The sequence below is a fragment of the Sphaerodactylus townsendi genome, linkage group LG02 (assembly GCF_021028975.2).
Source record: "Sphaerodactylus townsendi isolate TG3544 linkage group LG02, MPM_Stown_v2.3, whole genome shotgun sequence".
NCBI classification, from domain to species: domain Eukaryota; kingdom Metazoa; phylum Chordata; class Lepidosauria; order Squamata; family Sphaerodactylidae; genus Sphaerodactylus; species Sphaerodactylus townsendi.
The window spans coordinates 59608825-59753003 of NC_059426.1; the positions used below are offsets into that span (position 1 = coordinate 59608825).

The window sequence follows — 144179 nt, forward strand, 5'->3', positions numbered from 1 at the left end:
GGTGATTCTTTTAGAATTCTTCCAGTCTATGTGGAGGCAGACAATGGCAAACCACCTCCAAACATCTCTTGCCTTGCAAACCGTATCGTTTTGTCATAAGTCAGCTGTGACTTGATGGCACTTTCTACCATTCTTTATAGGGGCAGAAAGTTATCTGGTTGAACAGGAAGTTCTCCTGTTTAGAGTTAACCAGGGGGTTTCCTGACTCTTTGGGGAAAATAAATACAATGTACAGCCTCTCCCCAAATTCTGTCATTTCACCAGGCCCTCTGCGGGCCAACTCTGACCTGGGAAACTTCCGGAGATTTGGGGTAGTGCATGTGGAGGGGAGAATTTGGGGAGGGATTTCACTTGGAATCTATGGTAAACCATAAAGATTGCCCTCCGAGGCTGCCATTTTCTTAAGAGGAAGTGACCCCTGTAGTTTGGAGGTCAATAATGCCAATGGACCCCACCTTAAGCTTGGCTACTCTGCTCCAAGGGCTGCTGTTTCTGAAGCTATGAAAATATAACTTTGCCATCCTAAGAACATTTTCCTGGGAATAAACTCTGTTGAGTTGAGCGGAGTAGGATTTTGTGTAGAACTGTAGGATTGCTGTTTAAGTGTGCAATCACAGGCACATTTAACTGGGAATAAATACCATTGGACAGGTTCGCTGTTCCGTAAATGGACATGAGTGTCATCTGATTAAATGACTTCCTATGGGAATAAACTGCTTTACTTTTTAAAATGCCTCTGGAGTGCTGTTTAATTTTATTCCTTGACAGACCTGCACATCTGGATACAGCACACATGTCTGTCTTTTTATGTTCCCAGGAAGATTTTTTTCTCTATGGCCACCTTGATGAAATTGATTTTAATGTTTATAATATTTATATTTTTATATTGTATTGTTTTTATATGTTTTTATTGTAAGCCATCCTGAGTCCGAGTTTGGCGGGATAAAAATGTAATAAATAAATAAATAGAATAGAATCACCTCCTGGGAGTTTATGGTGGATCCCCCACCCACCGTTAGATGCGCGCTCCTCACAGCAAATACCCCAGGGTCCCACTACACCAGCAGTGACAACGTAGTCACCCCGATTCTGCCCCTCCTCTCACCCCTCAGCGCGCGTCATTTTGGATCCTGGTCGGAAGTACACTTTTTTGAAACCCAGCCCCGAACACAGAGCAGGGGTCCCCTCCACTTTCACTTTTGAAATGGGGAAAGGGCCTATGTGTACTTTTGCTCAAAATAACTGCGGGATAGAGAAGATTTGGGGGGGGGGGGTCTTGTGGGCCAGGTAGCCTTGCTACGAGGAAGCCTTCCTATGAGGCAACCTCTGCTCCTAACGACGTTGCTAAAGCTTCGCCTCTGGTTTTCCACCTGCACAAGCAGACAGTAAAAGGCGGGCCAGAAGAGGCCGGCAGCTGACCTCAGCGCCTGGGAGCGGCCAAGCGGCGGGTCACGCGGCGGGCCCATAAAAGCGCGCGGAGCTTGCCCGGCTGCGGAGCCTCGGCTTGACTTTGCTGGGTCTCGCGCTGGGATTTTGTTGGGCGGGCTGCGAACGGGGTCGGCGAAGAACGACACAACAAGGAGAGAAAAATGCTGTTTTGGCACACGCAGCCGGAGCATTACAACCAACACTCGACGGGAAGCTACCTGCGGTGAGTGGGTTCTAAACGCCAGACCAGCAGCTGTGGGTGGGGGGAGACTGCAAAGGGGTGCTGCTGCTGCTGCTGCTGCCCCACTGGAAGACTTGCGTTGCCGCTGCATGGGATTGGCGGGAATGCCTGAAAGCTGAGCCAGGAAAGAGCCCCGGCGGCTATAGGAGCGCAGGCTCTCCGCTTGTCCTCCCAGCTCTTGCGCTTTCGGGAACGGCTTGGAGGAGTCTTTGGAGCCTGAACGGGAGGAGAGAGAAGTCAGGTCCCCGACCGGTCCCTTGCTTGTTGGGGGCCGGTGTAGAGAGCCGGGGCGGGCTTCTGTTTTTCGCATAGGGGTTGGAAAGACGGGACGACGCTTCTGCAAGGGGGCAGGACACGACCCCAGGACCAGGCTTGGGAATGATGGATCGGGCACGAGGTGCCACTGTGGGAGCGTTTTAGAGAGCTGTGGTGTTGCGTCCAAAGTTGTGACAGTGACGAGTTGTCGGATATCTTCGCTGATGTCTCGTTGGAACGAATTGCGGCGTTTTGCGTGTGTCTATTACGGGCGGCGGCCGCACACGTTGGGGCCCTTTTCGCATCTGAACGTATGTTTCGTGCTCCAGCGCTGAGTCCCGAGTAACAGTGCGCAGGAAGCGGCTCAGGTTTCGGCGTGGGTTCTCCTCGTGATGTGGCTGCTGCGACCGTCCTGTGACATTGCGGGGGCCCCGCGGTGCAGCTGTGGAGGGACTGGTTCTCCTCGAGGGGCTTTTTGCGGTTTTCCGCTCAGCGGTGGAGAGATCTTTTTTCTGTGTAGGTTGTACGGATTGTCCATTGAGTTTTGGAGGTGTACCAGTAGTTCAGCAAGAGAAATTCTGCAGATTGTAAAGAGTCTAGCAACTGCATCATTGTGTGCTCGGTTTCCTTTAAAAAGAATAAATTACCTTTTAGATATCCTTTGATACTGAGGATGACTAAAAGGTATATAAGGTTGTGTATGTATGCATGGGTAAAAAAATTAATAGAATTGTGTGTTGTTTATGTAGAGATGGTCTCAGGAGGATAGTTGTGTTGGTCTGCAGTAGAAAAGCTAGATTCAGTTCCAGTAGCACCTTAGAGAGCAGTTTTTGGGATGCAAACTTTCAAGAGTCAGAGCTGCCTTGTTTCTGCTTGAAGGGAGCTTTACTGCTCAAGAGCTTATTCCCAGGGAATCTTGGTGGTCTCTAAGGTGTGACAGTGTTTCAGACTAGCTATTCTACTAACGTGGAGTTAGGTTAGGGTACCTCCAAACTGTAAAATAAAACACGAGTCCAGTAGCACTAAAATTAACAAAACATATTCTGATTTACTAAATCTTGTGATGCTGGAATAGAGACTTACAAAGTCTTTAAAGTGACACTGAACCCCTGTTTTATTTTGTGCTATGAACTAACACTGCTACTTCTCTCTAGTTATCAAAATTGAATATGCATTTTCCAAACTTTATCAACTCATATTTCAGGAGGAAGAGTTTAAAGTCTGTGTTTAATGACTGAATTAATAACTAGAGTAGCAGTTGTTCTGGATCAAGACAAAAAGTAAAGATATGATGGTACTGAGCAGGTCCAATGATATGCATTCTTAGTTATGAGCGTGATGGAAGATGGACCTCTTTAGAGCATTTTATGTAGCTCGGATAGATTTGGGGGTGGTTTCAAATCACTCTTTTGGGGGGGGGGGCAGTTGAGCTCAGGCTTTGTTGTATGCTGACCATGGAGGTAGGTGGAGCATTGCAGAACCCCAAACAGAAGTGACCTTAGTTGACATAAGTGCAGCAGAAGTTGATATAGGTCGTTTCCCCACTTACCATCGACCACCCTTTGCTGCGCGCTACTCTCAGCCCGCGTCATTTCTGGCGCGCTCCTGGGCTTTCCCATGACCCTGTGCTCTGCGCGGGGTCATCAAAAGGTGCTGTTTTGAGGAGCGCCAGGAATGACGCGTGCTGAGGGGGCGCAAGAGCGGCAGCGTCGGGGCGGCTGCGTTGTCACCGCCCCTGTAGTGGGGAGTGCCGCAAGACCCCGCACTACTTGGCGAGAGTAGCGCGCAGCAGATGGTAAGTGGGGAAATGACCATAGTCTCTGGGTGACTAACAGTAACTCTGCTTCTCAGTACCTGTGTTTTCCCCCAGGAGCAATTTTGGGGAATGGGGTTTACATGGAGCAAACTGCAGGGGAGAAGGATTGAATGAACTTTCCACTACTATTGCTGCTTTAGCCAAAGCAAATTCATAGCCTCTTTCCCCAACTCATAAAACTGTTTTAAAATAAAACCAATGAAAGATACAATCTCAGGGCTGAATGACTCTGTATGTGTGAGATATTACTTTTACTTAGCTAAATCAGTTTGGATCCAGGTAGTCTAGACTGTGGGAAAAACATCCTCCAAAATCACAAACAGAAATTATTGTAGTACTGTGAAGATCTTTATCCTCATGCTAGATTTAAAAAAAATGGGATCAATTTCTTACCAAATTCTATGGATCGGAGTTGGTTGTAGAGTTTGACAAACTGCCTTTTTCTATTTATTTCCAGTCACTTTTGCCACTTTCAGCTGAATATTTTGCTTCCTAAAAAGCTCTGAGTTACAGCTTTTTGGCTGTTTTTAACCCTGATCATATTCCTGACATTGAAAGGGTTTTAAACTGTCACCAGAAACTGTTTATGGCAAAATTGTGTTTCTCCTGAAATTTATCTGCTTTCATAAAAATCAAAGAAACATAGAGTTGGAAGGGATCACCAGGGTCATTTAGTCCAACGCCCTGCACAATACAGAAAATTCACAACTACCTTCCCCCACCCCTCCAGTGACTCCTGCTCCATGTCCAGGGGTCCATGCCCAGATGGCCAACCTGACCTGGAGGAAAATTGCTTCCAGACCCTAAAGTGGCACTTGGCATTACTCTGGGCATGTAAGAAAGGGCTACAAGAACTAAATATGGACATAATCCTTCCTTGCTTCCCCCTCATTATCTGCTTCAGTTCACAGAATCATCACTGCTGTCAGATGGCCATCTGGCCTCTGCTTAAAAACCTCCAAAGGAGAGTCCACTACCTCCCAGGGAAGCCTATTCACCTGAGAAACGGCTCTGTTAAGAACTTCTTCCTAATGATAGAAGTCACTGTTGTCTATCAAAATACGTAAAACGATATAACCAACAACATACTGAAATATGTAATGCTACAACATAAACCTTAGTTCTAGTGAAATATATAATGTAATATAACCAACAATGTATCATCTTCGTTTTAATATTAACCATAATTATTGGTTGTGGTGGGTTTTCCGGGCTGTGTGGCCGTGGTCTGGTGGATCTTGTTCTTAACGTTTCGCCTGCATCTGTGGCTGGCATCTTCAGAGGTGTATCACAGAGGAAAGTCTGTTACACAATGTGCCTAGTGAGAAGGGAATGTTTTATTGGGGTATAAATTGTCATATCCCCAGTTGGGAAACCAATCAGTAAGTGTTTGGGTAGAACTTGCTATGCAAAGGTGTGGTTGATAGTATAGTATTGCAGGCGAAATATTAGGAACAAGATCCATGGCCACACAGCCCGGAAAACCCACCACAACCAGTTGAATCCGGCTGTGAAAGCCTTTGACAAACCATAATTATGTTTACTAATTAAGATTTGACACGAGTCTGTTATGGTACACTGTATATGCTAATCAAGGTTAATATTATTACATTCACTGATTGAAATCCATCAGTACTACTAGAACTTGCAAATGGCTCAATGGCATTCTTTTGTTGTGGAATTCCACCTCTCTTTACTTCAGACCTCGCATATTTATGCACCTACAAATAATTCCCTCAGGTTCGGAGAGGCCCAGTTCTCAGTAGGAGAAAAACTGCATGGGTGGAGGGAGATTTAACCCTTTCCCATCTTAGATGGACTCCCTGGAGCTGCGAAAACCTGTTCTTAAGTGTCTTTTTTGTTTCCTCTTCCAGGACAAAAAAAAGAGTCCTGTTCATAATAAGGAGGCTATACATATGATGCAGTAACTACTGTGTTTCGAATATTTCTGTAGTAAGTTTTTAACATTTGCTGTGCCAATTGCTTAAATTCCTGGCTTTAAATTTGGTAATGTACTCTTACATATATATTTTTTGAGACCATTGTTTGGGGTTTTGCTGAGAAAACAAGTAGAGAATGTAAACGTCCTCTGTAGAAATGAATTATCTAGGTGAATGAAAAAACTGGGACTCTGTATTTGTCTGCTTGGATCTAAGATATTTACCTTTCACTAAAGTAGATGAGTAGATGCTTGGCTTTGATTTTCAATGAGGCTAGAATAGGTTATTTTCTTCACTGATGCTGGTAGAGAGATTGTCAGTTCAGTCTCAAATTCTTTTGACTGTTTAGTGGTCACAGTTAATATGCTGCCCTTCCAAGTGGTTAGCCTTGCAAAGGTAATCTAAATTGTAACAAATATTACCTTTTCTAAAGTTATCAGCTCAGTTCACTTGAAAGTGAAATTTTTGAGTAAGTATTTGAAAATAGTATCATTGGCTTTTAAAAACGTAAGCTTGCGAAGTATGTTAAGGTTAATAGGAGTTGAGCTTTAATCCAATGCTTTAATCATAATTTGCTGCAAATATCCCCTCCTCCAATATTTTGGAATTAATCTTCTTCAGCTCAGAAAGGTCACAAGATAGTCTTATTTATTTATGTTACTTATGATCTGCTTTTCTAACTGAGACCCTGGATCAGACAGGGCAAATTGAACTCAGCTGCTAGACTTTGCTGTCAGGTCTGGAGTTAACCTGGCTGTCAGTTGATGGGTTGACTTCTCTAGCTTTTCAGTTAGCCATTGAGGGGAGTTCCCTTAAGGCTGCAATCGTAAACACATTAACTAGGAAGTAAGTCCCATTTTGTTCAGTGAAATATACTGCTGGGCAAATATTGTGCTGCATGTATAATTTGTCCTGGCACTTCCTGTGTGGCTTCTGATCTTTGATTCTTTTGCCATTTGTTTATGTAATACTTTATATTCCAGTTAAAATGCTTGTTCTTAAGAAGTGATTTTTTTAAAATGCAAAGATCATTCTTCCGTATAAATTTGACTCCCGTGGTGCTGCTAGCCCACTTGACGCAATAGGGGTGTGGCAAAGGCTTTCCCAGGGATGAGTCGCTGTTAGTCAGCTTTCACTCTTGGTTTGTGGGGAAGTGCGTGGTGGCCTGGGTGGACCTTTGACTTATGCCATCCCTATGGAGGGCTTTCCGGTGATTGGGAAGTATTTCAAGCTCTCTTCCCTCTCTGCACCACCCAGGAATCTAGATTGGGCTGCCTGCCAATCTGGCTAAGGTATCTTTATAATAACTTAGTGAATCTTCCTGGATGGCCCCTGAAATTTTACAACCTGGCTCTTTGGGTGGGACAGGGCAGGGAAAGCTATGGAATTACAGAGTTGGAAGGGGCCATACAGGCCATCTAGTCCAACTCCCTGTTGAATGTAGGATCAGCCTAGAGCAGGGGTGTCAGACTCATTTGTTGGTCTAGAGTGTCCGTGGCCCATTATGCATGGAACACTTACGTTGAGCTTGTTGTCTGCACAGATCCTGTTCTCCTTGCATGTCTCAGTTTACACTGAGGAGGCAGCCCTCAGCCTGCAGTGCAGTTTGTCTGCTGAACTCTGCTGGGTCTCTGCTTCTCCTGCTTCTCTTAACTACACCCATCAGTAGCCTTAAAGGCACAGAGCTGATATTCTCTTCCCTACTCCCTTCTGCTCCACACACATATGCACACACACACACACACACACTCTGCCGCCGTCGCAAGAGAAGAGAAACTTGTTGTAAAACAGGCTCTTGCCTGAAATAAAGTTTTAAAGCCCTCTTAGCCATTGGAGAGGGCAGAAGCAAAGTGGGGGAGGTGGGGTGGAGCCAAAAGGATGCCTACTTGTACTGTTCCTTTCAAAACAGTATTTATTGTTACTTTGTACTGAAAGATCAATCTCTCAATATGTGTACTTTAGAGAAGCAGGAAGGAGCTGGCAGCATGGAGGTGGGCCAAGGGGAAAGGCTTTGGGACACCTGGCAACTGAGGCTGTGCAGTGCTGAGGCTGTGCTGGTGGAGGGGAGGCTGAACACAAGCATTAGACAGAGATGGGGGTGTGTTCTCCCCCCTGCCACTATACAATTGAGAGATTGATCTATCGATCTCTTGATCAGTGACTTAGGGAAGCAGGAAGGAGCAGACAGCATGATGGAGCGGAGAGTGGGGGGAAGGTATGCAAAGTGGTGCGAGGAAGTGGAAAGGTTGGCCATGGGCGAAGGGAAGAGGCAAAGCTGTGCCCACTGGCAAATCTATCTTGCTGTGGTGGCAAAGCAGGATTTAAATTGTGCTATAAGTGGTTTCGCTTGCCACAAAGAGAGTGGAAAGTGAAAGTGTGGCTCCAGAAAATACATCTGTACAAGAAATCTTGCTGCGGCGAACACTTTCCACTATGCAGTAAAGACTTTGTCCATAATCAGCCCTTGTTAAATTTTCATCCAGCCACTGCTTTAAGACTGCCAGATGGAAGGAGCTCCCCACCTCCCTTTAGTAGCACCTTGGGATTAATAAGATTTTGGGGTATAAGCTTATGAGAGACGTATCTTGAAAATCTTGTTGGTCTCTAAGGTGCTACTGGACTAAAATCTAGCTGTTCTCCTGCAGACCAATGCAACTGTTGAATGAAGGCATTTTTTTGTGAATTCTTCTAGTTAGTAACTTGTTAGCACTTGTCTGGATTTTTAAAAAATCTCATTAATTCCAAACTTGCACAACTTTTGAATAACAAGTCAGCACGCGATTAAATTAATATGAAATAAAAGTGGTTTGGTTAAGTTACTTTCAGCTTCCTAACTCAGTTTGAAGAACGACAATATTGTAGCCTGATAGTATTTGCTTTTAGCACCAAACACTTTGCTCCTGATTTCATTTTGGATAACTGGTTATTAGCTGCCTGAGGCAACCCTTTTTTCAGTAGTTGCCTGAGTATATTGGAACTCTCTTCCTTATGATGTTGACACCCACTTCTTTGGTCTTTGTGGAGGCAATTGAGCAAAATTGCTGGCCTTTTCTTAATAAACACAATAAGACTGTGATTGCTTACTGGTTTATTTTTTGTGTTGATGTTTCTATTTGTGGTTCTACAGAGTTTATAAGTATTTGTGACAGGATTTAGCTCCAATGTCTTGTGGAAGCTTGGCTATATAATTTCAATAAATGAATAAGAAATAAAATACTATATGTTTATTTATTATTTAGATTTCTGTTCCTCTCTCTTTGATCCAGCAAGCTCAGAGATACTTCCAACATTGTACAACAAAAACAGTTACAATATAGAATACATAGTCTTAAAAAACCCTAACCTGGGGTGAAACAATTTAAAACTTAAACATTGAAATATTCTCCCCAACTCCCCATATTACAACTGAGACCAAAGGAAAGCCAGTTAAGATAGAATTATGTCCCACCCTCAATTTGAGGATACTTCTATAGAAGGTCCCCAGATGTCCTTGGGGTTAAAGGGAGAATGACCATTGGTAGTTACCTGTGAAGGGTCCTTCTCCTTTGAACAGAAGACATCTGCCCTCCCAGGTCATCATTCTCTCTCATAGTAACACTGGGCAACTGTATTGTTATACATATTTATACGGTGGTCTTGCTTCCAGTTCATATTCTATATATTACTTGAGCAATTTCTCTTTCTTCTCTGGAGTTAATGTTTGTTGTCAGTTGAGATTACATGAACTTCTATTTGAAGTCTCCAGAACTGGGGAAGAAGGGACGTGTCCCAGCGACATCACAGAAGCCAGAATTTGATCCTGCCTCCCTGATTGGTCAATGGGGAAAAACCCTGATATCCTCTTCTGCTCAAAGGAGTGGACCCCTCATGGATATGCACCAATGGTCGTTTCCCATCTCAGAGCTGTTAGTGTGTCATAATGTATACCGCTGGAACATTCCCTTTGCAATTTCACAGGACAGCAGAGTTTCCTCAGAGACTGGACTGGACTTAAAAACACTTCCAGCGATATGGTTTTGGATAGCCCAGAGGATTAACAGACATGTTTGTGATTTAGGACTGTACTGTTTTAGGAATCATCATGAGTGCTAAATAATAATAAAATCTGATAATTGGAAGTCATCCTTCAGCACTGTGAGAATGTGCTGCAGCCTCTGGTGTCCAAAAGCCACATCAGAAGTACTGCGGATGTTGAATTTATAATGCTTGTCCACATCACAGCCCTGCAGATTTCTTCCCCTGACACATTCTTCACAAACACCACATTTGTAGAGGATAAACGTACCAAGTGGAAGGTGATACCTGCTGGAACATGTAGTCTCTGAACACTGCACGCTTTGGCTATGCAGCTCCTCAAGCATCTGCTAATGGCTACTTTAGACATCTCAGGACCCTTGTTTAGGTTGGAGATTGCTATGAACATCTAATCAGATCTGCAGGAGGCTTGAGTCCTGATCAGGAAGGCCTTAAGACACCTTCTCACATCCAGGTAGTGCCAGTAGACCTCCTTAGGGTGATGTGGTTCAGGGCAAAATGTTGGTAGGTATATTTCCTCTCCCCTATAAAAGGCAGAGTTTGCTTTAGGGATGAACTTGGGTCAGGCCACAGAACAACCTTGTCCTTGTGGAATACACAAAGGGATAACTTCACCAACAGGGTCCCTAATTCCAAGACCCTTTTGGTGGAGGTTATCACAACTTGGAAAATAGTTTTCACCTGCAGATGCTAAAGGGAGATGTAGGGGCTCAAAGGGATGGTGTGTCAGCACAGGCAGAATTGTGTGCAATTTCCAAGTGGGGAAATTATGCCCCTGAGGACTGTCCTTGAGCAAAGCCCCTTTTAGGATCCTGTGGATATGCAGGTGGGTTCAAAAGGATCAGCCTTCCAATGCTGGGATGACAGTTGCTATTGCTGCAGTTTGTCATTGGCGCGTAGCAGACTGAGGGATAGTCCTTGTCTCCTCTTGTAAGAACCCTAGTATGTCGTTCATCTCTGAATGGAATAGTGACACTTCCTTCCTTCCAGATCACCTGACAAAGACCTTCCATGTGGAAGTGCTTCTCAATGTAGCTGCATGCCCTGCCACTGTTGCTGTTAAAGCTACATTGTCAGTCCTGATCAGAACGTGGCAGCTGATCAACTGATGCTTGAAGTGCAGTAGGACTAGATAGATATCCAGAGCTCTAGACGGTTGATGGGAATGAAGAATTTGCACAGCACTGTATCCACCAACACACCTAGATGCTCCAGTTTCTGGCAGGGAATTAAAGACCTCTTGACACAGTTGACCAAGAATCCATGACCCTCTAGGAACTGGACTGTATGCTAAGTATCAAGAATGGACTGGTAGAAGGATAGGGACCAGATCAGAATATCATCCAGATAGGGGTAAAGAGTCCCTTCCCTCCTGCCTGAGTTGAAAAACCAGGTTGATGAAAATCTTGGAAAAGACCCCGATAGCCATGCAAAATTGGAAGAAATGGTGACACAACTTGTAGAGATGATCTCCTTGGTCCAACTGTCTGTGTTGAACTAAGCCTCCTGAAACTACAATAGCGATTCCCTACTGGTAGACTTCTCGTGTCATACTTTGGAAAAATTAAGAGTCCTGCGGCAGCAGGTCTCTTAGGAGGAAGAGAGGCCAATGATGCTCCAGCTGCCATCTTGTTGATGCTGGCTTTTTCACGCCGTTTTTTCTCTCAAAGATGGTGCCTACCCTGGCTGTTGTTAGGAGCTGCAGACAAGGCAGCCCTATCGGGGAGGTGTCCACTGCTTGTCCCCTTCGGTGATTGCCAGCAACTGGAGGGGACTGAAGCTTGTCTTCTGAAATGAAATAATCGTCCCTCACTGACTCCATAGCCTGGTAGTACAGCAAAAGGAATACCACTGTCTTAGGCTCGAGAAAGGCATCGAAGTCACCACACACCATGGGGGAAACAGCTACAGACGCTCTCACTCCAGGAGAACAAAAAATGGAAGGAACATGCAAAAAGGCAGAAGGGAGATGATAGCACAGTGAATGAAGTAGAGAAGTAAGAGCTAGAAGCTTTTCGATGACTAGACAGACTAATGGAAGAATAAAAAACGAGTACAGGCAACAAAACAACAACTCTTGCTGGAGGCAGGAAAGAACTGGGGGAAAGGTGGTGTGTCTCAGGGTCATTATAGAAGCAAAAATTGGATCCTGTTTCCCTGTATTGAGCCTATATAGTGCCCGGGGGCATAACTGGCTCTGCATGCCCCCCGCGCCTGGCCCTCCGTGCCCCACTTACAGGAGCCAGCAGGGAGGGTGGGTCTTGAGAGGGCAGGGCTGGAGGGATGGGTGTCGCGATGGCAGGTTGACTCCTGGAGTGGCCTGCTGTCACGGCTCCCTGGCCTGCAGGGAGGTCGGGGGTGGGGCTCAGGGTGGGTGGCCCAGGCAGGCAGCTCAGGCGGGCATGGAGGCAGGCGGGGCCTTGCTGCCTCCCTGATTAGTCAGTGGAAAACACCCTAGTGGGAAACACCTCAAGCTCAAAGGGAGGATGCTGCATTTTGTAAAGTTCTAAATTCTGTGCCTCTCTTCATCTCTGGGTCTGATAGACCTACCCAATTTCCCTGAAAATAAGGCAGGGTCTCATATTAATTTTTGCTCAAAAAGATGCGTTAGGACTTATTTTCAGGGGATGTCTTACTTTTTTCCATGATTTTGCGCCCCCTCACATGACCAGTTCAGCTGCGCCGGGGAATCTGTAATTAGTGCTTATTTTTGGAGTAGGGCTTATATTTTAAGCATCCTCCAAAAATCCTGAAAAATCATGGTAGGGCTTATTTTCAGGGAAACTGATAACTACTGGCTGTTGCAGATATGGAAGAAAATCAACAAGTGCCATTAACATTTGGTTTAAGGTGTCTCCATATGGTTTTGTAGAAATTATAGTGATTTAGTTTATGTTGCATAGATGATGTAAACTTTGCCCTGATAATGACAACCTTGATTGTAATTATGTAATTTTTAATTTGTCTCTGTGAATCTTTTTTGTCCATAATTAGCAGCTATTTAAAGATTACCCATGGGTCAATAGTAGGATTGCAGAATACCTATGTGGTATAATGGGCAAGGCATCTAGAACTAAGGATACCAGAGTTCAAAACTCACATACATTGCCCAATGCCCTTGAATTAAAGCCATGATAAAAATTTCTCACAAATAAATGTATTCAAAACCTATTTGTCTCTAAGGAGACTGTAAGGGAAAAAAACTTTATCTGCTAAAGTCTGAGCCATTTATCTTCAGCATTCCTGAGAAGAAAGATGGTGGTGAGTTTTTAGAAAAAGTTCAGAGCTGAACTAAAGAAAGAACTAATAACAGCCCATCCCAGTAGACTTTTTGAACTTGAATGGTTATACCAGCTACTATAAAATGACTTTCATTGAATCCTTAAAAGTTCTGTCAAACATGGCAACATTTCACTAAGTGTACAGAACAAAAATTAATCCCTGTCCAAAATCATTCAATGAGGTTCATGTCAGAGTGGGAATTTGAACCCCGTTTTCCCAGATTCTCCTATAACACCTTAACCATTATGACTGTCCTTGGGAACTGTAAAAAGAGAGGCATGAAAATGGTGGTTGGAGTGTGTTGAGTGAGCATTCCAGAATTTTTAGCAACTGTCTTGAGACTCTGGTTCAAGCATCTGAAATTGTAAAAATCTGAATGGACTCAGTGTATGTCAAAGGCTTTCATGGGTGGAATCAACTGGCTGTTGTGGATTTTCTGGGCTGTGGGGCCCTGGTCTGACAGCCCCCCCCCCCCAACATTTCACCCACATCTATGGCTGGCATCTTCAGAGGTATGTCACGACCCTGGAGAAAAACACATCTCACTGTGACATACCTCTGAAAATGCAAGCTATAGATGTGGGTGAAACGTTAGGAGCAAAAACTGCCAGACCATGACCACACAGCCAAGGAGGCCCACAACACCCACCTGAATGGACTTTTTGAAAGGCCAAATCCTACTAAACTAGGGTTTTTCAACTGGTGTTGTGCAGAGAAGGGCAACAAGGATGATTGAGGGACTGGAGCACCTTCCCTATGAGGAGAGGCTGCAGCGTTTGGGACTCTTTAGTTTGGAGAGGAGGCGGCTGAGGGGGGATATGATTGAAGTCTACAAAATTATGCATGGGGTAGAAAATGTTGACAGAGAGAAATTTTTCTCTCTTTCTCACAATACTAGAACCAGGGGGCATTCATTGAAAATGCTGGGGGGAAGAATTAGGACTAATAGAAGGAAACACTTCTTCACGCAACGTGTGATTGGTGTTTGGAATATGCTGCCACAGGAGGTGGTGATGGCCACTAACCTTTATAGCTTTAAAAGGGGCTTGGACAGATTTATGGAGGAGAAGTCGATTTATGGCTACCAATCTTGATCCTCTTTGATCTGAGATTGCAAATGCCTTAACAGACCAGGTGATCGGGAGCCACAGCCGCAGAAGGCCATTGCGTTCACATCCTACATGTGAGCTCCCAAAGGCACCTGGTGGGCCACTGCGAGTAGCAGAGAGCTGGACTAGATGGACTTTGGTCTGATCCAGCTGGCTTGTTCTTATGTTCTTATGTTCTTCTTATGTTCTTATGTTGTCATTCACCAAATGCAGATTGTAAGGTATTGATATGTAGAGTTCTGTTATATACTTACACATCGTATAATATGACTATCAGGCGAGCCCTTGGGCTGGGCTGGCGGCAAAGCTATGCAACTAAGTCATTCTAAAACAAACAAAATTACTTATTTAAAGCACTTCAAGGCGGCAGCTGGCAATATTTCACTAGTGGTGGGCTGCACCAACATGGGATGCTGTTGCTGAAGACTTAAATGATATCTGCACCTCTATAAAATTCTTGGTTACCAGTTTAATAGTGATGGGGAAAAACAAATCAAAGGGTATATTGTAAGAATGGAAGCTAAGGAAACAGTGAGGGGAGTGTGAGCTGGAGGACTGAATTAACCATGGGAATCTAGGTGCTCATCTCAGAATTTCCATTCCCATATAGAGATGTTTAACTTCGAAATATTGATGTACTTTCCATTGAAAAAACCAAAACAGATAATTTGGGGGAACATTTTAATGCACGCAGTACTTATTTTCCTGTCACGCTGAAACTGCTTCTACAGATTTAAGAACACTAAAACCATCATTTATTACTTTGCATACAAAATTGTGCTACTTGGCATATTTATGGAATTTAACAGTATAAATGTCTTTGTTTTTTATAAGAAAAATTGTGAGTATATCTAATACTTGAGAGAAGATCTTGGAGACCCAAGGTCAAATGCCAGTTCTGCCATGGAAACCTGCTGGCTGACCTTGGACCTGCTACGCACTCTCATCTTAACATTTGACAGGAAAGTTGTGGGGATAAGATGACAGAGAGAAGAATGCTGTGAGTCATTTTGGGTGTCAGTTGGAAAGAAAGTTGCTGTACAAATGAAGCAAATGAGAAAACAGGCCAGAATGAATCTGTTCAAATGGAGCACCAGATCCCAGTTGGTAGGATACAAATTCTTCCATTAAGGAATCTTTTCAGAAGGGCTGCAAAAATGACTCAGAGTGGTACTTTAAGGTGGTTACACCATTCCTGCAACTTTGGAACTACCATTTGCTATTACAGTGTGTAAAGGTATCACCACAACCATCAATTATCTGTGCAATCATTGGGATGTTTGTCAGGAGAGAACCTAGATCTCTCCATTTTTGTTTCGGAAAAGCTACCCCACCCCGGTCTGAAAGCAATCATCTTTAAGAACAAAATGTATGGTCTTCATAATACAGGTATTTAAGGTGTTGGTAATAATGAGAGTTGGCATTAAATATAATATTGTGATTTCCTCTGTGATATTCTTAGTCATGTTATAGGAGGCAGGTGAGGTGATTATCTCCATATTGTAGAAGGAGGCTGAGTAAAAATGGCTTCTTAAATCCTCCCAGTAAATTAATGACGGAAATTGGGCTTACCCTTGGACCAGTGGCGTATCGACACAAAATGGAGCCCGAGGCAAGAAATGAATTTTCCGCACACACCCCCCCCCCATGGAGCCCAGGCGCCGGGGGGGGGGATTCCCCTTGCCCGACTTGTTGCCATTCCAGCCAGTCTCCCCTGGGCTCCATCTCTTTCCAGCTTAGGCCGGAGGCCCTGCGAGGAGCCTGCCTCCTCCTGCGATATTGCCGCGTCGAGCTGCAGGATTCCTGGCCTCTCCCTCTTCTTGCCCAGCCCCTCTGTTCTCGCTGGGGCTGTCTCTGGGCTTGCTGCAACTTCCATACTGGTCTCTGGGGTGGGCTGGGTCGCTCCACTCTTCCTCCTGCGGTGGACCCCATGGCCTTGGGTAAGTTCAGTGCGGCCTTGAAGGAACCCCAGGTGAGAGCCAGGGAGGGGGTGACTGCTCCCAGCCCCAGACACCAGGGAAGGAGGAGGGGTGTGGGGGTGATTTTTTGCCCTACCACATGACCAAATGGTCACTGCTGGGGACATTTGCCCCCACATGTCCCTGTGGGCAGTACACTCCTGTCTTGCACTAAGTTCCCTGACTCACCCCTCCTGCTTTACTAGACATTTAAAAATAACTTTCAGTGTCATAGAACCATAGTTTCTTTTAGTGGTTCATTGCCAGTTGTTCAATGTACATATTTTACAAAATCTCAGTAATATTTTAAAAACTATAATTTGTTTAAGGGCCAATCTACAGTTGATGTTTAGTTGCATGCAATTTTCCTTAACTTTAACATTTCCGAATTCAGTCACAGGATCTGCAGTCTGTAGTGGGAGATTGGTGAGGTCTTTTAACTTTTTCTGATGGTTTATCTGCCAAGAAGAATATGCTGAACAAAAGCTGCCTGAGGAAGGTGATTTTTTAGTTAAACTACCAGTGAGAAAGGACCAGTAAACCTCTTTGTTTAGACTAGGACTGCTACAGAGTGAAGCCTTTATGGATGTGTTTTGTAAAAGAAGGAAAATGTCCAGTTCAAACTACATGTGAGACTGTCTGTCACATGGAGTTAGGGTGCAAGGTTGTTAAAAGCATTTTAATGCAGTGGAGTAACTTTCACAGTACTAGGAAAACGGTCTGTCTTTCTGTGCATGGCACTACAGTTGATGTGCCCTTTAGTTTTATTTCTCCATAAAATGGAATGTCAGCCTTTCAGTTGAGAACTGCATGTTTATTGCCAATCACGCACGCCTCATTTAATGGGCTCTGAAGGCTTCCTCATCTCTCTCAACCTGGGGATTAGAAATGGGAACAAACAGTGAATGATTAAACCATACTGAAGCAGGACAAACACCTTACCTTGATTTCCAGCCCATGTTTGTAGAGGGTCTAGCAGGGTTGTAGCTACAGAAAATGGTGCCCGAGGCAAGCACTGAAATTGCGCCCTCTCTCACCTGGACTCCACTGCACCAAGCAACCCTAGTTTTGTTCACTGGAAGGGAGGGAGGGAGGGAAAGACAGACACACTCACACTGTGGGAAGAATGGAAGAAATGAAGACCGGGAGAAAGGCGGGAAGAGAGAGGGAGGGGGAAGAATGGGAGAAAGAGAGAGAAGGGGTGAGTGAGAGAAAGGGGGAAAGGAAGAAGAGAGAGCTTTAACAGCAGCAGTGGCAAGGCAGGAACATTGCCCACATCCCCCCTGGCTGCCACCCCCAAACCTGTGTGGTTGTAGAAGCAGTGATTTTGGGTGGTGGATTCCAGGTGGGGGAACCCTCAGTGAGGAAGGGCTGTGGAGGACACACTGTTAATATTGCTTCAGATCCATTTCCCCTCCTTCTGTAGGATAGTCTCCAGTAGTTTTTTCCCTTCCCTTTTTATCTATATATATAAAAATCTAACAGTTCGTTTTTCTCCTGACAAGTGAACTCCCAAACTACTGGACCGATTGCTTTGAAATTTTTACACAACGTCGCACTCACGTGCGACCAGGTTTGCATACTGTTTCCACACATCCTGTTGTGTACATGTCACAACTGTGGCCGTTATTGTGAATCTGCCACAACTGTGACAGTTGGAACTACAGTTCTGTTCCGCAACAGCGCCATCTGCTGGCTGTCAAAGCAACACCCTCTGATACAAGGGAAACAAACATGCCTTCTATTCCAGACTATTCCAGACTATTCCAGCCTTTCTCAAAGCAAAAAGGACTTTCAAATCCCCACAGGCTAACCGTATATATGACCGCCTGGAATGTGCATTAGTACATGAGAGAATTCACACCACCCGCAAAGAACTTGCAGCCATAGACAAGGTGTTACTACTTCTCCTCATCCACATCAGTCAAAAAATGAGAAGCCAGGACTGAGACAAAATTGACAACCTCACCTACAGAAAAATGGAGAAAGACATTGCCAGCCACACAAACAGCAGAGGAATTAAGAGGAGAAACAGCAAGAATATTGCGAAAAGCAAAACTTCCCCCCACTAATATTATGCAAAAGGAAAGAAATGCTATTAAGAATCTCAGCTCAGATCCAGAAATCATCATCCTTCCAGCAGACAAGGGAAATGCAACAGTAATCATGAAGACTGAACAATATAAAGAAAAAATCAGAGAACTCCTGGATCCCACAACATACAAAAAACTGAAACAAGACCCAACCAAGAAACTCACTCGCCAAACCATCACATTGATTAAGAGCTCCTCCATTCAACCAGACACATGCCAACGACTCTGCAAGTCAGAAGCGCTTCCACCCCGGTTATATGGACTCCCCAAAATCCACAAGGAATCCATCCCACTCAGACCTATTGTGAGTGCGATTGGTTCCCCCACATATGAACTGGCAAAATTCTTGACTTCACAGTTACAAAGCCACATTGGACACACAGTGCATTATGTTAAAGACTCAGCCCACTTCATCGAAAAAAATTAGCAATCTCCATCTCAACCCTAGCGACAGACTTATCAGCTTTAATGTTGTCTCACTGTTCACCAAAGTTCCAGTGAAAGACACACTTGGACTCATCAGCCAAATGTTTCCAGATGACATCACTGCTTTATTTCAACACTGCCTAACAACCAGTTACTTCCAAGGGGACAATGATTATTATGAGCAGACCGATGGGGTGGCCATGGGAAGCCCCCTCAGCCCAATGATAGCCAATTTTTACATGGAACATTTTGAGAAAGAAGCCCTCAACACAGCACCCAGGAAATCTGCAACTTGGTTCCGATTTGTGGATGACACTTTTACAATCTGGAGCCATGGTGAGGAGGAACTGCTGAATTTTCTGAACCACCTTAACAGCATCCACCCAAACATACAATTTACCATAGAAACTGAAAAAGAAGGGAAACTGCCTTTTTTAGATGTCTTGGTCTTTCGCAGACCCGACCACCAACTGGGCCACACAGTATACAGAAAACCGACACACAGAGACTGGTATCTACATAAAAACTCCAACCATCATCCACAACAGAAAAAGGGCATAATCAAAACTCTGACAGATTGTGCAAAACGAATCTGTTAACCTCATCTCCTCCCTGATGAAATCAACCATCTAGACTGGGCTCTGCAGGCTAATGGCTACTCCACAACAGAAATCAGAAGAGCTTTAAGACCAAGAGAAACCAAGAGGACTAAGGAGAAACAGTCTACCGCAGGAAAAATATTTCTACCATACATCAAGGGAATCACAGATCAAATAGGGAAACTGATGAAAAAGCATTACCTACAAAACCATTTTCAAACCCACCAGGAAAATACAGCAGATGCTACGCTCAGCAAAGGACAAGAAAGACCCCCTCACTTCTGCAGGAGTATATCGCATACCCTGTAGCTGTGGAAAGGTCTACATAGGAACCACAAAACGCAGCATTCAGACCTGTATTAAGGAACATGAAAGACACTGTTGGCTTAACCATCCTGAAAAATCTGCAGTTGCAGAACATGTGTTAAGCAATTCTTAAATTCTGGACAATTCAGAAGCCTACTATGTCAGACTGCACAGGGAGGCCATTGAAATTCACAAACACCAGGACAATTTCAATAAGAAAGAAGAGACTTTGAAGATTAGCAGGGCCTGGCTCCCAGTACTTAAAAAAATGGACTGATAACCCCACCTGCAATACAATGCACTCAACCACACCTTTGCATAGCAAGTTCCACCCAAACAGTTAATGATTGGTTCCCCACCCTGGGACATGGACAATATACCACACTAAACTTTCCCTTCTCACTTAGACCCAGTAAGAAACAAACTTTTCTCTGTGATACACCTCTGAAGATGCCAGCCACAGATGCAGGTGAAACGTTAGGAACAAAATCTACCAGACCACAGCCACACAGCCCGGAAAACCCTCCAGAACCAACCATGCCTTCCTTGAAAATTGCTGCCATCTGGAGTGAAAGGGATGGGGCCCGCAATCTGGACATGACCCACCCACCCTAGCGGAGGAAGGGGAAGGTGAGGGAGGGTCTGGGGATTTGCTGGACCAAACGCTCTGACAAAACGTAGCTCATGCCTCCCAGTGTGTTTTAAGTTAGGTAATTTGCCTGCAAGGGAAGGGAGTGAAAGGGACAAGGCCAGCCACCTAGACATGGCCCACCCACCCTAACAGAGGAAGGGAAATGTTAGGGAGGGATGGGGCGGGGTGCCATGCAAGGGAACGGGAGAGAGGGAGGGGAGCGAGGGGCCCCTTGCCCCTCCCCTCCCTTGCAAGCATTGTGCAATGCCACATGTTCGAACCGTTCACTTCCCCTTTTCTTTCTTTTCCACCTCACCAGACTGAGCCACAGCAACGCGTGGCAGGGCTCGCTAGTCTCTCTATATAAAAATCTATCAGTGCGTTTTCTGCTGACAGGTAATCTCCCAAACTACTGGACCGATTGCTTTGAAATTTTCACACAACGTCGCATTCGTGTGTGGCCAGGTTTCCATACTGTTTCCACACCTCCTGTTGTGTACATATCACAACTGTGCCAGTTATTGTGTACATGCCACACCTGTGACAGTTGGAACCACAGTTCTGTTCCGCAACAGCGCCATCTGCTGGCCATCAAAGCAACACCCTCTGATACAAGGGAAACCATGCCTTCTTTGGAAACCACTGCCATCTGGAGTGAAAGGGATGGTCTCACCATCTGGACATGGCCCACCCACCCTAGTGGAGGAAGGGGAAGGTGAGGGAGGGTCCGGGGTTTTGCGGGACCAAACACTCTGAAATTTGAACACAACGTAGCTCATGCCTCCCAGCGTGTTTTAAGCTACTTACCTAGCTCATGTACCACACTGGCCAAGGTAAACCATGATAACAAGCTACGTTCCGCCCAGTTCTCCCCCCACACACACACATAGGAACCAAAAGCCAAGTAGAAATGGATAACCATTTATACACACATCTCTCAGGGGTGCGTCTCAGTCGAACTGTGAGAGGTATTGTGTACCTGCCACACCTGTGACAGTTGGAACCATGGTATGGTTCCGCAACAGCGCCATCTGATGGACGTCAACAGCAACACACTTCGCCTGCAAGGGAACTGAATGAAAGGAACAGGGTCCGCCATCTGGACATGGGCCACCCACCCTAAACAGAGGAAGGGGAATGTTATGGAGGGAGGGGGCGGGGTGCCATGCAAGGGAACAGGAGAGAGGGGCCCCTTGCCCCTCCCCTCCCTTTCAAGCATTGTTCAATGACACATGTTCGAACCGTTTGCTTTCCCTTTTCTTTCTTTTCCACTTCACTAGACTGAAGCCACAGCAATGTGTGGTGGGGCACGCTAGTTATTATTAATTATTTATTAATTTTCATATACCGCCCAACCCCCGAAGGGTTCTGGGTGGTGTACAATAAGGCCAAAGGCAACAAACAACTTAAACAAATGCTGAATTATAAAATACATAAAAGTTTGTTAAACCAATCGCAATAGCAGCATCCCAGATATTAGCGGCACCCAATCTCATGCTTGGGAGGGGAACAGCAACGTGCTAAAGATGGTATAGTAGATGTTATAAGGCATCAAGAGGGCCATCTAGAGGTGGCAGGCAATCTGTGGCCAGCCTCCTCAAAGGCCCAGTGGAACAACTCAATTTTTCAATTCCTTCGGAACTCACCAAGGTCCCGCAGGGCCCTAACAGTTGGAGGGAGAGTGTTCCACCAGGCAGGGGCCAGAGCCGTAAAAGCCCTGGCCCGGGTAGAGGCCAGCTGCATCACTGAGGTGTGAGGGACCCCCAGTAAATTTGTCTCTGCAGAATGCAGAAGCCTAGATGGGACATATGGGGTCAGGCAGTCTCGAAGGTATGAGGGCTCCAGGCTGCAAAGGGCCTTAAAGATCAACACCAGCACCTTGAAGATGATCCAGAATTCCACTGGGAGCCAGTGCAGATGGAACAGCACAGTGGAGATGATCTCTTATAGAGCCACCTGCCAGAAGACAAGCTGCCACATGCTCGATCTGGATCATGCTTCAGTTTTCGGATCAGCCGCAAGAGAAGGCCCACATAGAGCGAGTTACAGTAGTCTAGCCTGGAGGTGACCGTTGCATGGATCACTGTGGCCATTTCAGCTTGGGAGAGGTAGAGAGCCAGCTGCGGGGTCTGGTGGAGGTGGGAGAAAGCAACCCGGGTAACATGGGCCACCTGGGTCTCCATAGAGAGAGATGAATCCAGGTGGACCCCCAGGTTGCGAGCTGAAGAAGTCAATGTCAAAGGGACCCCTTCCTCAGACTTTGCTAGCATATGTTAAATGCAAGTTCCTCCTCTACTTTGTTCTTTGTTGGAATATTACACAGTATCTATGGTATATTAATATATCTAATTCTCAACATAGTACCATGGTGGACACTTAAATCCGGAGATTAGGGCCATGAAGGGACAAGACAGATCTTTGTACAAACCTGAAAAATGTCCCAGGGTTTTTACAAAATTTGAAATCTAAATCAAAATATATGGTGGAGTTAAAAACCCTAATAGAAGTAGAATCTGTAGCTTTAGGAAACAAATGCCTGCAGTAGCAGTTGTTAGGCAACCACAGCCCCTGCACCTTGTTTTGTAAATTATTCAAAAGAATATAGTCCCCCTATTTGTTCTTTTTACACCTGCTTTATATTAACAGCTTCAATTCTATTTTGTTCATACTTACTAACTTTTTACTTTATATTGAGTGATGTCCCTAAGTTGAAAATACTTATAGTTGTATGGAAGCTTCTAAGCACAAACTGGCGTATGATTGGAACCTACTCTGTGGCATTTCAGATCCTCCACAACAAAAGTAACTGGTATGCATGTGATTTGCAGTTACCTCTTTTATTCCTGAAGTATGCTTCTGCTTTGAATTAGTGTTGTAGTAATGGTGATAGATATTATAGACATGCTTCTGTTTTCTTATTTGGAGACTTCAGCAGTGGCGTAGCATCAATGGGGAGGGGGGCGTGGGGGGCATTCCGAGGTGGTGGCAGGGTGCCTGCGTGCCCCAAGCGCAGTTCCCCCTCACTCTGCCCCTGGACTTCAGTGAATTGTATAGCTTCAGAGAACTGTCTTGTCTTTGGCTAATAAGCCATTTCCACTGGCTAATTTAATGGGAGTTGGCCGTTTATGAATTGGTCTATGATCTTCCAATGTACAACAATGATCAAATTAGCAACTTTAAGCAAAGTTTAGATTAACTCATTATCTGAAGAAAGCACAAACCCTTTTAAATAAAAATGGAGGAAGTAATTTTGAGTATTGATGTTTTTAGACTGGAAGTAATGTCTAATTAGTAGTAATTTCCAAAAGGATGAGTTGAGATAGAGTCAAAGTGTTAGCTGGGAGGGGTCATATGTTGGGATAAGTTTTCTAAGGAAATAATTTCTAGATTTGTTTGACAATGTCAATTGAATATATTTAATTTTGTGTCTGGAAAACATTTTGTTCAGGAGAACTTTGCACAGGTTTTTTTTTAATTACAAAGGGACCATTTTGGAGTAATGTTTGGTAATTCTTACAAACCTCTCTATTAAGGATAAAACTTTAAAAAATACTGCTCAAACACATCAGTCTTTCCCCACTCTCCACATGTATATCAATTCTCCAGCTTTTCAAATACAACTGTTCATTCACTAAACTGCTTATTTGTGGGACTACCAGTAGGCTGTTTTTAGAAATGTGTACCAAAGTATGGAGTATTGAAGTATGGAGATGCTAAATTAAGTTGGCAGTTGGGCGGGGGCTGAATATTTTGGCAAAAAATATTGTTTTCTTTGGCATATGGTATTTGAAGTAGCTGTTCCAGTCTACTTATCAGTCTGGATTATTGTGATTGCCTTAAGTAGTATTAGCTTTCTAGCAATCTGGACATAGTACTGATAATGCTTAACAGTTCAATCCAAAGGGCTGTGCGTGAAACTCCTGGGGAGGTGGTATAATCCCCGTACTGGCAAAAATGCCACTTTATGCCAGCAAAAGGGGCATTTACATCAGCGTAGGGGCATTTCTGCTGGTGTTGGGGAGCCGCACAGCAGTGCAATGCCTGGTTTTCAATGCAGCTGCGGTGCCAGTGCTCCTCCGGCACAGGAGCATGTGCAGGTGCTGATGGCAGTGTTCCCAGGGGTGGAGCCAGATTTAGTCAGTTTCCTGAGCCCTTTTGGCCCTGGAATACCCCCATTTTCTGGCACAGACCTGTGCCAGCAAAAATGTAGATGCAGCCCATTATTCTGCATAGGGGGATTTCACAGATCAGGGAGCATCACTTTTGGCTTGCTGGACACAGCATAGCAAAGTCTCTTTAGAGGTAGGATAGCTGTGCCATCCCTGGTCACACTGCAACTATTCTTTCCCCTGGTTGAGATGGCATCATTTGGAATTTTGAGTTTCATATTTTTCTATTTATTTTTCTATGTATTAAAAATAATGCCCTATCATGCATTTCCAGAGTGGATTATTAATCATATTTAAGAAGCACATTAAAATACAGTGAAGACAGACAGCCTCTAGTTCCACAACAGATAAAAAATGAACCCTAGCATCAGTAAATTAGTCTAAAATAGAAGCATCTAATCACTTCCATAATTTAATCAATACAGTCCATGTGGGAAGCATTTTATGGAATTCCAATAGGGATGCGGCAGGACGACTACCTTTGAGAATGAATCCCAGAAATGCAGTCTTGATTACTAAATTAAAATGGGTAAACTGAGGCTGCCATAGGCTGTTTCTGCAAAGATCCTGGGTTTGGCCAAGAAGTTCGCACGGTTCCCAATCCTAAAGTGGTTTGTCCTGGATATTTCCCTTATCCCAGTTTTTTCAAAAACCACTATGATGTTGATCTTTTCCCAAAATCCTGCATTGAATCACTTCCATGCGAAGGCCACGGGAGCAAAACTGATTTATTTTTCCGAACCCACCGCCTGATTTCCCTGCCTCCCATAATGTTCACCCTGTTCCAGCTTGCTCTTACCAAGCACTTCTCGCTAGTCGAACCGCAGCCACTCCAGTCCTGCAGTTCCCAACTCATGTTCCCAACTCATGTTCTCAATGGGATCCTGGGAGGAGAGGGATGGGGAAGCACCTGACAGCCCCAAAGACTAGACAAATGTTATTTGGTATATCTGGGGGGAGGGGGAAGTGTCTCGTGCTGTGGTTTCCTGCACACTTTTAAATGTGGATAGGAAATAGAGCTCTTCCTAGTATTGGTCAAAAGTCTTTACTTTGTATAGCACAATGTACTTGCCATGTTGCTCACTGCACTGGCTCCTTTCCAAAGCTAGAGAAAAGTGTGTGTGTGTGTGTCCTGCTTGATTTTCCTATGGTTGCTGTGGATCCGTCAGAAGCATTTCCTTTGGGAGGGGAAAAAGCCAATCAGAGTGAAGCACACAGGGGATGTTCAAGCATGTGTGCTGCATCTACATTGTAAAAACAAAAAAAGTTGGGCTCGTGAGAAAGAAATTTCCTCCTGCACAGAAATGGCCACCCATTCAAAGGGAGAAACCAAGATAAAATAGACCCGGATTTTAAATACTGAATGTAACCCAGTATAATTATGCTGTGCAGAATCAACCATACTTTGGTCACATGAGAAGACAATACTTGCTGGAAAAAATGTTAGGAAAAGCTGAAAGCAACAGGAAGAAAAGAAGACCCAACATGAGATGGATTGACTCAATAAAGGAAGTCAGTTTGCAAGACCTGAACAAGGCTGTTAATGATAGGATGTTCTGGAGGTCATTAATTCCTAGGGTTTTCATGAAGTGGAAATGACTTGACAGCACATCTCTCTCTCTCTCACACACGCACACACGCACGCACATTATTACTTGCTATACATTGGCTAGTGATAACACATGGAAAAGGACCTCAGTGCCTGATCAGATGTCTTTGAGAGGATACAATCCATAGTTCTGCTATTATTCTGCACCTTTTGTATTCCAACAACAATTTCCCCCTATTTAATTATGTGTTAATTGTATTGTTTCAGTGATGTCCTCGCACTGCCAATCTTCAAACAAGAAGAACCTCAACTGTCTCCTGAGAATGATGCAAAACTCCCTCCCTTTCAATATGTGCTTTGTGCCGCCACATCACCTGCTGTGAAGCTTCATGAAGAGACTTTAACGTATCTCAACCAAGGTAGGACCTGTACAAAACTGATTAAACATAAAAACAATACTTTCCGTTGGCTTCCTGATGAAGTTAAAGCCCTTCTTGGTGTGGGAATTGCTAAAACTAAGGCTGATTACGCTTGCTGTGTGATGGGGACAAATGTCCATTGCAGCAAGATTTCTTGTACAAACCTGGTTCCTCAAACCCTGTTTTCATTTTCCATGCTCTCTGCGGCAAGCGAGACCACTTTTAGTGCAACTTTTAATTTGATTTTCTGCCAGAGCAGGGAATTTGCCAATTAGCACAACTTTGCCCCGGAGACTTTCCCTCCGCCTATAGCCAGTCTTCCCTTTCCCTCATGCTGCTTTGCATTCCCCCCCCCCCTGTTGCTGGCTGCTTCAAGTAACAGAAAAGAAGCTCACTCATACAATCTGACCTCTAATTCTCATGATATGTTGAGATATCGATATAAAGAGAACTTGGAAATAACAAGCCTCTGTCCTCTGGTGGCAGCAGCACCAGCAGCTGGAGGTGTTGTGTAGAGGGGAGGGGGAAAGAATATCTGCTCTAGGATGGTCCCCTTCTTTAGCAGCCTGTGGTCAGGGAATTGCTTTGCCTCTTTCATTTGGGGTGGGGGAAAATATTACCTTTGGAACAGTAATATTGACATAAAAGCAACTTAAAGGGCTAAGCCAGCAATCTTGGCTACTAGATGTAATGAGATCTGTGCCTTTAGGAATCACTTAATGGGCAGAGTTAAGAGAACCACACTCTGCAGAAAAACTCCAGGGAAAAGAGGGAGTGCCTCCTAGTGCGTAAGCAGAGAAATGTGAGGAGAGCCCTCTGCAAGGCCACTGTACAGAGAAGAGTCCTGAGGTAATGGGCCTACATTTATATGCCCTTAGTTGGTGCATTGATGGAATAAGAGTGGAACTTCATGTATACCATTCTACACTTCCTAAAGGAACAAGTTAGAAATACTTCCACTGGAAAAAATGAAATGTTTGATTATGGCTCAGTGTTGTGAAAGCCAGTTAATTTTCATGTACCAACGAAACATGGTCCCAATGAGCAAATCATTATTGTTTCCATTTTGGAATATAGTTCTGACATCTATCTGCAGATCAGTATTTTTCTAGAGATGATAATGGGAGGATTTTAACTAACTGCCATTTATGGATACCTAGGTGGTTTGCCATGCCAAGGCTAGCATCTGGCGAGAGGGCTGGGGGCAGGGACATGGAGACTGGGGATGTACCACAGAATTTCAGCTGATTCCTAGACCTATGCTTTGTCCGTGACATTGCTGTCCCCCTCAGTGGTAGGGAGTAATTAACCTTTCAAGTGGGAGGCTTCCTGCTATAGTCGGAGGCCTGATAAGCCTGTGTTTAGGTTTGTGCTTCACTTCAGGTATGTAATTGTTTTGACTGCTGTATTAAATACTCGGTAGAATACTGAAACTAGATGACTGATATGTATGGTTTCAACATTCTTCTTGCTCTGAAGCTTACTGAGTGGCCTTGGACAGGTCATGACTTTGAAACAATCTATGCCATAGGATTGTTCTGAGAATAAAGTGGAATAACACTACACTCCCTGAGCTTCTTGAGAGTCAGTGGAATACAAATGCTTGAATGTATGACTGTAAGCTGCAGTGAAAATGTACAGCCCACAAAATCTTTATAATGTACTTGGTATAGTCTGCTAGTAATTCCTGTATATACTGCAGACATAAACATCATATTTTTCAGGATATGTTTGTTATTTAAATGCTAACAGTTTTGGCAACAGTTGTGTGTTTGGTGATAATACATTATTTAAAAGTTCAGAGTTTCATCGATATTCAGAATAGCCATGAGTCTTGTTGCAGCTAACCTGCTTCTGTCCCATTACAACACTCTATTTTGTTTATTTCAGAATTGGTTTTAAAATTTCAACTTTTATTTTTTCCTACCTCTCAAATGGCAGAATTAAGACATGTGCTAAGGCACCATAGAATGCAACAGTTTATGCCTCTGTTTATAAAGTATTGGGTTAATTTGCTGTTCTGTTTGTAGAAAACTAAGCTATTTATACATAAAATATATTCCAGACTAGATCTTGATATACTGACTACATCAATTATGCATTTTTGTTCATAGAGCAATAAAATTCGTTTAGGATTGATAAGAATGTAAATGTTGCATATATTTCAGTTTTTCCCAAAATGTCCATTCAGGAGAGGGGACTGGGGAAAAAACTTTTCTACTGCTTTAAAATATTTAAGAACTGCCAATGCTTAATCATTCTTAAAAATATGACTGAACATGTGTACAACTTTGCAGATTTTCTGATCAATATACACAAACAAAATACTATTACTCATCTCAAGAGAATATCTCTTTGGAAAAGTCTTAAAAATAAAATCTTTAAACAGAGATGGCTGTTTCTTTTGGAAAGTGACTGAATGAAGATGTAAGTACTAAGATACTACAAATAAATAATTTACTTTTGAGAACCCTAGAACAAAGGAACCTTTGAACTGACTGCAAAGAACCTCTTCTTGAAGAGGATATTTGCATTATTGAGGCTTAATTGCACAATATTCAATGTGTCTTCCAGTCAATCCAAATTAATGGCTATGTGTAGTAATAACTACTTTGTTCTAGAAAAGCAAGAGGTCACTAAAATTTCACATTAAGACTTTTACAATAAGAGATCACAGCATTCCACGACAACCTTTTCTGGTACTCTTTCTGATTTTTTTTTTTACTTATCTAACACTTTCCATTGGATGTTATTGAAGTTCATACTTGAAGGACAAAACTTTTCTCCTAATTCTCGGAGGCAAGGATCCAATTAGCGAAGAATTGGAAGAACAATAGAAGTCCAAAATGTAAAGATTGGATCAACACCCTAATGGACTATAAAAATTTCGACAAACTCTCAACTTGTTTGAAAGACATCCCTCAGAAAAAATATAAGTCAACATGGGAACCACTGGACAATTATTTGAAAAATTACAAAGACAATAAGTCAAGATAGTAACATCAATTTATTGTGTGTAATACATTGTTCAATTTTGCGTTTGTTAACAATATGCACCTCTTGTGAAGTCCCGCCTAGAGGGACGTTTTTAGTGTTTAAAGTATATATGCACGCTCTGAGAAATAACCTTAAGAGATATAAATGACAATAATAGGAAGTCTAGAAAAGGCTTGAGGAAAGAGCCAAAATATAATATAATCATAATAATCTCAAAAATGAAAAAAATTATAAGAAGTATTGTTTTATGTTTATCTGACTGGAGAATAATTAACATGAAAGATACAATATAATTTTGTTATAATAGATGTATATCTACGGAACTAGAAGGTTAAATGAGATTTCTCGCACAATGAACGGAAGTTTTGATCTATTCATTTTTTCTTTTAACTAAATTTTTAAATTCTTTTTTTAAGGTTAATGGCAATGTAGCAATGTTGATATGTAAGACTACTGAATCTTTGTAATGATGTTTATACTTTTAATAAAAATTAAAAAAAAAACTTTTCTCCTCATTCTCTATTCCTTTGTTCTACGTTAATTTCAGAAGATAATCAAAATTATACATTTGTAGGCAACAGAAAAGGTTTAAAAGGCATACTTCTTGAATATTTTTTAAATTAAAAGCAAGTTGTTAAGCTCTCAATCAGTGCATAGATGTTACACAAACAAAAAAAGCTGAGTAAGGATGTTCCTTCTCAGCCAGACACTTAGTGAAATGTCTCCCTCTCTTTTTAACTGTAACAATAAATATGTTGAGTTCTGAAGAACTTAAAAGTACTTGGGAGGAGTTTGTGTGGCACACTTTCTTGCAATGATTCAAGTACACAAGTGGAACTAGTTGAGTGGAGATTATGATGTTTCTACCCCTATTGTTCCAGTATGCCAGAAGGACTTCCCTGCTGGGTGGAGATATCCATCACCCTAGGAGTAAAAGAGGCCTGAAATAAGGCATAGGGTCAGTTGACTATGATGTTTCTAATAGTTAAAAAGTACACACCTTCACTGTCAAGCAGTCTTGAAGACAGAATTCAGTAACAGGAGTAATGTTACTGAACTTCATATAAGAATAATTGTAAGCTTGTTAACGTTTAACCACGAAAAATGATAAAATATTTAAACTGTGTCTTTTAAAATTTACATCCCTACTCAAAATACGATCATGATTTTTAAATTGTTTTGTTGATCCAAATTGGGGCTGGAATATTTGGAATATTTCCCTTATAAGAAATCTTAACGACTGGATTTTTTTTCTAAAGCAAGAAAACTATTAAGATGATAAATTAAAGAAGTTTGATAAATCAGTTTACCGAATCATTGTTATTGAGATAGCAGAGATTCCCCCCCCCACCCCCACAGTCTTATATTATTAGGGTCATCAAGTGAAGCTGGATTTGTGGTTGAGACAAAAAGTCCATCACACAAATGTAATTAATTTATGGTATTTTTACTGATAGTTGAGGTGATGGTCCACTGGCTGGTACTCTTTTAAAAATTATTGAAGAAATTTCTCTGCTGAATTGATCTTTCCATACAAAAGCGTACAAGAGGCATAGAAACAGATCTTACTGTGCTTAGTTGTTTTTTCCTCGAAAAAATGCTAAAGAGGTAGAGGAGCAGAAAGACTGCACGTGTGCTCTTTAGAAGGAGCAGTCCTCATATTTTCTTAATTTTCTGTTTATTGCTCAAACTTGTTCAATTTCTGGTGAAGCCCACAGGGTTATTTCTGTATTGTTGAACAAAATAACACCCCAGAAATATATATTAAATATGTATATTTCTTTGCTTTGTCAAGGTGAGTATCATTTACTCTGCAGCAGCATCCCAGAAGTCTTTCACATCACATATTAACAAAACTGTTTTAACTGAAGATGCTGAGGACTGAATCTGGGTCTTTATGCAAACAACCTGAGCCATGGAGTCTCCTGTAATGCTGGGATTTGGCACAAGCTACCACCAATGGTGCACTGGGCATGCCTCTACCATGAGCTACCCTATGCAAACTTCTGAACAAAGCTATTTGCCTTTTCCCATCATGACAAGACTTTCACATATTTGATTTGTCATTCTCCCCAAATAGTTGGCAGATAGCTGTTTTGTTTGGAATGTAATAACAGCACTAATTGAGTGTTTATGTTGCTTTAATTGCCAGAGACAATAGCTTTACAAACATAAAGGACTCATAAAACTTGTTCTTGTAGGACAAGTAGAATTGCTTCACATTGTACAATCTGGGAATATTATGAACCCAGGCTGTTTTTATAGCTCCTTTTTAAACACTGGCATTCATAAATTACAGTTTGCTTAGTAGTACTACATAAATGTCCATTGTTCATGGCAGTCATACTCTGGCCCCTCCCAGAAACTCCTCATGAGAGGTTAGTAAAAACATGCCGATGGTAGAGGCAATGCCAGTTGAAAGTATATTGTCAGAGGCTTGCTGAATACACCTGTGGTTCTACTACAGTATTTTTTCCAGGGTGGAATTGCTTACTTGATGGTGGATACTTAAAGTTTATCATGTGTCAGTTTTAATAATGTGGACAGTCATTGTTTTAGAGCCCCCTGCCTTTCTAGATTTTTAAGCAGTCACATGAATGTTGGCATGCTTGATTCCATAGATTCTCCCTCTGAGCTGGAGGACATCTTTGTGGGTAATTTGCACCATTTACCAGGGAGGCAGGAACAAAACTTTCTGTTTCCTGTATCCTGTGTAGATTACCCAGAAACCCTCATCTGTTTTCCTGCTTTAGAGGAGAGCAGTATCTTATTGCCTGCACTACTATTTCCGACCTACTGTTTTAACTCTTTAAACTCTTTTCTTCCTATTTTTCTTCTCTGTTCACCCATTGACCCAGTCTTTGTTTCTCTGCCCTCTTTTCATTTTCAATTAGCCCATTGGATGCATCTAAGAGAAAGAGAGATGGCAGTCATTTGTTAGTGGCTGTGCTATTTGCCTTCTCAGAGCCATTTTAACTTTCACCAGCAGCAGTATATCGATGAAGATGACAGATTTTTGTCTGGGAATGGTATGAAGGCTCCAAATGCAGCTGAAGCCGTGCAGGAAGAACCTTGGGTGGGCATATATCCAAGAAATGGGCTGCACTGATTTCAGGAGAAGCAAACCCGGTGGCACCTTCTAGCGGCTTTAAGCACGCCAAAAAGACAGGCAAGCGCAAAATGGCTGCCAATGATCCAGTGTTGGTGTGAGTCTGCTGAACAGCCTGAGGGTGCCTTGCTAAGGCTGGAACATAAATTTCGACTCCAAGCCCCTGGAGACAGGAGATGGAGCATGATCAACAGATTGGTAAAGCACCCCCACTCCAGTCCCTTTCCATTGGTCCAAGACTTGGCAGATTTTATTTTTACAGCCAAGGGCCCCATTGCTGAGGGAGGTAGTTCTTCCTGGCTCCCGAAGGCAGCAAGGAAAAGAGGAAAGATTTAGTCCAGTGAGAGATTGTGAGCATTCCTCAGTGAGGAATCGAGGGAGAAGGGAGAGGTTTTTGTCTGAAGATGAGGAGGAAACTGAGGAAATACAGGTTTCTGAACTGGCTGTTTGTTTCTTCAAGGGAGATGACTATCAATATTTACTCACTAAAACATTGGCAGCCATTGATCTTAAAAAATCACAGAGCCAGGAGGATAGCCCGACACTATATCTACACACATGCAGAAGGAAGAGTTCTTTCCTAATGTGAGCCCTTTGGAAAAAGTCTTTCCTTTCCCCCAATTCTTTGAAATGCAGCTAAAGTCTGAATGGATTAAGCCTATGTTGAATAGGCAGTTCCCTGGATTTGCTAAGACATTACACATGTTGCCATCCTATGCCAGTGGACTCCTTCAAGTGCCCCTGGTTAATGTGCTGGTCACAGCCCTTCAGTTACCTGGTATACTCTCAAAAGATGGATTGGGGCACATGGGATAGCATTGACAAAAAGGCAGATCAGAATTCAAGAAAGACTCACAAAGCCATAGCTATGACTATCAAAGCATCAGCTACGGCCTCAGTTGTGTCCCATTCTTCCATAGTATGGGTGCGTAAACTTGTTCAGCTTTTACTTGAGAATGACAAGTGCTTGCAGGAAGATGCTAAAAGGCTCCTTAAGGTGGTGAGCTTCATGGTAAATACAACCTTAGATTTTATGTCTTTTTCAGGAAGGGCTGGAGCTTCAGCAGTGGCTACCAGGAGACTACATTGGCTGTGAACATGGCAGGCTGATTTTCATTCAAAGGTGATTGTGGCAGTCTTTCCCTTTCAGGGAGAGAAGCTGTTTGGCAATGCTGTGGTAGATATGTCCAATAAAACCAAGGCGATGCCAAAATACGCGCTGGATCACTGTCCTGATCCATCATTTCTTTTCAAACTCAGCATTCCCTGCCTTGCTTCAAGCAAGACTTTTGTAGGAGCAACTAGAACTCATCTAAACAATTGTCCAAAGGAATCCCATGCTATAGGAAGTTCTCTGGCAAGAGCAATCGCTCTGCCCAGGATTCCAAATCCACCAAGGCATGACTCAGCAATAGTTCTGGTGTGTCTATGTCTGTGTGGGGAAAGCTGGCTCTCTTCAGAGACATTTGTTCATGTCAAATGCAGACATACGGGCCTTGGAGGTGGTGACTCAGAGGTATGCCATTGAGTTTCTGAGCACCCCACCAGAGCACTTCGTTCTTTCCCCCTTGGTACACAATCAAGAAAAGAAAATCAGGACCATCAATGAATAGAATACCTGATGACAATCAAAGTGATGGACGAGGTTCCACTGCCCAAGAGGGGAGGAAGCGTGTATTCATTCTTCATCGTGCTGAAGAGGAACAGAGATTTGCACGCAATTTTGTGCTTAAAGTTTCTGAATCATTTCATACAACTGCACTATTTCCTCATGGAGATGCTTCAGTCGATCACAGAATCCTCCTAACCAAGGGAGTTCTCAACATCTGTTGACCTTACCGAGGCATACCTCCATGTGCGGATCCTTCAGAACCACAGAAAATACCTGAGGTTTGCTTAGATGGGAGACATCTTAGTACGCCATGTCCTTCGGTCTGTGCACATCCTTCAGGGTGTTCTCAAAACTGTTACTCAACTTTGTGGGCCTTCCATGGGAATACAGGATACAGGTCCACTTGTATTTGGAAAATCTGTTGATTTGGTTGCATTCTCTGCAAGAGGCACTGCACAACACCCAGCTAAACCTGCAATGTCTACAACAGCACTGATTTTTAGTGAATCTCTCAAAATGCTCCTTAACTCTGGCTCCTTAGAACACCTAGGAGTTGCCATCGACACCAAGGAGGGTGCCTTCTTTGTGACAGACTACAAGGCACAGAAGATCAAAAGCATGGTTCAACTACTGATAGTCAAACATCTCTCACCTTCCTGTTAAGCCTCATGGGTCTTCTCATATCCAAACTGGATGCCATCCAGCGGGGTTGATATCACTCTCAACCTTCAGCAATTCATCTGACCTTATCAGGATCAGATCACCAACTGTAGTCGACCCACGCGGTCAGCGTAAGAACGAGACGAGACGCGGAGATAACATCTGGTGGAGATCGCCAGCAGCGGGAGACCGGAGGTCCGTGTTCCTAGCGAGTCTCCCGTCTGCCGGTTCCTGGCACCTTTTATTGTTACTCTATCAGGGGCGTGTAGGAGGGAGGACTGGGGAGTTCGAGGCGGGAGAATGGAGATCATCATGTGATGTATGATCTCATCTGGCTCACGTCTTGAGGAAGAGGCGTGCAGCGTCTGAGCCTAATCCTCACCTGGGGGCAAGACCATTGTCCCTGCGCCCGGTGATTGAGCCAGACAGTTCACGACCGACTCATGGGGGATGAGGAGTGGGGGGGGTCGCGATGCGACCCGGCAGGTCGCAGGTCCGTTAGCGTCCCAAGCGTTCTACTACGGCACTGCTGGGTGGTGAGTGCACTACTACATCTCCTCCCTTTTACATTTTAGAAAGCGGGGCGAAAGCGTAGAGGCGATTTAAAGGGGCAGCTTGTCTCCTCCGCCCGTTTGGTCAAGTTGGCCAAGCTGCTTGTGCAACATTAGAACAGTTGGGTAGGGGAAATCTTGAGGGTTTCTTACACCGTTACTGGCAATATTAGACCGCGCATTGAGCGAAGCAAAGATCGAATAACAAGGCACACAATTAAACCAATGCAGAGCTGTACAATAGCACTCAACCATCCTCCCGGCAGCCAGCTCCAGAGGGGCTGACCACCAATAGGGCAAAACATCATACTTCAGATTAGATACAACTTCTTGCAGCTCCACGCTTTCATGTGGATCAACTGGGAATTATCAGAAGATTAAAACAACACATATTATGTACATTCACACAACCTTGGTGATGTAACAACAACAAATAATCAATAGCGACACGATTGTCTAGGAGAATTAAGCGAAGTTCCTGCTGCTTTCGGAGGCCAGGGCATCCAGAAGCGGTGGAGGTAGAAGTTGATGGACTTCGCGAAGGGCACAGGCCAGCCGGCCAATAGTCTTAGCATTGTAGGAGGCCGAGTCCGGGGACTCCCACTAGGGAGGTTCGCGAGGGAGGCGAACTCGCTTCGGAGAGAGAGGCGACCGCCGCTCCGACAGGAGAGGTCGAAAAGAGCAGGAAGCGGGCGGCGGCGGCGTCGGGCCCCGGGGTGGAGCCTGGGGTAGGACAATGGTGAAGGCGACTGAGGCAGCAAAGAGTTCCGGCAGGGGAGTGAGGCGGGGATGTAGTTAGCGTCCTCTCCCGCGGAGTCCAGAACCAGCCCCTGGGAGCAGGATGTTTCGAACACGGGGAATGTCCTCCATGTGTGTGCAGTTCCAACTGGCCGAGCGGCGAATGGGCCCGAGTCGGTTCCCGTTAGGCTGCGCCCGGTGATGCTTGGCGCAGGTGTTGGACTCGTGGTTAGCGACCGTCTTGGTGACAAGGGAAAAGAGCGCCAGCGAGGGTTTGGGCCAGCCCGGGTCCCCAGTGAAGCGCTCATAGAATATCTGATGGATGAGGCATTCATGAAGGGCTCAGCCCAGACTCCCGTAGGAAGTCTCCGGGTGCTTTGCAGGCAGGGGAGCAGGCAGGAGCTCCAGCAGGCTCCGACTCTGTGAGTACTGGCCCAGGCAGAAAGATGAAGGCGTTGGCAGCGGCAGCAAACTGCTCCCAGATGTTGGTCTGGTGAAAGCTTTTCCAGGGGTGGCGATCGCCATCGGCCAGGAAGCAGCAGAGCAGGCAAAGGATGGTGGTCGCTGAGTTGGTGGTGATGATAAAGAAGAGGCGGCACAGAGGTTCTCGGGTGTCTCGGGTGGTCTTGCTGGCGCAGCAGCGCAGGGCCTGGCTGGTGGTCGCCTTGGCGTCTCCCCAGGTCATTCGGTCTTTAGGCGTTGGCGTGGCGTTCCTGCTGGGATCGCTGGCGGGGATCCCTCTAGGGAGATCACGTTCCATCTCGGGATGGGGTTGGTTTCCTCCTGGCCATTCCATGGGTTGGCCTGTCATGGCGAATCGGAGTCCACGGGAACCTGTAGGAAGAGGGACTGAAACACACCCCCTTTCCCAGGTTACAGGGGGGGGCGGGTCCCTCCAGGCTCAGTTCTAGAAGCCGGATGGCTGAGGGATTGGGATCGAGTTAGTGTTTTAGATTTAATATGGGAAGGAAGAAGGCTTGTTTTACAGCCTGTGAAGGTTGCTTTTAATGCAACCCTCCTGGGGGCCGCCTACACTCCTCTTTCTTTAGTTGTTTGGCAGGGAGGGAGGAGGTAGGCGACCCTGGCGGGAATTGGCTTCAGAGCGTCATCAGGGTGCGTCAGGGGCGAGATTAGAGCCTCGGCAGAGAGGAAGACAGGCGAGTCCTGGGGGGATTGTGGGTATGCATGCTTAATCAGCAACACAAAGGGGCTTTGGAAGCACCTTTTGGGGGATGGGTGCATCCGGGGGAATGAAGCAATCAGGCAATTAGAGGCAAATTCCTCGCACACACAAAGGAGAAAGGAAGGGGGGGTTTCTTTGCAAGGGAGTTGCACTTACCGTGACCTTGGTGGCTAATGCAGGAAGCTGGATGGTGCTAAATTTTGTGATCCGAATTATCTCGAGAATGCAGCCATGAGACCGCTCCTTAAGGGGAAGCCTAGGCAAGGCGGAATAAGTCAGAAAACGAACAACCTTGTTGGGGTGCCCAAGCGGTTTATGGGTGAATTTGATGCGGCAGCACCCCTAACAGGGCCTGTCCTGACAGTGCTGCGGTATCAGGGCGGGCCCAGATTTTAATCCAGGGAGGGCCAGTCAGCCAATTGGCCCTCCGCCTCTGGTCGAAAAACAGAAGGAGAAGAGAGGGAGAGGGAAACAGTTTTCCTGTGGGAGTTAGAAAATAATTTCGGAGGGGCAAGATTGGGATCAATGACCTGTGGCGGCTCTACCCGTCCCAAACCAGAGTCGTTTTAACCTGACTCATGAGGTCTCTCCCCAGAGATTGACATGGATATCTAGAAACGATGGGGGCGGTTGTGAGCTGCCTTTCGAAGTCCTGGGCTGTTGACCGTGGCCGGATGCTCCGTCTCGCGGTTTGTCTCCCCACCCCAGATGCGCGGCAAGCCTGCATTGAAGCCTGGTCGGGCCACTTTCGGCTGCTCTGATAGCGGTAACATCAGCGCCCGGTGTCCACCAGGCCCTTGAACTTACATCCTTCTATGGCGAGCTCCAGATATGGGCCGGGGCTCCCGATGAAGCGCGTCTCCACGCTCTTGACGGTGGTGTAGGCGCTGCCATGTTGGCTGCTGGGGCTGCGTAGCCTTTATTGGAGTCGGCAGCGGGCAGCGCATGGGGCAGAAGAATCAACTGGCGCAGCTGGCTCAGCGGGCAGCTCCTGTGGGATGTTTGTCCAGACCTGGAGGTGGATGGGTCGCTTGGTGCGTGGAGTCGATCACTCGGGGGCGATGAACAGTCCCTGTTCAGCGGCAGAGGCCTTTGGCAGCACTAGCCCAATTGTCCCGGTAGGGATAGGCTCGTCATACTGGGTTGGGGCGACAAGAACCTGCGTGGGGAACTTGAAAAGGAGATGGGCTGGGTGCATGCGGCGAGATGCCACGAGGGTGGTTTGGCAGGGGCCTTGGCGTTTGAGTCTGCTCTAGTACTCTCCTCCTTGGTCCTGGGCTGGGGAGGCGGCCGGTGGGGAGTTTCGGGCGGGCAGTGCGTTTCTCCAGTGGAAGCCCTTCTGGCAGCGTGGGCACGGGTTTTGGTGGCCTTCTCCTCCTGGGGAGGACCCTCCTCCATCGGGTTGTAGGCCCCGGGCTGCCTACACTCCCGCCGGAAGTGTCGAGGGTCTGCCGCAGTTAAAGCAGTCATCCTGAGACTGTCTCCCGCCCGGTGGAAATTTTCTTGTGAGGAGGCTAGCAGTGGCGGAGGAGGATCCAATGTCCTGGCAAGCCTTAAGCATGTCGGCAGTTCAGGATTTTGCCTGAGCCGTGATTGCCCTCGCGGCACTCCATGGAAGCGTTCTCCTTTGCGGCGCGTAAAGGAGCTTCGTTTTGGGCCTCCTCGCTATCTACCTGCCTCTTGGCTTCCTGGAGCCTGTTCACAAATTCAGCATATAGGGCTCTTGGGGTTTCTGCCGGATGGAGGAGAAAACTCTGGAGTTGGCTGGCGGCATTGGGGACTTTGACAAATGCCTTATAAAGAAGCCTCCAGAGAGGCGACCGTAGGGTGGCACCTCAGGCAGTATTAATCTGGTCGTTAGGATTGGCAAAAGCGTCGAAGCCGTAAAGCTGGCGGCGGTGTAGAAGCCGCCAGAATTCTGCTCTGTTGAAGCGTACTTTGGCGGAACTCACTTTCCCAGACCACAAATTGTGCAGGGCTCAGGAGCAGGTGGTTTTCAGTCATCTGGAACCATTAGGTGGTTCCTTTAAACGAAGCTTCCAGCATGCCTCTCCGCGTAGGGGCTAGTGACTCCTCGTCCGCATTGCGGAGCTTTCGGTAAGGATATTATGGCTCAGGTACTGGAACAACCAGCGAACTATGCCATCCCTCCTCGGTATCTGTGAAGTGGATGGGGCACAATGCAAGAATATCGGCATCGTCTTCCGTCCAGGGTTTCTTTCTTCTGCCAGATGCGTGGCTAATCGTTCTCGCGAGAGTTTGAAACCAGCGCCATTCTGCGGCTGACGGAGGTGCAGTAACCGAGGAAAATGAAGCGGAGCAAGGGGGGGGAGGCGGCTGAGCCGCGGGAAGTTGAAATGGGTGAAGGAGGCCGAGGGGCAGAAGGAGGACAGAAGCGTCCAATTTGAGTAGAAATTCGAGAATTGAAATTGAAGGTGAAAGATCGAAGGAGGCTGACCTACAGCAAAGGGAGCCGTGGAGTCTGCAGGCTGATGGCGACAAAACATTGTCTCCACGTCAGTAGCAGCGACACATCGGCGAGGCTCTGTGGCGAAAAGAGTCGCCGATGTTTTCCCAGTCCTAAGATTCAATGTCCCCCCTCTGGGTACCATGGACACTGAGCACAATCTCCTCAACCAATTTCGCGCAGCTCCCTTCTCTTTACGGGGGGACCCTGCGCATTACCGCTAACGCTTTCAGTTAAGTCAACGATGCTTGTCATAAGCCCTGCTTTTGCAAGCTCCCATACTCACCGGTGTTCCGTCCCGGTTGAGAGTGTCCTAGGGCGATGTCTCTGGATCGCCGATCCAGAGGACGAAGCGATACGAAAGCAGTGTGGTCCCTGGATCGCGCCCGATCCAGCTGGACCCGATATCGCTGACCCCTTCCCCAAGCTGACGGTGAAGCAGGGTGGAGGTTGAGGATTCGGGTTTCGGCACCAGCTTGTAGTCGACCGCGGTCAGCGTACAAAACGAGCGGAGATAACATCTGGTGGAGATGCGCCAGCGGGGAGACGGAGGAGTCCGTGTTCCTAATGAGTCTCCCGTCTGCGGTTCCTGGCACCTTTATTGTTACTCTGTCGAGCGTGTAGGAGGGAGGACTGGGGGGAGTTCCGGGAGAGCGGGAGGTCGGGAGATCATCATGTGATGTATGATCTCATCTGGCTACGTGCGGAGAGGAGCGTACGCATCTGAGCCTAATCCTCACCTGGGGGCAAGACCATTGTCCCTGCGCCCGGTGATTGAGCCAGACAGTTCACGACCCGTGACTCATGGGGGGATGAGGAGTGGGGAGTGCGTCGACGGCAAGGCCGCAGGAATGCGTTAGGCGTCCCAACGTTCTACTACGGCACTGCTGGGTCGGCAGTGCACTACTACACCAACAAAATCGATCTGTCTCTCACCATCCCAACCACAGTCAAGGGCAGTGTTTTGATGGCTCAACCTTTGACATATCAAGCAAGGTTGGGAGTTTGTTCTACCCTGTTACAAATAGATTATCACCAATGCAAGTCTATCAGGATGGGAAACTGTGATGGAAGGAGTTCTGAAACAAGGGTGTTAGACCCCCCCCCCCCGCAGGAGACCAGACTAAATATCAGTCAACTAGAGGTTTGGATAGTGCTTTTGGTGATTCAGACCTTCAAGACCCAGATTGCAGATTGTCATGTCATTATTTTCATGGAGAACATTGTGACCAAGACGTACCTCACAAACAGGGAGGTTCAAGATTTTCTACTCCACAATGGGAAGCATCCAGAATTCTAACTTGGGCAGAGATGTGGTTTCTCTCCTGAAAGCAGGACACATACAAGGAGAGTTGAACATAGAAGTGGCTCAGCTGTCAGGTCCTCCAAGATGGAAATGGTCTTTGATGAAGGAAGTATTTCAGAACACACTTTGGAGGTTGGGAATCTTGAAAATGGACCTGTTTGCTTCAGTTCTGAACCACAAACTTCTGAGGTTTTTCATAAGGTTCTGCTGCCTGGAGATAATAAATGCCTTGACATCGGTTTGGCCCAGAAACCTGCTGTATGCCTTTCTGCCAATTCCAGTTCTTCCCAAGTTGCTCAGGAAGGTACAGGTGTAGCAGATGGAGGAGATAGTAGTGGTTCCCTTTGACTGAGGAATCCATTGTTGTTGTTGTTGTTTTAAGTTGGAGTCTCCCTCAGGATTTCCTATCAACCAGACATGCTTCAACAAGGGTTGTTCCCACAGCCCAACCCGGGTAAATCGCAACTAGCTTTATGGAAGATGAAAGAAGCATGTTCTCATACCTAGGATATAGTACAGAGGTGACTGAAATGATTCTTGCCTCTAGGAGAAAGTCTATTACTAAGATCTATGGGTACACCTGGAAAGTGTTTGTACGTTGGTACAGTTGGAAGGGTGGGATGCCTCTCCTTTCTGATCTGGCTAATATTCTTCAATTTCTTTGGAATGGCATTAGAACTGACTTGGAATCCTCTACATTGCAGAGGCAATTGGCAGGTATCACTTCTGTTTTTCTGGCCTTAGAGTGATACCCCATGTCTGAACATCCTCATGTGATCCATTTTCTCAAGGGAGCTATGACAAGAGATGGTCCACGTATTTACTGATTCCCCACATGGAAGCTAAATACCTTGACCTTTCTGCCTTGACCAGGTCTCCATTTGAACCAGTGAGGGAGATTCCCATGAATCAACCCATATAAATACAATTATAAAACAATAAATACAATATCTACAATTTTAAAAACAATCTAAATTTCAAAACTATACAAGATGGTGCAGTGAGGGTAGAACAATACTGAGCCCTTTGGGGGTAGGGCGGTTTACCAAATCGAATAAATAAATAAATAAATAAATAAATAGTTCCTCATTTTAATTTCAGTAATGGAAAAAAGGAAAAGGGAGCGGGATGGGGAGGGATTGGGAAGGAGTCTAGACACATGAACAATAAACTCCTGTAATGGTCCTCAACAATACACCTGCCAGAATAGCTCTGACTTGCAGGCTCTGCGGAACTGTGATAAGTCCCTCAGCGCCCTGCTCTCGCTTGACAGAGCATTGCACCAAACCAGGGCCCGGGCCAAAAAAGCTTGACCCTAGTTGAGGGCAGTTGAATTATTTTTGGGCCAAGGACCTCCAATAGTGTTATTAGCAAAGTGTAGTGCCTTCTGGAGGATATATTGGGAAAGATGGTCTCACAAATATGCTGGTCTGAGACCATTAAGTGTCAAGACAAAAACCTTGAAACGGATCCAGTACTTCACCTTGAGTCAGTGCAGCTCATACATCACCAGTCTAATATGGGTTTTCGATGGTGTCCCAGTGAGGAACTGTGCAGCCACAGTTTGGACCAGTTGGAGTTTCCAGATCACAGGGCCAAGGGCAGCCCTGTGTAGCACAAGTGCAGTAATGAATTCTGGAGATGACTATTGCAAAAATCATTGTGGCAAGATGTGGGACAGAAAGGGCACCTGTTGCCCGCCTTGGCAGAGGGTCGAATCCCCACTTGAAAATTGCATGCAGATCAAAACCTGTTTGTGGTGAAACCGTGTCCTCTTCATCGGAGTTTCTACCTCCCCACCGAGCCTGCACACAGCAGACACACCCGGTTACAGAACTCTTAGCAATCCCCACTACCAGGCAATCTCGCCTCGCCGGTCTCCCCTGATTGGCTGGCATTCCTTGATGGGGTGGGCCCTTTTCCCCTGTGGAAACATACCTTGTTGGGGCATGTTAAAAAAACTAACATGTAAGAGTTTAACGTTTATGTTTACGAACGCTTATGCTGCTTAAAGGGTTATCACTGATATTTCACGTTTTATTGTTAAAACATTTAATCGGTGAACGAGTAAACGTTTTCTGTGTGCTTGCGCATGCATCCCCTTCTGCTGACCGATCGCAAAAGCAGAAACGGAGCCAAGGAAAGGCTGCATGTGCATCGCAGCAGCACCGGCAGCGCTGATTGATTGCCCGAATTCCGCGTCACGCTCCACGTGTCCCTCCTCTCAGATCAGTGTCAATGAGGTCTGTGCCACTTATAACCAGGTCCTGCCAGAATGCGGGAGAACGAGGAGAACGAGCACCAGAAACGGAATCTGCCACACAAGCAATGGGGAGGTTGTCCCTGAAACCTGGTTAGTTGCGTTCGGAAACCTGGCTAATGTGAGCCCGTAGTCCCAGAATAAAGCAACCTGTAGTTTTTCTTTAAAAAACGTAAGACTTTATTGAGGACTGATGCGTGCGAGGGATAGACGAATTCTGGGGAATATAGAAAGAACCAAACCTTAAATCCCTGCTGCCCTTGGCCTACCCCCTTGCCGGGCCCAAGAGATGCAGTTACAGTAAGATAACAAAGGGAAGAATACCAACATTCAAATACAGAGTTAACATTACAAAGGATAGGGGCTTGGCCACACCTTGGAGAGCTGTGGCTGCATTTTAGCTTTCGTTTCCTGGAAGGCTAAAAGGGGGAGGGGGAATGAGCCAAGGGGCCCATCCTGACAGCTAAGACAGTAGTGGGGATTCGACCAAAGGTGGAAAAATGACTGTTGACTACATTTGTCACCTGGGCCTCCATAGAAAGGGTCCAGCTTCACTCTCAGTCTTTTGGTTTGGTGTCCAAGAGTTGGGAATTAAAACACAATCTCCGTCCCACTCTGACACAGCCACAGTACCTCCATCTTCATTGGATTTAACTTCCTCCATCCCACCATGTCATATAAGACCAAGATACTAGTCCAGTGATGGCGAACCTTTTTCAGCCCGAGTGCCCAAACTGCAACTCAAAACCCACTTATGTATCACAAAGTGCCAATATGGCAATTTAACCTGAATACTGAGGTGTTAGTTTAGAAAAAACAACTCATACATTACCATTTTTTGTCTTAAAAGAAAAACTTATTAAAGAACTTATTAAACAGAGCTAAAAAATGAAGACAGATTTAAGACTCTCTTTGTGGTTCAACATTCAGGGAAACTTTAGGAGTTGCCAATTTGGTTTTCTAAGAGGGTCTCTGAACCTTTTACAGTTTTATGATTAGAAACTCAGATTTTTCTAGTTTGCAAATGCAGCGAAGCACAAAGCTTCCCCTGTTGGATTTCCTCCTTTCAGGGAGATGTCAAAGGCGAAGGAGTCTGGCCAGAGTAGAAACCCTTCTCCCAAAAGAAGACTTCTAAAAATGTTCCCTCAGAAAGAAGTCTAGAGAAAACTACCACCATGCCTGACTAAACAGAGAAATGTCAAAATGCCAAGACTCCACTTCTGTTGTTCAAGGTGTTCTGCAGATGAGGATAAAAACCCTGTTCTTACATAAAATTGAAAGAGCCAATCAGCAACTAGCTTTTTAGGCTAACCAGGTCAGGGAACTCACTGCATAAAAATCTTAAATAAATACCATTTGAAGAGGGACCTCTTCCTTAAGCAATGTCACATGTGATTCATCCACTTATGTGCCGGCCACATCACACAAAGTTCTGCCCTGCAGGGCAGGCCCTCCGCCTTAGGCTGCGATAACCCACTCTCAAGGCGATTAGGAACCGGAAATTAACACCGGCAGGCACGTTGCACTTCAAAGGGAAGTCCCGCCTGGGATGAATGCAGCCCAAGAAAACTTCAGGCAGGTGCACCAACCTATAGCTCTAAAATTCTAAAAGAAACAACTTACAAGGGGTGTTGTAGAGAAAGTAAAAGCGGTGAGTAACCGAAGCCGGTGTGAATCTACTCAGATCTCAAGAGAAGTTCCTTCCCAGCAAACACGGCTGGGTTGGGAAGTGCGATCTTGTATCCACTGGGTCAGAAGTCTCCCTCCTCCTGAAAGGGGGCTGCATGGGAGCACAGCCTTCTGTTTGCAAAATTGGATCGCCATTTTTGGGGTTCTTTTCCGAGGCTCATGCGGAAAAAGCACACACGCACATGCGCGCACACACACCCGTGGGAGAAACTTTTTCCAACCCAACTGCTCTCTCTGCTAAGGGTTGGTGCCTGGTGGGGTGAAAATGAGCCCAGCTTGGCCAGAGGAAGAAGAGGAGAGGTTCCCGCACAGGAAGAGGAAAGGGTGGGAGAAGAGCGTGGAGGGTGCAGCGGAGCAAGCGAGGCGCCTGGATCCAAGGAGAGAATCTTCCAGGGGAGATCGGGGCCGCAGGCCGGCCAGGTGACAGGGCACCCGAGGAACAGGCACTTACCCAGCAGCGGGGAGGGATCCGGACACCGCTGCTTGGAGACGTTGACCAGGTGTGAAGGGCAAAGAAGACCACGAGGAGGCAGCACTCCTTTTGCAGCGAAGCGTCGAGTAGCTCTGCGGGCATCTGGGGGGGAGTCCTCAGATTGTCGGGGCGGGCAGCGGACCCAGAGGGGAGTGCATCCTGGCCACGCAATTCCGGCGATGGAGGCACAGCAGCCCAGTGGCGGCAGCAGCGGCAGACAGCCCGGCAAAGCGAAGCGAGGCTCTGCAGCGACCAGTCAGCAGCAGGAGACAGCCAAGGAGAGCCGAGCGCGCACAGGGCGGGAAAGAGGGGAACACCCCAGAAGGCAGTGCAGCAGTGCGGGAGGCTGCCGCACTGCCTTCTGGGGCGTTCCTCTCTTTCCTGCCCTGTGCTCTCTGGCTTTCCTCGGCTGTCTCCTGCTGCTGACTGGTCGCTGCAGAGCCTCGCTTCCTTCAAGATCGCCCCAAAAGGCATTGCGGCAGCATTGGGGGTTCTCGGGGGAGGGGGAGATTGGGCGCCTCATGTGCCCAACAAGAGGCCTCCGCGTGCCACCTCTGGCATGCGTGCCATAGGTTTGCCATCATGGTACTAGTCTCTTTAATTATAAAAGGTAAGCATGTTGTCTGCTGGCTTTTCTGATACTAATTAGATTTGCAAATGTAGGAATGGCATGGCTTTGCCTGTGGCAAATTAAATATTTCAATATAAAGGGCTTCAAGAATGAATCCTAACTCTAATGAGTGATCATGGTAATAGAAACAAGGAGCAAACAATTGTTCTGAATTATTTGTTACGCAAAAGCTTGTTTTGAGTGTCGTTTTTGAGTGCACTGTCTCTGAATGTTAGCTTTCTGCAACCAATTTTAAAATGCTAATTACTATAATGAGATTTCTCTTTGTGTGGAACTCATATTATCCGTGAACTAACCCTAGCTAATGCCACAGTTCTGCCACAGTTCTCATGGTCTCATCATGCTCCTGAGACGCATTAATGCAAAAGCTTTGGTTGTCAAAATAAATCTAGGTGTAATTCCAGAAATGTAGCATTTTTCTTTTTTCAGTGGGAGCAGGCTGTGTCTTCTGTATCATTTTTTTAGAGGGCCAACACTACCACTTTCCTCTGGCCAGAAAGTTTAAACTGATTACCATTTTTTAATTACCATGCTATATATCAGTCAGCATTATTTTGTAAGGAGTGGAGTTGGTTGCAACAGGAACTCCAAAAAACAGGTTGTCTTGTGTATTTGTTCCTTGGTTTTATTATATTTATGATGACTTTGCTCTTATTATAATTATTGGCTTACTCTTCAGATTTTTGATGCATCCAAAATTTTTATATCCTTAATTATTGTGTATATATTGGGAAACATAAACCAACTACTGTTGCTGTCTTTTTGTTCAGAGAACAGTAGCCACATTTGCAGCTTTGATATCAAAAGTTCATGTTGATTCGACTTTTCCCCTTTTAAAATCTGACCAGAGAAAATTATAATTCTAACAATAACCAGTATCTACACGGAATATTCAGATCTCTTTATCTAGGCTTAATGAAAATGCTTTGAATAGTAACAATTAGTTAAAAACAAGCATGACCTCTTAAAAACTTGTGGGAGTGATTTAATTTTCTCCTACCCCATTATTTTCCTTTTCTATTTTCTGAAAGCCCCCATAGCTTCCTTCTCTCCCCACCACCCAACAATGAACTTACATTTATATGCCCTTCTCTTCAACTCCCCCTACCCCAAGCAGCTTCTACCTAGGAATATTATGGCTAAGTTGTATGGTGTCAGCCACTGGGCCTGGCCCACTTACATAGCACGAAACCTTCAAGGACTTGTGTGTGTGTGTGTGTGTGTGCGTGCGTGCGTGCACGCACATCACTTTGTATCCTCCTCCTTCACTCTCTTTCCCTTTTCCTGGCAACCCCCATATTCTTTCCCCCTTTTTTACCTAATTCTTTTCTTCTTAGCCACTCATCAACCTACCTTTTATCTGCCTCCCATCTGCAATTATATTTAATATTTACTTCATTTATACCATACTTTTCTCCACAGTAGGAAACAAAAGCAGCTTATTTTATTTTCCTCTCTTTTTATCCTCAATCCTGTGAGGTAGGTTAGGCTGAATGTATGCGACTTGCTCAAAATCATGCTGTGAGTTTCCACAGCAAGATGAGGGTTCAAACCTGTCCCTGGCCCTACCCTGAAACTTAACTTCTAACCAAACTGGCTTTCATAGGGTGGCTGCTGGTCAGTAGCTAGCAGCTATGCCTATTTGAGTCACACAAGCCAGGTAGTATCAAGTCACCCAGAGGTTACAACCAGGCCTAGATTAGCCATGCTCTAAGTGATACTTGGAAATCTAAAATTACAACACAGATTCAGATGACAGAGATCTGTGCCTCTGGAGAAAATGGCTGCTTTGGAGAGTGGACAGTATGGCATTATAACTAGCTGAGGCATTTTCCCTCCCTAAACCCTGCCTTCCTCAGACTCCAGTCCAAAATCTCCAGGAATTTCCCTACCTGCAGCTGGCCCTAGCCAAGCCTAGCCCCAGTGCATTCCGCTCAAAAGTTAAATAGACCTTGCCCTCTCCCCTGTCTATTATTGACAGAATCAAGCCTGAAATCTGTGACTGCCTAGCAACAGCTACTGAGGGAATCAGTAGATTAAAGCTATAGGCACTGCTTTCATCATTTTAGGGTTTTTCAACTCTGTTCTGTTTTTTAGATTTCACATTTTCCTGCAAATCTGGGTTCTTCTTAGGTTTGTAGAAAAATCTGTCATACCCATTCACATCTCCCATCTCTGGATTTAAGTATCCTCAGATTTGACCTCCTTCACTGTTAGTATATAGATAATAATGATATTTGCATGTGGAGGGATTTTAAGAAGTTTGGGATAATAAAGCTATCATGGGAAGCCATTTTAGAGTCCGTCTTCTTTATATATCCATGGGATTTTGCCAAAGAATGCAAGGACCAACTTACCGATATCACAGTTGCTGTTTCATTGTAATTCTCTATGAAGAACATATGCAAAACTTATGAACAAACATTGTCAGTTCAAAATTCTTTTAGGTCTGTATCTCAGTCCTTCAGTTTTCTCTGTTTTGAGTGGGCAGCAACTATACTCCTAGTTTTCAAGGATGCTGACTAGCTAGTTGTTTAGAGTCAAAGGCAAGATTCATAATCATAATTTGGGATGTTCAGCCAGCAAAAGTACACATTCTGAGTGTATAAACTGGACGCCAGCAAATTATTTGTGGAATACTCCCTTTGTATGTGAACCTGTAATAGTCTGCTTATGGTTACATGCTGATTATAACCGTCTTATGTTTTATGTTCACCCACATGGCAAGCTTCTATGAATTGCGAGGAATTTGCAGAACCCAGTGGTTCCACTTTCCAGCTTAGTGGCTTAACAGAAAGAATCAATCTTTCTTTCAAAAGAGTCTCATTTGCTTCAGTGATTGACCATTTATTGGGAAAAAATTGCTATGTTGCAAAAAACAAACACACAAACAAACAAAAAACCATTCCAAGCATGATTGATGCCAGTGCAACTGTCTCTTACTGTTCTTGCTGCAACATGCTTAAACACCTTGGAAATGTTTCCTTGAACTCCTAGGTCAGTCTTATGAAATCCGTCTCCTTGAGAATAGGAAATTGGGAGAGTTCCAAGATTTAAACACAAAATATATAAAGGTAAGGAGTTTTTCTTCCTGCTGCTACATACAGACATGCAATAATTAGGCAGTTGCTCATGCCCTCAAAAGAGAACTTACCAGGGAGAGCAGGACTGGGGCAGGGGTCTGTCTTCTTTGATCTAGGCAGGATGTGGCTTTGGCAAAACATAGAAATCTAGAAGCCGCATTTCCTGCCTTCTTTGAATGCTTTCCATGTTGATTGCCTAAAGAGAAATTCTTATATGCCAATTATGGATATTGTCAAAAGCTCCTGCATTTGTTTTAGAAGTTTAGCCTTAGTACATATTTATCCTTGGTACATTCCAAATGTTTGAAAACCGATATGGATTCCTTTCTTGGATAGACAAAGGTACAATTACTTCCCAGATCTTTCAGGAGATACATATGCACAAGGAATATTCATTCTAGTCTGTTTTGCATTTGATATGCAAAGTCCATAAATTCAGTTAAAATCTGAAATAGATTGCTGTAGATCTTTTCTTGCTCATGTGCTCCGTGTCGGTTTCCTCATTTTAGGTAGATATGGCTATAAGTGTCTTCTCCCTCAATACATGTTCTGATCAAGCTGCTTTGCTTTTAACTAAAGGGGAATCACTTCTGAAAATAGCATTTGCATTGCAAAATTCAAAGGCTTAATTGTAATTTGAAAATCTTTGAGGAATTATGGCTTTTGTTTTTGCTTCTGTTTCCATTTGCCTGCAGCCAACAAACAACTTTTGACATGCGTCTTTGTTTTGTTGTTCACATTTTTTCCAAGGTGTCCAAAACATGAGTTCATTTTAGATCTTCAGGTATATGTTCACAATATTTTAAATACACATTTTCAGATACCAAGATAATCTCTTGTCAAGTGGAATGTGAAGTTTGACTAATATCTGTATCTCATGCGCGAAATGGTTCATGAGAGATACTGCAGTATTGCAGACCTTTTGTTCTATGTCTTTGGCCACAACTGGAGTATGATTTCCCTGGTCTCAAGTGACAGTTTATCAGTCTTATTGTCAACATAATAGTACTACGATATTAGTTGGCCTGGTCCAACTGTATTTATCATCTTGTATCTTATTATTTTATAGGATTCTGTTAGTAGAAATATAGGGAAACTTGACAAATATTAGGAAATGTCCCATTGTTGTTTAAGTTCTTCATGTATTTGGTGGTAGTGAATCTATATAGAAAGATAATACTGACCCTGAAGTTAAATGCAAATGGCAAGTCTTCCCTTTTTTCGTGACAGGAAAATGAACCTTGTCTGCATTTTTAAGTTCTTTAATTCACCTTAGTCTCTTCTCTCTAAACAGAGCATTATTCGTGTGGTTTTTCATGACCGACGTTTGCAGTATACAGAGCACCAACAGCTGGAATGCTGGAGATGGAGTCGGCCTGGAGACCGCATCCTTGACATAGGTGAGAACTTTCATTATGATAACCATATAGATATGAACTTTGCAAGATACCTTTTACTGTTTCTTAAGACTTCTGTACTGATGTCTCTTTGAGATAGTTGTCATTCAGTAAAAGCAGAAACTAAGTCCTGCACCTTCTGAAGAATAATAGCTGAAAAATTTAATGCCTGTTTTTCACAGTATGTTATTCAAGTATATCTTGGTTCTTAATGTAAACAACATTTTTATGGCTGCCATTGCTATTACAATGGGAACAAAACTAAAAGCTGCCCCCTCCCTTTTTTACAGTATTGAATTTGGAAGCATCTCTTGTGTTTTTAATTATGTGGCTTTTCAAATGAGTCTGGTGATTACATTGCAATGTTGTTTCTGTTCTTCAATTTTAATTTTTTTAAAATTTTAGGGGTTTTCTTCTACAGATATCCCACTGTCAGTTGGTATCTTAGACCCAAGAGCCAGCCCAACACAATTGAATACAGTTGAATTTTTGTGGGATCCATCTAAGAGAGCATCAGCATTCATTCAGGTAAGGCTAGATGTAAGTAAATGCCTTATCTTTTGTTTCTGAAAATGTTATCCAAACCACTTATATGAATTCCAAGTTCTGGATAGAAGCCTTGCCATTCTTTTCCAGGATAGATTTTGTTCAAGGTACTACAGAAAGCAAAGATAAACTTCAGTAAATAACAACACACAATAGAATAAAATTTCACATAATGTGAAATGCAAATGGAAATCTGCACTGACCATAGATTCTGAAATGATAATAGGAATATCAGTGCAAATATATCAATATAAGGAAATATAAATTAATTTAACGGAGAAGGTGCAAGTTATCGCCATCCAGTCAGACTGGGTTGAAAATAAAGTAAACATGCTCTTTTTGATCCTTCTGCGAGTAGGAGAGAAGAGCCATGCTTTTCACATTTTCAAGCAGTACTCAGAGCTCTTCTAAAGTATTACCTCAAAAGCTCTGCAAGGTGATTAAGGAGTACTTTAGCATTCAGCTAGATGCTTTCAGTAATGGGAAAGAGGGAAGCTGTAAAAACTGTGATTTGAATCCAAAATTAGGTATATCCATGTGGCATAAGGATTGTTGCCCATGGAACATGATTTCATTGCCTTCCTCTTTCATGGCAGCTTAAAATGCACCTGAAATTCTGTTTTTTGGGGTTCCCTTTCATGCAGGAATAGGATTTCAGGGGACTATTTTGACTGCCACAGGAGTAGGGGGAAATTGTACTCTAGCAGCAGTCCTTCAAAAGCATGCAAGGCTGCTCTTTTGGTCAAACCATTAATATCTTTTGCAGAACCCTTTGCAGATCGTCAGATGCAGGATGCTGCCAGAGAAATGCAAGTATTAAGCCACAGGCAGGCTGCATTATATTTGTACTGGTTCTTCCTATGTCATGTTTATTGTATGCTTTCTTTAAAAACAGCTGTATGATCTTCACAAAGCACTGACAAAGTGACTCAGTTCAGATATAATGATTTGGTTTAATTAAACCTAATTGTCTGAATGTAGGCCATGCCAGTGACTGTGATTAGCTAGGATACTCAAATCAGGATCTGAAGTTGTGTTATTAGATCTATTAAGACTTGATTATGATTTTGAATGATATGTGAACATGGCACCTTGTTTGTCATATTTCCTGGGCTACCAAAAAGGTGTGGCGAGAAGGGCTCAAGATTGAAAACTCTCACCTTTCACTTCCTCTCTGTAACAGTCTCCTTATCTCCTCTTGACTACTAGTCTACTAGCTATTTCTTGCCCCTGTTCCTACCCTCTTAAAGGACCAGGAACTCTGGACCTTTATTATATGTATAAGAAAAATAAACCATGATGAAGAAAATGTTGCTCATTTAACCCATATGTGCTTCTGTAAGAAAGTTGTTCATACAGGCTCTCTAGTTAAACTTCATCTAGCTTCTTTATGGGTCACTGTTGAGACTTGGCTGATAAGAATGTTCTCTGAATGAGATTAATGTGTGTCATATTTGTGGGTAGAAAAAAAAACTCCCAACTATGTAGCATGAGAAATATCAGGAAAGTGGAGTGGGGTGTGGGGGGGGGAGTGTGTTAAGTATTCAGCAGCTTCTGCAAGCAGCAGAGGCAGTATAATAGGGTGAGATAAGGTTGCCAGATCTGAGATGAAAATTTTGGAGGGGTATGTTGGGCACATGTTTGTGTGTCTGAGGTACAGTTAAATTGCAGCAGAAAGTTAAGATTCTTTAGAGGAGGTGAAGAGTGAATTGAAGAGGTAGGCAGCTTCCTCTGGAAATATCTGAGGGAAGGGATGTAAATGCAAGGTTTTGCATTTAGTCAGACACTTCACTGCAGGATGGTTACAGTGGAGACTCTGGGGGAAAGATGTGAAACTGAACAAGGATTTTTCAAAGCAGACCATAACTGAGGGACCAACTGTGAATGAATCCTGGCTTCATAAACTGCAAGCAACAGTTAAAATAAACCATGATTTAGTGTAGTGAGTAAAGCAATTCTCTAAACAGATTTAAATCTTACATTCTGTGTCTGTGGTTTTAGAATGCTGATCAGGACTATTTTAAAACAATCCCTGTCACTTTTTTGACCAGGTACACTGCATCAGTACAGAATTTACTCCAAGAAAACATGGAGGAGAAAAAGGAGTACCCTTCCGGATACAAATTGACACATTCAAACAGAATGAGAATGGCGAATATACAGAACACTTGCATTCTGCGAGCTGCCAGATCAAAGTGTTCAAGGTGTGACTCTATTATGACTTACAGAAATACTCCTGGTACTCCAGAGGTTTATTTTTACCCAATAGCTGCTGAATGCAGAAAATAGACTGGGGGGGTGGGGGGTACAGAAAAATAAAAAGCTGTTTTTATCCAAGGGTTCCTTCATTATTGTGACCAGTAGTTGATACTGAAAGGCACACAGTTCACAAGATACTGGATAGTATCATTTGATACAATTTTCTGTGACTCCTAGGCTAGAAAGAGAACCACATACTCAAAAGATTGACATTTGAATTCTTGGTAGATGGTTTTTTCTTCTGTCACTGATATAATCAAAGTAGGCATTTTGGTTTCCAAGCGCTATTACAAATAACAGTTTTCCATAAACTAGTGGACAAAAAGAACAGGTTTAGGACATAATGTGAGGCAGTTGCTGCATCAGGGACAGCCAACTTACGTAACAAAATCTATTTGTTTTTCTCTTTTTTTTAGTGAAGCAAGCCTTTATTGGCATAGACAGCAGTACAACAATAATAAAAACAGATTAAAAAGCATATACAATACAGGATATACATGTTAGGACGAAGGAAATCTACTGGCATTTAGTAATTTCCACTATCATACAGAGAGAAGGATCAGGGTTGTCCAACAAGTAGTGTAATCTAAATAAATCGGGGAGATCAGGTAAATGTAAAGGAGTGAGATTCACATACTTGGATCTGATTTCCTTGAATCTGAGAAAGTGAAGTAATTGGTGGGCCAGAGATTCAACTGAGCCATCGTTACATGGGCACAATCTTTTAGCCTTTTCTTGCTTATTAAATCTGCCATGTAACAAGGCAGAAGGCATAACATTAAACCTGGCGAGCATTATGGCTCTCCTTTGAACAGGGTTTATTAAGCAATATAGGTAGTGTGCCAAGTGGCCCCGTTCAAATGGGAGAGAAAAATACAGGGGGGAGCACGTTTTCTTGGCTGCGGTGATTAGGGTGGAGAACTCTCTATCCAATAGTTGACCTTTTAATTTCCTATAAGCTTCTGAATAGGACAAAGGGCAAAGTGAATCCACTGACAGTCCAATAGAGGCATTTTTTTCTTCAATTATGGAAAACCAGGGGTTGGAATGGGTGTCAGAGAGCAGACGGTGGACCAGGGAATTACAGTCCGAGAGAAAATGAATTCGCAGCCAGAATCTAAAAGTTCTCAGCCAAGCGGCTGATTCCAGGGAGTTTTGACCTAACTCCAGACAAAGGGCTGCATAGGGCACGCAATTTGGGAGTATTTGTTTTTCATTTGTCTGGCCTAGACAAATTTTCAGTACAGGTTACTATTAAACCAGCAGTGGATTGGTTATTATAATTCATTTGAATTAGCTATGAATTATAGGATAAAAAAGAACCAAAACCAAAATCAGAATAATCGATCTCATGTAAAGTACTTTACAGATAAGATGAGAAGCAAAAAATTAGATTATGTAATAGCTCCTCATACTCCCAAGGTATCTTATGATGCAAGCAAAACTTAAAATAAATGACATCTTATTGCTATTTCCACCTTTCTTACTGATACTCAAGCATGGATTACACAATTAAAAACAAATGCAGTTGAAACAGTATTCAACAAAATGAAGTAAGGAAAAACACAACACAATAATAACTATTACAAAATTAGAGAATACACTAGGATAATACATATCCTATTATATAAATAGCTACCCGTGATGGCAGTGACTCACTTCCACCCAATTGCCACGCACACATGGCTTGTGGGTGGGACATACACAGAACAGATGAAAAACAACACTTAACAAAAAAGCAAAATGTAGCTGTTACTCTCACATGCTTGTCCATTTCCCGCACTGCTGAGGGGGAAGGAAAGGGAGGAAGGGACACCCCCCCCCCCGGTGGCTGCCATTAACACTTGCATACTGATGCAGACATCTGGGAAGAGGATGAAGAAGGAGTTGGTGACATGAGGCCAAGCGGGAAGGAAAGGTAGGAGGAGTTGGTTCCATGGTGGACGCTGTTAACCCACCAACAGTGTTCTATACTCTTTTCCACCAAAATATGACAGTAAAACTGTATAACAGTCCACCATTTCCTGAACCTTCTTTGTTCTAGAATGCTTCATTTGGGTCCTGGTGCCTACCTAATTCTGTCCCCAAGGACTAGGACCCAAGCGGAGCATTCTAAAACAAAGAAGGTTTAGGAAATGGCAGATTAATATATAATTCTACTGTCAACTTTTGGTGGAAGAGTATAAGGCCTGTTGTATTTGTATAACAGACTTTACTACTAATATACAATAATGCAGGATTACAAAATCAAACAGTAATACAATAAAAACAGTGTAATATATAGTGTTTTCATGGACAGGTGTCATAATTCTTTTCTGAATAAAATAAGAGGATAACTGCCTGAAGTTTCAGATGGGTTGAATCCAGATGGAGCTAGCAATTTCTGTCAATTCCCCTTTCTTGCTGCAGACCCCATGGGGGCCAAGTCATTCTTCAGGAGCAGCATTTCATGGAGATTGGGGCATTGAAGCAGAAGGAGGGTAGCAGGAAAGTTCCAATTTTGCCATTGGAAAATTTAGTCTGGATACAACTCTGTTCCTTCATTTTACACGTTCTGCCAAACAGTAGAAGAGTGGGAACTTCAGGCAGGCCATTCTACCATGTGGGAATCACAACAGTTAATTCTACTATTGTTTCAATTTCTTATTTCAGTAAGATTGGAAAAAATAAGCCATTTTATGGCAAAGATATTTATGGAATTAATGTAGAACAGCAGTCAAGTTAGTATAAAAAGCGCTGGTTTGAGTGATGGCAGGGATAGTGGTCTAGGTCTGGGTATATGGTCTAGGTATATTTAATATGAATTGATATTGTCATACAAAATCTGCATTTTGATGTGACTGTATGAAAAATAACAGACTGCCAGATTTGTAAAACAGGATTGTGTGTGTGGTGATCCAGTTCTATGGGTATGCTAAACTGATCCTGAGAATGAAGTCAAGTGAAACTATTAACTATTAAAGCGGTTTATGATTTAGAACCCATCCAATTTTAACATGAAGTCTATATGTGCAATCCAAAAGGCGGGACAAAGCTGCATTGGAAGCCACGTGACCCTGTGCCAGCGTCATTGTCACTTGCTCCATGCAAACGGGTGACACGGGCTGTTGTGGGGGGAGAGCATGCAGCTCCACAGTGGCCAAATGCAGAAGTTTGTCTTGCACTGTTGGTCCTACACCACAGGAGGCTGTGCCAGCATGGATGGGGGTATTCCCAGGGGCAGGGCTGAGTTTAGTCTTCTTCTAGAGCACAGGTGTCAAACTCACGGCCCTCCAGATGTTATGGACTACAGTTCCCATCATCCCCTGCCAGCATCAGTCTGTAACATCTGGAGGGCCACGAGTTTGACACCTGTGTTCTAGAGCACTAGAAACCTAGGAACACCCCCTTTTCCAAACACAGACTAATGCCCTCCCCAAAGGGTGGTATAAACCTCAGTGGGGGTTTTCATGGCTGGCAGGGGTTTTCCTTTGTTTTCCTGGTAACCACACTACCAAATTCTCCCACACACCACGCTACCTCCCGTCCTTTGGATTGGGCTGCAAATCATCAATTGCCATAGTAGCAACACATAGACTAAGAGTACCCTGTTTCCCCAAAAATAAGAGCTACTCCGAAAATAAGCCCTAGCACCATGGTGGCAAACCTTTGGCACTCCAGATGTTATGGACTACAATTCCCATCAGCCCCTGCCAGCGTGGCCAATTGGCCATGCTGGCAGGGGCTGATGAGAATTGTAGTCCATAACATCTGGAGTGCCAAAGGTTCGCCACCACTGCCCTAGCGTGATTTTTCGGGATTTTTGGAGGATGCTTGAAACATAAGTCCTACTCCAAAAATAAGCCCTAGTTACAGATTCCCCAGCGCAGCTGATCTGGCCACGTGGGGGGCACAAAATATAAGACATCCCTTGAAAATAAGCCCTAACACATCTTTTGGAGCAAAAATTAATATAAGACCCTGTCTTATTTCCGGGGAAACATGGTACTTGGCAGTTGATTCTAATAACTGAATACTTCCCAAAATAGGTATGATGTACATAAGGAATATCAGTATTAATGAAGCTAAATTACAAAATAGCATAAACTGTACCCTACTTCCTTGGTCAATATGGAAAATATGCCCCTTTCTGGTGAAGATTAAATATTTTTTTACTTGCATCATGAGATACACTTTATTCTACAATTTTATAAGTCTTGACTTAAATTAAATGATACCTTCTCTGTGCTTTCGTAGCCCAAAGGAGCAGATCGAAAGCAGAAAACAGACAGAGAAAAAATGGAAAAGAAAACTTCTCAAGAAAGGGAGAAATATCAGCCTTCTTATGATACAACCATTCTCACAGAGGTAATAGCTCTAATTTTAGAATGTGTTTATTAAATATTTATATGCTCCCTTTCCTCACATAGTGTCATAGGCCATTTGGTTTATCATGGATAATGTGTTGCAGAATTATAGAAGGCAACTTTATATAGTAAGATAAATGAAATTTCAGGAAGATAAAGGATTTTATGATAAACGGCTATAGTTTAAAATTATTCTGTTAACAATGTAAACTGAATGTAGTTATACCCTTATAAGGGGGCAGCAGTGGCGTAGTGGCTAAAAGCAGGTGCATTCTAATCTGGAGGAACCAGGTTTGAATTCCCCCTTCCTCTTGAGCTGTGGAGGCTTATCTGGGGTATTCAGATTAGCCTGTGTACTCCCACACATGCCAGCTGGCTGACCTTGGGCTAGTCACAGCTTCTCGGAGTTCTCTCAGCTCCACCCACCTCACAGGGTGTTTGTTGTGAGGGGGGAAGGGCAAGGAGATTGTAAGCCCCTTTGAGTCTCCTACAGGAGAAAAAGGGGGGATAGAAATCCAAACTCTTCTTCTTCTCTTCTAAGTCCATTGAAGTCAATGTGATTTGAAGGATGCAACTTTGAGAAATGGCTCTGTTAAGCATTCTTCGACTATTATCTCCCTGGCCCATACTAGAAAGCAGTTTAGTTGCAGAATCTCAGTAATAATCTAGTGAAGTTTTCAAATCCAGACTGCTTAAAGTGGAGTTCTTCCTCCAAGCCTTATGCTTCATGAGGAAGCATCTAGCCAGAGTTTAAAAGAGGACACTATACTTCATCCAGGATCTCAAATGACAAGTGAAGGTTTCAGAATTATGTGAGTAAGGCTGTTAAGAATGGACAGTGATAATAGTACAAGTCCATGGTAAAGAGCTTCAGCCAGCTAAACCCTCTATATTGTGAGAATTGCAGTGAGTTACATGCTGTAATTTTAAACCACTTTTTGCCGAGCATGTACATTGTGATAGAAATTATGTACTGCTTTTCTTGTGAACTTTTATGTTGACATCTTAGGTGGATTCCAGACAGGCTGAATATAACTTCTGCAGGAAGTGGGGAAACTTTGCACTGGTCCTGTTCCGAAAATGAGTTTTGGCCCATTTCATTTCCCTCAACCTGGGATTTTAAAAAACTAAACTAGTCATCCTTTTAGATAATTCTAGGTTGGAGGCACAACCTCTGCAAACACAATAGTTAGGAGATGCTGCCTTTCCCTCCCTTCCACTCGTTCACTTTAGATTTTGCATTGTCCAATATGTCAGGGAGAATTTGCCCACTTGCCATTCTCTGCAGGTCATCCAGCACATTATGGGCAGATTCTCTGAGTGTCTGCCAGTGTACGCAGTCCCCCCAGCAAGTTTTCACTCCATTGCAGCGAGTGTGACCTGCATATAGATCTACAGCAACACGTTTATTATGAGCCGGCCATTGCAGGGAGGTTTCTTTTTCTTTTAAATTTTGTGTGCTGAACATGCACAGCTGTGCAGGTGCAGCCGATCGGATTGTGGGACAGTCGGCATGGCTGCAGAGGATCACTTCTGTATGCCTTTGCAGTTACTCATGTGTTGTAGGGAAGACAAAGAAGAAGAGAAGCATCTCCGCGCAAAGGCACAAAAGCAACCTGGATTGTTTCCAAGGGTTCTAATCACTGCCTGAACCGGTAAAGAGCATAAAGAGCCCTACGGGGATGGGGCGGTATAATAAATCGAAATAAATAAATAAATAAAAATAAATTCAAATGGAAAAAAGGACAACGGGTTCATTTATAATGACTGCAAGGCCGTTATACATATGCTGTGTGGACTCCACATTAGTCTTGAAAATGCACACAGTATTACAAAATAGATCAAATAGTAGCTTTATTTTACTTTTTCCCATACTCTTAAAGAGGAGTGGAAATAAACTTGGTTCAAAAGCCCTTTATGATATCTCTATTTTAGCCAGCTCTGTAAGCACAGCTGAGACCATTAAATTAGAAAAAGACCTAATTTTATGGGATTGCCTTTAGCATTTTAGAAGCAAGGAATCCTGTGGCCACTACAGAGTTAAATATTTGCTAATGCTTGTATTTGTTCAGGAGAGAAATCCTAGGAAATGCCACAGATTACCTCTTTCTATCATAGCAAACAAACAGAAGAAATACCATTCAGAATGTTCTTGAGATCTTGACAGGTTATTTAGCTCCCTGCCAGCAGTATTCATTCACCTGGAGTTATTCCTTTAAATTCTGTGGATTTACTGCTAATTCAAACTGCTTCCAACTAGAGTAGGATCAGGACAAGGTTCAAAATACATAGTGGTGTGTTAGCTTTTCTCTTGCAGCAGTTTGTATTTAGCTTCTTTAATATGAGTTCTCTTCTATCCTAGACTGAAATTACATTCAGACAGAATATGGCAGGTTATATTTGATGGTGATTTCAATGGAATGCCTCTGCTCCCTTTAGCTTGTCACTATTTTCTAGGATCTAGTGCTTTCAGATAACTAGCTGAGAACAAACCAGAAGTTCTTGAGCTCACGTTTTTTCCTTTCTCTTCCCCATTTTTTGTTTTAGAAAAGCTTCAGTCCAGTTGGACAGTTTTAACAAACGGTGGTTTCTTCTCTCATTAAAAATCAAGATTTCAAAATAAAGACTAAATTTAATGTGTCCTCAGAGGTTTCTTAGTGTAAATGTTTTGTAACATTTGAATAAGCTCAGCCAGTCATATATCTTCCTCTCGTTTAATTGTCTGGATGCCTTTGATAGAACTAACATGTACCACTGATACATATCCTTAGTCTTCTAGAGATATTGCTGTTTCTTAATATAAGCTGGGGAGTTGGGTGTATGTGTGGGATTCTGATGCTTTTATAATTGTTCTGCTATGTAGAGCACACAGCAGATTCATAGGAAATTGGGCTGTGTGTTGATTTGCCCCAGTCCTCAATGGAGCATTAGACTTCATTGGCTGCAGAGAAAGCAGAAAAGCCAATTAGAGGTAGGCAGCAGGCCTATTGCTCTGCTGGTCACTTTCACCTCAGCCTTCTTGCAGCAGCTGACCAACCCACCCTCCCTTGGAGCTCCACAAGATTAGTTAGTCACTATATAAGACTGAGTAGGAATTTGGGGGGCTGAACCAGGAGCTCCCCTTTTTGTTTTTTTTCTATGGGATGGGTTTTCCCATTAAACAGGCCTAATTTTAGTAACTGGTTAGGCCACAACTAGTTGGCAGGAGTAGAATTTGTTTCTTTGGATGAGTGGTATTAATTGCCAAGCACCTGGAGACATCAGCATAAAAAGTACATTTTTCAAAAGAAGTAAATTCATTGCTAGTAATGATGCTGCAGTAAAAACTGGTTTTAGAATGAGTGGGAGATAGCTGTTTCTGGTTCCTACAAAATGTGTTCTTCTCACTGTTTCTAATTTGGTTTTGTTTAAATAGTGTTCTCCGTGGCCAGATGTGCCTTATCAAGTAAACAATGCACCGTCTCCAAGTTACAACAGCTCTCCAAACAGTTTCAGCCTTGGAGATGGGTACGTGACAAAGTATTTTTTTTATCTCTTCAGCTGGAACCTTAGCTTATTTTCTGTGCTTTTTCTTTAAAAAAAGATTAGACATATTGAGCTGCAGTTAGTGTTAAAACAGGTTTAAAGCTGTTTCAGTGCCTCATACATTCAGTGGTGCTCTTAAACAATTCCCATTCATTTGAATGGTACTGGGTGAGCTCCTCCTCACTGGCAGTCTCCAAGCAGTGACTTGAAGACTTGTCAGGGATGCATTAGGCTGATTGTGCTTTGAGCAGGGGGTTGGACTAGATCAGGGGTAGGGAACCTGCGGCTCTCCAGATGTTCAGGAACTACAATTCCCATCAGCCTCTGTCAGCATGGCCAATTGGCCATGAGGGTAGGGGCTGATGGGAATTGTAGTTCCTGAACATCTGGAGAGCCGCAGGTTCCCTACCCCTGGACTAGATGGTCTGTATGGTCCCGTCCAACTCTATGATTCTGAAGTGAAATGTTTGTTTGGTTGTACCTATCATTGTACTCATCATTGGCAAAGGAGAAACATTCAGGCTCAATCGCTGCATCATACATTTTATTTAGTAGTAAATTTAATAACTTCCAATGGCATATGACCTTGGCATTGAGTTCCTGTCTTGCCTTGAGTCCTCTTCTGGAGAACTACTAGGTAAAAATGCTTTGAATGAACAAAAATGTCATCAATTATATGTGCAGACTGGTCCCTTTTGGCAGAAGAGTGCAAAATGAAGAACAAAATTTCTATGGAACAAATGCAAAGACCTTAATTGCCCTCCTTTTTTGCTGAGGTAAATTCCTATAGATAGGAAATTAGTAAAAACTTGATTAAGAAGATGAGTTGGTTTTTATACTTTTCTGAACCTTGAAGAGGACTCAGAGGGGCTTACAATAGTCTTCCCTTCCCCTTCTCACAGCAGACACCTTGTGAACTAGGTAGGAAAGGTCAGAAAGAATTGTGGCTAGCCCTAGGTTACACAATAGGCTTCATCTGTAGGAGTGGGGAATCAAACCCAGTTCTTCAAATAAGAGTCCACCACTCTTAAACATTACACCACACTGTAAAAGTGGCTTTAGATCAACATGTTTTATTTCTTATGCTTATTTTGCAAAATGTCTTATTACTCAGAAATTATTCACTTCAAAATATTTACCTACTAAGGAACAAGAGCCCCTGTGTAAATCTTGATTCATATCAAGAACAGATGCTCTTGCCGTGGATACTTGGCAAAGATTGGTTGTATTCTGCCAGTATTAAAGTTATAGCAACCACAATAACTATCTTCCATTTTCATTGCTATTGCTTTCTCATCCAGTCTTTGAACATAATCTCCATTAGATATCAGAATTGCTTCCCTTGTGGAATACTATTTGCTTTTCAAAGCATGCTTTGACTCTACTTATAGAGGTTATTTATTAAGCAGAATATCTGGGCATTGACTGTAATCTTTGAAATATTGAGTATGCATTGTTTACTAATTACTGAGTATTTAACATGTGCACAAAATCTGGGAAAAGAAGATCTAGACATATTCATGATCATGGCATCTGTTGATTCTTGGCTCAGATGCAGTAGTCATACTCTACAAATCAGGATTTCTTTCTGTCACATATCCTTTATTGGCATATCAGACATATCAAGCAGATAAAACAGAACAGTTAAAAGAAGCCATATAAAGTTTAAAAAAAGGAAAAAAGAGCAGTCAAAATGTTATTATTTTTTGACAGTTATTTTTCCCTTTTTAAAAGGTAAAACAGCATACCCCAGCCATGCATAATGGCCTCATAGTGTGATATAAAAACCTATAGTCTGATATAAAAATGTTGTGCCAATTTTAGTTATTCCAGAGTCACAATTAGGGAACCCAAAAGGTCCTTCTTGTTAGTTAACAGAACCTTTGATAAATTGGTGCAAATCCAGTTTTCAATTTGACAAACCAAATAAGAAGAAAGGTGGGGGTTGGGGGGCAGCCAGTAAATGTAGTTGATAAGAGACTTAAAAATTCTATTGTTTTTTTCTCTTTCCTGACTGTATAATTTTTAGAAACAGTTCACCAACTCATCAGGTTGAGGTCCTGCCTCCCAGCAATGACGTAAGTATTTGAGATCGTGTTAATGTGATGCTTTTCTTTTTTTAGGACACTGGTGAACAGTTCATTTCAAGACCCTCTTATTCTTTTTGCAATGTAGCATCTCCTTCCTTCTGCTTCTATTCAAGATGCTCAGCAGTGGCTTCATCGAAACAGATTCTCTCCATTCTGTAGACTGTTTTCAAGTTTTTCAGGTGTGTGGTTCTATTTTTTTCTGTGCCTTTATCGTCTTTGTCCAAGGTACTCCCAACTGCCTCAGACTACTCCAAAATGTCCCTTCTCCACTTACCAAGAGGTGAGGCAACAATGCAAGGCAACCTACCAAGAGATCGTGGAGGGAGGCAAGCTGGGAATGAGACAGCAGGGAAAACCGCTGGCACTGCCACGCATATCAGGGCCTGCTGAAATGGCCCCACACTGGCCAAGGTGGAAGTGGGCCACCTGCAGCCCAGGGCAGTCTCATGGAGGGGACCATCCCCCAAGCCAGTGTGACAGTTGGTAGCAAGTGCAGTTCAGGCAGTGTGCTGTGAGGAAGTGGCAGGGGAGAGCTCAGTGCCAGCAATGACACCAGACGAGGTCAGGGAAAAGGGGCAGCACCAAGACTAAGGGAAGGAGGGAAGAGCACAGGATCAGAGAAAAGGGAGGTGGAGAGAGAAGTATGGAATATCACCACCAGCTGAGAGGAGTCAGGGGTGGAGCAGAACATTCAAAAGGTGGGTGGAAAGATAAAAGGAAGAAATACCAGATAGCTGGAGAGGAAGTAGGCTCAAGGGTCAGCCAGGAGCAGCCGCACCTAGTAGTTAGGAGAACAGGACCTCTTGTTGGTGATGTTGCCTCTGTTCTGAGGCTGAGGAAGACTCCAAGAATCATGGTAGAGACTCCGGGGCTTAGGCTGCCCAAGGGAATGCTTCACAACCCTTTTGTGCTTACAGAGGGCAAACATGGTTTGTGAATAAATTTTTAGATCTTCTGCATGAAAACCTTTATTGTGCAATACATGTACATGTTCCTCATTCGTTTACCACAGTTCTTGCCTTTTAGTTCAATGTTTCTATTTTTTGGTAAGGATATTTTCAGTTCTCAAATGGCAACATTCCATGTGTAGTGATAATATTCTTTAAGAGGGCAGAATCTTTGGAAACTAGCTGGAGGAATCTGCTCCATTTTGAACTTTCAGGGTTAATGTGCTGTCCACATCTACCAATAACTGCAAACTGGATCAAGAACAACAGTGTTCTGCCAATTTGTAAAGCTTTTGTTTAGAGGCTGTGGACTCTCTTTCTCTGCACTGGAATGCTATCTAGCTAGATTATTTTTAAAAGGAGGAAAGTCTCAGTAAAGCATTCTTCCACAAATCTCTATCTTCTTCCCATTATATACTGGTGAGATCATTCTGTTCTGTTGGAAAGGGACATTTGAGAACATCATGCAGAGGTAAAGTGCAGTCAGAGTCTTATGCAACAAAAAACCCTTCAGTGCGAAAACCCTTTTAAAACTGAGTGTAGCGCCTATTGGTATGGGCTTATGTTATGCATAGTTGTGTTATCTCAAATCTTGGAGTCAAGAATTTAAATCAAAGATAGGAGATCTGGAAATTGACATAGTTGCATTGGTATTAAGTAGGATAGTATCATGCTGTAAAATGGAAATTCCAAGGGTTTTCCCCGGTTGCTTCAGTTTATGGTTTAATGGTACACCTGAACTTCCATACAAGAGCATTTTAGTACCATTTCCTGAAGACTATGTCTCTCTCAAAATGTCTCTTTTGTTGGTGGCTCTTGTTTTGCATAGGGCAGTGGCAGCACAATCTTGCCCGTCACCATAACATCTTGTTTCTAGATCTTCTTTTTCTTAGTGATTATGCTGTGATTTGCACAAAGACTCTTTTCACAGTTTGCCGTGTTTTTCCTTCTCTCAGTACCCCTTCTAATTTGATTTTTAGTCCATATCAACATTTGTCAAGAACTACCTTTCCTTGAAATATGTGTAGGTGCTGACTTACTGAAGATGTCCAAAGAAGATTTTGTTCAGATCTGTGGCCCAGCTGATGGCATTCGACTTTTCAATGCCATTAAAGGAAGGTTTGTATTAGACTCTTCTTGCTGTTGTTGTAGCATCAGTTTGTGACTTGAAAATCCAGCCCTGAATTTAAACAGAATACTGTACAGTATCATGGTTCTTGTGCCCTGTCACATTATCAGAATTTTGCTATGGTTAAATGGAAAATCTGGCACAGAGCTCACATTAACTGGATTCTTATGCCTGAAGCCCATAACTACTGATAATATGCCTAGTATAAAAATGGGAAGTAGTGTGTGTCAGTCTAAAGAGTTGTTTTGCCTGTAGGAATGTAAGGCCTAAGATGACCGTTTATGTCTGTCAAGAACCTGAGCAGAATCAATCTCATCTTCATCAAAAACGAGAAAATGGAGAGGGAAATCTTTGTGGTAAGCATCCTCTGCTTTGTCAAAGGTGCCAGTCTTTCATGAGTTACATCAAGATGTCTCTTTCCCTCCTCCTCGCAATTCACGAGCATAGTATGCCCAAGTTGGCATGTATGTGTGGAACTGCTGTGTTAGCCCAGTGGTATGGATCTAAACTATTTGAAGCCTTTAGATTTACAAGTGTCCAAGTATGCTTGCAGGGAACCATGGTAAGAATTGCAGTTGATCAGTCAGCAGATGAAGAAAGTCTTGTCCCATTTTGTTAATGTAGGGCACTATTATAACTACACCTGAATAGGATAAGCCATATGCAGCTACACAGTTCTATAGGACCTTAAATCTCATTTTCCCCATTTCCAGTCATTGAAGTATAGTGGCTTTGGGAGAAGGCTGCCACCTGATGCTTTGAACATTTACAGTTTAGGCTATTGCGGAAGGGTGGGGGGTGGGGGATGACAAAAGGACTGGTGTAAGCAGTGGAAGGGTGCCCCGATATTGCTGCAGGACATAAACACTGGTGGGACAAGCAAATACGCTGGCAATGGAATGGCTTGAACCCAGAAGCTGCTGCCATGCCAACATTCCTCCGGTGCAGGAGTCTGGGGCATTCCTGGGGATCGAGGCAACCTGGAAGTAGGGGTGGGAAGCGTGGTGGCCAAGTTTGCAGATGATACCAAATTATGTAGGGTGGTGAGAACCACAAAGGATTGCGAAGAGCTCCAAGCGGACCTTGATAAATTAGGTGAGTGGGCTCAGAAATGGCAAATGCAGTTCAATGTAGCAAATGTAAAGTGATGCACATAGGGGCAAAAAATCCAAACTTCACATACACGCTACAGGGGTCAGTGCTATCAGTCACAGACCAGGAAAGGGATTTAGGCGTCTTAGTTGATAGTTCCATGGGAATGTCAACTCAATGCATGGCAGCTGTGAAAAAGGCAAACTCTATGCTGGGGATCATTAGAAAAGGAATTGATAATAAAACTGCAAAGATTGTCATGCCCTTATATAAAGCAGTGGTGCGACCGCACTTGGAGTACTGTGTCCAGTTCTGGTCGCCGCATCTCAAAAAGGATATTGAGGAGATAGAAAAGTGCAGAGAAGGGCAACAAGGATGATTGAGGGACTGGAGCACCTTCCCTATGAGGAGAGGCTGCAGCGTTTGGGACTCTTTAGTTTGGAGAGGAGGCGGCTGAGGGGGGATATGATTGAAGTCTACAAAATTATGCATGGGGTAGAAAATGTTGACAGAGAGAAATTTTTCTCTCTTTCTCACAATACTAGAACCAGGGGGCATTTATTGAAAATGCTGGGGGGAAGAATTAGGACTAATAAAAGGAAACACTTCTTCACGCAACGTGTGATTGGTGTTTGGAATATGCTGCCACAGGAGGTGGTGATGGCCACTAACCTGGATAGCTTTAAAAGGGGCTTGGACAGATTTATGGAGGAGAAGTCGATTTATGGCTACCAATCTTGATCCTCCTTGATCTGAGATTGCAAATGCCTTAACAGACCAGGTGATCGGGAGCAACAGCCGCAGAAGGCCATTGCGTTCACATCCTGCCTGTGAGCTCCCAAAGGCACCTGGTGGGCCACTGCGAGTAGCAGAGAGCTGGACTAGATGGACTTTGGTCTGATCCAGCTTGCTTGTTCTTATGTTCTTATGTTCTTTAGTCAGCTTCCAAAGGGCTTTCAGCCTGGGAATGTAACCAATGCTGGCTGAAGATTTATACCACCAAAAAGTGTTGTGTAACCCATTGGCCTGTATGGGTTTTTTGGGGGTGGGGTGGGGTCCTGGGGATTTTCTCATTTCCCACCTTCCCACACTGCCTGAAACTCTTTTAGAGGCAACATGGCTACACCATGGTAGCGCTGTCCCCAGCTGTCACAAATCGGCTCCCCCTCCATCCGTGGATTGCACTGTAAGGACTGTAATTTCTGAGGTTGACACTTGGGATTCTGGTTCAGTTTTCGGTTAGTCTCCAGGTTGTTTTCTAGCAGATTAGCAGTGCAGTCTTAACAGAGTTACACTTTCCTAAATACGTTTAACCTTCCATTTTAACATGACCAGTGAATGGGCAGGAATCCATTGGTGGCAGTTAGATTTGCATGCATATTGGGTAAAGGGTTGTGTTTGTCAGAATAGGTAGTATAAACACTATTAATGGATTGCTGAAATTTATTGACAGCAATATAAAGAGGGGAAGTCTTTTAGGAGATTTTTAAAACTATAAACCTTAAAGACCATCCTCCAAATTGCTCAAGATCTGAATAGATCAAGGCACCTTGGTGCATATGGGGTGGCCTCTGTGTGAATTTAACATGGAAAAGGTCTATTTTAGCCCCAGGCAATTTGACTTTCTGCTTTGTCATGGTTTGTTGTTGTTTTTTTGCTGTGTGTTAAGAGCAAACACAAGAAGTAAATGAGGGCTGTTTCAGTTTGCACCAGTTTAGCTTTTCCTTTGAATATCAGCGAATCCTTGTGCACTCTTACAGTGCTAAAGTCTTCTCCCACTGGCATTTCAGTATACCATGCCATCTTCTTAGAAGAACTGACAACTCTGGAATTAATGGAGAAGATTGCAAACTTGTACAGTATTTCCCCACAGCAGATAAACCGGATCTATCGGCAAGGACCTACAGGAATCCATGTATTAGTGAGCAATGAGGTAAGGATTTAACTAGAATACTTCACATCTGTTTCCAGATATTATGTTCAAGCAACTTCTGTGACCTTTTCCATATTAAGCCTAGACTGCACTTATTGTGGATTATGTGGGGTTATTTCCTGACTGAAAGTTACTAAACCTCAAATACTAATCACCTTCCTCTGTTTAGCTCTGTGCATGTAGGTGGTGGAGTGAGGGTGTTAGCGATGGAGTCTTTAAAAGATGGAAACTGATGTTTATCATCACTTTTGTTCTTTTGTTTGTGTAAGCGATAAGAAATTTGCATTCACTATAGTAGCAGAGAACATGAAACCCTGAGGATAGAAATTATCTACATTTTTCACCTGTTAGTTTTAAATGACATACTTGGAAGCTGGGAAAATCCATCACCTCAGAACTGAAATAGACATGATTGCAAGAGATTTTTGAATGCCTCTCCTGTAGCTTTTAAAAAATATACACTCTATGAGGACTCTAATTGGAATTGGGGCTGTGTCACAAAGGAGATGGTGATAGTGGTCAGTACAAGCAATTCCCTGGAGCTACTGTTTGCCTTAGAGGGAAAACACAAACAGTAATGTGTAATTTCTCCTTTATGTATAGGCACTCAGATGTTTCCTTTCAAGTTGCAAATGCAGCACCACAATCCTGCCTCTTCACTATCATTGTCCACATACCATTATCATAGCTGACTGGCTGTTTTGCTCAATTTACTTTACATTTCTTTCTCTTTTTTTACTGTGTTTACTCCTCCTAACTGCCAGCAAGAGCAGCCAAAACTTGAGAGGACAAGGAAGGAAAACAGCTTAATAGGAACTTCCTTGTTCCTTGAGTGTAGCAAAGAAAAGCAAAAGCACTGTGATGAAAATAAGCAAGCATTAACAGTAGCTGCCTGGCCCAGTGACCCCATGGCAGGGTGGAGTGGGGTGGTTGCTTAAATTGGCTCGCCAGGCCATATAGGGAGCAAGGGGCATTTGTGCCTGCTCAGAATGAAGGGGGTTTGCCTCAGCTGGCTTGTGGGTTTGGTAAGCCCTCTCAAGGGACTGGTCCGATCCCTGGGCTTCATGTTTGACACCCCTGCTCTAAGAGGTTAATATGTGAGTTGGCCCCAATTCTGCTTTTGCTTTAAATGTATGTTTATGAAACTGAAGTAATTAATTTGTATCAATTTCCATGCCTCCTGGGTGGTATAAATGAGCTACCTCTTGAGTGTCAGCAGTTCCCCATTCACCACCCCTCTACGGGGTTTAGGGGACTTTTTACTACCACCTGTTTTTATTCAACCCAGCAACGCTTGTATTGTATTCCCGTCCACCGTGTCATGAAGGCTGGGTGACCTTGGGCTAGTCACAGCTTCTCAGAGCTCTCTCAGCCCCACCCTCCTCACAGGGTGTTTGTTGTGAGCGGGGAAGGGCAAGGAGATTGTCAGCCCCTTTGAGTCTCCTGCAGGAGAGAAAGAGGGGATATAAATCCAAACTCTTCTTCTTCTTCTTCTTCTTCATGGCTTATAAGACAATGGCAAATGGTGCAGTCTTATGCAGTTACTCAATACTAACCCAGCTGAGTAATTCTGCATAAGATTGGACTGAAAATGCTAGTTTGTGTGTTCCCTTTGCTGGGGCACAGCTGTGGAGATAGTGGAGGATGTTCTCAGCCAGCTCCCATTGTGAGTCCCAGGTGAGGCTAGTCAGGATCAGGGTTGGGAACTGATCTCAGTATACCAGTGGTGGTGAACCTTTGGCACTCCAGATGTTATGGACTACAATTCCCATCAGCCTCTGTCAACATGGCCAATTGGCCATGCTGGCAGGGGCTGATGGGAATTGTAGTCCATAACATCTGGAGTGCCAAAGTTTCGCCACCACAGGAGTATACTAACCCCCAATCAAAAGGAGGCTCCAGGTGCGAAACAATCCACATGTTATTTATCAAGGAATATCAGAAATAGATTTTTGAAAGTCCTTAGGTTTATGATTGCTCCATAAAACAACTAGAAATGTTCTCTTGGTTTTACTGACAGGAATGGATCCAAATAGTAAGTTTCTAAAGTAAGAAGAGAATCATGAATTCATTTTACAGCTCTTGGGGAACCTTGTTGCGGTCATGTAACCTTCTTTAGAGTAAAATGGAGCACTTATATAGCACTTATATAGGATTTCAAAGTGTTTAATAAATATTATCTCAGTAATCGTAGCAGTAACAATGTAAGAAAAGTCAGTATTATTATCCCCATATCTCCTGGGGGGATAGGATTAAAAGAGGGGTCATAAACTCACTACATGGGCAATTTGAAAGGGAGACTGGAGTCCCTCCTTTCCCACACCTTAGTTTCTCAACAGCTGCAATACTTCATATCTGAAATGAGAAGCTCATACAGTACTTATCCCATGGCACTTTTTACTAATTGGATTCTTACAGTCTATCAAGTAAAATATATTAGTCTCTTTGTAGCTCGTCATTTGCTTCTCTTACAGCTCATGCTGTGCATAAGTGAGCAAGATTTAGCTGGGCATTATTTTGAATGTTCAAAAGGTAAGGTTTCAGCACCACAAACAGTTCCTGCTGCTGCTGTCTTTAGGATCCTTTTGTTAATCTCCCCTTCAGAATTTAGCCTTACAGTTTTGCATAAATGTTCCAAATATGGAAAGAAACTGCATGGGCTGGGAGCAGCTGTGTCAGGAATCCTAATGTAACTGTTTACAAGGTGTCATATTATTCACTGAAATGTCAGTTTAGATTCCCCTAAAAGATTGGTTTATTCTCAATCATAGTTATTATTAAGCTTGAAATTAGTTATGGGAATAAATTTTGCAAACCATTAAGTTTTTCAATCAGTTACAAACTCATTTGCTGAATGTTGTGTTAATTTTGTAAAAGATACATTGGCGTCTTGGGTAGCAATATATTAATGGAGGCAAAAAGCTCCCTCTTTCCCCCTTGAAAGTTTTACCCTGGGCTTTCCTAATTTGTCAGTTATTGATGTGTACATATATATCTTCATAGTTGTTTTTTTTAACTAAAACCATCTCCAGCCCTCTCCATAAAATATGGAATGGATTTTGTACAATAGGACCAAATTCTCCCTTGGTGATATGTACGACAAAGAATCTATCATTGGTAACGTTATTATTACTGGTTGCAGGTAGTCATCTTCATCCACTGCAAAAACCAAATACAAAAGCCCTGTAATATCTAATGTGCTTTGAACCATACTGCACTGGCTCCCAGTGGAATACCGGATCACCTTCAAGGTGTTGGTATTAACTTTTAAGGCCCTGCGCGGCCTGGGACCCTCATACGTCAAGGCCCATCTCTTCCCTTATATCCCCATTCGGCCTCTGCATTCCACAGAGGCGAATTTGCTGGTGGTCCCTGGCCCTTCTATGATCTGGCTGGCCTCGACCCAGGTCAGGGTTTTTACCGCCTTTGCCCCCGCCTGGTGGAACACTCTGCCTCCAGCTATTTGGGCCCTGCAGAGCCTGGAGCAGTTCCGCAGGGCCTGCAAAATAGAGCTGTTCCGCCGGGCTTTTGGGAGGCTGGCCGGTGAAATGCCATTCCCTGCATGCTTTGACATCTGCACGCTTTACCATCTGATTACTACCATCATGGCCCAATCCTCGCCCAGAAGTAAATGGAAGAGGCTATATTAGCTATGGGTCGCCATTGTATTAGTTATTAGTTATGCCATTTGTTTTATTTATTGTTTAATCGGTGTGCTGATTGTTCTGTTTTAATTTGTATATATTGGTATTTATTGGGGTTTTATAGTGTTTTATGGAAATTATTTGTACACCGCCCAGAGCCCTCTGGGGGTGGGCGATGTATCAAGCCAAACAAACAAATGAACAAACCACAGTTACCACATGCTGCAATCTAACATGGAGTTAAATGTGTTTAAACGACATGGAAGTCAAGGTGTTTAACACACTTACTTCTACACTGGACTGTAGTCAAGGAACGACCTTCCATGAGGCTATACTTTTATATATCTTGAAATAATTGGGTAAACTGTTTTGAGGGGGAGAGGGGACTCTGGTAGTTAATAGCCCATGCAGTATATTAGAGACAATCTTAGCTACTAGATAAAGGGGAACATTTTTCCTTCTATCCATTTCCACAAACATCTGATTCATTTTCCTATATGAGGATATTTGACATGAAAATCAGGCAGTCTTCCCTAATTGTCCTGTGGTTGCATGCACTAGAATCACATAAGAAGCCTTATTGCATATGATTTCTGAGGAACATGGTTAAAGCAATCAAAGCAAAGGGTAGGACTCGAATCAGCTACAGCCTGTGATTTTTATTCTGAAAGTCTCCTTGCTGTTTCACTTGGATGGTTCTGAACCTTTTAACATTTGAGTAGTCATGAAATGCTTTAAGGCATTCTCTGGAAAGAGAATTGCCTTGCCCAGCTTTGGTGCAGAGTGGGGTGTGTTTCATTAAATGCTTATGTTACTTATTAACAACAATGATTGCTTTGTTTTTCTGTGCAAGTGGCAGGCAGCAAAAGCAATGCCAACAAAAGGCACCAAATGAATGTTCTTCATGCATCATTAGACATGTGATTGGGGAGGGGGGCAGCAGTGGCCTCACTTTTACCAGATATGTGGTATTCCACTAATGTGGAAGGAAACTTGGCTGAAAAAAGTGCAAGTGAGAGAAATTATTGTCTGAATAATCTAACAGAGCTCTGAACTGAAATGTGGTACAGCAAGGGATGATGGAGAGGTACTAGCTTCACTCACATGTAATCATTTATACCCTGTTGCTTCAGTGGAGTTGGTAACTTGCTTCTTCGTGTCTAACCAACTTGGAGATATACAGCCTCCGCCACAAATGGCCTCCTTCAGCCGTGTTAGAAATGAGACTGTTTGTCTCTTTGTATTCCAGAGCCCAAGTTAAGAATTTTATCTTTTGCTGGGTCAGGAACCATGTTTGTAAATAGAAATGCTCACATGTAAAACTTTGCCCATGTCCCAAAATCAGTTCTTCACAGATGATTCCATTGGCTTCAGATTTCTGGGAATCCAGCATTACCAGATGGAATAAAAAGGGTACTTGGACACTTCTGCAAGAATTGCTGTAGGCGTAATTTCATGGTTGCAAAATGAGTCCTCTCAAGTTAGAATGGCAGCCCTTCTTTTGCACAATTAAGATTGTCTTGTTCTGTGAAGCTGAAAACTGTTCTGTAACATGCTGGTGATAAACCTTGAGGAAAATACATAGTTTTAAAAACATTTTGTCATCTTTGTTTTCCCCCCAGATGGTACAAAACTTCCAAGATGAATCATGTTTTGTCATTTCCACGCTAAAAGGTATATATATATAAAAATACAAATATGTGCGTTTCATATCATATTTTAGAATTACTTTCAACTGGAATGAGCATCACAGTATAGTGATTGAAAATAATCAGGCATAAAATGACTACTACATTAGCAGGCTGAATCAGAGTAGTATATAGGATAGTCCAATATGTTAAAAGTAGAATATTGACTGACATGATGAGCTTTAGGTGTTTTAAATGGAGTGATTGAGACTTATAAAAGTGGATAAATATGCTTCTCACTGATGTTCTGCCTTCAGCATCAGAGACTCATTCTAGCAATGTACACTCCCAGTAGCCAGATTGTTCCCACAATGCCCTCTTCAACAAACAGTAATCATATACAACCAGATGTTTTGCCAAAGGAAGAGGAGTGGAAGGGCCTAAATCTGAATACCTGATAGGTATGAATACTGCTTTTTGAAGAAAGCTATGTGTGGATGCAAACTCAGCAGCTAAACTGGGAAGAGAAGCTGTGCGTAACACATGGGTGGATTCTGCATGGGCCCAAAACAGCTGTGTGAAAACAGTGTAAAATGGTTTAAAATGGTGTAAAAGTGCTGTTTTGGGCCCATGCGGAATCTGCCACGGGTTCTCACTGAGAATTCTCACTGAAGTATCTGTGCATAAAAATCTGCTGTTACACATATATGACTCCTTGCTGGATTAAGACTTTAATCTGCATCAAGTGGTAAGGGATATTCCAAAGGCTGCAGATCTTGCCTGCAGATCTTATTTAGAGCAGTTTTATGGGGACAGATAAGATGGAAATCTTGCTCTGGCTATAGAGGGAATGGGGGCATCCTCTTCTTTCCCTTAAAGAAAAACAGGCTGTCATATCATGTGATTACTGCACACTTGATTCTTAGCTGAATAGGTTAAATTTTCCAAGTAAATTTCATTCAGTATGGTCAGTACTTTTACAGATGTTGCAAAGATCTTTGCCTCTGCCAGTATGAGTATATTGTTAACAATTTCTATTAGTTGAAAATCTAGTTTTGTCTTTTCCTTTTTTTACATATTATCTCTAAAACTAATTGCATTTTCCTGCAAGCCATGCAAGATTCTCATTCAGGAAATACAGAATCATTTTATATAATGTTTATTATGTCGTCTGCATCTGATGAACATTGATTGACAGAGTCTTCCCCCCACCTTCCTCTATAGCTGAAAGTAATGATGGCTACCACATCATCCTGAAATGACCACCTTCTGTGTATCAGTTGGGACTTTCAACAGCTTTACACTATGATGCCTATAACCCAAATCACTGGAACCAAGACTGGAAAGATGGCGAACTCATTTGGATAAAATACTTCTGTTAACTGAATGCTGTGACAAGAAAAATAAAACTTCATAAATTTCAGAGCATTTGGGAACTGGCAACTAGCTTCAGAGCTTGTAACAAATTTTCTACTTTTTTTCTTTCCTTTTTAGGACATTTTACTGGCATGACATTTTTAGTTTCTTGTTCAGAACCACATGCCTTGTTTAAGGGAATCTTAATGCATAAAAAACTCTAAAAGCACTTCTGAATCACCAGTGTCTGGTACTAAAGGTTGAAAATCATCATCTGTGATACTAATATGGTTTCACTTGCCCCCTTATGTATTCTTTTCCTAGGCAAAGTATGTACAATCAGAGGTTGGCCTCAGATGTCTGCAGTTAGTTTATATTCCTATATTTTGTTCTTTTCCTTAGATCAAAAGTACTGCCCTTGAAATTCCTGGTATAAGTGCACAAAAAGTATATGAAATTTTGTTGACGAGTACATGTTTCCTGAAGAAATTTACATTTTCAGAGTAGTTAAATATATGCAATACTTATTTAAACCTACTTTACTGTGTTGAGTACATGAAGTGTGTCAGGCATAACTTACCACATAAATTATTACGGTTCAATATACTGATGAAATTTAAGAAGTCCTTGAACAGTTCCAAATAAATCCAGTTTCAAAAATGGAGAGGCAGGCTGCTGCACATAATGGCACTGAAGAATGCATTCTTGCAAAGTGGGAAAACGGAGATTGAAAGTCAAAGTCAACATTTGAGAAGATTTAATTCTCTGAGCTTAAATGGTATGTGGTATCCCAACAGAGGAAAAACTCGGTTTTTAGAGAGGGTATTAAGAAAAATATGCATTCTTATAGTGAAATTAAGAAGCAATACATGCAAATCTCCTGGGGGTCCCTGGCCCTTCTACTGTTAGATTGGCCTCGATCAGGGCTTTTTTGGCCATGGCCCCTACCTGGTGGGAAGCTCTGCCACCTAACATCAGGGCCCTGCGGGGTTTGATGCAATTCCGCAGGGCCTGTAAGGCAGAGTTGTTCCACCATTCCTTTGATTGGGGCCTATACAATTACATCTGTTGCTGGCCCTAATCCTAATTCTGGTTTTAAACTTTAAATTTTAAGTAAATTTTAATTTCAGTTGTGTTTTAATTAGTTTGGACTTGATTTTAATTATTAATAGCAGTTTTAATTGTTTATTAAATTGAGTTTTACTATGTTATGTTTTATTATTGTAAGCTGCCCTGAGCCCTTTTGGGAAGGGCGGCATATAAATTGAACCAACCAACCAACCAAATAAATAAACAAATACTATATCATCAATATATACAGTAAAGCTACAATTCTAGGCCCTCTTAACTGGTAGAGAGCCCTATTGAAATGAACTGGACATATGTCTAAATAAGCAAACATAGCAGTAAGCATCATAGTAATCACAGAAAAAATTAGCTATCCTGAACCCAGTTTTTAAAATCCTGCATTCCAATCCATTTTGGAAAATAAAATACCCTTTAAAATAGTGACTTAACTTGCATTTATTTATTTAATTGGTGTCTGAACAGAAGATGGGTCTAATTTGGAAATTTTTCACTTGAAAACTTCAAGGACTTCAATAAATGGAAGGTTTTTGCATAAATTACAAATAATTTCAACTGTTTCATATGTAAACTTGCTCCTGGATCATATGTGTATTTTTGTTTCAAACATCCATCAGTTTATTTCACGTGCTGCAGAAAAATATGAGGCAAGAAAGACGCTATAGGATACTGTAACACAAAGATTTTCTCCTGTTTCAGGGGCAGTTTGCTTGTTAGTTTCACATATAGTACATCAGAATCAGATATCTGAAGATGTCCCATAGTCTGCTGCATTTAAAAGTACTCCACCATACCAGGTCAAAGGAGTGGTGATAGGTTAGCAACCAAGTGAAACGAGAGAGGACCTACCAGTCCTCATGGAAAACTGGTTTTTCCTTCATTGCTGTCTTTTCTCTCTATTGACTGCAGCTCTCACCATTCTCTTGTCGGCAGCCACTTCCAGGTTACGGCTAGTATTTGTAAACCATTCAGGATTGCCACAAAGGTCCACAATACTGACCAAGGTTCAGCAGTTTAGTTTGTGCATATCTGCATGTGAACTATTTTTTGAGCCACTCCTGCAAATTTTTTAATTAGATTTTTGTCCAAATATGAGGGCTCCCTTAGGTTTGCTGAAACTATTTTGGCTATTAGATATACTGATATAACACCAGTGCAGCCATCATGACTGTGTACTAATCTTCATCTTGGAATCTTGCAGAAGTGTTAGATACATCGAGTTAGTTTCACTTGTAATTATAAAAGAATTTATTACATCAGTGGTTTCCAAAAAAAATTTAGGTGGTTTTAAAAAATGTTTGGAAGCAAAAAAAGAAAAGAAAGGAAAACCTTTTCTGAATTTTTGTCTACCTTGAATCTTGATATCTCCAGTACCTTACTGGAATGGTTTGTTCCTTTTGGAAAAGATGAATGTACTATTTTGTTTCCCTGCACAACCCCAGAACTTTAACGTCAACCAAAGTTTGTTCGTTTACTATACCCCAAAAACTCATTTACTCCCACTGACATCTAGTGCAGAAAATAAATGTATGACTTTGGCAGGAAAATGTTTACTTTCTGCGGCATAAGTGAACTGTATAAGTGAACTTCTCTGACAGAAAATTATAGATTTGGTGATGGATATTTAGTCCATAGCTTAATATTTTGACCAGGACTGTGAATGGAGAAGAGCATTTCCCCTTCCTCCCTGATTATTTATCTCCCATGGTGGTACCTGTCAAGATGCTGATACTGCTAAGAGGAAGAAGAAAATGTGGAGAGTTAGACCAGTGCCTTCTCTTTTAATGCCTTCCTAAATACTAACAGTCCCATTTAAAGGGTCAGGCGCTTGACACGGTGCCATGACTGCATTGCCCCACCTTTCCCAAGGGGGTGTTCCAATGGCATTGGAAGACAAAGAACTAAAAAAAACCCCCTCCCTGCCATCAGAAAGCCCCCATTTTGCTTAATGGACTTACACCACCAAAAATGGTGGTGCAAGTCCAAATCTCTGGCCACTGGCGTAATAGGTGCAATGGCTGGGGGGAAGCCGACTAGCATCAGTCCCCACCCCCCATGACCCTGGACTGCCCTTACTATGCAACTGGTGGGAGCACAGGGATACTGGTGCAACATTCAGAATTGCATTCCACTGCCATGGAGGGCTGTGGCAGCTGTCTGCTTGCGGCTCGGCCCCTCCACCAGGGGAAGTGCCCTGGGGAGAGCAAATCAGCTGGCATGGCCCTGTGCAGCGCCAAGTGGCTGGTTCCCCCTTCACTTTGGATGGGGTTGTCAGTCTTCACTACATGTTAATATTCCTGGCTACAGAGATGGACTATTTTCACTAATACAGGGCACTGCATGTTCATCTTTGTGAAATAAGTTAAACCCATCCCTGTCATAAATGTGATTCTTGAAAATAATCAATTATATTACAGAGTAGCAAAGAAATATGCCAGCATTCTTAAACTATCTCTTAAAAAGCATAAGTTTTTTAATACTTCAAAACAAGAGCCCCATAATTTTTAAAATGATTACAAGTGCTTTTTGAGGCAGGCAATGAAATTATGGAGAATTTCAAGAATTATGAATACTGGCAAGATAAAAATAATAAGTGATTGCCTTCATTAAAAGGGCTGGGGAAATTATGACTGGATAAGGAAACATGTTTGTAAAATGTTCATTAGTAAATACTTGAGTATTTTTAGTTAATGGAGTATTTGTTAATTTTAGTTGTTCTGCACCCAGCAATTCTTTATGGTTATGGAAGGTTTCCCACTACAACTGTAGGGAAACCTTCCACAACCATAGGGAAACCTTTCTTCTGCCCAGATTACCCTCTGAGGCTTGTAATATATGAATTTAGCCTCATAAGACTTGGTCACATTCTGTACTCAAAAGTCTTCTATTAAAAAATGTGCTCGAATACTTTGATTCTGGGTGCCTTTTCATAATTATACTGTCATCTAAATATTTTTTTTGTTTTTTTCCTCATAATGATGTTGTCAAATTGTGTTTTTCTTTTTTTGTCTGTGTGTATGTGTATGGGGGGAGTTGTTTGTACAAGTGCCTCCATTTCATATTTTGATAACTGACCTGACTTTAAATGGTTCAAATTCTTTTCTGGTTAAAATCTGTCTCTATACATTTAAAATACCAAAAGCTCAATAGCCACTTGCACAGTAATTGTATATATGATTAGAATGCTTGATCTTCAATCCACTGAGTAGCATCAACATAGAAGCTGGTTTTTGAGCAAGGATTTCCTGCTGGATTAGTAATGTGCATGCAGAAGAATGCTAATGCAAAGTTCTCATGACTGGATGCCTACATTCATCAGCTAGGGCTATGACTGCAGTGCCAGTCAGTGGATTTGGACCACACACACAATGCTCAATAAATGGTTGGCATGGTCAATTTTTGATGGTGCAGATCACCTTTTGGGGAGGAAGAACTATATCCTACTGCCTTCTCCAACAGGTAAGATATGCTGTCCAACTTGATCATTCCTGTATTTTTTCATTGAACGTACATGAGCACTCAAGGAGAAGTACTCAGTAGACTGGGTCCTTTGTGTATATTTTGTTCTCTTAACATGAAGGAACTATTGTTATACTCCCTGGATAGTTCTAATGGGTATGGATATCCAGAACATATGTAGTCGTGGTTTAAAATTATATTTAACACATTTGTAATAGCTTGAATTGGTTGCATTTTACACAAGTATGGACATTGACTGAAGACTACATTTTCCACTGTTAAAGTTGAAGCTAATGACAGATTGGTTGGGGTGGCATTTAGTGTTCTGATTACCTCCCAAACACTGCAAAGTCAATCCATCTTTTCTATTGTAATATTCTATTCACCTTGTACTGAAGTCTAAGAGAAGGTGCAAACACTTTTTACTGAGACTGAAGTTTTCAGCAGGCATGCAAAAATTTATTGACTGTGTCTCAGGAAAACAGCTTTAAACTAGTGCCTAACATTGTAAATTTTAAATGTATTCTCTTTTTCTGTTACTTTTGCAACCTACTTTTTAAAAGGTACCTTATTTCTTTAATGTGATTGGGATAGGTGGTATTGTCTTTCAAAGGGCTCTGGGACTTTTAATGCAACTATTTAATGTGATTAAATGAAGGGTGAGTGAGATGGCTGGAAGGGAGGCCAAGCATAAGAAATGTAATACTGCCAGACTTTTGTTTTTTTATATATGATTTTTTTTAAAAAAAACCCTGCATATTTTGCACTGGCCATTGTACTGTTGTACAAAAGAAAAATAACACTATATCTAGAATCTGTGTTCTGGAAAAGATGCAAATAAACTTGTTTATAAGAAACACGTTTTCTCTTGAAATACATGCTCAAATTAATTCATATTAGATTGTGGCAAAATGTAAATGTTTCTTGCTTGACTTCACTCTTACTCCTAAAGGGCCAAGAGGCCTCTGCCTACACTCTGCATATCTTTCTTATGATAAAGGTTCTACAAAGATTTTGTCAGAAGCAGGTCTCTGCATAAGCAGAAAGTGATACTGGTAGGGTAATGCAGAGTTCAAGCCTGAACTGCTGTTTATTGAGTTTAGGCTAGAAGAGCTAAGGTGCAGTATATGAACAAATCCTGGCACCAGATTAACTGCTTGTTGAACTGATGAGCCCCATATTTCCCCAGCCCTCAGCTGGGGAACAAAGCAAGGAGTCCAGGGATCCCACTGGGAATTTACATCTGTGCAGTCTCCCCTTACTACCTAGAGGCGTTGGCCAAACAGCAGCTCCCATCTGGGCTTCTGACATGTGGCCCCCACTCCCCCAAGGTCCCTTATGGGAGCCCCAACCTTTTGGAAGCAGGTTCGCAGACACCACCTCCCACAAAAAGAACCCGTTCCAATGCCCAGCTGTGATGAACAATATAAATGATGCAATAGATACAAGCATAACAAACAAAGGAGCATGCAGCCTGGGGGAGAGGGAGATCCAGGAGGTGCTGAGGCAAAAGGGCCAAAACCAGGGAGGGCCTGACTTACATCCTCACTGGCCCTAAGCCCCACCCCTCTGGCCTACACATGACACCTGCAACGCCCAGCCCGCCACTTCCAGTGGTCCTGGCCTGCAGGATATTGTAGCCGGCGAGGAGAACACCTTTCCTTTTCCACTCTCAGATGGCAAGAACGGCTTCCCCAGTTTTCTCCACTTGGTGTGTTCTGTTAGACTTCTCAAAACCCTGTGCACCTCTCTGATCTGTCATTGCCCTCTCTTGACTGGGGGAAACAATGGCAAAGTTACTAAAAGTTCTGAGAGCAACTTATTTTTGTCTCAGCCATCTGGGGAAATCCCCTAATTTGGGTATGAGATAAGAATTACTATATGTACATACTCATAATCTATTATCAGATGTTGATCTTCGCTTTCTAAAACATCAGGTTTCTAGCCAGTGATTGATGTCTTTGAAAGCAAAAGGGATCTTAGTCATGACTCATCTGCACAATTTATGTGCCTCCTATCCTACTCCCCTTTCATGTACCCAGTGTTAATTGCTCTAGACTTCTAGTCTAGCCCTATGTTTGGTTTGTAAGCTTTTCACATGGAAGACTGCTTATGGATCACACTGACTAATTTTTTTCATTTCTGCAGGACGGTTAGGACGGCCTATTAAATCTAACAAATAAATACAGTTGTAAGCAATTTTGAATCTTGAGGGGTTTTTCACTTTTGATATTGATTTGCTAAATCTGTAATGTTTCAGTATGACTTGAACATTTACAAAACTACAAATATTAACAAAAACACTCCAGTCACTTGACATAAAACCTGAACAAATTAAAACCTGCCCTGGGCTAATATCGGACAAAAATAGTAACTCATAGTAGCAACAGAGGTCCTCAATAAATCCCCACCTCCAAAAAGTCACTGGGCTAAATGCTTTCTGAAATTGTTCTTTTTGAATTTGTCTCACTAAGTATTAAGTTTTAAGCAGATATTGTGTCTGCGTCAATCCATAAAGTTCAGCGTTGTTGAAAAGAAATCAGGAAATTTGACATTATTTGCCTCCACAGAATTTAGAAATAGCCCAAAAGGCTAAATGTCTTTGGCAAGCTTGAGAAAATGAACATCAGAAATCTACCATCCAAAGCCATGTAATTGGATTAAGGTTGGATAGAAGGATTTTTTAAAACTTCCATAAGGAGAAAAGCCAAGTCTGAAGTTAAAACAATTTGGCCAAGCTTTTGCACTAATCTGCTTTAAATCCTTAGCAGCCAGTAATCTTGTGTTTTAAAATTGATTTTCCACCTTGCAGTAAATGAATGTAGTTTTTCATTTAGGATCAACAATGCACCTAAGTAAGCGGCAACAAACAGCTGAACAAATGTACATTACAAACTGAATGCACCATCTTTTTTATTTTGTGACGTGAACCCAGCTTTCCTTCTCAATGCATTTGAAATATTTGCATGCAAATAGACAATTGAAGCAAAACAAAACTTATTGTATCATGAAAATTTCCTTCCAATGTAGTTAATCTTTGAAGATAATTTTCAAATGAAACAGTTTCAAATGTATGTAGCCAACTTGGTCCAAAAAAATCACCCAGTGTTTTGACTCCTGTCCATCAGTAGCTTTTGTACAGTGTAAAGACTTTGATTTGTCATCTTCAGTGAAGAATCATCCATATATTCTTCTTGACAGGAAAAAATGTTTGCTTAAATGAATGTCTAGGGTTGAACACAAAACCATTTCTGAATGAAAAATACACTCCTGAATAAAAAATCCACAGCACATTCTCAAATAGCATCCATTTCCATTGAGATTAGTCCTGGAGAGATCATATAACAGAACAAGACGTGTTTCAGAAGATTCTGAGAAATGTTTTGTGTGCAGTAAATGCAGGTGCACTGACTAGGTCTTTGGGATCTTGCTATCACCCTGAGAAAGACATTGAAATACACAGTAATTTCTATTGCAGATTTTAAAAAATTTATCTATAAGGAAATAAAGTTGGAAAGGATTCGCTGAAGACAATTTTAAAACAACTGATATATGGGATAGATGATCGATCTTTTGCTTTAAAGAGGTACCACACATACACTTCTAGTTTTGGTAGCTAGGGTTTACAGTCTTTGTGCTGCTTACAAAGTTTAATATATACAGATATCTCTTCCTAACTCATAAAATGCAAAGCAGCCACAGTTTTGGTACGCACTTCATGTACACTGCAACAACACATGTTAAGGGTTGGGGCCCAGTTATAGCTTTTTATAGCATATTTCTGTTAGAAGTACCATTTAAGAAGAGCATTTATTCCCAGTCCTTCAGAGGTTAGTGGACTGATAGGTTTTTCAAAGCACTGCAGAGTCTATGTGATGCTTCCCTGCCCCCTACTCAGGAGCAGGGTTGAGATGCATCCAGGATTGAAAAAGCCAGACAACACTAAAAGGTCTGCTGGAAAATTAAGGCTTGAAGATAAACTTCTGTTAAGGGTTAGTTGTCCTTTCTCAGTAAAATTAAGGTTGCCAACATCCAGGTGAGGCCTAAAGATCTCCTGAAAGTACAGTTGATCTCCTGACTACAGAGAATGTTCCCTTTTTAAAAAATGGCTGCTTTGGAGAGTGGACAATCCCATGAAGTCTTTCCCTAGACTTTATCACCAGATCTTCAGAAATATCCCAATCTGGAATTGACAAACCTCAGCGGTGAAGCTCCCAGGGGGCGGGGGTTGCAATGCACTGGGCACACAAATTTGGGTCACGGGGGGTGGGGCGCACCGGGCGCACTCTGGCCCAGCTACGCCTCTGACAAACCTAGAAAAAATTAGGGGAAGCCTCTCCTGAGAACATGCATAGTCTTATTGTATATGGATTATTTGGTAAATGAGCAAAAACAAAATAACACAGGGAACTATAATGGCCTCTTAGGGATCATGGTTGCTTTTAACTGGCTCTTCTTTTCATCTGACAGCAGACCAGTAAATCTTTCAGCCTAGCCTACCCAACCTACCATATCAGGTTGTTGTGAAGATAGCACACAAATGTATGTGTGTGGCAGCTTAATTTTGAATGCAACGGTTTTTGAAGAAAAACAGCCTTCAGTCATTCTTTGCTGTATTACAACTTATCTGTTCATAATGTTTTTATGAGAAAACATTGGCTCATTCCGCACATGCAGAATAATGCACTTTCAAACTGCTTTCAGTGCTCTTTGAAGCTGTGCGGAATAGCAAAATCCACTTGCAAACAGTTGTGAAAGTGGTTTGAAAACGCATTATTTTGCGTGTGCGGAAGGGGCCATTGTTTAACAGGGTCACAAGGTCACAACACAATTGTAACTGAGAATATACCATCTGGAGTGTTTACTCAGTACATCTTTGTAAAGACAGACAAATTTAGAGAGCACAGGTATCAACAGCTAGTAGTCATCACAGTAGAATATTCAGTTTACCACTGGGTAGTAGAGGTTAGAGATAACTATGGGGAAGGCTATTCCTTCAAGGTTCTGCTTCTGCACTGCTAGGAGAGATCTGATTGGCTATTGGGTAACTACTGGGTAAAGGAATTCTGGGTAAATGGACTACAGATCTGATCCAGAACTACCATATAACATTTTATTTTTTCATATAAAGGACACCAGCAGAAGTGATTTCTTATTCTGAGACTCTAGAGAGCTGGTGTCAGTCTGGTGTCAGTCAGAGTAGTCAGTATTGATCTAATAAGACTACAGGTAATCTGCCTACAAAGCATAGACAGCAGCTTTGTACGTTCCTATAAATGTTCATGATTACATCCCAATATTATACCTGCACGAAAACTAATTTGAACAGGCTAGTACAACTTCACACTCTTTTGACTACAAAAAATTGAAATGTAGTTCTGTCTAATTAATGAAAATAATTACCTTGAATCTATCAATGACTGCAAAATGCCATCACTCAGTCATTCTAAACACAAACCCTGTAAAATATTCTAGGTTACCATTTCAAGTATTTTAAATTCATTTTTCCTATTCATCCTACGTTTCCTAAGTAGGAAATCAAACAATATTTTTTTTCTTTTGGCAAGCAAGACCTAATTTAATTCACTATTCACCTGAAAGGTAGTGAAGCAAGATAGAACACCAATTGCCTAAGGTACATTTTTATTTGTTTGTTAAGTTATTCACTCTGTACATTTTGTTCTTGCTGCCCTCCAAATGTAAACATTGTCTCTGTCTCCCTTCAAAATGTGGCCAGCCTGGTGTCTTGACCTGGTGGGTGCCTGACATATTTTCTTTACTAGTTTTACAAGCTTAGACTTGAAGAGGGATATTTTTGGACAAGGTGAATAGGGTGGTCTTTTTGTGTTGTAAACCACAAACGAGCCATAAAAAGCTACAGCCCCAAAGCATTGCTGCCTGTTCTAGCTTTTATGAACTTTTAGGCAAACAGGATTGTCTTGCTGTTCACATGAGGAGGGAGTCCCCCTCTGTCTTCCTGAAACCAAGTATTTTCCAAACTGCTTTGTTGATAAAAGATGAGATTCTTTGGCAGGCCCCTTCACCCTCCTATCTATTTGTGGCAGGCTCAGGCAGCCTCCTAATTAAACTGGGCCAAATTTCCCCACCTTTTCTAATGTCTGAGCTGTTTTGATGGCAGTGGATGAACTATCGGAAAGCTTGTCTGCTCGACCTTAAAAATTCCAGAAAGGTGAAGACTGTTTGTTTTTTTCTTATGGCAAATCCCCCTTTTCAAGGCATCAGAGAACTGAGACAAGTTAATTGACCAGAAGTAAAATTTACTGTACAAACTAGATGGGATCAGGAGATATTTCAAATGTACAAGATATGACTATATAAAAAACATCAGTTTTGGCAAAGGTACAGTTCTTAATTCAAGCTGTATAATTTCTATAGCAGAGGGGTACAGATGAATCTCCCTGAGGACAGAGCTTTGGTGCCATGATCAAGAAGGCCCTCTGCTGAGTTGCCATCCGCCTAATCTCAGGAGGCAGGGGCAGCCAAATTAGGAACTCTAAAGATGACCATAGTTGTCAGGCAGGTTCATAAGGGACTTTCACTGATCCTTCAGGTATGTTGGTTGTCAAACCGCATAGGGCCTTGAAGGTTAGGACTAGCACCTTCACCTATGAAAGTGCCCTTAGGACTTCAGCCATAGACTAAGACTAGGTCTCTCAGGAGGATACTAATTTCTGACAGTACAAATCCCATAACCTCCAGCCATAATTATGGCTGCAAATTACAGAAAAGATTATATATCCCAGAATTCCTAAGGGGAAATAATATCCAATAGCATGGTATTTAGGAGCTAGTTTCTAATTAGCATTCTTGCTATTGCTTCTCTCCTTAATCTTTACAAGTTTGACACAGGAAGTTGGAGGGACGTGGGAAAATAAGACGTGTGTGTGGCAGGGGGATAAGGCTCTTTTATTTATTTGCTTTTGGCAATTGTCCCTGTCCAATTTGGGGGGCGGGGGGGCGGAGCGATATTGGAATTTTTTTGAACTGTCAGTTGCAATGCTAGCACAACAAAACTTGAGGAGACAAACCCAGGAGTACCCAGTGGTAGTCTAGACATAGCTGTCACTCATCCCATAATTCAGACTGTTAAAAGCAGCACTCAACATGAACAAAACAAAACATGAACAAAAAAAGATAAACCTTTTCAAAGTCATTGTTACAATTTCATGTACATGCTACTTTGGAACAAAAATTACAGACATTTCTTTTTGGCATGTCAATGTTCTCTTTTTCCTGAACGATCCTTCCCAGTCTCTTAATTGCTTGGCTGATTCTTCAAGATTAATGGTGTGTGTCACTGATGTGGGTTGGGTGGTGTATAAGAATATACTTTGTACCATCAGAACTGCATTCCACCAAAAAGCACTCAAGGAATCTTCTTACATTTATCTGTGCACTATTGCCTCATTCAACAACACATCAGCATTTTTTTTGTCACCCAAATATCTTAGCAGTGAAAGCTCTTCATAGAAACATCCTGTTTCTACTCATCCCAAACTTTCCCAAATTATCAAAACACTGAATATTAACAAAGACCACTAATTTCTTCTAGGGATCTTTGCCTCTCTTTGTTCTATAGACACTATACTCCTATTGATACAGCCCAGAATCGCATCGGCTTTCTTGGCTGCTGATCATACTGCTAACTCATGTTCAGTTTGTGGTCTATTAAGACTCCCTTTTGTATATAGTGTTGTCAAGCTAGGTGGCACCCATCCTATATCTGTGTATTTCATTTTTTCTGCCTAAGTGTAGTATCTTACATTTATCTCTGTTGAAATTCATTTTGTTTGTTTTGGCCCAGCTGTCTAATTTGTCCAGACTATTTTGATTTCTGATTCTGTCCTCTGAGGTATTAGCTACCACTCCTATTTTGGTGTCATCTGCAAATTTTATTGGCATGCCCTCTATTCTATTATCCAAGTTGTTGATAAAAATACTGAATAGCACTGGCCCCAGGACAGAACCCTATGGCACCCCACTAGTCACTTCTCTCCAGGATGAAGATGAGTCATTGATGAGCATCAGTGGATTACCGGGCTTAAATGGCAACCGGGGACATGACCGCCTTCCTGTGGAGCCCCACCTCATTGTGTCTCTGCAGGCCGGTTCCTGCTCTCCCCAGGGCCTGGGGCGGGCAAAAGCTGGCCTGCAGGGAGGCTGAGGGGGGGGGGGCATGGCAGATGGCTCAGGGGCTCACCATTTCATCATGTGTGACAAAATGTTGTGTGCCCATGTCTCCATAAATGGTATGCCACTGATGAGCACCCTTTGAGTTTGGTCAGTCAACCAATTAGAAATCCATCTAATAGTAGCATTGTCAAGTCCACATTTCACTAACTTACTTGAAAGAATATTATGGGGCACTATGTCAAAAGCTTTACTAAAATCAAGGTATGTAATGTCCACAGCATTCCCTTCATCTACCAAGTTTGTCACTCTATCAAAAAAAGAGATAAGATTTGACAGGCATGACTTGTTTTTCAGAAACCCATGCTGATCACAGTGGGCCTTTCCCCACTCTTTTCCATCCCCCCTATGCTGCGCGCTGCTCTCAGCACGCGGCATCCCAGGCGCACGCCCGGGCGTCCCCACGACCCCGCACTCTGTACAGGGTCATCAAAAGGCGCCCTTAAGAAGAGCACCTGGGATGCCGCGCGCTGAGGGGGCGCGACAGCGGCAGCATCAGGGCAGCTGTGCTGTCGCCGACCCTGTCATGGGGAGTGCCGGGGGGATCCCGCGCTACTCTCCTCAAGTAGCGCAGGGCTTAAGGTAAGTGGGGAAAGGCCCAGTATTCTCTTCTAAGTGCTGGCAGACCATCTGTTTAATGATCTCCTCCAGAATCTTCCTTGGTATTGATGTCAGGCTGATAGGATGGTAATTATTAGGGTCCTCCTTTTCCTCCTTTTGGCCCTCCCTTAGATGGGGATAATATTAGCCCTCCTCTAGTCCTCTGAGACGCACGCGCGCGTGTGTGTAAGCTTTTGTTATTTTTATCTGTGGAGTTTTATTCAGTTATATTTTGTTATTTCTATAATTATATTCTACAATTATATTATGTTTAATGATCTCCTCCAGAATCTTCCTTGGTATTGATGTCAGGCTGATAGGATGGTAATTATTAGGGTCCTCCTTTTCCTCCTTTTGGCCCTCCCTTAGATGGGGATAATATTAGCCCTCCTCTGGTCCTCTGAGACGCACGCGCGCGTGTGTGTAAGCTTTTGTTATTTTTATCTGTGGAGTTTTATTCAGTTATATTTTGTTATTTCTATAATTATATTCTACAATTATATTATGTTATTTTTTAAAAAATATAAAATCAATAAAATGTATATAATAGAGACTTACACAGAGCAAAAAAGTGATTTCTCAGTTACAGTGGCAGGCTTCAGTTGGTCTCTGATTTTCCATGTGTATCCTATTGCCCTCAGCTTTTGAAATTAGTTTTCCCAGCATCTTTTGCATCCACAGATACTGATTCAGTGGAAATAGTTAATAGATATGCACAAGTTATTTTTGATTCTGTTATGCCTACTAATGGGAAACATCCAGATTGTCTTCAGTTTTGTTTTCATTATTTTATCCTTGTTATAGGCTGAAACTTGGTAAGAAGTCACAAAGGCTACACCTTTGAAGGTCCATAACTTTGGCTCCCCTGTACCAAACTTCACCACACCTGGGAGGTATAATAGGAGAGCCTCTTACTGATACCACCCAGGTTTTGTGAAGTTTGGTCCAGGGGGTCCAAAGCTATGGGCTCCCAAAGGGGGTGCCCCCATCACCCATTGTTTCCAATGGCAGCTAATAGGAGATGTGGGCTACACATTTGAGGGTCCCTAACTTTGAATCCCCTGAACCAAACTTCACCAAACCTGGGTGGTATCATCAGGAAATCCTCCTAAAAATACCCTGAAATTTTGGTGCTGCTAGCTTAACAATTACACCTCTGACAGCAGGCACCCCTCAAATTTCTCCAGATTCTCCTTTTAAATCCACCCCCTTCGGCATGGGTTTAAAGGGAGAATCTGAGGTCCCCAGTTTAAACATGGAAAGTGATGTTAGTTCAGGGTTGGGGAGAATCTACTCCAAAATAGCATCACTTTCAATGTTGTTTTAACTGGGGACCCCAGATTCTCCCTTTAAGGTGGATTTAAAAGAAGAACCTGGGCTCCCTAGTTGAAGCACCATTGGAAGTGATGCTGTTTGTGGTGGATTCCACTGGGGGTGTTTTGTGAGAGATTATGCTGATATTTGTTTGGTAAATGTTTTGCTGGGGGTGATTTGTGAGAGATTTGCATGCTTAATACCCACTTGCACTGGCTTGGAGCTGTTTCTCAAGCTAACAACGTACCTTGTAGGGTTGGTATGAGGTCATAATTAGGAAATATAGTTGGTGGGGAGAGAGCCATGTATGTTTTTCTGGGGGTGGGGGGTGATTGTGAGATATGATGCTGACAAATCACCCCCCACCCCCAGCAAAACATACATGGCTCTCTCCCCACCAACCATTTTCTAATTACCAAATTATGTAGGGTGGTGAGAACCGCAAAGGATTGTGAAGAGTCTGAGTCTTTATAAATTAGGTGAGTGGGCTAAGAAATGGCAAATGCAGTTCAGTGTAGCAAAATGTAAAGTGATGCACATAGGGGCAAAAAAATCCAAACTTCACATACACGCTACAGGGGTCAGTGCTATCAGTCACAGACCAGGAAAGGGATTTGGGCGTCTTAGTTGATAGTTCCATGGGAATGTTGACTCAATGCATGGCAGCTGTGAAAAAGGCAAACTCTATGCCAGGGACAATTAGGACAGGAATTGACAATAAAACTGCAAAGATTGTCATGCCCTTATATAAAGCAGCGGTGCGACCGCACTTGGAGTACTGTGTTCAGTTCTGGTCGCCACGTCTCAAAAGGATATCGAAGAGATAGAAAAAGTCCAGAGAAGGGCAACAAGGATGATTGAGGGATTGGAGCACCTTCCTTATGAGGAGAGGCTGCAGCGTTTGGGACTCTTTAGTTTGGAGAGGAGACATCTGAGGGGGGATATGATTGAAGTCTATAAAATAATGCATGGGGTAGAAAATGTTGACAGAGATAAATTTTTTCTCTCTTTCTCACAATACTAAAACCAGGGGGCATTCATTGAAAATGCTGGGGAGAAGAATTAGGACTAATAAAAGGAAACATTTCATCACGCAACGTGTGATTGGTGTTTGGAATATGCTGCCACAGGAGGTGATGATGTTCACTAACCTGGATAGCTTTAAAAAGGACTTGGACAGATTTATGGAGAAGAAGTCGATCTATGGCTCCCAATCTTGATCCTCCTTGATCTGAGATTGCAAATGCCTTAGCAGACCAGGTGCTCAGGAGCAGCAGCAGCAGCAGAAGGCCATTGCTTTCACATTGTGCATGTGAGCTCCCAAAGGCATCTGGTGGGCCACTGCGAGTAGCAGAGTGCTGGACTAGATGGGCTGTGGTCTGATCCAGCAGGCTCTTTCTTATGTTCTTATGTTGTTTGGTAAATGTTTTGCTGGGGGTGATTTGTGAGAGATTTACATGCTTAATACCCACTTGCACTGGCTTGGAGCTGTTTTTCAGGCTAACAACCTACCTCATAGGGTTGGTATGAGGACAAAATTAGGAAAGAGTTGGTGGGGAGAGAGCCATGTACGTTTTGCTGGGGATGGGAGGTGTTTTGTGAGCTGGTGCATTGTTTGGTCATGGTGGGGGAGGGTGGCTGCCCATATCGGGGGGGGGGGGCGCCAAACTCAGGTTATGTCCATGGGCTCCAGTTTGCCTAGATACGCCTTTGTGGGGTGATGTCTGTAATTTGAAAACACAGCTGGGTTTTATTAGTGAATTCCATTGAAGGATTCTGATTTGAAGTAGTATCGAAAGTACTGAATTACACAAAACAGGCATGCCCCAGATAAATTAGGATGGAAATGACTCAGTTTCAAAGGCTATCTATGGCAAATCCTAATTTGTTCAAGAAGGAGTGTTTAATGAAACTTCTGCATTTTGCCTTCAATCTGAAATGGTCATATGCTCAGTCATATGAAATGTGATTTTTTTTTCAGTCATGGCAGTGGAGTTTGGGGGTGGGGAGCAAAAACAGATCTTTAGCCAGTTGCAGGATTACTGCTTGTAAACCTCTGCAGAAACCAGGGACATGTTTATAGAAAATGGCACCCAGGGCTTGCACTAAAATCGTGATGTGCCCCTCCTTCTCTTCTGGTTAATTTACAGAGTCATGTTTTCCAGTATAACTGGGATGACCATCCCCCTCAGTGATAAAACCTTCCAAATTAAAATAAAAGCAGACTTTATGTGAGGATTTTAGCTGACCAAAAACTGCATAATTTCATGATAGGGAGGTCCTGTATGCATCCACAATTAGACATTTAGCAGGCTGTCAAGGGAGAATATCACACCCAGGAGGACAATTGAGCATTTGCTTATATCTGATGCCTCCAGCACCTGCCCACAGAGCTGGGACCCCCATTTTTATATAAGGTTGCCAATCTCCAGGTAGGATATGGAGATCTCCTTGAATTACAACTGATCTCTATATGACAGAGATTAGTTCTTCTGGAGAACATGGGGGTTTGTCTAAAAAAACTCTCTTTTTCTCATCAAATGTAAGAGAATAACTGATTTTTTGGGGAAAATCCACCCTGTGGCCTCCTCTGACTGGCATGTGAGACACACTTGATGCAGGGTAGGCAAAGCTGTGGATACCTGGAGACTCACTCTCTACCCAGTGGGCTGCAGCAAGGTGGGCTGGAGCCTATCCCTCTCTTGCCTGCCTCCCTCTCAGCCTCCTCCTCACCTGTGCCTTCACCAAGGTGAGTAGACCTTGTAGAGCGCTCCAATGTGTGCCTCTTCTCCAGGCAACTCATCTGTCCCATCCTGGGTCTGGGCTCTCCCCGCCCTCTCTTGTGATGCTCCTCACCTGCTGTTCTGTGAGGAGGAGACTTCAGGCAAGTACAGCCAGTCCAGGCTGCTGCGTCTCTCAGGCTGGGATTATGATTCTTTCTGGGGTAAGGGTTCTGGGCTGCCTGGTGCCCCCCTCAAGCTTCTACCCTCACCCACCCTAGATACACCAGTGTCAGAAGCCACTGAAGCTTACAATATCATTGTTTGGCTTCTTGGGCCGCACCACTTCATTTCCCGTTGCTGTTGAGAGGTCACGGGTGAAGCAGCCCCACAAGACTTGCTGGAATTGCTGTGGCTTAATTTTGCTCATGCCTGACCACCAGCAGCCTTCTAAGGTAGCGGCCCACCAGAAAACTTTTCTGTAAGTTGAGTGGCCAGTCTATCCATGTATTCACAACCTGTTAACTCTAACCCTTACTTGTTGGAGGCATCTGCACTCAGATCTTAAAAACAATACTTGTCAGTATTGCATGTTACCTCCAAAACATCCTTCTACCGTCCTACTGAGCACAATACAAACAGAAAGTATTTTAGAAAGGTTGAAATCTGGCATCTGGACATGGCCCACCCACCCTAATGGAGGGAGCGGGAGGGGAAGCATGCAAGGTAAAGGGAGGGAAGGGAGGGGTGGCAGGCAAGGAAGGGGAGGGAGGGGGAGGGGCCCCAGCATCTGCACATGGCCCACCCACTCTAATGGAGGGAGGGAGAGGAGGGGGGCCAGCATCTGGACATGGGCCACCCACCCTAACGGAGGGAGAGCGGGGAGTGAGTGAGGGGTGGCATGCAAGGGAAGGGGAGGGGGCCAGGCATCTGGACATGGCCCACCCACCCTAACGGATGGAAGGGGAGGGAAGGGAGGGGTAGCATGCAAGGGAAGGGGAGTGAGGGAGGGGAGTAATGGGTGGCATGCAAGGGAGTCTTGTTTTAATATATATCGTATACAATATGTGGACATTGTAAAAAAAAATTTAGTAAATAGTTGTGCAAATAAGATATAGCCAGTGGTGGGATTCAGCAGGTTCACACCACTTTGGCAGAACCGGTTGTTAAAATGGTGCTTGTAAACAACCAGTTGTTAAATTATTTGAATCCCACCATTGGAACCAGTTGTTAAATTATTTGAATCCCACCACTGGGTATATCCTTCTATTTTCTTGAACATTTTTCTATAGAAAACAAGATGTCCAGATTCTGGTTTGATGTGACTTGTTTCCACTGAAGGATTTGATTCATGTTCCTCAAAGATCGCCTCAATTCTGTCTTTCCTAGAATAAATTCCTGTGATTTCTCTGTGCCCCTGTGATTTCTCTGTGCTTTGACTCTGTCTCATTTGTAACTTTGATTCTGACTCTGTTGTAACAATTGTCACTCACAGGCTTTTCAGTATTTTTTACTTTCTGTTCCCACACCTTGAAGCACTCCTCGCTTTCTCAAATCATTATGGAAAGTGCCTGTGCTGTTGAAGAACAATGACACAAGGGTGGGAAACTGTTCCGAGACTCTATAGTAATTGCTGGTGTGGCAGAGGACAAAAAATAGGGGCTTGGGAACAGATCTGCATCTTAGAAATACTTTCCATGTGTTGCCCGATTTATACGCAGATACAGAACAAGACGACGGTATTTCTTAAATTTATGTTCAAGTGATTTAGCACCAGGTCAAAACACTTTATACAGAGGTGTGTATTAAGAAATTCATTGAAATCATCTGGGTAAGGTTGGCATCAACTTTCTACAGGCCTGGTGTGCAGATAAACGACTTTAGATTAACGCCACCACATTATAAAAATATTTTGCCAGCATTCATTTTTTAAGTTTAGCCTCAGTGCAAGGGAATACACATATATTTAAATGTTGCATGTATGCCAATGAATCAATTTAGATCAATACACAATGGCCGCCTCTCCTCTCCTCTTTCTCACAGTGAAATGATAGCTTCACAAAGCATGGACTAAGAATTATAGTACAATTAATGAGCTGTTATTAGTTTCTGGCCTCTTTTTAACAGCTACATGATTTTGTTGTCTTATGTTAGCCATGAACAGCCTCAAGCAAGTCTCTGAGGGGCAGCATGAATATTTTTGAAATATATGGAGACAAGTGGGGACCCTCAATGGCTGGTGGAGATAGGGTTGCCATATCTGGGTTAGGAAATACCTGGAAATTTTAGTGGTGGAGCCTGGAGAGGGTGGGGTTCAGGAATATGAGAGAGAGAGATATAATCCTATATAACCTCAAAAGTGGTAATTTTCTCTAGAGGAATTGATCTTGGACTTCTGGAGATAAATTATAGTAGCAGTTCTAAGAGATCTTCAGGAACTTCCTAACCTGGAGTTGGCAACCCTATCTCCTTCCCGTCCAACAGCCAACCTACCTTTACCTCCCCTTTGCCTTCCATTCCCACCCCCCTGCCCCAGCCCCAGCCTCTACCTAGGGAAACTGTGGCCCAGTTGTGTGGTGTTAGCCACTAAGTCAGGCCCACCTGCATGGTAGGGAATTCTCAAAGACTTGGGGGGGGAGGGGGAAACCTCACTTTCCCCTTTATCCCCTTCCCCGTACTATTTCCTTTCCCCCTCCTCCTGGCAACTGCATATACTATCCCCTTTCCCTGCCTTATTCTCTCCTTCTCAGACATTCATTTACTATCTTTTATCTGTCTCCCATCTTCAGATATATTTGGTGCCTCTACCTTGAAAAATGTACACCCTACAGCCCCCCCCCCCCCAATTCTCCATTGGCTACAATGGAGCCAGGTCAGATCAGAGAATCTGCCAATCTCTTCAGCAAGTTCTATGGTGAGAAAAAGTAATTGTTTTTCCCCACCACAGACTTCAATGGGGCTTGCTGCTATGCCCACCTAGTTCTGTGCTGGAGATTTTATTGGGGGCTCTGGTGGGGTTTTTGTTCTGGGTAGGGGCACCAAATTTCCCACAGGGTTGCTGATGAATTTCCTCAAAGGAACCAGCCAACTTTGCTGAAGTTTGGATGGCAGGGGTCTCGCTCTGTGGGCATCAGCTTCACCTTCAATTAGGTGGCCACAGTGTTTGCCCCTCCCAAGCACAGTGGGAACCAAAGCAGCTTACATTGTTCTCCTTTTCAATTTACAGGACAACCCTATGAGGATGCACCAAATTTGGATTCAAATCTGTCTGAAGCTCTGGTTCACCACACTGATTTCCATGGAGTGACCCCTGTTGAAAAGTAGCAAGCAACCAGGCCTAGTTCAGTTATGCAAGCCAGGTGGTGTCAAGTCACCCAGATGTTGCTTCCAGACCTGGGTTGCCAACCTCCAGGTGGAACCTAGATATTTCTCAGAATTATAACTGAGGTCTAGATGACAGAGTTATGTCGTCCTGGAGAAAGTGACTACTTTGAAGGGTAGACTCTATAGCCGTGGTGGCGAACCTTTGGCACTCCAGATGTTATGGACTACAATTCCCATCAGCCCCTGCCAATTTGCCATGCTGGCAGGGGCTGATGAAATGCCCTGGAGTGCTCTTGGTCTCCTGCCCTACTGATGAAAGTATGATCCTGGCAGCTGGTAGGTCCTCCTGCATAGCATTATATTTGGCTGAGGCCTCTCCCCTCCCCAAGTTTGAGGTAGTGGCCACTGGGAGGTTGCAGGGCTTGTCTCTGTAGACCTGTTGCTTATTTTTGCTTTTACCTCTTCTTGCAGAAGATGAAGCCATTGACTTTATTATCCTGACATCTGGCTTTATGATATACATACTGGTCTTTTTTATTTGACAGCCTTTTGGGGCAGTTTACAAAATACATCCTACTCAGACGAACAAAGCAAAAACAAAATCTAGGCTCAGAACAGGAACTGGTGTACAATATTCTTCAAATATTTCTGAGTTATTTCATATGACTCTTTCAATGGAATATAGCTAAGAATGGAAACTGATGTTCTCCTGTTCTGTGAAACAACCATAATAAGGGGCAAACCCTTATGAGGAAAAAAGAGCCCAAACTGCTCCCTTGTAATATGCTTTCAGGAGAAAAACCGGGAGGAGGCTGTTTTTATGTTGAAACTGTCCTTTCCCCCAAGCTGTTTTCTCTCCATGGGATTCTGAATGTGGTTGAGGTGATACAACATGGGCCCCCAAAGATTCCCTCTGGCTCACACCATTCAGACTCAGCTCAAACATCATAGGCAAATGACATGATTTGACCAGATTCTTAGGCCCCCAGGGTGACCAGACACTCAGCAATTCTGTCACCGAGTTCCCTTCCACTTCTGTCCTGATTCTGCATTTGTGATACAGCTGTGGGTTCAATACTTCCAAGAATAAAAACACAATTGAAAGGGAGAGGAAAATGGTAAGGAGAAAATATCAGGGAATTCTCTTTTATTTCAGTGAGAAAAACCTCATTGCCTGGGGATTTATTGAGTGTACCAGATTCCTGGAGAATGATCAATATTCTTATTATTTGGGTTGCTGGAAACAGATTCATCTCCCAAACGTTGTCAGTCAAACGAGCAGGTAAGAAGACTCTCCTGAAGCTGCAGCTGCATACACCTGTGCTGGTTATAAAATTAAGTGTTTGTTTAGATGCCAGAGATTATGTGGTACTTCTTAACAACTTTTGGCAACTTGAGGTCTTGGCATATCAGATGCTGGAGAGTAGCCAAGGACGTTGCCAGCTTCTAATGGCAAAGTAATCGTCTGTTCCCATAGCTCTATCAAGATCAATAACAATAGGTAAAATAGGAGCATTTGTCTGGGAAAGACAATATGTACAGAATTGCATCACAACTTTAATGTGGAAACTGGAATGGTTCATCTTAATATGCAAAGTTCTCCTGGATTGTTTTGAAATAGCCTTTCAGAACAAATTAATGGAGGGGGAAGGAGCAATTTGTCTCAAGTTTGCTGACTTCACAACCGAGTTCCCAACAGGAAAGTGGAATCAACAGAATAAGCAACAGTACCAGGAGCATGAAATTTAGGGGGGAAACAGACTGAACTGAAAAGAATCTGACTGCATTTCCACAAGATCAGTGCTTAAGATGGATCTGGTGGCATATGTCAGTCTCTAGCAGACAGATGGGTTTTAGAACACAGGTTAATCTATTTACTTAATTTATTTAGAAAAAGTATATGATGCCCCTCCAGAAACCTGCTTGAGTTAGCTTACAACAAAACCAAACCATTAAAACATAACCAACAAGCAAATCCAACGAGAGGACATTTTTGTTGTTGTGTCAACAATACATATCTGCTCATTGCTTCAATGGTTGCTTCATAGTTCTTCACTTTTTTAGCTTTTTATCCTGGCATGAACCTTGTTCTTGTGTCTTGTGATTTCAGTGTAATGAGGGATAACACCAACTGTACAGTATGTCACAGACTTTTCTTATCTACATGGTTGAGTTATTTAATATCTTTATGCTGTTGAAAAGGCCTCAGTTCCCTAGTTTCACTGCACATGCTAAACCAGATGAGCTGAGGGCCAAACCAGAGAAGATGATTTTTTAATTATTGGATCTAGGTTCTGACACTGGGGAGGCTGATAGGAATTCAAGCTGGGCCCTGATTTCAATTTGTTTTGAGCCACTCCTTTACTTAATAGATTACAAACAGAAAGAATAGTCTGTCAGTTTTCAAATGTTTGCTATCATTTATATATTCTGAGAACTTATTTTCCTTTGTCAAGTGAAATATTTGAAATAATGTGAGTAGGACCCGATGGAGGTTTAGAATGAACATTTGCATGAGTAATATGCAGGTTAAAAATGTAAGCCCAATAAATAATAAATAAATTTAATTTGTGGTTAGGATCTAGTAGGGTTGCCACCCTCCAAGTTGGGGCTAGAGTTCTCCTAGATTTACAATTGATCTCCAGACAAATGAGATCAGCTCCCCTGGAGAAAAAGGCAACTTCAGAGGGTGGACAAACTCTCAAACAGAGTTGCTAACTTTGTGTTGGGAAATACCTGGAGATCTTGAGGGCGGCCAGGGCAGGATTTAAGGGGGCGAGGGACTCCAGCAAGATACAATGCCAAGGAGTCCATTGTCCAAAACAGCCAGTTCCTCCAGGTGAACTGATCTCTGTAATCTGGAGATCAACCAGATGCCACATGGAAGCACACAGCCCTACCAGGGGATCCTTTATCCTTGTTGAACTCCCTCCCCAAACTCTGCCCATCCCAGGCTCCACCTCCAAATCTCTAGGAATTTCCCAAGCCAGAGTGGGCAACCCTACTTTTTAGTGATATATGGAAAGACCCAGCCTGAATATCTAAAGAAGAATGCACTGTATTTGATATAGTATGTCATATGACATGCGGAACATTAACAGTTCCTTCCTATGCAAATCTACTCAGAATTCTACTCATGTTTACTCAGTGAGGCTTACTCCCAAGAAAGCATTCTTAGTACTAAATTGTAAATTGTTAGAAGAATTATTTTTTTGAAAATAAAAACACCTCAGGGTGTTTCAATAATCACGTTTGATAATCAATGTTCAGTCAAAGACATTTTAATAATCAATGATAAAGCCATAATGAAATATAGATTCCAAGTCTATACACTAGAATTTCAATGTTATTTATGAGAAGAAAATCCTAAAAGTTACATACAGAATAAGAGTCCCATTTGTTGTCATCTACAGCTTTAACTTTCAGCGTCATTAAACCATATGGTTCTTAGAACAAGCTATGTTTCCATCTAACATATAGTGTCCCTTTCTGCTCAACACAAATAAAATGCCTTGAAGAAAGAAACATTTTGGCTTTTTTTGTTCGCATAGCAGGGGTAAATAAAGCATTTCCTGCCTCCTCCCAGCTCTTATTTTCAGTTTCCACAGAGCAGCTCATCCCCACCATTTTCTGCTGTCTTCAGGAGGCTCCATGCTGCCGACATTCACAGAATGTTCCCACAGAGTTTCCTCTGCTTTCAGCTCACCTGTGCGTTATTTCAGTATATAAAGTTCACTAACAAAGTTAGTTTTTCCTGGTGATACAGTACATGTGTCATTTTCCCCCTTTTTGTTTTAAATGAAGTATCTTTGAAGCTACGACAACACAAGAGAACCGAATTCTCATATTGTGCCATTGTAGCTTTGAAGATCTCACTTAAATCAAAAAGAGGAAAAAAGACATGTGCACAGGATTGCTAGGGAATGATAACTTTATTAATGAACTGTATACATTGAAATGAATTTGATACACTGAAATGAGCTACAAGCAGAGGAAACTGTGAGAATATTCTGCAAATAGCAGCAGCATGGAGCCTCCTGAAGAGGGCATAAAATGAGATGCTCTATGGAAAACTGAAAGTTAGAGCCGGGGGAGGGGGGGCGGAAAGTAAAATGTCTTCTGTTCTCTGCAAGCATGCAGGAGACATTTTCAAAGTGACTTCAGGAAAAAAGTTGCTAGAGCGTCAAGTTGAGCTGAAATAACATGTCATGAGGACGTTATGGGGAAACTGCAGAATTCCTCTCCAAAATGCTTCTTTTAAAGTCCTCAAGATGTTTTATTTGTGCTGTAAAGAAAGGGACAATACTTCCAGATTACTCTGCCCCTTACACATGCAATATACAGAAGACTGTTACTGAGTAGGGCTGCTGGGAGGGGGGGCAACATTTGAAGGGGGGGTCAGCTGGAGGGCCCCTACTCCATCTTAATTCTGGGACTGGTGGCCAGCCTACAAAACATGTAGCATTATTTTTTGATGAATTATGCTTGCCACAAACAAAACCCCTTAGCTTCCATTGCAAATAGCATGAGGTTTGTCTCATAACAATCAGGGCCAGGATATTCCCACACCTTGCATTTTTGATCTTTGAAATTCCACAATTATCTTGAAGCCAGGGGCCAATTTTGAGGGTCCTAGCTTTATTCTCTGAGGAGTTATCTCTACCATAAATGGACAGAGAGGCCAATTATTTTATTATATAATTATTTTATGACTATAGATTAATAGTAGCAGCAAGTCAAGTGATTGGTTTGTTATATTTGGTTTGGACTTGAGTGGGGTCCCCAAGTGGAATCTTTGTCTGGGGGCTCATGGTGGCTCTCAGCAGTCTTTCTACTGAGAGACAAAATCCTACATAAAGGGGCTTATAATGCCATTCTCTCCCTTTCACTTTATCTTCACAGCTCCAACCCTGTCAGGTGGGTTAGGCTAAGAAATTGTGATGGGCCTAAAATCACCCAGTGAGCTTCTGTATTATTGGATGATTTCACAGCTGCCAGATCTTTAGCTGGTTGATGGCCTTCTGTACAATTCGAGCCTCACCCAGAGTCCTAGGAAATTGTAATGTATCGGCGTAGTATTTGTGCGGATCCCAGCAGGGCGGCCTTCTGAATTTGACAGATGTTAATTTTGAATTTGATAGATGTTAATTTTGTCAAAGATGTTTCAAGTGCTGCCCTAGTGTTTTCAAAATGGTGCCAATTACCACTGGGACGACCTCAGCTGGTTTGTGCCATAGATGCTGAAGCTCAATTTTCAAATTGTGGTATCTACTGACCTTCTATTATTATTATTCTTCTAACACTGTGGGTCTATCACAGAAGTAATAGACTATTGGAATGGCAAAAAAAGAGAAAAAAGGCAGCAGGCAATCTCCCCAAACGGACATTGCAAAGACAACCAGGAAGTGGGAAAGGACAAAATGACAGCTCAACTTGGCTGGAATCAGTGGGACATTTCCTTAACTGTAACCAAAAAAATATGGGGAAACCCCACTGTGGGGCAAACAGCCCTGGGGTAAGTACTGCATGCATATAAAAGAACTGGAAATGCAGCTTTTTGTCAGAGAACTAAGAGAGGAGTTATGCTTGTCAGTTTTTTCGACGATTGCTTGTAATAAATCCAGAATTATTGAAGCTTGTTGTCTTTGATTGATCCATTAAACCATGGGTGTCAAAAGTGCAAGTATTTTTCTAAAGAAGAAGAAGAAGCAGCTCAGGACATACAGCTTTCAAGAGGTATTAACCACTCATAGGAACAGACAAATATTTCAGTCATGGCAGCTATAAGAAGAAGAACGACAGCATACTAAGACTTTTGAGTAAGAAACAAGCCATACAAATAAGTCAGGAGCACAAAAACAGCAACCTAAAATAGTACTAATTAAACAGTTCTCAAGCTAGAAGTAGACCAGAAAATCAGCTCAAAAGTTATAACCCGCTCAGCTCATGACTGACATGATGTCCTGAATGCTTCTGGGAGCTGCCATGAAGAAGGGAGGACAAGGCAGGGAGAGAGCAAGCAATTGCCACAGCCCAGCTGCTGCATCTTCTTTGCAGCAACAAATCACTGCTTCTTGCCAGGGGACTTGCCAGGGAGAAAGTAGCTTGACATCTCCTCAGCTTGCTCCACCATCTTGCAGACATTTTAAAAATAACTGTTTTGGCTTTTTTTTGTCCATATAGAACGGACCAAAAAAAAAAGCGTTGCCAGGGAAAGCAGTTTTTCCCCTCCTCTCCCTCCCACTAGTTCTCACTGGCACCTGCTATTTTCTCCTCCTTGTGGTTCTCCGTCCCACCTGCCATTTGCTGAAGTTTTGTGATGGAGGCTTTCTCTGCTTACAGCTCATCCTCTTGCGATTTAACTGTATAAAGCACATGAATGAAGTTAATTTGGACTGGCAATCCTGTACACATGTCATTTATCTGTTTTGTTTTGAGGTGGGGTGTCTTTGAAGCTATGATGATTCAAAATATGTGCATATAGCAGATTCTTGTATCATGCCATCGTGGTTTTGAAGACACCTCCTCCCTCAAATCAAAAAGGGGGAAAAAAGGAAAAAAGACACATGCGGGGGATCGCCAGTCCAAACCAACTTTATTCATGTACTTTATAAAGTGAAATGCACTCTATTTCCCCCTCACCATTTGAAATGATGTGAAACAGACTTATCAGTAGTGGAACCTAGATTGGGCTGTAATTGTGTTATGCTGATTTTGGAGTAATTTGTTTTGTCAGTCATTTGCAGGGAAAGTAATGTGTTGACTTGAATATAGGTAGTTCTGGAATGGTACAAGAGTGAGAGGTACTCCTGAGATAAGTTATTATTCCTACAGTTACTTTTATATAAATTGCAGTTCACCCTGAACTACTCCAATTCTGCAAGTTCTTCTGCAGAGGTCTCTTCTTTGGTGCTCATGGGTACCATGATGACTAATGACACCTTACATGGCAATGCAAAGTATTTTCAGGAAGTGGCTGGGGCCAGGGGAGGCTCTTGCCCAGGATGGCTTCTGATAGGCTGTGGAATATTTGATGAGCTGTGTAGATGGAGGACTCTAATCTGGAGGTTTGTTTCCCCACTCAAAGTTTTCTGGATGACCCTGGGCTAGTCACAGTTTTCTCAGAACTCCTTCTGTCCCACCTACCTCACACAGTATCTGTTGTGGGGAGGGGAAGGGAAGAGTTTGGTAAGCAGTTTTGAGATTCCTTAAAGGTAGAGATAGATGAGGTATAAAAACCAGCTCCTCCTCCTCCTTTTCCTTTTCTTCTTACTCTTCTTCTGCCCCCTACAATGTTGGTTTCATTTTGTCTCTCACTCTCTTTGAATCATGTAAATTACTCCTCTTCTTCACTGCATTTGGACTTTTTCTGGAGTGTGTATGTGTGTGGACTTGCTTCCTGTAACAGTCATTTTGTGATTGTACTCATCAACTGACCTGTGTTAAAATTTCAAAAGTGCCAACAGCCTCAAAAAAGGTTGGGGACCCCTTTTCTAGTTCAATGAAGGTTAATTGAACAGGAAGGTAGTGTAACAAAGCAGTGTGGTGTATTGGTGAGTGTCAGACTAGGGTTTGTGAGAATCAGATTTAAATTCTTATTCTACCATGGAAACTTGCAGGGTGACCTTGTATCAGTCACTCTCTCTGAGCCTACCTCACAGAGTTGTTTTGAGACTAAAATGGAGGATAACACAGTGATAAGCCATTTTGTATGTCCACTGTAGAGGAAGACAGAGTGGAAATGAAGTAACCTAACAAAGAAACAAGGACTGGTCAGGAAAAAATTTTAGAGGGCTGTCCATCTGTCCCTGGAATTGTAACTCGCATTGTGTTTCCACAACAATCTACAGAACGATTTCTAAAGTCATGATTAAGCTCTTCAAGTCTAGTAATATTTTCTTTTCAGATTCAGCTTCCAGCAGCTCTGAAAGTTGATGGAGTCACTTTTCAACCCTTCATGGAAATGCATATATAAAGCTCAGCAGCCATTATTACGCTGCCATTTCATAAGATGTGGCATAAGATGTGGCATAGTGGCTAAGAGCAGGTGAACTCTGATCTGGAGGAACCGGGTTTGATTCCCAGCTCTGCCGCTTGAGTTGTGGAGGCTTATCTGGGAAATTCAGATTAGCCTGTACACTCCAACACATGCCAGCTGGGTGACCTTGGGCTAGTCACAGCTTCTCGGAGCTCTCTCAGCCCCACCCACCTCACAGGGTGTTTATTGTGAGGGGGGAAGGGCAAGGAGTTTGTAAGCCCCTTTGAGTCTCCTACAGGAGAGAAAGGGGGGATATAAATCCAAACTCCTCCTTCTCTTCCTCTTCCTCTTCCTCTTCTTCTTCTTCAAACTGTAACATGACTGAAGTCCAACAACAGTGAAGAGTTCTACTATGATTAATAAGAAAGTAATTTCTACTTACTGTCACCCTTTGTAAAACTGGGAACCTCTACAATCATTTTCATAGCCACCCAGAATGACATTTTCAAGGATCATTTCCTTTCAGCTCAACCTGTAAAAGGCTGATGGCTCTGATTGAAAAGTTGTATTTTAACCAGCTTCAGCTGGATCAGACCAGTTTCTTTACAAACATAATTACTAATTTGAATATATAGTATGCTCTTAGAGGCAGGGGAGTAGAGAAGAAGAGGGTGGACATAAGGGTAAAGGAGAAATTGTTGTGTGGGGTTGAAAGCATTCATGTCAAGAATAGCTGGACTTGCATTCATAATTTGATGTTAAAATGGAAACAGCAGCAAACTAGTGTGGTGTTTCTGCCATGCTACACCAGTTCAGACTACAAATGGGGAGAATGAATGTTCCTATCCCTGTGTAAAATGATCCATGCAAATAGGACTGTTAATGCCTCATGTCAGAAGTTTGTGAAGATAAATCACATAATTGCTGTCAAGACCTATCTATATTCTTCCTCGCTGAGTGTTCTTTTCACTGATAGACACAAGTGCCTCAGGGAGACACAAAAGGAGAGCAGGAGAGCATTTAGGAGGAAGTGCCTTGGGCAGGCAGGAGGATGGATGGAAGACCCAATAGGAAGGCAGCTTGTCTGGAGTTTTATATCAGCTGGAGGCATCATTCTGGCCCTCAGCTTTCACTTAAATTGCCAGATCAGAGGTGTGATAGGTTATGGTACAATGTACTAGGTGAAACTGTCTGTAGTTTTTTCCTCCGACTAACAGACCCAGTGGATCACAAGAGCCAATGTTTGAACTTATTGATACATGTTACCAATATCATTTTCTAACTTTTAATCCTTCCTATATGGAGCCAGAGATGTGCAAGTAGAAACATAAATGGGCTTAGCATACTTCTGGGGTTGGAAAGTGCTGTCAAGTCACATCTGGTTTATTGTGACCCCGTAATGTTTTCAATGCAACAGACATTCAGAGGTGTTTTGCCATTCCCTCCCTCTGCATGGGTTAAGGGAGTTCTGAGACACTGAAACAGGCCCAAGGTCACCCAGCAGGCTTTATGTGGAAGAGTGGGGAATCGAACCTGGTTCTCCAGAGTAGAGTCTGTTGCTTTTAGCCACAACCCCATGCTGGCTCTGCACACTTCTGCTGCTTATGCACCATCTCACACAACACATAGCACTTTCATTCCTATATATCGCCAGAAATTGATTGTATAAGATCTTCTGCAAGCTGAAAGACAAGTGAGGATAGATAAATTAGACTTAATGCAAGTGGCTGCCACGGTCCTTTGGGTTTCCACTTGCACAAGAGTTCTAGCACAAGCAGAAGTTTTACACAGGATCCAGCACAATGTCTGTAATTGCCTTTTCACTTGTCATAGCTTATAGCTTCTGCATTATTATTATTATTATTATTATTATTATTATTATTATTATTATTATTATTATTATTATTATTATTATTATTATTATTATTATATACCACCCTCCCCTGGAGGGCTCAGATCTGACCTTTTATTTAACTATTTAAAAGCCATCTGCTTTTGTTCTGTGGCAATAAGTGCTACTTGTCTTAAACCAGGGGTCTGCAACCTGTGGCTCTCCAGATGTTCATGGGACTACAAATCTCATCAGCCCCTGCCAGCATGGTCAATTGGCCATGTTGGCAGGGGCTGATGGGCTTTGTAGTCCATGAACATCTGAAGAGCCGCAGGTTGCAGACCCCTGTCATAAACTATTGCCTATGGCACATACTACATATCATTGTATAACTGACTTATGGCCCAATTCAGATGGGGTGTGTGTGAATCTGTCTGTAGAGGCAGTGTAGGGCTGTGCTGACATGTTTGCCCCTTCTACCTGCACAACAAGGGACATTCATGCCAGTGGAGGGGGAAAAGACGACAGCTGCTGGCTGCCCCTGAGATCCGCAGCAATGAAAGCCAAAAGTCTGGGCCATCACGGAGCTGTGCTGGCATTGGATGGCGGTGGTGTGTGTGTGGGGGCATTCCTGGGGGTAGAACTGATGTTAGTTGGCTTCCACCCTGGGTTCAGGACTGGTTGCTACACAGCATGGGTCTTGGACTTACATCACCCATTAAGCTCTATGGAGGGCTTTCGGGTGATGGGGGGGTTTTTTTGGGGGGGAGGGCTTTTTCTGCCTTGTGCTGCTGGAGAGCCTTGGAGGCAGTGATAGGGTGCTACAATGGCACGATCTCTGGCTGCCTGGGAGTCTGGATTGGGCTGTAAGAATAATAATAGTAATGTGATTTGTACATTGGTTAAAAAAATCCTTCTTTCTAAAATAATGGCATGATTGTTGTAAACATAAAGACAAATTGATTTCTCCATTTCATTCAGTTCCAAATAGATAAACCTTGCGGCAATTTCCCAACAAATTCAAACAGCAAATTATTAATTGGGAGCAACTCTGAATAATTGTACCCTACAAAGTTAATCTATAAAATTATTTCATGCTAAGCTTTTTGTCATTGAAATTCGCATGCATATAAATCATTTCTATCGGTAGCAGACCTTCTATTTTCCTCCTCATTCGTTCCCTTGTATGACCCTTATCTTGTGAGTTCCTTGAAGGGTTTGCAGTTATATAACAGTCCTTCAGACCAAACAGGGTTGTTAATTTAAGCCCCTTCCCCACAGTGCCTCCCAGAATATAGTTAATTAGACTCTGAAGGGCTTATTTCCTCTTACTAAATGCTATCTCTCTTTCTGAAAATAGCTAGGTCTTTTATAATTTGGTCTAGGTTACAATGCAATACCATTTATCTCTGAAGAGTTATCCTGCTGTTCATGTTTGTTTTTTGATGACTGAACTTGTTTGTACAATTGTGAAATCTAAGGAATGCATCCAAAGTACCACAAACGTTCTCATCTTCCCCTTCTTGCTGCAGTTCACTGCACTTCCTCCAGGGAATAGTGATGGTTGCGAAATTGGGGATTTTAGTAGCAAGGGAGAATCAGCAGAGACACCCCCCCCCCATCAGTGGAAATGATTTTCTATTGGTGGAAAACAAATTTTGGATGCAGTCTTACGGCTAGTGCATCAGAATTTGTGGCATGGTACTTAGACCAAAACTGGAGGAAGAGTTTTGTTATTGAGATGGATCGTGCAGGAAGAAGGGGGAAACGTTCCTGTTTACCCAGAATGCCTTAATGCAAATCTCCTGAAATTGATTTGCATATTTATTTTCATTTACAGTCTCCCTTTCTCACTGTGATTCAAGGTGATTATGGCAAAAAAAACGCAGTAAGAACAGTACAGTACATATAACCGACAATGTTGGAAAATGCACACATTCAGATTGGGGGACGATGCAGCAAAATATTATATTTAGACTTGGTAATTCAGTAGAGTCGAAACTCAGACATTTGGGTTTTTCGTTTACTGATAACTCCTCCCTTCCCGGTGTGTTCATCTTTTCTAAAACACATGGGGCTGAAAAAGCTGAATAACATTCGGCTTTTTCTATCTCCCTCTCCTCCCCTGCCATTTTCCAAGCCCAGGTGGTCCTGGAAGCCAGTGGAGGGTGAGAGGGAGAGGGAGAGAAAGATCCCCATGTGGTGCTGAGCAAGCACAGTGCCACATGGGGGATCTGTGCCCCACTAGTGCTTTTCAATCCTTGCTAGGCTTGAGAAGCACTGGTAGAGGAAGACCCTGCCTGATTCTGCATGCAGGGCTGAGGTAGATCAATCTCACGTACAGGATCTGTCCTTAGCTGGCAATTTTCAAGCCCTGTTGGGTTAGAACAGCAATTGCAGGGGAAGGGCATTCCAGCCCTGCAAGATCTGTCCCCTGCCAGAGCTTTTCAAGCTCTATTTCATTGATTGATTGATTGATTGATTGATTGATTGATTGATTGATTGGACTTTTATACCGCCCCATCCCCGAGGGGCTCTGGGCGGTGTACAACATAAAATATAATTATAAATAGATTACTAAAACCTTTAAAACAGCGATAACAACAATAATAATAATAGACTTTAAGACTATTGGACTTTAAGAAGCACTGAGGAGGGAAGAGCTGGCCAGATCCTGTATGTCTTGCAGAATCGGAATCAGTTCCGCAGATCCTGTAAGTCAGAGCTGTTCCACCAGGCATACAACTGAGGCAGCTATGGTTGTTTCCACCACAGTGGCCTCCCCATCTCTATTTTTCTTTCCTTTTCCTGCCAAGAGCAGCAGTGGCGTAGGAGGTTAAGAGCTCGTGTATCTAATCTGGAGGAACTGGGTTTGATTCCCCGCTCTGCCGCCTGAGCTGTGGAGGCTTATCTGGGGAATTCAGATTAGCCTGTACACTCCAACACATGCCAGCTGGGTGACCTTGGGCTAGTCACAGCTTCTTGGAGCTCTCTCAGCCTCACCCACCTCACAGGGTGTTTGTTGTGAGGGGGAAAGGGCAAGGAGATTGTAAGCCCCTTTGAGTCTCCTGCAGGAGAGAAAGGGGGGATATAAATCCAAACTCTTCCTCTTCTTCCTCTATTTCTTCTATTAGATTTGATTTAAAAATTAAATTTTCAATCATATTTAGGATTTGGTTTTTATTGTACAGTGTTACTGTGCAAGATTTGAAGCTCCCCGCAGCCCATAAATAAGGGTAATAAATAAAAGTGCTAAAGGTACTGCGTGATAAAGAAGATAAGGGTTGGGGAGTCCAGAAGCAAAGAGGCTAAAGGCAAGATGTGGCATAGAGAATGAACTGGGGAAGACAGGTAGAAAGTAAGGCTTGTAGGGAAAGGGAGCAGAGAAAGGCAAATTAGGTTTCCATTGCCTTCCCCAGTCATCCACACTTTACTCCCAGCAAGCTGAGTACTCATTTTACTGACCTCAATAGAAGGCTGTGTCAATTTTGAACCAGCTACCCTATACTGATTTCCATTGAGATCGAACTCAGGTCATGAGCAGAGCTTTTACTGCACTACCACTCTGTGCCCCTGGGCTCCTATTAGTTCAGAAAGGGAGGGCAGAAAACAGTGCCAAGGAAGCTGTTAAAGAAACAGAATGGGTAAAGGGAGTGGGGTTGGGGGGCAGAAAAGGCAGCAACCTGAAAAGCTGGGATTTGAAGAAGCTGCAGAGAAAACAGGACTGACATAATTCCTGGAGACAGAAGGGGCATCATGAAAAATACACTGAGAAATTTTTCTGGCCCAAAATTGCCATTGCACCTTATTTCAAGAGAATCTTTGACAAGTGCAAGGCTGCCATCTGGCTGCTTGTTTAACACATAAGAGCATATTCATGTCACACACAGAGAAAAGTAATTCCATGCTGCCTTCTCTCTCCCCAAAATAAAATCTGACATCAATTAAAACTAAATAATGATTTCCATACTACACATTCAAGCCAAAAAACAGATGGAAAGGGGAAAGAGGCCAGCCAAGATGTGTTGCTGCCCTCAACTATAGGCCTGGTGGAACAGCTCAATCTTACAGGCCCTGTGGAATTCACACAGATATGATCGCAGGTTTCAAAGCTTACTTTTCACTATGGGATCTCCTAGATGGCTTAGCAGTCAAAAATAATATACTAATAATTCAATGCAATATCACAACAGTTCATATTTGAAATCAATTAAGAAGAGTCAGCAGACAGATAGCAAAATTAAATTCTTCCAGATATTGGATTGGGGGGGTGGGGGATACACCCAACACCAATGATACAGTATTTATTTATTAACTTAAACAGTTTTACTGCACTTTTTTCTCCAATGGGGACACAAAACACCTCGCAATGGAACAAACTATGTAGTCAAATAAGCAAACCAGCAACAAAACTACACAATACAATTCCAATTCCTGGGCTGGTTTGGCAACCACTAGGCAAGCCAGCTCAGGGCAACTTCTGTGAGTATTGGTTTAAGTGCCAAACCCTTCCATCTTGCACCCACTAATATTTGTAATTGTAAGGCAAATTGAGGTTCAGCTTAGATTTAACACAGCTAACAGATGTGTTCTCAAATTTCTTGCTTCCTGCTAATTTAAATATAAGTACCTGGTAAATCAGTCTGAGGGAAAAGCTACCCAAAATAACTTTTTACAAAATCTGCTTAGCTCACCCCCAAAGTGGGAATACTTGGCATAGAGACACCTTAATATATTAACAATGGGGAGAAAGTCAGTCTTTGACACACTGTGGTCTTAAAAAGCACTTTAAATTGTGCCCAGGAGCTAGGCTCTATTACTCAGCTCTGTGTGCTCTACTTCTGCTTTACTGCTGCCAAGTCTGGAAGAGCATATGGCCCCATTCATCATGGCTGATGCCCCCCTCCAAATAGGGATGGCAGTCTCCAGGAGAGGCCCAGGGATTCCCCTGAATTACAGCTCATATTTAGATTACAGAGAAAACTGGAGAAAACTGATTCCTTGGAGGGTGGTAGACCCTACAGCATTCCACCCAACTAAGGTCCCTGTCCTCCCCAGCCACAATCCTCACATCTCCAGGAGTTTCCAACTTGGATCTGGCAACCTACACCCCACTCCCAACAGTGGTCACGGGGGAGCTGGCAACCCTACTGGCCAGTTGGGACCACAGGGGTGGGACCAAGCTCATGTGCCAGTGGCAGAGCTGAGGAGTCAAGAGGCAGGATGAAAGATACAGTCAACACAAAGTACAGCTCTCTCACAGTCCAAGGAGTTATCAAGAGGGAAAGGGAAGCAGAAAAAACACCCAAAGACAGCTGCAGTATTTAGCTGAACTGTTTTTGAGACACAAAAAACCTGTGCTGCAAATGAAAGTTATATTGGCTGCAATCTAGTGCTGCAGGGTTAATAATAGTACAGCACAGCAGATTCCTTTGTCTTAATAGGAACGGTGTTAAAACTGGCTTGTCTCTGATTCATTATGTGGCCACTACCCAGAAGGGGGAAAAACCAGTACTACCAGTGGAATACTGGTCCATTGGCAACCCTACCATGCAAACAGTACACATTTTAAGCACTTGGTTACCTGAAGGACATGAAATTACACAGGAAGAGGGTTAAATGAACCTCTCCTGCCTTGCCCAAATCTGAACTTGGAGCCTTGTCACTCGCTGTTATCTTTTAAATAATGCTTTTAATAATACTTAAATAATACTAAATAATTTTCCAGGGTCACTTGTGCTTTGACCTATAATGACCATTAAAATGTGGATTTGATACTCTGTTAAAAGTTAACTTGTGTTACGTTTAGACTGCAAGATGATAATTTGGTAATCACTTCTTAGTAGAGGGGATTAGATAATTTCTGTTTCAATCCCTGCGGGTAAATTTTATATTCAGCCTAAAAAGAAGGGCCCAGTTTCTTAAATCCATCAAGTGAATCTAATATGGTCTTGGATTAGAGTTCAGAGCTATACATCAACCATGATGTAGGGTGTACATCTTTGTAGGGTATTCTTCCAGGTGTGTGTGTGGTGTACATGCATCAACGAAGTAGTGAAAAAGAATGAAGTAAACACTTCCAGGAATCTTTATAGATTAATGTATCATTAGATGTAGACCACTTACCACTAAAATTACCATCTGGAGGTGTTTGAAGTGTTGTTTGTATTGGAACTACTGATACAGTTCCTGTAGTGCTATTGTCAAAGGTTACTGAACATTTTGTCTCCTAAGTCAAAGACTATAAAAAAATAAATAACCAATCAACCTTTCTTTACCCAACGACTATGGGAACATGCAAAAGTTTACATGAAAAGTTCTACCTTTTATGAGAATTTAATATGCCTTTAAATGCTTTTATATGAGTACAGTGAGGCAGGTGATTTATATTTGCACTTGACTAACTCACAACTGCAGAACAAGTACTCCTATAAAAAAGTCAGTTTTACTCTACCATACTGTGTATTTTGGTGCTCGGCAGCCCATGTTCATGCCGTGGAAATGAATAATCATCAATCTGTATTTCAAGTAACACACTTTGCTAATGTTAAATGACACCCCTGCTTTGTGAGCAGAGACAGGAAAGTGGCTTGATGTCTGGTCAGAGGCGTATCTAGGCAAACTGGAGCCTGGAGACATAACCTGAGTTTGGCACCCCCCCCGCCCGATATGGGCAGCCACCCTCCCCCACCATGACCAAACAATGCACCAGCATACAAAACACCTCCCATCCCCAGCAAAACATACATGGCTCTCTCCCCACCAACTCTTTCCTAATTTTGTCCTCACATCAACCCTATGAGGTAGGTTGTTAGCCTGAAAAACAGCTCCAAGCCAGTGCAAATGGGTCTTAAGCATGTAAATCCTTCACAAATCACCCCCAGCAAAACATTTACCAAACAACATAAGAACTTAAGAAAGAGCCTGCTGGATCAGACCACAGCCCATCTAGTCCAGCACTCTGCTACTTGCAGTGGTCCACCAGATGCCTTTCGGAGCTCACATGTTCGATGTGAAAGCAATGGCCTTCTGCTGCTGCTGCTGCTCCTGAGCACCTGGTCTGCTAAAGCATTTGCAATCTCAGATCAAGGAGGATCAAGATTGGGAGCCATAGACTGACTTCTCCTCCATAAATCTGTCCAAGTCCTTTTTAAAGCTATCCAGGTTAGTGAACATCACCACCTCCTGTGGCAACATATTCCAAACACCAATCACACGTTGCATGAAGAAATGTTTCCTTTTATTAGTCCTAATTCTTCCCCCCAGCATTTTCAATGTATGCCCCCTGGTTTTAGTATTGTGAGAAAGAGAGAAAAAATTTATCTCTGTCAACATTTTCTACCCCATGCATTATTTTATAGACTTCAATCATATTCCCCCTCAGACGTCTCCTCTCCAAACTAAAGAGTCCCAAACGCTGCAGCCTCCCAAACGCTGCAGCCTCTCCTCATAAGGAAGGTGCTCCAATCCCTCAATCATCCTCGTTGCCCTTCTCTGGACTTTTCTATCTCTTCGATATCCTTTTGAGACATGGCGACCAGAACTGAACACAGTACTCCAAGTGCAGTCGCACCGCTGCTTTATATAAGGGCATGACAATCTTTGCAGTTTTATTATCAATTCCTTTCCTAATTATCCCTGTCATAGAGTTTGCCTTTTTCACAGCTGCCATTTATTGAGTCAACATTCCCATGGAACTATCAACTAAGATGCCCAAATCCCTTTCCTGGTCTGTGACTGATAGCACTGACCCCTGTAGTGTGTATGTGAAGTTTGGATTTTTTTGCCCCTATGTGCATCACTTTACATTTTGCTACACTGAACTGCATTTGCCATTTCTTAGCCCGCTCATCTAATTTATAAAGGTTCGCTCAGACTCTTCACAATCTTTTGCGGTTCTCACCACCCTACATAATTTGGTAATTAGAAAACAGAGTTGGTGGGGAGAGAGCCATGTATGTTTTGCTGGGGGTGGGGGGTGATTTGTCAGCATTGTAGTCTTGCCCATGAGGCCCCAAGGAAGAGACGAGACGTGGAGATTCCATCTGGTGGAGAGCGCCAGCGGCAGGAAGCGCGGGATTCCGTGTTCCTGGCAACTCTGCCGTGTGCTAGGCTCTGCCTCCTTTTATTAGGGTTTACAAGAGGGGGGGCAATGTGGGTGGACCGGGAGGCGGGAGAGCGGGAGATCATCATGTGATGCATGATCTCATCGGGCTACTATGTGCAGGAGGAAGCATCCACGTCTGGGTCTAATCCACACCTGGAGGGCAAGAGCCCCCTTTGTCCCTTTGTCTGGGACATCTGGTGACCGTGAGTCAGGCATCTCATGACCTGTGACTCACGGGGGACTGGGGGTGGGGGAGCTTGTGCGCCCAGAAGGCCGTAGCCGGCACCGGCATGCCAGGCGCTCTTTCTACGGTTCTGCTGCGTTCGCGGGCTCACCCCTACATCTCCCCATTTTCTATGTTTTAGGAAGGAAGCCGAATCAGTTGGGGCAATTTAGGGGGATGCTTGCCTCCCCAGGAACTCGCTCAAGCTGGCTGAGCTGTTTGTGCAACAGGAGGAGCTGGTTGCAAGGGAGGTGAAAGTCAAAGGGTCTCTTACACACATTATAAGCAAGGCTGGAAATACATTACATAGAAAAGGCTTCAGCAATAAGGCATACAATCAAACCAATGCAGAATTGAACAAAAGTATAGCATCTTGCAACTCACGCACCTTCATGTGAACTAACAACAATAAGCAATCAATAGCGGCATGATTATCTAAGGTCGCTTGACGAAGCTCTTGCTGCCCGGAGGCCAGAGCATCCAGAGCAGTCGAGGTGGAAATGATGGACTTCGCAAGGGTGCAGGCGAGAACGGTCGACAGTCTTGGCGTTACAGGAAACAAGTCCGGGGACTCCCACAGGGGAAGTCACGAGGGAAACATACTCTGCCTCGGGAAGGGCAGCCGCGTCGCTCCGGCGAGAGGAGTCGAGGGGAAGGGCAGAGCGGTGGCGACGCCTGGGCTCCCAGGGCGGAGCCTGAGGCAGGACGATGGTAAGGCGGCTGAGACAGCAGAGAGTCCCAGCGGAAAGATGAGCCGGGATGTAACAACAACAAATAACATAACTTCTAAAATCAAGGCATGCAATAACTTCAACGATCAGTTTGGGTTACAGTAACAATAAACATTGCTAAACGATACATAAGCTGGATGATGTACAGAAGGGAGGCAGCCCTTGGCTGCATAATTGTCCAATGCATGGCTCTTGCTGTTTGACTACCAAAGCTGCAGAGCAATGGTGTTAGAGTCCATGGATTTCTCAAGAGCGTAGGGAGAGCTACTGATAGTCTTTAGCATTGCAAGTTCAGTGACTCTCACGAGCAAGGCTGTGAGAGAGGGCATGTTCCGATAACAATCAAGTGGCTGGAAACAGCGGAGAGTTCCAAAGGTTAGCCTATCAGGAATGTTCCTGGCTGCAACTTCAAACTTCAGCCAGGGGGCGGCAGAGAGGGAGAGTGAATGGCGACTGTAGATGAGGGGCAGTGACACACAGCGTCAACCTCTGAGCCATAGCTGGCCCAGGCTGCCGTTCCCCCCTGGGGGGCCCCAGCGAGGGCTGCGATCTTTGTGGGAGAATAGGTGTGCTGGCTCCAGAGAGATCTTTCCCATCTTGGCTCAGGCAGGGCGGCAATCGGGCTTTCTCAATAGGGCTGGCTTTCCTCGTCCCTGGGATTGAGTTGGCCCCATCGAGCTGGAATCCTGTGTGGAAGAGAAAAACAAGCAAGGCTTTTTCCCCCGGGTTTTTTTTTGCCTTTGCTGAGTTAGTATAGAGAATAGTACTTTGGATATGGTCTGCTGAGTGAGACCTTGATTGGGTCTATAGGGGGGGGGACTACTCCCCTTTCTTTCGTTTGTTTGGCCATTCCAGTGATCGGCTTGCAACATTCAAGGCATTAGGAACACATGACACAGAGTAAAGGTCACACCCAGGTCGGGTGCTTGTTTGCAAAGCAATCCCAATCACCGTCTAAAGTGTGGGTTTTTTGAAAAGCAACGTAAACAATTCACAATTATGAGCATATCTTAATAGAGGCATCACATAGAGAGGATATACAAAGAGAAAATGCAGGGAGAACAGTTCCTGGGCTTGCGGTTTGCTCACACGAACAACTTGAGAGGGGTTTTGCAAAAAAACCTTTTATCAAATCCTAGATCGAGAGGTGGGGCGTGTTAGCCCATTTGAGAGAATGCAAAAGGCAATGAAAAAGAAAAGGGAGGGGGGAGGGCTTGGAAGTTAACCTTACCTTGCCCTCCTGTAAGGAGATCCTAGCTGGTTGGAATTCGCTTCCTATCCTCACAGTGGAGACTGTGTGAGATAGGTGGGGCTGAGAGACCCCCCTGGCACTGTGACTAGCCAGGTGGCACTCAGCAGAAAATGTGGGAGCACGGAAGTAACTCTGGTTTCACATATAAACCTGTGCTACGCCAATGCGGCAGTGTAGGCTCAGATAGACAAAGGAAAAGGTTCTCAAGGAAAAGCGGCAAGAAGAACTTTGAGGGTTTAAACTAAGATAGAGGTAGCTTGAAGCAGATTCCAATGGCATCCTAGGGAGCACTGTGCCCCTTAAAGGCTGATACCATAATGGGTGAAACCTTTCAAGGCATAGGCATACATAATCAGAAGGAGGAAAACTTTAAATTTAAGCACAAGAGTATAGCTTAGAAGCAATGGAAAAATCCCCCTCATGAGGGGAAAACCTTAAGGGTCCCCTTTAAAGGGGCAAGACACACAGTACATACATGAGCATATACAATACAATGAGGAGGTTTGCAATTGTGACTCAAGATCCTTCTTCAGGTATCCAGTGAGCTTAGTAAGCAAGCTGAAAAGGAAGTGTGGTTAGTCTCTTCTCCTAGCTCTGTAGGAGGTGTATCCAAACCGAATCATTTTTATTGAGCACACAATGGGAGACATATCTGGGAGGAAACAACATGAGCTGGAAACATCCGGGCTTCCCTTCCCCCCCCTTTCCTGGGGGGGCGGAGCCGACAACTCTCCTTTTGCTGTGAAAGAAAGGGGTTTAGGTGAGAGTCGATGGGGGGATTGTGCAGGCCTTTGTTCTCTATGAGCTTGATTCCGAACCGGCTCATTCTGGTCTTCAGAGGCACGCACGTGTTGGATTTTGCGAAGATGGTTACCGCTGAATTTGGGGAGCTTACTCTCTGGGTCCCGCAGGGCGGTCCCTTTGCAGGCTGTGATCCTGCTCTCCCTGGGGTACTGACGATTTTCCTGGTACTGGGAGCATTGAGCTTAGGGCTTTGCATATGCTCAGAGACTATGAGATCTGGCTTAAACCTTGCGGCTGGAGGGGGCCAAGGGGGCTTCTTCTTTATGATCACGAACATGGGGGTGTTCCACGGGGAGGTGGAGATCTCAATGTGGCCGGCTGCCAGCTGTTCTTCTACCAGCTGATGCATGGCGGCTAGCTTTTCCTTGGGTAGCGGCCACTGTTCCACCCAGACGGGGGTTTCCGTGACCCACGTAAGGGGGAGAGCGGTGGGGGCGGGCTTACTCATTTCAGTCACGGCTGCCTCAACCTGGCCCTTGGGATCCCCTCCCCACGAATCAATGTGGACGCCCGAAAAGACGCGGCGAACTGTGAAGTGCCGCTCGAGCCCCGGGTGCTGGCGGGGGCTGCCAGTGGACGTCCCTGCTGCCGCTGCAGTGGCGCTGACGGGGCTCCGGTGATCACCCGGGCTTGTGGCTCCTATCGGGCCGGCAGCGGGTAGCTTGTGGGGCAGGAGGATCAGCTGGGCGTGGCTAATTCCGCGGGACGGCTCCTGTGGGGGGCTTATCCCCACCCGGCTGCGAGTGATACCCTGGGCCGTGGAGTCAGTGTCCCCTGGAATGACAGACAATCCTCGCTCAATGGTGGAGGCCTCAGGTGAGGCTAACCTGACCTTTTCCGGGAGAGTGGAATCGTCATACTGGGCTGGGGCAACGAGAGCCTCACAGAGGGGCGTGGGTCTTGGTTCTTGGGGTCGTCTTAGCACTCTCCCCCCTGGCCCTGGTTGGGGGGGGCGGCTGATCTTTTCCCCAGGGACCCTCGTCCCTGAGGGAGAACCCTCCCCCGTCAGGGTCGTAGGCCCCCCCACCGGGCAGCCTACAATCCCTCCGGAAGTGTCCCCGCTTGCCGCAGTTGAAGCACTCGTCTTGGGGCTGTCTCCGGGCGGTGGAGAGTGCTGCGGCTAGGAGGCTGGCCTGATGGGCGGAAGATCCGATATCCTGGCAAGCCTTAAGCATGTCGGCCAGCTCGGGGTTCTTCCCTAAGCCCGTGATCGCCCTGCGGCACTCGGCGGAGGCGTTCTCTTTGGCAAGGCGCAGGAGGAGCTTGTGTTGGGTTCCGTCATTGTCAACCTGTCTTCGCAGGGCCTCCTGGAGCCCGTTCAGGAATTCAGCGTAAGGCTCCTGAGGCTTCTGCCGGACGTTGGAGAAACTTTGGGCTGGCTGTCCGGCAGCGGGCACTCTCACAAACGCCTTGTAGGCGCAGTCAGAGGCAATCTTAAGGGTGGCCTCCGGCAGGACGATCTGCGCGCTGGGAAGGGCGAAGCCTTCGCAGCCATAGAGCTGCGCGGCAGTATAGGCACCGCCAGAGGCTGCCCCTCTGCTTTTGCATTGTTGGCGGTATTCGCTTTCCCAAACAACATATTGCGCAGGGTTCAAGAGCATGTGAAAAGCGGTTCTCCAGTCCTCCGGAACCATCACGTGATTCCGCATGACTGCTTCCAGCATGCCTCTCACATAAGGGCTGGTGATCCCCACGTCCTGTATTGCCTTGCGGAGCTCAGTGAGAACGTTATAGCCTATGGGGCAATACTCGACGACTCGCTGGATGACGCCGTCCTCCCCCACGTGGTCAGTGAAGTGGGCTGGGCAGACGGCGAAGAGGTCGGCATCGTCTTCCGTCAGGGTTTCCTTCCTCTGCAGATCGTGGGTAATACGCTCTGCTAGAGTTTTGAAACTCGCGCCATTATGTGGCATTGACGGAGGTCGCGGTGGCTTCAAGCGGGAGGAAGCGGAGCAGAAGGTGGAGCAGAAGGAGGAGGCGGCAGGGCCACGAGAGCCTGGCGGGAGAGTTTGAAGCGGGAGAAGGACAGGCGTCCTGCTCAGTGGATAGAGAAAGTCCCGGGCTTGAAATTGTAGGTGAAAGATCAAAAGGAGGGAGATCCATGGCAAAGACACCATGGACCTGCAGGCTGATGGCGACATAACACTGTCTCCACGTCAGTAGCAGCGACATCGGCGCGTGAGGCTCTCTGTGCAGAGTGCGTCCGATGTTTTCCCAGTCCTTAAGATTGAATGTCCCCCTTTCTGGGTACCATGGACATTGCCTATCAATCTCCTCAACCAATTCACGCAGTTCCCCTCTCTTTACGGAGACCCTGCCGCGTTTCGCTAGCGCTTTCAGCTCGCTAACGTGCTTGTCAAAAGCCGTGCTTTTACAAGCGCCCATGCCACCGGTGGTTCGTCAGACGAGAGAGTGTCCTAGAACGCGAATCCCTGGATGCGCCGATCCAGCAGATGGTCGGTACCGAGGGGGTGGGTCCCTGGATGCGCTGATCCAGCGGACGATCAGTACCGAGAAGCCCTTTCCCAGGCGACGGTAAGCACGGCGGAGGTTCGAGGATTCCTGGGTTTCGGCACCAGCTTGTAGTCTTGCCCACGAGGCCCCAAGGAAGAGACGAGACGTGGAGATTCCATCTGGTGGAGAGCGCCAGCGGCAGGAAGCGCGGGATTCCGTGATCCTGGCAACTCTGCCGTGTGCTAGGCTCTGCCTCCTTTTATTAGGGTTTACAAGAGGGGGGGCAATGTGGGTGGACCGGGAGGCAGGAGAGCGGGAGAGCGGGAGATCATCATGTGATGCATGATCTCATCAGGCTACTATGTGCAGGAGGAAGCATCCACGTCTGGGTCTAATCCACACCTGGAGGGCAAGAGCCCCCTTTGTCCCTTTGTCTGGGACATCTGGTGACCGTGAGTCAGGCATCTCATGACCTGTGACTCACGGGGGACTGGGGGGTGGGGGAGCTTGTGCGCCCAGAAGGCCGTAGCCGGCACCGGCATGCCAGGCGCTCTTTCTACGGTTCTGCTGGGTTCGCGGGCTCACCCCTACAAGCATCATATCTCACAAATCACCCCCCCAAAAAACATACATGGCTCTCTCCCCACCAACTATCTTTCCTAATTTTGACCTCGCACCAACCCTACGAGGTACGTTGTTAGCCTGAGAAACAGCTCCAAGCCAGTGCAAGTGGGTATTAAGCATGCAAATCTCTCACAAATCACCCCCAGCAAAACATTTACCAAACAAATGTCAGCATCATCTCTCACAAAACACCCCCAGTGGAATCCACCACAAACAGAATCACCTTCAATTGTGTTTCAACTAGGGAGCCCAGGTTCTTCTTTTAAATCCACCTTAAAGGGAGAATCTGGGGTCCCCAGTTAAAACAACACTGAAAGTGATGCTGTGTTGGAGTAGATTCTCCCCAACCCTGAAACAACATCACTTTCCATGTTTAAACTGGGGACCTCAGATTCTCCCTTTAAACCCATGCCGAAGGGGGTAGATTTAAAAGGAGAATCTGGAGAAATTTGAGGGGTGCCTGCTGTCAGAGGTGTAATTGTTAAGCTAGCAGCACCAAAGTTTCAGGGTATTTTTAGGAGGATTTCCTGATGATACCACCCTGGTTTGGTGAAGTTTAGTTTAGGGGATCCAAAGTTATGGACCCTCAAATGTGTAGCCCATATTTCCTATTAGCTGCCATTGGAAACAATGGGTAGTGGGGGCACCCCCTTTGGGAGCCCATAGCTTTGGACCCCCTGGACCAAACTTCACAAAACCTGGGTGGTATCAGTAAGAGACTATCCTGATGATACCTCCCAGGTTTGTGTAGTTTGGTGCAGGGGGGCCAAAGTTATGGACCATCAAAGGTGTAGCCCCATCTTCTATTAGCTCCCATTGGAAACAATGGGGGATGGGGCACTCCCTTTGGGATCCCATAACTTTGGACCCCCTGAACCAAACTTCCCCAAACCTGGGTGGAACCATCAGGAGAGTCTGCCAAAGAACCCCTGAAATTTTGGTGCTGCAAACAAAACACAGCGCCCCCTGCAGGCAAAACACTGAAAAACACTAAAAATTCAAAATACACAAAAACGAACCTGCAATTTTTGCGCCCCCCCAAGGGGCGCCCGGGGACATTTGACCCCCTTGTTCCTAGGCAGATACGCCACTGTGTCTAGTCCTTAAGGAGAAGGAAATAACAATAGCCTGAGGTCCTCTGAATTGCTCAGAAGGAAGATACAGGCTGACGTGACAATGCATATAAAGAATCTATCACAAGATTTGTGCTACCTGGTGATGGAACTGATTCTGCTGATCAAGACTTGTCTTGGCTGACATATTTGTTCCCCCGTGGCTTAGAGCAGTTTTACGGAAATTATCACATTATGGACTCTCTCAACAACTAATTACCAGCATGAATTATGATAGAGCTAGGGAGCTTGTTAAACTTAGAATCATAGATGTCGAGAGGCAACACGATCTGAATAAACTTAAACACCCCATTTTCAGTAAAATAATGCTGAATAAACTTTCAATAATGCCTTATCTTACTTCTTTGTTTAACATTAACTATCGAAGAGCCTACAGCCTACTCCGTTACAACGCCCTTTCATCTAACTATACCAACAAAGTACCAACTGAGGGTAGAATTTGCAGTTGTCAAACAGGAGGTGTTGAAAACTCGGAACATATATTATTTGAATGCTCATATTATGATGAGATACGTTGGATGCTTCTGTCCGTTGACCAGACAAACTCTCCTTTGGCTAAGTAAGAAAAGGTTAAAATACTGTTATAAGATACCAATAAAAATCTAACGTATTCTGTTGCCAAGTTTGCCTGGATATCAAGCAAAATTAGGAAGGCCCGACAGAGCACTACCGGCTCTGCCAGCTAATCCTTATTATTAATTATTATTAGACTGACATTCCACTCATTATCTTGAGCTGATGTTCTGAGTGCCTGAGGTCTATTATCTGCATTTTAATCTGTTTTAAACTGTTTTAATCTGTATATTTGTAATATCTGTAAATTTTATGATTTTAATTCTTTTGGATCTTGCTGGTCAATGACTGTAAATAAAGTATGATGATGATTCTGCTGATCTAGCTTGTCTTCCAGAAATTCTCTCTTTTAGCCAGAATTTGGTGTGACCGAAGGGATGAAGGATAGTTTAAACCAGTTTCCATGCCTGTGACCATCTTAGTGATCCATATTTGGGAGTGACATTTGTACCTGTGACCCAGTGTAATCACATGAAGCTTTTAGGGACAGTTGCTCCCTACACACTAATGTGTTAAAATTGGTCACCACTGGGCCAGCTCATGTAGGAGAGGTGTTTGGATTTTACTTTCCACTTTACTTCCCAAACATATTTTGGTAGCACTAGAAAGGGATGCTACAACCCTATAAGTATTACATTTCTTCAAAAACAGCTTTTTAATATTAGTTGATATCTTTTTTTTTATATTCACCCACAAAGAAATGTAGTATGGACAAGAATCTGAATCTGAATAAATGCATTCTGAATAACAATGTTATAAGATAAGATAAGATAAGATAAGCTAAAACTTTATTGTCATTATGCATTGTGTATAGATGACTAGTTATGCATCCTATGCTTCCTATAAATGGCAAGACATATTTTGTAACAAATAAACCTGCAGCTACCCCCTTACATATTCTGAGGTATCTTTGCAACTGGCATTCCTTCCATGTGCCTTTTCTTGGTCCACTCCTAAGTTATCTCTGTTAGACTGGAGCACTTGTAACTGGTTCTCTTGCATTCCAGGCTTCAGTGAACTCTAGCAAGGTAGAAATGGGGCCCCTCGGGTGTGAGCTTTTTCTCCTTCTGTCTGATATACACGGTGAAAGCTGCTCAGTCTTTTTGGAGACATAGATGTTTTTAATTGGAATTAGCAGTTGGGAAATTAGTACAAGGGATTAGTTTGCTGATTTCCGTTCCTGTGGAATGATGCCGTGAAAGGAAGCTAAAGAACAATACAAATAGAGATCGTGGAACAGACTCCCAGTTGCACTATTATTAACTGATTTTCACAAGATATTGTTAACTGGCCTCATGGAATGGAGGGGGAAGGCAGGTGAAATGCCATCTTCTCCTTAATTGTTGAAGCTGAGTCTAATTGTTGAACCTGTGTCCTCTGCATCTTGTCCCTGCAGGTATTGCAGCCTCATGCCAACAGTGGATCTTTTTGCTCACCTACCCCCCATGGCCTGGAGGGCTCAAAGGGAGCAAGTGTGCCTACTGTGGTCCAGGAATTCCAGGGGCTCAGCCTCCTTACAAGAGCAGTGGATAGTCCTTCTCACTGCTGGTGTCACTATATTTATTGTCATGAGGACCCAGTGATCATCGAATACCAGTGATCCTGGAATAGAGTAGTTTATGTACCGGTGAATTGCCAGTGATCCTGGAATAGAGTACTTTATGAGCATCAACCGGGGCAGTTTCCTTGGGGTTTTTTCCCCCTTATTTCTGTTTGGAAAAGGTGGGCACTTGGTTATTAGGATAACCAAATACCCACCATTTCTTCCTCCTTATTAAAGTCCAAAAGTTATGCTTTGGCACTAATTCCAGCAGCCAGGTAGCCTGTGGAAACTTGAGAACCGCTTTTGCGAGGCCTAGGATATATGTGCGGGGGTGGGGTTGGAGAATCAGTCCCTGTTTCCTGGATCAGTTGCATGGCAAAATTAAGGTCAAATATAGACTAATTTCAACATTCTATTTAGTGCATGACTTATTGAGAATTTTGAACAGGAAGTGTGGAAACATAAAGGGATAGGTGTGCTTGTTGAACTGAGAGCCAGGAATGAATCAGGAAGGATGGGTTAAGCTACTAGAATCTCACCCAGGTTGTCTGTGCTTTCTATACACAGCAAATGCACATAGTAAAACTTTTTTCACTATTTGGAGGTGGAGTAGTAATATATTGGTGGTTGTCACTATATCATAGTTGATGCTTTTGATCTGATAAACTGCAATCAGTATAATGTCCATACATAGTATGGGGAAGCCCTTGCTTGAAAACCATGGAATAAAAACATGAAATGTTGGCCTTTTGAATTCCCCCCGCCCCCCCAAAGATAAAGAAGAAATGTGAGATGAGAAATGATGCAGTTTAAGGTCAGCATTGTTGTCATAGGGCATAAAGAGAGGATATGACTTCCTGAAGTGCTCATCTATTTTCAAGAAAAGAAACTTTGCAGTTTACTTTGCTACCCTTAGTCTCTTTTAGATATCTCCTTGAAGCAAACTTTTCAAAAGCTGTAGGCAAGGGAAAGGAAAGTTGATGCAACTAGCTCATGCCATCATTGCTATTAATAGGTAACTTTCCTTAGAAATGTATACGTCACCAAGATTCTTTTGATTGTGTCTGGTGTTATCACATTGTAAATTCCAAAGTCACCTTCTCTCAAGTGACTGTGCAATCTTTTCTGGGAATCTCCTGTATTGTAAATAATTTTAAAAGGAGACATTTCATACAGAAACCAGCACTTCCTCAGTCACAAATCCAAAGGCAGTGATAAACGATTGGTTGTATTTACTGGTTTTACAATCTGATAATACAGCATAAAATGTCTTAGGTTAATATTTTTAAAGGAATAAAAATACCTCTGTTATGCAATGTTGTCTGTTTATTTTCCTTCAGCTTAGATCCAAGAAGAAAAATGCATACATAGGATATAAATGTGTCCTGACTTGATAGTTACTTTCCTGTTATCTAACTTGAAAATGTGGGAAAGATCTATGGACGTATGCCCTTTCTGCACAGGCCAATAAACATGGGTTAAGGGCGAGATAAAACCCGAGTTTGGGGGGAACTTCGCATGGATCCTGCTCCTCAAATGAGTCCGCTCTGCGTTTTCTTCCACAACCCGAGTTTTACAAGAATTGCGATTTCTGCAATTCTTCTGTTTTAATGCACCTCGCAGCAGCGGCTGAGTGAAAGGCCACGGCTGTGAGACACATTATGGAACTGCATTTTTTTTATTTCCCTCCTGACTCCCATCGGCGGAGCCACGCAGGCACTGCTGGATCCAGGATGGCTCTGGGGGAGCATGTGTGCCTGCCTGTGTAGCTGAGGTAAGTTTTTTTAAAAAATGTTTTTTAAAAAGCGCCTTTGTGCGAAGTATTGCTTAAGTAAGGACAGCCAGCCATGTGGAGGGCCCAGGGCCAGTGACGTAGGTATAGATTTTAAAGGGGGAGTTCGGGGCCAGACCACACCCCCACCTGCCTCTGGGGGTATGGCCACACTTCCTCAAGCCCCGCCCCTGGCCTCAGTGCTTATAAAAGCAGCTCTTTGAGGCCAGAGATGGCAGACTCCCCTGCTCTGCCTGCCCCACCCCCCCACCGGCTGGGCTCCCAGCTGGTAGCCCTTCTCCCTCCCCTCCAGGCAGAGGGGTAGCTAGGGAAAATGGAGCCTGGTGCAAAACCTGAGGTTTGCGGCCCCCCCCCATGGGTGACTGCTGTGATGCTGAAATCCACCCCCAGACAGCATCACTTTCAATAGTGTTTAAATTAGGGAGCCCAGATTCTCCTTTTAAATCCATCTTAAAGGGAGAATCTGGGATCCCCAGTTAAAACAAGACTGAAAGTGATGCTATTTTGGGGTGGATTATCCCCCACCCTGAAAGGGCATAACTTTCAAGGTTTAATCTGGGGACCTCAGATTTTCCCTTTAAATCCATGCCGAAGGGGTTGGATTCAAAAGGAGAATCTGGGGAAATTTGGGGGGTGCCTGCTGTCAGGGGTCAATTGTTAAGCTAGCATCACCAAACTTTCCGAGTATCTTTAGGAGACTCTCCTGATGATACCACCCAGGTTTGGTGAAGTTTGGTTCAGGGGGTCCAAAGTTATGGGCCTTCAAATGTGTAGCCCCCATCTTCTATTATGTCCCATTGGAAACAATGGGGGATGGGGCACCCCTTTTGGGAGTCCATAACTTTGGACCCCCTGAGCCAACCTTGACCAAACCTGGATGATGTCAGCAGGAGACTCTCCTGATGATACCACCTAGGTTTAGTGAAGTTTGGTTCCGGGGGTCCAAAGATATGGACCCTCAAAAGGGTAGCCCCATCTACTATTAGCTCCCATTGAAAACAATGGGGGCACCCCATTTGAGGGCCCATAACTTTGGACCCCCTGAACCAAACTTCACCAAACTTGGCTGGTATCATCAGAAGTGTCACCTGACGGTAGCCTGAAATTCTGGTGCTGCTAGCCTAAAAATGCGCCCCCTGCAGGCCAAAAACTGGAAAACACTTTAAAATACAAAAAACCCACAAACAGGGGTGGAGCTTCGGACATGCAATTGGGGGGTTGAACCTGAGAACCCCCCTTACCTAAATCCTTGCCCAGGGCTATGCTGGGTTCATTTATCCTGGTTGCAACCCGGTCTAAATTTACTGTGCGGAAAGGGCGTTAGTGAAGCTAACTACTTTGAACATCTGGATACTTTTCAATCTGGTTTTCAGGCCTTATTTTGGAACTACTTTAGTCACTCTTGTCAATGACCTCTACTGGAAGATGCTTGGAGAATGTAAGGTTGTTGACTTCTGGTGGAATGGCATTTCAAGCTGGTTGAGTATTTGAGAGCTCCAAGACTGTATAGTGTTGATAGAGGCTACTTTGCCAGCTGTAGAGCCAGTAATTCGGTACCTTGAACTTGACAAATGGACTGGGAAGGTCTGGATTTTAAACCCACCAGTTCTGAGAAAATCCAGAATCAGCAATGTGAATGAGTCGTCGTGCTCCTGGAAACAGCCTCCCATACCTTTTTGCTTTTCTTCTTGTTAGACCTTATTTTTTCTTTCTTCTCCTTTTTAAAAATCTTTTTATTTTTCAATAACAAGTGGATGTGCATTACATGATCATAAATGCAGAACCATTCTAATTATTATTATCCTTACTGTTATTATTGTTAACTTTTTTGTAATAATTTTTGATAACATAATTTTTTTTAAAAGAAGAGAATGTAACTCTGTTGGTTCCCTAACCTCTCACTAAACTTTGGCACTGTTGACCACAGTATGGACCAAGAGAAGTGGTATTGTGTGACTGTTACTCCAAACCACTGTTCCATCTTGTTTCCTGTGCTATTTAATACCTTCTGAATGGAAAAATCTAGAAAACAAGGAGGCAAGCGCAAGTAATATGTTTATGGTGCCCTCCTCTTCCACCTGAATCTAGAATAGCAGTTTCTGAATCAATAACTAAAGTCAATAAAGAACTGGATGGGTCTAAATATATGGAAGCTTAACCCAGACAAGATGGAACTACTATTTTTTGTTAATGTAACTGATCAATGATTAGGTATTCAGCCTGTTAGAGCTGCACTCCCCTTTGAAGATGGATCTAGATGTCTAGATGGCAGCCACTAAAGCACTTTTTATCAACTTTGACTGGATTGCCAACTGTACCCTTTACTTGGCATTAAAGATATGATCCTGGTTACCCATGCCTCATGCTGTGAATGAGGCAGATAATGAAAAATATCTGGAGACAACAGCTGGTTCAAAAGTGAGTTGCTAGATTCTTAGTCAGGGTTAGTCAATTGGAACATATCACCTAGCACTGAAATAGCTACATGGACTTTCCATTTGTTTCTGGCCTTCGTCAGAGGACACCATCTCCCTCAATATGAACTTTCTTGCATGCTCAGATGATTTTCTTGCTCTATTTAAGAGCACTATACCATAAGATGTATGACAGAGGTTAAAACATGGCATAGACCTTTCAGTGATGGCACCAAATCATAGTATGTCTCTCAAGAGAAGCTTGAAGGACATTTTCCCAGACATTTTTCAGGAGGTTTTCTTTTTTGTTTGGGCAGACTTTTAGCTCTGGCTGAATGAAATGGCAGGTCAGATGGAATTTTATAATAGTACTAGCGGGCCCAGCCACGCGTTGCTGTGGCAATTGTCCTTCTCATCACAGTCCGCAACCCACACAGATATCCATGCAGGTCCAATGATCCCCAGCATAGCCTTTTGGGGTGATCAAATGGAATGTGTCAAAAAACGGACCGGAAAAGTTATACAAGACACACGTATGCTGCTAAAGTGGCATTCAATGTATTTACCTCATGAACACAATTAAATACATAAAATACAAGTGCAATAATGCCTTATTTGTATTTCTATTCCAAGTGGACTTCCTTGGAAGGAGCACAGGGGATTTTCTCGATGCGAGCAGTTCACTTTCAGTTTAGTGCACACTCAAAACAGTCCAACGTATTAGTCCTGCTCTTCATATATTTGTATCCAAAACCATAGTCATAGGATATTATCCTGACATTTACAAAGTTCTTATTCTTCAAGAGTATGTTGTTATTCTGGATCGTGGCTGAAATCTTACAGTGAGCTCCTGCAGAGTCCATTTAAAGGAGCCTTGTTGCAATGCGGAGAAAAATTCAGCAAGCAAAAAGTTCAACAAGCAGAAGCTAGTCGCGTAACTAAGAGGGTAATACATTGAATGCCACTTTAGCAGCATACGTGTGTGCTAATAATTTTTCGGTCCGTTTTTGACCGCTCTTTGAGGCCTTGCGTTTCCATTCATAAATTTTGTGATCAAATGGAATCCCTCTTTCCCTTTTCAATGCACATTGTTATATGGTGCTGTCTTGTTTTTTTAGTATAAGATAACCCTTTCCATTCCACAACGGAACTGTCTAGCGTGCGAATCCTGCTGTCCATGAGGCTGGTTGACCGCGCTACAGTCCAAACCTGGGTAAGGACAGAACTGGGAGCAGGGGAGGCTATCCCAGTCAGGCAGCAGAGGCAGGGTGGTGAGGCGCTCAGATCGAGGCCAGCTCCCTGGGTTCGTAAAGGGCCATGTGCAAAAGAAGCGGAGTAGGTAGTGTAGGTTCACCCCCACCCCGCGGATTTTCTTAGAAGAAAAAGGTAAACTCCAACTCGCTTTTAGTAAAAGAGAGCTGTGGCGAATATGGGTGAGGAAGTGGGTGGTTGGATGTGAGGGAGGGCAGAGTGAGGTGTGTGAGGATGAGCTGGATGTGTGTTGTGTGGTAGCAGTGGGTAAGGCCCAGAGAGTGAAAGTTACCTGCGTGTGAGGGGGGGAACCCCACCGGACGTCTCACATGGCAAAGTGTGTATGTGTTTCATTTCCACTTGTATTACCTAACAGTATTACCTATGTACTGTTTTCACTGCTCATCTATGCCCATCTGCGGGAACATCCTAAGCCCTCATCCTAAGCCCTCAGGCCACAGACAGACAGGCTGCACGAACATTCTAAGGGTGACAGTTAAACAGAGGCAGCTTCATGGCCTGGTGAGCCAGGAAAAAGACATGTTACCTGGCTCAGGTATGGACTTTCGGTGGTCTGAGTACCTGCCAGCAACAAGGAGGGACGTCCTGTGAAAATTTGGGGGTGATCCGTCCAGCAGGTTCTGAGGGACACCATCAGGGACAAACACACTGTTAGATTTTTATATATATAGATTTAATGACTGTTAACATTTTAAGGGTAATTATAATGAACAGTTTGACTTAAAACATTTTTTTTTGAAATTTAATTTGTAATGTTTGAATTTTGTTTTTGGTAGTCACCTAGAGGGCCTAAGCAGCTGAAAAGATAGGATAGAAATGTTTTGATAATATTACCAATGATAAGTCCTCTTGCATTGAAATCAAATGTGGCTACCAGTTAACTTCTTTAAAAACAGATTAAGCATCATTATTTTCAAAGAGATTTAGGAGCATGCTACTCTATTGTGTAGTCTATCTGCATGATGCCAAGTACTTGAAAGGGAAGGCAATTTTTACAGCAATTACCTGCATAGCAAGAAAGCATTCATAGATATGTCAAGGGTACCTATTTACTTATGGCAGATCAAGATTTTCCCTCAATCTGTAGGGCCAGTAGTGGCAATTTGTCATCAAAAGTTGTCTTGATCTTTGTACAGACATATGTTTGTACAGACCCAGTTTTAAGTTGTGCACCAGTGAGGCTTAAAAAAAAATTGAATGGATACAGACATATGAAAAACATTTACCAAGGATGCTTCATTCATGCAGCTTATGTAGGTCACAGTGGGTAAGAATGAATGTTACATCAGAACTGGTCTACAAAAACCTGTCTGATATCTGCAGCCAACAGTTCTGAAGAAAGCCTTAAATGTAGCTGTATGTTCTGGTGAATCATTTTCATCTCTATGATCAATTGATGAGCAGAAAAGAGAATAGTAAGAGGAAAACCCTGGTTGGTGATGTTCGTAATTAGTAGTGACTCAAAGAAAAACAGGGCAATGACTCTGAATTTTTCAGCATTTGAAAGTCCAGATATAAAGTGGTAGCAGAATGTCAGTAACATGCCAGAGGTCATGATTTTCCTATCAAATTGTAATATCATGGGGACATTTGAAAAACACAAAGGGTAATTGAAAGCTCTTCGTTTCATACTGCTTCATCCATAACCCAGTTAACTAGAAATAAATTGCTGTAAAGCGCTATCCTGTCTAAGATTATGTGGAAGTAAATTTTATTTTGTTCAGTGGAGCATACTTCCACTTCGGTGTCCTAGGACTATAATCACCTCCCTATTAATTTCTACTGAATCGACTCTGAACATTTCAGTTTAAATGAGTTGTAGATGGTTTATTTATCAAGGCATTTCTGCTGTTATTCTCCAAATGAATTACAGAAACTTCCATACAAAATGAATATAATAAAATAATATGAAAAACTAACAAAAACAAACATATCCATTCAGTAGGCTGGCTATTGTAGGGCCCCAGTCTGCTAGCCATGGCTAAGTGACATTTGCTTCATGCCTTTTCAGCTGACATCTCTGGCCACATCTAGCCATTACACCTGGAGGCAGGAAGGAGACTAAAACACAGCTGAGGTGTACAGCTAGCTAGATGTTTTTCAGCAACAATCCCCTCCCCTCTTGTGTTGTATTGATAGCTGTTCTTTACTGTTTCATGCTTCACATGTTTCCCACAACAGTTTTTTAAAAGTCTCCAAATAGAGAGATGTTTATATCATTTGGAAATGTTAGAAGCTATACTTTGTACTATCAGGCCCAAGGACTGTCATTTGCCACCTGAAATATTTGTTCGTCACAGGTCGTAAGCTTTCATTCAAGGAAGAATAGTGGTTTATGAAGCATGCCAATTAATAGCATTCTAGCTACAGTACTACTCTTCAGCCTGCAAATCTCACCTGTTGGCCTCTATTTTCAGGTGGAAGTTAAACTATAACTCAAAATACCACAAAGAATTAAGTACAACTGGGGCCTGCGGCTGTCTTTAGATTTTCCTCAGTTTAAACAAGAAGCTGGAGCACTTTTGAGCAATGAATAAGTCCACTTCTAAGAAAGCCTTAGAAGTCCACTTCTAAGAGAGAATAAAAATGTTTTTGTGTTGGTTGCTGAGTGCCTTTAGCCATCAACCCTTTCCCAGTATCAGACTGATTTCTTCCCTCACACTTCAAGTACACACATTTTGTTCTGACTTATGCATCAGTGAAGCCTTGAATAATTAAGGTTGTATCATAAACCTTCAAGTAAGAAATACTTTCTGTGTAAATTAATATCATGACACTTAATGAGGGAATTTTTTTTCTTAGAACTCACCATAGTGGCCAGCTGTAGTTAAGAAGCTGGAAGCGGTGGCAATTGCCATCTTTTCCAACTTGGAACTATTGATTCCCTTTAGGAGGAAACACTCGTGCCGTGTATCCCTTTTCATATGGAATGAAGATATATATAAAAAAACAGAGACAGGGGTCCTCATTCTGCTGCTAGTAAGCCTGACAAAAACTGGGAGACCTTCTGAAAAGGTAAGGAATGATAAACAACTGTAGAACATAGAAAAAGAGTTTGAAGAAAGCTATATTGAAAGATATTCCTAGAGTAATATCGGTTTTAAGGCAAAAAAACCACCACCTCCCCCCACAACTGGCTGGTTGCCAAAAACCCCCAACAACTGGAAAAACTACTTTACTAATACCAACCAGAGAAGAAATCTGTCACCAGCCAGAAAAGAAATTTGAGCCCTACATTAAGTTACTGAAACTGTATAACAAGGACATCTAGTGGATCTTGTGGACATGGCAACAACTAGAAAGGGTTTCATTTCCCTTGAAATAACTGAAATAAATGCAAGTCTTAAGTGCATATCTACCAATATGCTAAGTTTTAGAGCAGAATTAGACTCCCTAAAAGACTCTAAATAACAACACACCACAAATGATGTTACAGCTCAGTAAATATATTAAAGAGCTGAAAGATCAATTCTAGAAAGTAACACAGATAGAGGAGCTGGTGAAAAGGCCAAAGAGAAAGTGAAATCCTTAAAGCAAGAGATGGACTCTGTACAATTGAAGCTTAAAATATGTAATAATTCTCTTAGGGAAACTGACAATTGTAATTCTGTGATGGAATAACATTATCTAACAGATAGTTCTTAGGACCCTCACCAAACAATTATAATTTTTCAGGGGAAATCTTTGTTGTGAAGGATGACAGGATGGTCCTCATGAGTTTAAAACAGCTTATTTAAAGTTAACAATGGCCCCTTCCGCACATGCAGAATAATGCATTTTCAATCCACTTTCAATGCACTTTGCAGCTGGATTTTACTGTCCGGAATAGCAAAATCCACTTGCAAACAACTGTGAAAGTGGATTGAAAGTGCATTATTCTGCATGTGCAGAAGGGGCCAATGTGAACTATTGGAACAATGAACAGCTAGCAGAAGCTTTATGTCTGAACCCCTTCAGATCTCAGCTACAACTGCTTTCCCCAGGTCTCTTAATGCCGCCAATCAATTCAAACACACATCACCACAATCTTAGCAGCTATAATAGCATAAAGCATGGTCATGATTCAACCCCACAGTTTTCAGTGTGGGAGACAGTGAGGCAGGGGAAGACAGCATGACTGGCTGCTAGCCACATGGCACCCTCAGGTTGGTCAGGGCAGGGTAAACTAGCATTCCCTCAGCCTGCCAGGTCAAGGCTGGGAGCCCCAGGGCTATTTAAGACAGAACTGTGCACAGCTCTGGATGCAGCTTCCTCAAGAAAACAACAGCTTGTCCACCTATGTTCCCTGTTCGATTGCATTCTTGTACTGTGTTCTTTTGTTTTCATTTTACTTTCTGTCACAACTTGTGGGTTGGGCATCAGGACAGATCCTTTGGTAGGGGGAGGCTGTGTCTGCATGCCTACCTCCCACTATTGAGGACCCCATATGGGGACTTGGGGATGTGGTGCGCTAAGCCTCATGCCCAGATGGTAGCCAGCTGTCCTACACTTCTAGGTAGCGAAGGAACTATGTAGAGGCCAGTGCCCTCCTGGCTCCCCAATACTTGCTATTCCACAGTTTCTTCCAGCAAGTGGGCTGGGGGAAGGTGTTGCATCTGGCGACAGGTGGGTTGCCTGATGCCAGGATCGGAGCTTCTCCCCAGCAGGTAGGGTGGGGGATAGGGTTGCCCAATACAGGATCCACCACATGCTGCACCTCTGCTCCCTTGCCTGTATTCAATAAATTAGCTGTTGTCAATTTTCCACCAAAAGAAGAATGTCTTTGTTTTCTCCTATGCCTAACCACATTCGCTCCTTGAACCACAAACCAATATAACTTTATGCAGTTGTTAAAGCACATGTGAAGCATGTTGGGGCTTTGTATATTCATTCCAAAAGTGGGACAGGAAAATAGTGAGACTATTAATTGTTTGTAGTAAATGAATTTGGCATGTACAGGTGTCTGAAGAAAATGAGGCATAATGTGCAGTTTATCTAACAAACATTGTCATCCATTGTCAGAATGAAAAGCCATCTTTATTATTTTCCTTTTAATGACCTATCCCTTTAACACACCAGAACTAATATTATCTGAAAAGTAACACACTGCGATCCACCCCATCTGCTCAAATTTGTCATTGCTGATTAATACTGGCATCCACCAATCAATCAACTCAAGTTTTTTAGTACAATCCTAAGCATCCTTCTAGGTCTCACTATGTTTATTGGGACTGATTCTCTTAGCCGATTATTGATTAAGTTCATGAAGGCATGCAAGACAGAACCAGCTCCTTTCTTCCTCTGAATAAGCAGAAATGCCAGAGTCAAGAAGACATGAGGTTCTGATGACCACCCACTCCACATCAAATATTAGGCATTCTACCTCTTCCTTACCTGTTTATCAGTGCAATCCTAAAGAGAGCTACTCCAGTCTAAGCCCATTCATTTCAACGGGTTTAGACTGAGTCACATAGAATTGTACTGTATTGCATGAAAAAATAGGGAATACAACTACAATTTTTTCCCCAGTCTCACAATGTGTACCATATTTTGATGCTTCTCGTGTGATAACCTTATCAAAGATGGATGGGGAGGAGAGAGAGCATGATGCAAGACAAAGTGTGAGGTGAATGACCTATAGGTCACTATTTAAGCTGTGCCAAAAACATGCTGCCCTTTGATGTTCACCTCTGAGTTGTGGTGAAAACCAGTTTAATGACCACATCGTGGCCTGTGTATTATACTGATACTACTTTAAAAATGGGATTGTAGAGGATAGCCTGGTCCCTCCAATCCTGTGTCTCAGTGGACTGTTTCTCATAGCAAGACTGCATAATTTTAATTAATTTCTGAGTCTTCCATTCCTTAGCTTGTAGCACCACCTGCTGTTCTCTTTTTAAGTATAGTTTATTGAGACCTTCAATACAATACGCTCAACTAGCAATAATAGACCCCGGCCTTCTTAACTTTAACAACACAATGTCAAAGTAGCTATTACAATTACAGACTGAAAGAACAAAAGAGGGAAATCAATAGTAAGCTTCTATATTCTTCAGTCAGCTCTGTCAGTCTTATTTCTTCGAGTTGCTGTGTTTGCCTAATGCAATAAATAATGCAATAAATATCATTAGTACCGTAATTAGTAGTGTATATCCTTTGGTATACAGTGCCATCTGGGGATCTCAGTGTCCTTCTCCCACTTATCTTCTACATGTAGATTTTTAAACATTGCAGTTGTGCAACATAGTCTTTTCAGCACTAGGGCATCTCAGTAGAACATGACAGAAATTCGGAATTACTGAGCATTTCTAAATGATAGATAAATTCACTGACTTTTGCTGTGAATGGTACAGATTTCTGTTGTGTGATCTGACTAGGTGAACAATTTCTGAAAGTCACATGGAGGCACATGTGGAGGTTAGGGCATCAGTCCATTTCCTAGTCAAATGGTGCTCTTACAATTAATCTGTTGAACGATTTCAGGAATATTTCTATAGATTTACAGAACTGTGTCTTTTCTGCGGGGACGTTATCTGTGTAATGAAATCCTAGCCCACACCAATATTACACTGATAGCGAGGCTAAAATCCTTATCCTCTCATTCAGAGACCCTGGGTCTCCATTACTGTCCTGTTCTGCATGGACAATACTATGTTTTAAACCTTTGTGCTGCCACTAGAGGGCTCCTGAGAGAACAGACTGCTGTGCAATCAATGCTCATGATAGCTGCTCCCTATGAGAGCCTCAAACGTATTAAAACCAACCCGACTTGTAAAGTATCTCTGAAATTTTATGAAAAGCTCATCTCGAATATCGCATTAAAAGTGACTAATCATATGATCTGCAATTGTACTGATGGCAAGAGTTACATTCTAGATACAATGCCGGCTGCTCTTCAATGGCTTTAATGACTGCATGACTATAAGTGCTCACCTATTCTTAAAAAAACAAAACCCTTGAATTAAGAATAAATGAGTTAAGGCATTTCCATATATTTTGAGCCTGTTTAGTGGATTAGCCACAGTTGCTGGATTTAGGGTTGCCAGCCTTCAGGTAGTACCTCAAGATCTCCTGGAATTACAACCAACTAGAGAGATCAGTTTCCCTGGAGAAGCAGCTGCTTTGGATAATGGACTTTATGACATCATACCCTAGCGAGTTCCCTCTCCTCCCCATACATCATCTGCCGTGGGCGCTACCCCTAAATTTATTTATTTTTATTTATTTATTAATTAAATTTCTATACCGCCCTTCCCCGAAGGGCTCAGGGCGGTGTCCATCATTCATATAAACAATTAAAATCCAATTCACCCCCAATCCCAGTTAAAACCATATACAAATTATAAAATTCAAAGTTGGGATGGCGATTAAAATTGTTTCCCCTTCCCCATTCCTACCCCCCACAGGAGGCCAGCTTTTTCCCACAGAAGTGAGATGTTATCCCGGCTGGCCAAATGCCTGGCGGAACAGGTCCGTTTTACAGGTCCTGCGGAAACTCTGTATGTCCCGCAGGGCCCTGATCTCACTTGGGAGCCTGTTCCACCAGGTAGGGGCCAGGGCCATAAAAGCCCTGGCCCTTGTGGAGGCCAGCCAGATCACTTTGGGGCCAGGGGATCTCACCAGAAGATCCACGCCTCCGAGGAGCCCGGAGGGGGGCCTAGCAGAGAGTGTGATATAGGGAGAGGCGGTCCCATGGGTATGCACTGGTCCAAGACCACGAATAGCTTTAAAGGTCAAAACCAGAGACCTTAAACATGACCCGGTACTACGATTGGCAGCCAGTGTAGTTGGTACAGGACCCGGAGTAATTCGGTCCTTAATAGATGTTCTTGCCAGCAACCTGGCTGCCGCGATTTTGCACGCAGCTTCAATTTCGGATCATTGGCTAAGGTGTAGAAGCCCGCATAGAAGCCCGAAGGATTACAGGTAGTCCCCAACCTAGAGGTGGCCATGTGGCATGGATCACTGTTGCCAAAGATCAGAGCAGGAGAGGTAGGAATGGGGAGCCAGTTGTCTAGCCTGCTGCAGATGGGTAGAACGCTGCTCTTGTAGCCATCTCTGGGTGACCTGGGCAATAGCGATAGTGATGGGTCCAGAGTATCACCCTATGAGGGTTTTTGGTAGGGCCGAGGCTAATGTTAATGCCTCAAGCCCGTGCAAGCTGATAAGAGCGAAGACTAAGGAGCCGCCCGGACACTCCCCTTGACCCTAGCCACATGACCTCCGTCTTTGTAGGATTCAACTTCAGCCGACTCGCACTCAACCAACCAGCCCGCGGCATCTAAACAACGCTTCTGGAGAGCATCAGGAGCTGAGGTTGGGTGGCCTCTCCATTGTGAACAAACAAAGCTGGGTGTCATCCAGCATGTTGGTGACACCGCAGCCCAAAACTCCGGACTAAACTTGCCAGGGGGTGCATATAGATGTTAAAGAGCATCGGAGAAAGTATCAGCTCCTTGTGGCACCCCACACATGATGGGGGGCGTCGGTCCAGAGATCTCACCTCCGACGCTACCTGCTGTCCCCGGGTCTTGGAGGAGAAATGAGGTCCAGCCAGTTCAAGGCTGAACCCGAATCCCAATACCAGTGAGGCGGTTGGACCAGAAGGCTGCATGATCTACTACTGCATCCGAGCAGCTGCGGTGAGATCTAACAACACCAGCAGCACCGATCCGCCTCTATCCAAGTGCAGCCGGAGATCGTCCACAACGGCAACCAACACCATCTCGGTTCCATGACCAGCGCAGAAGCCGGACTGAAAGGGATCCAGTACATTTGCATCATCCAGGAACCCTTGGAGCTGATCCGCTACCACTCGCTCAATTACCTTACCCAAGAATGGTAAATTTGAAACTGGGCAGTAATTGGCCAGATCCCTTGGATCCAAAGACAGTCTTTTTAGGAGCGGGCGGACCACCGCCTCTTTAAGCCGACCAGGGAAAACTCCTTGCCCAAGGGAGCTGTTGACTATATCCAACAGGTGGCTCCGAAGCTCCTCCCTGCTGGCTTTCACAACCAGGAAGGGCACGGGTCAAAAGGACAAGTGGTAGATCGTACAGCATCCAGGGTCCTGTCCACATTCGTTGGGTCAAGTAAGCTGAAGTGGTCCAAGAAAGGACCCAAAGACGGCCCAGGGGTCTCTAGTTCACATACTGTATCAACTGTGGCTGGCAGGGATTGGCGGAGGGACAAGACTTTGTGCGTGAAGTAGTCCACAAATGCCTCACAGCCTAGTGCCAAATCTTCAGGAATTTACCAACCTGCAGTTGGCAAACCAACTAAGTGGTGAGATCTGCATTCAAATTGTTGCTCATGCATGTCTCTTTGGGCCAGTTATTAACCTAACCTTCCTCTAATCGGGATGATAAATGGGGGGAATGTATCCTATGAACACTGCCATGAGCTCCTTGGAGGACCGGTGGGATTAAAATGTGATAGTCATTGTAAACAAAGACTCACAATAACATCTATGACATGAAAGCACTCAGGTTTTTCCACACACTTGCATATTGTCTTGCCAGTTCTTCCTCCAAAACAAACTATGGCAAAGGGATGAGGAACTAGCAATGAGGAAAGTTCCTGATCAGGGTGTTCCTGATCTGGCTCAGGAGCTTCATTTCCTATTGTAGTGTTTGGATCTTGGCAGTTAAAAAAAAGATTTCGGAAGTTACTATTTGCTCTCCGGGGGTGGGGGGAACAAGAGTGTGAGGGTTCTTTAGGACACAAAAGCTGCAGATGGAAAGGGCTAACCCCCTCCCATAGTACCATGGCCCCAATTCAGTTCAATGCATCTCCCACGTCCACACCTGGTTTTAATTATTTGGAAACAGTTTCAAGTATTACCTCTTACAGCTGTAGATGGTGATTTTACTATTCCACTGACCATAGGAAGAAGGTTTCCCATGACCCAGGAAACCACACGGTTGTGAGATCACTTATTTTTCTCAAGCATGAGATATTTTCAAAAGAGACAAGAAAAAATAGGGAAGAAAGTGTAAGTTTGCTAGCTGCTTTTCTTTTTTGCTTCTGAAATCTAGATGGAGAACTTGGCCTCTTGCTTACAAAACTGCCTTAAACTTAGAATTGTAGAGCATATAGCTTCGGATAACCAGGTTCACCTTTGGGGAAGGCCTAAGGAACACAGAGATAATGTACATTTGCTTTCTTTTTAATCTGCCTTTAATTAAGTGCTTGTTAGTCTATGCCATGTTATTTAGTTAATTTCTCTTTCTCTCTGACACTCTGCTTGCTTTTAAATGGATTTTTGTACACTCCACCTTAAATACTGCTGGACAAACTACAATGTTGTGCAGTATTTTAAATCTAGCGTCAGATTTATCTCATTTTTTGCTTTTCTAAATCCTGTTAGTGTTGAGTCTCAATGAAAAAGTGGCACATCTCTCTTCAATTTCAACATCCCATCCTATGACATATCCCCATTAACTATGGAATTAATACTACTGTCTTCCAGCATAGTAGGGGGTAGTGATGTTGGTTATCTCTTTTGGGGAGAGACACCTTGGCATTACAAGCAGAGTGCGCTGAGGCAAAAGCACAGCAGAGCATCCTCATGCATGCATGTGTGTGCATAGGCACGAAGAAGTCAGAGTCATTTTTAGTTTCCAGAGAAGAGTATTTATTAGTGAACTCCATTTAGGATAGAAAGGTGGAGAGATAGGTTCACTATTCTAATCTATCTGGCTATATTGGGATGGATGCAGTCAGCATTCCCTCTGAATACATGGTGTAGCATGGGAGGAAATGACAGAGAAGAGTGGAGAGGAGGAAGAACCGGGAAGGAAGGAAGTCCCTGAGAATAGCAATCTACACATCAAAGGGATAGTGTCAGTATGATAGAGAAAAGGTGTCAATGCTTATGACCCTCTCTAGCTATCTGACTTAATGGTAAAACCCCCTCTGTGTTTGAGGCAGGAAACAGCATACAATCCTTCACTTCCAACCAGTGAGGCAACATACATCAAGATCAATACAAAGTATATTGTGTATGCCAAGTGTACATTTAAAATATTTAAGGAAAAACACTTTCAGTAGGGCCCCTTAATTTATGTAGGATGTAAAAACTCTCCCATTGCACATTATTTTCTGGGAACTGAGAGTGGTGTTTGAGTGGTAGAGGTATTGGGATGTTGGGCCCTTTGACAGACTCAAGGACTCACAAAATCCTCCCTGTTACTTGGCAGGGTACAGACAACCAACTTTTCAAGTAATAGCTAAGCAAGTACTTGGTGAAGCTCTGAGGTTGCAGAGCTGAGCACTAAGTGGGTTAAGATTAATAACATTGATGGAACACAGTAGAGGCTTTCAGAGCAAGTCCTACAGTTGCATACAGAGAATCTTAGTAGTAAGCACGTAAGTCCAACTCTCTCACAAAAGTTGTATCTCTGTGTCATTTTTGACACATCCCATGGAGCCACTCAATAAATCCCCTGCTTTCTGGCCTCAAATTTCCACCAATTCCTGAATGGTTTTGTGTCAGAGAATGATTTGATTAATGAATTCAAACCAAAGCAGAAATCTGTCCAGATGCAGCTTCTCTGTTGGCAAACTGCTCCAAAGGCCATGGAAAAGAGTAGAGTTCCAGCAGCTATAAAAAAGGGAACATATGCCCTGGCATCTGTGGAAGGCCTGATACGGGGCTCAACTGCCCTCTTTCTGATGCAGGTTAACTTGTGCTTTTGCACAAGCTACAGCAGAATGATTACTGATTTATGCCTTTAGGCAGTGAAAGGAAAATGAGCCCTCATAGTTTAGGAAAGCAGGTTCCTTTTTTGTCGGAAAGAGAAATGAAATCTTACATGCCACCCTTGGCGCTTTCCAATGGATAGGCAATTGTACATAACCAAGAACGAGATTCTTGCTCCTTGAAAGAAAATAAGACAAAACCCAACCTATGATACCCAAGCAGGTTCGGTTTGAGTGTATGTAGAAGATTTAGCATTGTAGATTGATTACATCTTTATATAAATTGTGACTATTACTGCAAGTTTGCTTATATAAGCACCATTCAGACTGTTCTGTTGCCTATACTTTGGAAAGCACATTTTGCTGGTGAAAACAATGTTGGTTTTATAAAATAAATTTCCATGCTGTTGCTTGCATAAAAACTTATGTACATTGATTTCTGAAATCTATTAGATATCAAGCTTAAACACAGGTTTTGTTATTCTTAGGTATATACCGTGTTGCCTTTTTTTGGGTTTCCCAAAAATAGAGGCCATCTTCAGCAAGGAGATTAACTGGAAATCATACATGCTTTGACCACAAGAATTCCATTAGACATGACGACTGTTCAAACCTGCATTGAAAACTTCTCTAAGCAGAGTGATTTTGCAGTGTTGTGAGAGGGGGTATCACTCACTTAGAAATCCTCCATCAGATGCAGAAAGTTTAAAGCCAGGAGAATTATGGTACTGTCGCTTCTTTAAAAGGTAGTGTTAAAAAGTTAACACAATCTTCGACTTTTGGGAGTTTCAGTAGTTACTGCAAGGCCCATTATGCATGGAATGCTTACCTTGTGGCTCTTAGCTGCGCAGTGAGGTTGTAGTGTGGTCTCCTTGTGTTTCTCTGTTTACATGTGAGGAGCCACTCCCTGCCTGCCCTGCAGCTATCTTGCTTGTCTCAATGGACCTCTGCAGCTTTTCCTGATTCTTTTAACTCCGCCCATAAATTCCTCTTAAAGGCACAGATCTCATCACACCCATAGTTGCAAGATGTTTTGTTAAACCTGTGATAGTAGGTATATCAATATTGTAGGTCCTTTTCCAACATACCCCCCAAAAAGAAAGAAGTAAAGTAATTTCCTGAACCATATGCTCCTGAAGAAGGCAACAATGGGCTAGATCCCCCTCCCTTCCCCTCCACTCTCTCTCTTCCTGCCACTGCTGCAACCAGGGAAACTTTAAAAATACAGGCTTGTTTGAAATAGTTGTAAAAAGCTTTCCTGATCATCAAGGGGGGTGGAAGCAGAGTAGGGGAGGTAGTGTGGAGACAAAAACAGACCCTGCTTGTACTCTTCCGAGGAAAAGCCAACTCTCTGTTATTATTATATCGAGATCTCAATATGAGCATTTAGAGAAGGTGACAGCAACATGGGATGAAGGGTGAGTGGGGAAGGCGAGGACAGCAGCATAAGGGAGTGCGAAAGGTGCAGCTAGTAGGCTGGCTGTGGGTGGAGGGAACATGAACGGGGCAAAGCTATCCTCACTGGCAAGTCTGCCCATTCTGATTGTGAAGCAAATTAAAAGTTGTGCTAGAAGTGGTCTTGCTTGCTGCAGAGAGAATAGAAAGTGAAAGTGGGCCTCCAGGAAATAGGTCTGTACAAGAAATCTTGCTGTGATGGACATTCGTTCCCATCATGCACCAGAAACTTTGTGCAGAATTGGCCCAGGTAAATTTAAATCAGTAAAATGGCTGAATTAGTTTTCAAACTTTGCAAAGAATAAAAATTCAAGGGTCTGCATTTCATTCAGTTTCGCAAATATTTCTTGTTTGATGATCTGACAAACTTAAAACATTTTAGTTCCTGTTGGAAATATATTGGCCAATTCCACACAGTAAATGTATAATGGATTGCAGTCTTGATAAAGAAACCAATTTTCCTGTTTACCTATTCACATGTGTCCTGTGCAGGCAGCGATTAGAGCCCACAGAAACAATCCAGGTTGCTGTTGCACCTTTGCAATTTTAAAATTTCCAATGAGGCAATGAAGTAGCTATGCAGGCGTAAGTTCGCCCCCCACCCCGCACAGCCATGCTTATCGTTCCACAATATGACCAGCTGCACCTGCATAGCAACACAAATGCAACCTGCAAATTTTTTTAAAAGGAAAAGGGGCCTCCCTGGAATGGCCAGGCAATGGCAGGTGGTTTCTTGCTCACTGTGGAGGGTGTGATGGAAGGGAGGCAAGTAAAGTGCCTCCTGCCTGGCCGTTTGCTCGGGAGCAGCTTCAACCCAGGATTTTTCAAAATAATCACTAGTTTAGCGATTTTAAAAAAAACTGGGTTGGGGAAAATAAAATGGGGCAAACTCATTTTGGAGGTGGGACCTGTGCAAAGTCCACCCCCAAAACAGGTTTTGTAGTGTCCTACACCTGTGTTTGTTGGTCCGTGCTGAATGGACCATTGTCTAAGTGAAAAAATGAACTGGCAACGAAATACCCTTTCAGTCAAATACTTTGCCTTCATTATCACTCAGTGTACTTGTGTAACCTTGCATACTAGTAAAATGCTTTTAATGTTATATCTTCTTCTTAGGTGGTTTCCATGGACAAAATCTAGCATTTCTTCTTGTGGATGGTGTTCAGCCTATGGCGTGGAGTTTAGTGTAAATACAGTCTGGAGGACGGGTTTGGGTTGTCTACCACCAGCAGGAGGCTGTGGAGGCTTTTTCTGGAAATTCAGATTAGCCTGTACCTTACCGCGCTCCCAGCTGGGTGACCTTGGGCTAGTCACAGCTTCTGGGAGCTCTCTCAGCCCCACCTACCTCACAGGGTGTTTGCTGTGAGGGGGGAAGGGCAAGGAGATTGTAAGCCCCTTTGAGTCTCCTGCAGGAGAAAAAGGGGGGATATAAATCCAAACTCTTCTTCTTCTACTTTGCCTAAAATTCTGTTTTTATCTCCTCCTCCTCCTCCTCCTCCTCCTCCTCCTCCTCCTCCTCCTCCTCCTCCTCCTCCTCCTCTTCTTCTTCTTCTTCTTCTTCTTCTTCTTCTTCTTCTTCTTCTTCTTCTTCTTCTTCTTCTTCTTCTTCTTCTTCTTCTTCTTCTTCTTCTTCTTCTTCTTCTTCTTCTTCTTCCTATAATCTATTCCTTTTATACCATGGAAGCATATATGGTAGCTTATACCAGTGTATCTACTATGAGTTGGATTGTACCAAACATTCTTGCAACTTTTGGTTATTTTTTTGTCTAGCCATGATTAATTTTTATAATTAGCATGATTTATAAAGCATCTGTGACATAAGAATCATGGTGGGGGTATGGAGAAGAAAGGCTTGGTCCAGGCTCACTCAGTATGTTTCATGGTTGAGTGGAGATTTGATCTCGAGTCTTCTACCTTGAACTCCCCCCCCACCCCCCGCAAGCTATCCAACACATATTTTGATGTTACTTTGTTTCTGTTCTGCTTACTAGGTCATCTTTGGTCCAGCTTGGTGACCTAGCAATATGTTGGAGCAGGTGTGTTTCTTGCAGCTTGGTTCATCAGTGGCCTTTTTTTGTTTGTTCATACAGCATATTTTTGGATCTCCTGTTCCTTGGCAAATTAGGTCATCAGCTGCACTAACAAAATCAGTACTGCACAAATGCTCATATTGTCTCTAACCATTTTTGTTCTTAATCTGACTTTCCCTTTCTTTCCAGGGTTTTCTACTTTTCTCTTGCCAGTGCATGATAAAAGCGTTTAGAAAAGGTTGTGTTCAGATGGCATATCAAGCACATACATGCTTAATGTTGGCTTGATGTGATATCTGAAGGCAAGTCTCAATATGAGGCATATTTTCCTAGGAAGATACAACTATTAGCCAGAAAAGATAAAAATGAACTACTTTCAGGAGCAGCAGTGGCATAGTGGTTAAGAGCAGGTGTACTCTAATCTGGAGGAACAGGGTTTGATTCCCCGCTCTGCCGCCTGATCTGTAGAAACTTATTTGGGGAATTCAGATTAGCCTGTACACTCCAACATATGCTAGCAGGGTGACCTTGGGCTAGTCACAGTTCTTCTGAGCTCTCTCAGCCCCACCTACCTCACAGGGTGTTTGTTGTGAGGTGGGAAGGGAAAGGAGATTGTCAGCCCCTTTGAATCTCCTATAGAAGAGAAAGGGGGGATATAAAT

At 43.4% G+C, this 144179-nt stretch overlaps 1 protein-coding gene across 2 annotated transcripts; it reads left to right on the top strand.

The window, feature by feature from the left end:
- The first annotated feature begins 1518 nt into the window (after positions 1–1518).
- Positions 1519–80308, top strand: TFCP2L1 (transcription factor CP2 like 1). Of its 2 annotated transcripts, none has more exons than XM_048487012.1 (15): positions 1519–1651; positions 26105–26256; positions 48929–49005; positions 50309–50414; positions 50833–50939; positions 53009–53161; positions 57453–57563; positions 60978–61069; positions 63117–63165; positions 63263–63356; positions 65153–65243; positions 65509–65609; positions 68106–68278; positions 73545–73596; positions 74775–80308. In XM_048487012.1, the coding sequence occupies exons 1-15, from the start codon at positions 1590–1592 to the stop codon at positions 74810–74812; spliced, it is 1458 nt and encodes a 485-aa protein (XP_048342969.1). In that variant the 5' UTR covers positions 1519–1589; the 3' UTR covers positions 74813–80308. The 2 variants fall into 2 exon arrangements, with proteins under 2 accessions (XP_048342969.1, XP_048342970.1); XM_048487013.1 differs by having other exon boundaries at positions 68136–68278.
- Positions 80309–144179: the final 63871 nt, after the last annotated feature.

What these genes read in the sequence shown, in the direction of transcription:
- TFCP2L1 (XM_048487012.1), top strand. Translation starts at nt 1,590, where the DNA reads ATGCTGTTTTGGCACACGCAGCCGGAGCATTACAACCAACACTCGACG. An exon ending in GCCAGATCAAAGTGTTCAAG is followed by an intron (nt 53,162 to 57,452) that starts GTGTGACTCTAT and finishes GTGCTTTCGTAG; the next exon opens with CCCAAAGGAGCAGATCGAAA. An exon ending in TCCTGCCTCCCAGCAATGAC is followed by an intron (nt 63,166 to 63,262) that starts GTAAGTATTTGA and finishes TTTGCAATGTAG; the next exon opens with CATCTCCTTCCTTCTGCTTC.